This window comes from Pituophis catenifer, unplaced genomic scaffold (genome assembly GCF_029215685.1).
Source record: "Pituophis catenifer annectens isolate HBS135680 unplaced genomic scaffold, rPitCat1.0.hap2 SCAF_1, whole genome shotgun sequence".
NCBI classification, from domain to species: Eukaryota; Metazoa; Chordata; class Lepidosauria; order Squamata; family Colubridae; genus Pituophis; species Pituophis catenifer.
In genome coordinates, this window is record NW_027256881.1 from 262,855,015 (window position 1) to 262,999,193 (window position 144,179).

General features: G+C 37.6%; 1 protein-coding gene across 1 annotated transcript; it reads right to left on the reverse strand.

Moving 5' to 3' along the window:
* Positions 1-3,391: 3,391 nt before the first annotated feature.
* Positions 3,392-104,759, reverse strand: GAS2 (growth arrest specific 2). Its single transcript, XM_070957547.1, has 7 exons — positions 104,618-104,759; positions 88,777-88,898; positions 54,788-54,929; positions 40,784-40,847; positions 37,054-37,198; positions 30,796-30,903; positions 3,392-3,610 (listed from the first exon to the last, which is right to left on the reverse strand). Exons 1-7 carry the CDS (start codon positions 104,757-104,759, stop codon positions 3,392-3,394), a joined length of 942 nt encoding a protein of 313 aa, XP_070813648.1.
* Positions 104,760-144,179: the final 39,420 nt, after the last annotated feature.

Here is a 144,179-nt window from a genome sequence, read left to right on the forward strand (position 1 = left end):
AAATACTTCGGCCACCTAATGAGAAGGAAGGACTCACCAGAGAAGAACCTAATGCTGGGAAAGATTGAGGGCAAAAGAAAAAGGGGACGACAGAGAATGAGGTAGCTGGATGGAGTCACTGAAGCAGTAGGCCTGAGCTTGAATGGACTCCGGGGGATGGTAGAGGACAGGAAGACCTGGAGGAACGTCCATGGGGTTGCGACGGGTCAGACATGACTTCACAACTAACAACAATAAAATTATAGCAGCAACATGCTATCTATCCCCTGCCATTTTTCTCTAGTAGATTGTCAATGTATTAAAGACCAAATGACCACTTGCCTGACATCTTCCTAAAACAATACATTTTATTTATTTTTTTCAAATGTACATAGCTCATCTCACAAAACTAGTGACTCTAAATTGGTTCTAACACCTACTGCCCTGAAAACATGAATGCTTAATAGATAGCACCTCTCGGTAGACATTCCCACTTTAAATAGTGCTTGATCAAGTGTGTAACTTAGTTATTGATTGCAAGTAAATTGCTTTATGTAATTACTCTGAAATATGGATGAGCAATTTGAAGGCCAGATGCTGTATGCAATGAAATTTCATTTTAATGTATACCGGTTAGTGTACATTCAAAGTGTCAAAGTTATTCCAAGTCTAAGCACTTTCCAGCTTTTAATTTACAATCTCTGAAGCACTCTGAGGTAATAATTAGTCCTGAGTGAAAGGACTAATTTTGTTTGCATAATTTCTTTGTTAAAAAAACAGAACTGGTATAAGGTGTATGTGAGACCTAAATGTCAATTTCCAACCTTAAAATCAATGATGAGATCATTGATAATGTCAGGTCTCCTTGTTCCTTTCCCCAGTTGGCAAAGTTGAATTGCAGCCTCTGTGCTAGAAATAATTCTCTACTTCTGCTCTAAAATGTGATAAGGCATCTGGCTTTACATACACAGTACATTCAAATGTGATTCTCTGCATTTTGTTCCCTGAACATTGCCTATTATTGAGTCCTTCTGAGTAGCCTTGTGGCCCCAGGACAAATATCCCACTTAACCATTCTCATGATGTTGTCCAATCTTCGCTTGAAAACCTCCAGCAATGGAGCACCCACAGCTTCAGGAAGCAAGCTGTTGCATTGATTAATTGTTCTCACCGTTGGGAAATTTCACTTTATTTCGAGGTTGAATTTCCATCTGACCAGCTTCCACCCATTGCTCCAATTTAAAAGTGGTATTTTCTGTGATATACCAACAATTCCTCATGGACATGGAATCACGCACAGCGGAAGCAGCTTAAGATAAACATAATTGAGATTAGCAATCTGATTTCAAATGGCTCCAAATGGTCTCTTCTGCTTTGTTGCTGGGCTGTTCAGTGTTATTTTGAAACTGGTAAGGGAGACCAGTTTCCACAACCAATATTTTTGTATCCTTTTGTATCCTGTAATCCACCCAACATCTTGAATAAACAAAAACAAATTTTCAAATGAAAAACCTAATGAAAAATTAAATGCAATTCCTGCCAGTGCTGAGTTATCCATTCATCAAGGTCTTAACTGAATTGGAGCAATTGTGATTAAAATATTGTGTTGTATCGTGGCTATTTTTATGGATAGAGCAATCGCTTTCGGAGACTTAGTTTATAAATGATTGCAAAATTCAAGTAGGTTCATTACACTCATTTATGTAGAAAATTAGGGGGGGGGCAATGAGTTCTTAGAAGTGTTTTTAAAGTATCTTTATTTCTAATACACCATGTGATTTCAGCTGATCACATCATTTATACAGTCACCATTCAAATAATTATTGAACAATGATTTTTTTTTCCTAGCAAGGCACAAAGTTATCAAGTATAGTCAAGGAAAATTAGCAAAACATATAACCCAAACCCCAGCATTTGCATATATCACGGAGATGTGTATGGCAATCCCCTTCCCGTTATTTATCTACAGAGAATGCACACATTATTTTCATTTTTTTTTCAGTATGTCCAAATATAATGGAATTCAGAAGCATAGACTATCCTGCAGGGTCAACAGTCTATATATATCTCAGGTTTAATATGAAAAACAATCCTGAATGAAATTGGTAATTTAAAAGCATTCCCAATAATTTTTCACAGATGTACATAGTTTCAAAATATTTACTGGTTCTAAAAGATCAATATTACTAAGGTGCTCTTATCCATTTCTTGCAATTGTCCATTAACCAAAATTAAGTGGTGTTAACTTGTGACCTACCTGTTGCATGAATCCTGACTTTCTGGGAATCTTTGTTGTGTTTTTACCGTGTCATTAGTGTTGGGTTTTGAATGAAGGGAAAATTGTTGTTTCAGTGAACCAGCTCCCTAGATGGCAATTGACCAAATGGGTCAGGCATGAAGCTTGTTGTTCTGCTTTAGAGCCTCAAGCAATATAGATATTATCTGAGGCATGCCAGAGGCAGACGTAACTGACAAACTCACAGTATATACCAGCATAAGCTACTTTCTAATATGAATAAACAAAACAAGCATTTGCCACCCATTTACAGAGGATTTCTATTATTTCTTTTTAATTTCATTTTGTAGATGGGCTATCATATTGGCCGAGCAATTACTTATGAATATGAGTCTGCCTGATGCAAGTATATATTTTCCCAACGTCCCATTCATTTAAAAGAATATGTGTATAGATTAGCTTGTTTCCATATAGGAATCAGCCTGGAAGCACGGAATAAACTCACCAATTTGATACGTACAGATAATCTGTAGTGATCAGCCTTGATTTGTTGAGGAAATTAAATGGGCTGTTCACATGTTTAAATGTTAACCCATGAACAATCATTTACAAACAACAATCATTGGAGCTGTACGTGATATAATCACAAACAAGGAGCTGTTTTTCTTTGAACAAAATATATATTTGTCTGGCATTGTCTATTATGATATTAGCTCTCCAGAGCCTAAGGCAGATGTTTTTCCCATTACATTATTCTTCCCCACCCGTGCTTTTTTTCCCACTAAATTGAATATAATCCTTTGCTGCGGCAAATTATTGGGAATCATACCTACTGCTTTTTCAATCAAATTTGTCCCATTTCATTTTTTTTAACACGATCCATATTGTTTTAATCATCCTACGAGTACATTCATAGAGTAATAATTAGGCTAAAAATATGTCTGTCTTAAAAAAATCTGGTTTTCGTAATTAACCTACCAAGAGTAACTTGCTATGAAAAGGTACAGTACTAGAAATAAATAGTTCTACCATTCAACAATCCATGAAATGGGTTGCCATTTCCAGTCTGCATGTTAAGTCCAGAAGTCCTTTCAAAGCATCAACTAATTTGACTACACATGAAGAATAGTGTGGGTCTACATATACCAAGTCCCCCAAAGAAATGAGAAGGCTATTTCACTTAATCTCTTTTTTGGTTTTGTAATGAGCAGAAACCACCAGGTAGCTGTCTGGAGTCAGGTCCTTGATGTTTGGAGACTTGTTCTGGATGGGGGAGGTTTTGCCATCCACCCGAGATATTTGCAGCATTCGGCAGGGGTCGTGCTTCAGCAAGTATCCTGCAAATGTCTCCCATCCTCCTCCTACACGAACCATTACATGTTTGTTGTGCAGCATCTAAATTAACAACAGAAATGAAAAAAAAAAGAAGGAAATTTAAAACAGCTGAAGGGCTGAATTCACATTTATCAACTGTTGAGAACTGGAAGGGCCTGGCTAGGTGGCTAAGATGCTGAGCTTGTCAATCAGAAAGGTCGGCAGTTCGGCAGTTCAAATCCTTAGTATAGATCTCCTGTGTGAGCAGGGGGTTGGACTAGATGACCTCCAAGGTCCCTTCCAACTCTGTTACTGTAAATATTGTACATAATCTTGTTAAACTCATCGTTAGTATCCAAATCTTGGCTAATATGTGGCAGGAAATATAGATTTTTATGCCTCCCCTTGGGGATATTGCCTCCCCAAAGATAGCCAAATCTAGATTCATGTGCCCTTTCTTGTTATTAAGTTCTAGGGAAATAACTATAACTTATGAACCCCTTCTAAACCAGTGGCCCCCAACCTTTTGAGAACCAGGGACCAGTTCCTTGAAGAGAGTTTTTTTGTGCACTGCTTGCATTCCGTGGATGGGGCTTCACTTTTTTGTGTGACCCGGTTTCTGGCATTCCGCGGACCCATCCACAGACTGGGGGTTGGGGACCTCTGTTCTGGAGGCGATGGGATGACAGTGCCTGCTTTGATTCTTATAGAAATTTGTTCTATGATATGCTTCACAGTGGGGGAAAAAAAGGAATGGATTGTTGATATCAAATGTACCTGTGGAAAGTACCTGTAAAAAAAAAAAATAGCTGACTGATGAGCCAGAGTTTAAGAGGGAATTCATGTCCTCTAAATAGCTTGGAAAACCAGATCAACTTTATTGGACGCCATCCTCATTTGACTTAGAGAGCAATCAGCAAGCAGAGAAGCAGATACAGGGACCTGTGTTTAAGCACTTTGGGCCAGTTGCAGTTTCCGGAGTATGTTCAGGGACCATTCCATAAACAAAACATTGGAGTAGTTTAACCTATAGGAATCACTGAAGCCAAATCTTTCTCTTTAGATATGCATATACCTATTTGATCCGGACAAAAGAGCCGCTCAGAATAATCTTTAGATTATCAAGTCACTAATGTAGTAACACCACCTTAACTCTGTTATTATTGTTCATACTCAGGTCTTAATTTTGCAACTTGTGATGGTCTTACATATTTTAGCACTGAATATACTAAACAAGATGCTGCATCAAAGAAATGTATTTTTTATAAGTCATGTTGCAGCTTCAAGCATTAAATGACAGCTAAAACAGAGAGCCATATTCAATATCCTATCCGGTTTATTTTCTCTGTAAGAAAGTTGAAGATCTATTCTGAACAGTCTCCAGCACAGATAGATAAGAACAATGGATATCTAGCACAATGGATACCCCTTTGACAATCTTAATCTTTAATCATCATTAAAATAGATTATTTTTTAAAAATTGGTAGGTTCTCAGACTTTTTTTTGAGTATTATGAGTATCACTGAATAAAAATAAATAAACAATTATTCAAAACTCCTTAAACCAGTGGTGGGTTTCAAATTTTTTTTACTAGTGGTTCTGTGGGCGTGGCTTGGTAGTCGTGACATGGCTTGGTGGACATGGCTTGGTAGGCGTGGCAGGGGAATAAATCTCCATTCCCTCCCCACTCCAGGGGAAGGATACTACAAAATCACCATCTCCTCCCAATCAGCTGGAACTTGGGAGGCAGAGAATAGATGGGGGTGGGGCCAGTCAGAATTTTTACTACCAGTTCTCCGAACTACTCAAAATTTCCACTATTGGGTCTCCAGAACTGGTCAGAAGCTGCTGCAACCCACCTCTGCCTTAAACCATAAACACAGTATTTATTTATTTATTATTTATTATATGTATTTATATGCCGCCATTCTCCCGAAGGACTCAGGGCAGCGAACACAAGTTAAGAAATAAGTACAATAAAATCATAATTTAATCCAAATAATTTATAAGTAGTAAATAATAAAGCCCAGAATCAGTTTCAGCCTATTTGTTTGAAAAGCCAAGTCTTCAAGCCTTGACGGAAGGAGCGGAGATCAGGAGCCATCTGGAGATGAACAGTAGTTCATCCAAAGAAAATATAAGTGGTCTTGCTTTTAGGAGAAGGAAAGTAAACCATCCAAAGCCTTGCTTTATATTAATAAGCACTTGAAAGCAAAATAATTACCTCAGAATAAAAACCTGTTCCATAATAACACAGCACTAGCAATATAAATGGTTCAAAATGGATTGTCATACTTATTATCATACCTACTAGTTCCACAGTAGAAGGGGCTACATTCTACTTCTGAGTAAATACTACAGAAGTAATAGAAAACCTGTTCACTGAGGGCTGCCTATTCCTGATGGCAGTGCAGAGGAGAGGGATGATTAGGGGACTGGAGACTAAAACATATGAAGAACGCTTACATGAACTGGGCATGGCTAGTCTAGTGAAGAGAAGGACCAGGGAGACATGATAGCAGTGTTCCAATATTTGAGGGGCTGCCACTGAGAGGAGGGAGTCAAGCTATTTTCCAAAGCATCTGAAGGCCAGACAAGGAATAATGGATGGGAACCGACCAAGGAGGGGTTCCACCTAGAAATGAGGAGGAACTTTCTGACAGTGAGAACAATCAACCAATGGAACAGCTTGCCTTTGGAAGTGGTGGGAGCTTCATCACTTGAGACTTTCAAGAAAAGATTGGACTGCCATTTGTCAGAAATGGTGTAGGGTTTCCTGCTTGAGTGGGGAGTTGGACTAGATGACCTATAAGGTTCCTTCCAACTCTGGTAATCTGAAGATAAAAAAGTCTTAGGTTTTTCATGACATCAGTTTGTTTGGGAAGTTTAAGAAGTATATATACAATTAATTATCACTGTCTCTCAGTTACCAAATCCGTATTGATCCCAGAAGAAGCAATTAAGCTGATGTCAGAAAATAAAATGTGCCAAGCCAAAATATATTCCAGAAAAAAAGTAAAATTTAAATATAATATTTTATATATTAAATATAAAAGAAAAAATAATTAGAGCACTGATAAAATTTAATAGGCTGCCTGTTTAGTAAATATTCTGGATAAAATACTGAATAAAACCCAGGAGAAAGAAAAGTTGGACTGAAGGCCATCTCTGCTCTTCAAACATCTTTGGACAAAGAGAGGATGAAGATTTTGCAAAAGTGGTCCAGAGACAATTGCTTCTCTTGAGCAGACTTCAAGACAGCAATCTCTAGCAGGTTTTGAGCAATGGAAGACAAGGGAATAGCTATCTTGTTCATTTTGCAAGGGAATAGCTCATCTTGTGCTTAGCACCTTTAAAAGAAAACTAGGTTTGCACACTTCCTCTTTTAATTATATTAGGAAATTGCCTATTAACTGCTTTTCAGCTCTTAGAGATCTTTGAATCAACAAGTCTAAAAACACTGGGCTGGATTAGTCTGCCTTCAATCCTTAATGAAAGAAAACTTTAATTACAAAAATGAATTAAACAGCAGAAAGATAATTAAAATTTTGATTTTGAAAAGTTTAAATGGGTAAGTTATAAAGAATTAATTATAAAGAACCCTTTGTCTGAGAAACTTGATCTATTTTAAACCTATAAGGGATAACAATTTCAATAATTGGACACTAGAGGAAACTAAAGTTTTTAATTAAAGGAGAAGAATACATAAACCTAATTAAGAACTACAGATTGACACAAAATATTATAACATTTTGGAAATGTTATATTGTAACAATTGGAAATAATGCAGGGTACTTTTGAAAAGTGGAATCAGAAATTAATATCAACAATGTCAATAGTGATTGTGGATGTATTGTGTCCAAACAACATTAAGAAAAATGGCAGAAGCTTTATTTGACAAGACAGAGTTGGCATCAAAAGTGGATCTAGAAATAAGAATGGGGTACAAGAATGACATGGGGAAAGATGGTTAATTGGACATACAAAATAAATTGGTTGATGCTTTAAAAATTAAAAAGGAATTACAATTAATAAACCAACAGAATGACCTGGGTAATTGTTTTTTATTGGATTTACAAAGATTTGTTAAAGCTTGGATGAATCTTATGAAAATGAATAAAAAAGAAATAAAGAAAAATTGAGCTTTATGACATTACATGGACTAAAAATAAGATAGAAGTCAAAGGAAGGAATATAAAGTTAGTTTATTTGATAAAGGTTTAAATAGATAAGTTGTTATTTTCTGGTAATTCTTAATAGATTATTGTTAACATCAGAACTGAAATGACAATATTTATGGATTTCTTTATAGATAAGAGATGGGACATAGAATAATTAAATCATTTGGTTGTAAATTAAGAGGTGATAAAAAGTTACTAAAATGTTTATACTTGTTACCACAAATTTTGGAAGACACTTCTTTACATATTTCTTTTTCTTCATTATATTCTTAATTTTCCTCTTTTTTTTTCTTTTCTTCTGCACTTTTTTCTTTACTATTGCTATTCTGTTCTTTCTTTCAGTTTTTATTACTTTTTACAATTGCAATTATCATATTTAATATTATTTTTTAAAACTTTGTAAATAATTTAAGAAAGGTGAAAGACTGGAAGCATGTGTGAACCCAAATTTATTTAATCTTCTAATAATTGCAATCAATGGGTTTATTTTTCCAAGGATCTCTTATATATTGTTTTATTGTTGATATCATTCAATTAAATAAAACAATGGGAATTACAAACTTGCAGAAGCTAATTCAGTTAAAAATCATGCTGTTAAAGACAACTACACAATTAGAATTCAACTGAAGAGTTTTATAGGACACGTGCAATTCAGATATGCCTAACATTTGATTTATTGGTTGGTATCTGGCTCCAATCCTTAACTAGAGAAATAAAATAATAATACGGGATGAATTGATTATAACAACAGCAACGTAATATAAATTTCAAGCACAACAGACTTGACCTTAAGGAAAATTCTCAAGCTAAAACAACTGCCACTATTCTCATGCCAAATTAAGAAAATATGAAAGATTCATAAACTCTGGAGGGGATTAATCAATGGAAACCTTTAGAGGTCATCCTTCTACCTAGGGGAAAAATATTTGGAATTTTAAAATGTGATACTTTGAAAGCATTTTCCCCCCAGTCATGGCAGTCGTTGTAATTATAGAAGGATATCTTGGTAATGTTGACATTCTTGCATCCATTTGTGAAATGTCAGAACCTTATGTTTAAATCTGCAAGGGAACTTTATCTGAGGAAAGCTGAAATGTTTTCGGTGATGAGTGCTCCTTTCTTAATAGGCTTTTGGTTAAAAATAGAATGTTTGTGTTGCATTAGGAAATCCCCTGCTCTCTTTTATTCACATGCAAACCCAAGGTCAGAAAGCTGACTTGAATGTCATCAGAAGAAACAAGTTAATGTAATACCATGGCTCCAAACAAATACAGAATCATCATCAACAATCTAGAAGAGGGGGGGAGGGGAAAGAACCACTCTTTGATTATTTGACAAAGTCAACAAATGCAAAAGAAAAAACGTTAGCATTTTAACCCAAAGTGCTTTTTCAAGAGGCAACTGGAGTTTCTTGTTTTTCTTTGAAGACGTTTCACTTCTCATCCAAGAAGCTTCTTCAGCTCTGAATCTCCATAGACAGTTAGCATTTTAATATAAACTGGGACAGTTCTTATGGAAGTGGAGTTCCCACCAGTTCCCTTAACCCAAATAAGTTGTTACTAGTCACTGTTGAGAAATCTGCCTCTTAATCTATTACACAACATCCTGAATTCAAGCAGAAAATCTTTAGACCACAGCACTTATAACACTGTCCATGGTCCTGAAATTGCTAATTTACAAATCTTCAGCTCATTACCTTTTCCTCAACCCTGTTGCCTAAATAGTAGCCGTTTTGGGATAGTAGATTTACTGATGACTCCAAAAATCATCATGGTTTTACTCTTTAAATTATCTGCAGGATCAATGGAAAAAAACCTTTCTCTTTTATTTTCCTTCCATGATAGATAAATTTCATAAATGTCATAAGTTGAATCTTCTATGAAGTTCATATTTGGAGTTTCCCACATGTCACAATTCTTTATAGAGGCTCCTAAAACTTCCATTAATCAAACTGAGTTTTTATATCAAACAGCATCATAATTATCTTTGCCTTACATCCATACTATTTGTGTCAAAAGTATTAGATATTTCTATATTCCAAAATAGCCCCATAAATATTTTGCCACAAGGCTTGCCCAAGATTTGCAAGCTAAGTCTGCACGCTGCAAAATAGATTATTATACTATATTTACTTATTTATTTATTGGTTCGATTTATATGCCGCCCTTCTCCGGAGACTCAGGGCGGCTTACAAGGGCGTTAAGCAATAGCCTTCATACCTTTGTATATACCTGCTTAGTAGGGCTTCCCCCACCCCCAGCGGTGTTCTTTTTTAAAAAAAAATACAAAGTCATCTTATTGCCCCCACAATCCGGGTCCTCATTTTACCTACCTCGAAAGGATGGAAGGCTGAGTCAACCTTGAGCCTGGTGAGATTTGAACTTGCAGTAATTGCAGGCAGCTGGTGCTACTTAACAGCATTTTAGTCTGCTGCACCACCAAGGCTCTTACCCAGGTTAGCACATCTGGATAGATTTTAGAAAGCATGTTGCTCTTTCTACATTTTTCTATGTATCTTTATGAGCAATTGTGTAAATTACTCTAGAATAAGATGATAACAAGGCAACAAATGGAAAAGAATGATAACCTCATGCAGGAAATCCAAGTTGTATGTTTATACTAGGGTTAGGGATAGGGGTATATCCAAGTTTACTTTACATTCCTCCAAGCAACAAATCCAATCATTCTGGTCTCACTACCTATGGAAAGAACCAGGGTTTCAGTGCATTTCTGAAGGCTATTAGGGTCAGGGTCAAATGTTTTTCCAGGACACTTAGAGGAAGATCGTTCCGGAGAACAAGCATTGCAGTGGAAAAGATGCACTTTCTGGATACTGTCAGATGCCATTGCTTCAAGGAAGAAACCTAAAACATGCACGTCCTTTGAAAGCCCATCAAGGACAAGTGGTGCCACAAGTAGGTTGAGAGTAATGGGAATGACATACTTATGAAACATGTAGTAAAATATGAGACAGGGTCATAAATGTACGGCTGCTGAAAGAATGCAGATGGAATGCAAATGTGGGCAGCTAGTAAGAGTTTTGAAGAAGAAAAGGCAATGGAAAAAGCCTTGTATGAACCTGGTAGAATTAAGATTAGTTGGCATGATCAGTACACAGCACCTTTAATGCAAATATGTTAGTTATTGATATAAAGCCAGTTTCATTTGTACTTTAGGTCAATAAATATGAAATCATTGGACAAATAAAAAAAATCCACTGCCTGTGAAAACTTTGTTTTGCTTTGAAAATACAATTAAATTCAGATGAATTGAAGTCTCTTTGCTCACATGGGGATTAATGAATTCACATCTGGTCAACTGATTTTATTTCTGTCCAAGTTTTATTTGACTTTGCTAAGACTGGTTCAAGAACTGTTGTTATTGCAAGTCACTAAGGATGACTGAAACAATCTTCTCACAGTTTTTTAATTTTCTGAAGCACAAGCCCATATTATCACATTTTGGAACATTGCTATGCTGATTGGGAAACATGAAACAAAATACCAAAATGAATATTTTGTACATTTGTATACACAAGTATATAGTGTGAAATAATTTGCATATGTATTTATATACTCCTCTTTGTACATTTTTAAAATGTACCAATAACATGTTTCCATATTTCATTTAAATTTTATATGAGAGAAAGAGAGAGACAGAAAGATATATATATTGCTCAGAAAAAATGAAGACAAAGGATGATGTCTTAATAGATCACGTTTATTTTGGGCATGTGAATTAGATTGGCTTGAATTAAAACTAAATAAAAAATTGATTTACTGAAACAAGAAATAGACTGATTTGTTTTACTGATCTGGTATGTCTTCCATTAGGATACCTTGGGAAGAAAGAAAGGACATTCATATAACAAAAGAGAGCTGCCCTCAAATGAAATGCTTTTCATTTCATGAAAAAGATATGTGAGAGATATAAGTCAATGCTTCTACATATGAATAAAGCCTGATATCACTATAAAGTGAAAATACTACATAAATGAATAATTTCCGAGAAACCTATTAGTTCTGCAACCAATTTAATAACTTGGAAATCCTCAAATAATAGTTAAGTCAAAGAAGTTGCAAATATGACATCTATCACTAGATGGCAGACATGCTCTGTATAATGTGTGCAAATTTGATACATCACATTCTAACCTGTGTGTAGGAGAGTAAAGATTTCATTGAAAGTGAATCATATATACATACATATACACATACATACATACATACATACATACATACATACATGCATGCATGCATGCATGCATTTAATTATTACAGAAAAAAAATCTGAACCTGGTTTGGTAATCCCATAAATCTTGAGGGTACATTTCATAGCTTCAAAACATTCATTCCTATGATGTGTCTATTTGATCCTAAACCGAAGTTGTAAGGGGTGGTGGGTTTTTTTTTTAAAAAAAATGGCAACCACTGTTCAGCATGGTAAGATAAGTAGGATGCAAAGCAAGTTGCTTGGATATTATTTTTTTCCCAAGCTTGGCATGGCCACATTCCTATGGTCTGCTCCAGCAGGGGATTGGACAAGAAGTCCTCCAAGATCCCTTCCAGCTCTGTGATTCTGTGTACTAGATATGCACCACTCAAGTATTTGCTTTTTATTGGGATGATACACCAAGAGCCTTGGTGGCGCAGCAGACTAAAATGCTGTTAAGTAACACCAGCTGCTTGCAATTACTGCAAGTTCAAATCTCACCAGGCTCAAGATTGACTCAGCCTTCCATCCTTTTGAGGTAGGTAAAATGAGGACCCGGTTTGTGGGGGCAATAAGCTGATTTTGTATAAAAAAGAACACCACTGGGGGGGGGGGCAAAGCCCTACTAAGCAGGTATATACAAAAGTATGAAGGCTATTGCTTAACGCATTGTAAGCCACCCTGAGTCTCTGGAGAAGGGCGGTGTTCTGTCCCCCTTCCTCACACAGGCAGCATATAAATCGAACCAATAAATAAATAAATAAATAAATAAATAAATAAATAAATAAATAAATACATACATACATACATACATACATACATACATACATACATACATACTCCTCTTTCGCCTTACGCTGTAGTCATTTGCTGTTCTATGAATATTTATTCCATATCAATTATCATACTTTTCGGAGTATAAAACACAATTCCCCCCCCAAAAAAAGAAGGTGGAAATGTCGGTGTATCATATAGACCAATTACAGCCATTTTTGGCCTCCCGAAACCCCGCCCCACGCATCCCGTTTTTCACAAAAATGGTATGCGCAGAGGGTTTGGGAGGCCTGCAGAGTACTCCTGGAAGACGGGGACAGCAGAAACCGGATGCAAGGAGGCCAAATATATATATATATATATATTTTTTCCTCTTCAAAATCTTGGTGCGTCTTATACTCTGGTGCGTCTTTTACAGGAGTGGATTCTACTTACCTTTACTACTGGTTTGCAATGTGATCGCACGCACGCTCACTTCGCTTTTGCTCATACCTTGCTTCTGCACATGTGCAGATCGCGATGATGACATCCAGGGCAGTGGGTGGAGCCTCCCACTGGTTTTACTATTGGTTCTTGCGAACTGGTCCAAACCAGGGGCAACTCACCACTGGTGTTATAGTCCAAAAAATACGGTACACTAAATTCATGAGAGAATTTTGGGACAGTGTTCTTTAGAACCTGAAATTTATTTAACAGAATTTTTAAATCACCCCAAACAAGCTAGGTGTAGAAATGGATGGATATAACAAAATCCCAAGTCACTGTACCAGCAGCAGGGGTGGGGGGAAGCTTTCTCACCACCCAAGAAACAAAACAGGAATAACAGAATCAAAATAAAACTAAATGGCTGCCCTTTATTTTCCCTAGCTATTATATTTATTTTATTTTATTTTTTTATTTTTTTTTTATTTATATGCCGCCCTTCTCCGGAGTCTCAGGGCGGCTTACAATGTGCTAAGCAATAGCCTTCATTCTTTTGTATATTTATACAAAGTCAGCTTATTGTCCCCACAACTGGGTCCTTAATTTACCTACCTTAGAAAGGATGGAAGGCTGAGTCAACCTTGAGCCTTGGCGAGATTCGAACCTGCAGTAATTGCAGGCATCTGGTCTTAATAACCAGCTTAATAACAGGGTGCCTTAGACCACTGTACTACCAAGGCTCTTGCTTATAAACTCAAGCTTATAATCCCCCTCTCCCAAAAATCCAGAGAAAAAGGTTGCCCCAAATAAGGGACCAGAGGCTCGTGCTGCTGGACCATAAGCTCTGCCCCTTTTGTGTGACTGGCGAGTGTCACCCACCTGAAGAAAAGGCTGGAGCTCACAGGGCCTTTAAATCTCAGAGATACCTTTGAAAGCTATTCCTAAAATCAGGGTGGGGCGGCAGGGGGGGGTGTAGGTCATTACCAGACATTTCTCCAGAGATAAAGCATTTCATAATGCAAGGGCCACTAAAGAGAAGCCCGTCTCCTTTTCTTTTTAAAACTAAGCAACGATCCCTCCCTCCCACAGCTATATATGAATCAACATCAGAAAAGGCTAGGGTTTTGTTCTTGATGCATAGTCTATAAATCCAGCCTGCTTATGAACAATGGTTTGAGTTTTAAGATAAGGATATAACACCCCCCCAGTCTTAAAACACCCATTTTAGTTTTTTTTCCCCCATCCTCATTTCCCCAGATCACGGTCGATGCTCCCAACTTAGTATTGGGAGCCCACTGTACATTTTTAAAAGACATTTTCCCAAAACACATTTGCAAGAAGAACAAGGCAAGGGAGTAATTGTGTTGAACTAGTAGTTGCTTCCAATTAGAATTGGCCCAAACACTATACAGACATATTTGGCTGTCACTCAGGGTTATACATGGCGAAGGCCGCTTTGAAGATGTAAATCAAAATTGCAAATGTGCACTGGAACCACTCTGGGCTGCAGGAACTGCAGCTTTCAAAACAGGAATGACAGATTGGACTAGCTAGAAATTTTAATTAAACCTCGTAAGGGAGAACTCTCCAGCTAGCTGAGCCTCAGCTGTGTGGCTGCCCTGGCTTGGATGAAGCACCATGCCAGAAAACCAGAATGATTTGAGAAAGTCATCACATCCTTAGAATCCATTAATTCTGCTCCCAAATAATGACAATGTTTTTGAAGAGACCATGGTGAGGGCGGGGAGGACAGGCAGCTTTAAAAATGACAGAACATATAGTACAGGATACAAAGCAGTGTGACCTTGGTTGCTTAGCAATGTGAGAATAATGCAAAAGAAAAAGGGGAAAAAAACCCAGAAACTATGGGGCCTTTGTGCTACACTCTTGTGAAGGGTTATGTTATGTACTTCTCTTCAATATTTGTGGTAAATTGCCAAAGCTCCCTGCATAACAGTCCCTGCAAACATGAAACATTAATGAGAAAAATGCAGGATCACTTTTTTCCTTTCTTCTAGGAGATTAAAAAGGATGGCTTGTTCGTTAGAAGACCCTGTAGCTTTTTAGAATGTCTGCTTCTGAAATCTTTTTAAATTGTAAACAAAAGAGAAAGGGCTGGGGAAAACATTCATACATTTTTCTTAAGATTAATCTAAGTGCACTTTATCACAGTTCCCAAGAGACACAAGATCAAGGCTACATGTTATTGCAACTTTCTGAAAAACTAATTACCCAGTTAATCTAAGCAAAATAGGTTGGGTGCACAAGACCCAGTGAAAAGCCAGTATGTTTGTATAATCTGTGGTCCTTTCTCTCATGTTCTTTAGGTATGTTAATGTACTGGTGGACAGTTGATTTGGCTGGGGATACTTTTCCTGAAACAGTCTGATGGGCAACCTGGATATTCTTCTGAGTTGGAACTATCAACCATAAACAGGTAGCTTCATTGACTTGCAAAGCTTCTTGCCAGCACTGACCATTTGACTGGTTCTAACTCCTCTATAGGAAGAGGGCTGGTTTTGAGGAGTCAAATGCTACATGAGGCTCTCTTTGCAAAGAGGTGAGAAACTATTGTTGTAGCAAAAAAAAAAAAAAAACTTGGTAGCTGGGCACAAAGAATTGGAATACGTGCATCTGTATTATGATGCATGTATTCCAGAGGATACATCTTGTTTCCTGCTCCTAGCTTTAAAAAATTTTTTCCTGTGGTGTCTGAGGTACCCCTTTCATTTGTATAGAAATGGTACGTGATACATGGTCAGTTCTGATGATGTATTAATATGAGTGCTGAGTGCTAGCAAGATCCTTTCAGTAGTGGCTCAATGAGATTCAATTCATTTAGTCTACATGTTGCTTCCATGCTGAAGTTTATAACTAAGCTGGTTTGAAGTAAGATAAAAATTAAATTCAATGTGACTATGGCAAAATATTCAGATAGTCCTCATACAGCTGCTGTTTGCATTTACAACAGTGATGAAAAATAACACTTTTACTTTTGAATGCCTTATTTGCTTGCAACTTTTTTTAAAAAAAAATCAATTCTACTTCTATTACTATAATTATCATCTTTATAGGATTCAGACGTTTGCCTCAGGAGCACAATAGATACGAGGAAGAACTTTATTTTATTTCACCCTTGTATCATTTAATGAATAAATTGTAAAGTGATTCTATTCTGAAACCCATCTAAGTAATGAGATTTCTGTAGTGGTAACTTTTCATGGAAGCATTTTTATATACAGTACCAAATCAAAAGGTTCCAAAGGAAATTTCCAAAAAAACATTGTTTAAATATGAAGATATGGAAGTCATGTAGCTTGATGGTGATATGAAGATAAATGATCTGCGTTTAGTATTAACCATCTTGGCTGCTGTGTGTTGCCAAAGGCAACATGGAGGCATTTAGACAAAACCTTGCTGAAATCCTTAACATAAGAAATCTGAGTACATTGGATGCCTTATGTTCATCAGTTTTATATCCTCCTCTTTAAACTAGAAGACCAGAAGAAGAATGAAATAAAGAAAGGAGACTTTGGCAAAGTGTTTGGACCAGAAATGTGCTCTAAATGCCAGAAAAATACTGATTGTTGTAACAGAATATCTGGGAGCTTTTGTCCTTCTATTTCCTTTCAGCGTGAACAACTGGATTCTGGTGTAGAATTTGGTCTTTTGACAGGAAGAAATATCTGGTGAGTAGCTTTCCTAACAAAGAGTTTCATAGGTTCCATTTCAGTTCTAATAGGGTAAAAAAGATCCTGGTACACAGACCCCGTATGACTTAATTATGTTCATATATTAATGGAACAGCCAAATATTTTACCTCTCCTCTTCCCCAACACATGCTCCATTCATAACCATCCTGAGACTATTTTCCACTTATTTATTAATTTCTATTAATTCAATTTGTATAGCTGCCCATCTCAATGTCATACTTCCATTCCAATGGGTGCTATTCAGCTTTCTTTCTGCATTTTAACTTATCTAGTTACCTACAGGATATCTGTCTGTCTGTCTGTCTCTGTCTGTCTTTCCGTCTTTCCTTCCGGCCTGCCAGCCTGCCTATCTATCTATCTATCTATCTATCTATCTATCTATCTATCTATCTATCTATCTATCTAGTATCCTGTTTTTATTATTATTTTTATAATCAACTCAGGGTGGCTAACATATATAATACTCCTCCCTTCTTCTATTTTCTTGACAACAGCCCTGTGAGATGGATTGGACTGAGAGTGTGTGACTGGCTCATGGTCACCCAGCTGGCTTTCATGACTAAGGTGGGACTTGAACTCATAGTCTCCTAGTTTCTAGCCTGATGCCTTAACCATTAGATCAAACTGGCTCTCCATACATTTGTGCATGCATACCAGTAGTGAAATCCAAATTTTTTTACTACCGGTTCTGTGGGTGTGGCTTAGTGGGCCTGGCAGGGGAAGGATACTGCAAAATCTCCATTTCCACCATACTCCAGGGGAAGGATATTGCAAAATCTCCATTCCCACCCCACTCTGGGGCAAGCCAGAGGTTGTATTTCCTGGTTCTCTGAACTAGTCAAAATTTCTGCTACTGGTTCTCTGAACTGCTTGATATTTCCGCTACTGGTTCTCCAGAACCTGCTGGATTTCACCCCTGATGCATACATATCCATAAAGGATTGAAAGACTACGCAGCTACAAGTCACCTGCAAAAGCAAGTATACCTCTGTGCAAAAATATCAGGTCTTCAAAAGTAAAGCTTTCTTTCATTCATCTCTAATTTATAAAATGTTTTTTTTTAAAAAAAAGAAGGAGAATCTTGGATGATTTTAAAAAAATAAATCCCTACTAACTGTACTGATTTATTTATCAAATGTTCATACCATTTCCCAGCCAAAGGATTGTATCCAAGGAGGCTTTCATCACCAGTTTTAGCTAGGGCAACTTAAGTCAACTGCCCAAAGAAGTGGAGAAACATTACAAGTGGGTCCTTTTCTAAATGCGTAAATTCAATCCAACTTGGAAGAGAATTTGGAAATTTCTAGTTTATATCTCCTTTGAGATGAATACTTCTGAAAGAATAAAGATTATTTTGGAAGGCGAACCAGATACAGCTCACCAACATTTCTAAGGAAAAAAAAACCCTATTTTTTTATTTCTAAGTGCTCTCACTCTCAAGATTTATAGATTATTAGGAGTAGCACAAAATGTGGGTGGGGTGAGAGAGAAATGAACCCCTGAGCAGAAATGACTGCTCAGATTTCAGGATTTATTTATTTATTAAACCATTAGAATGAAACATCATATGCAGGGTGCGTCTTCCATTACTGAATACAAAACAAAAATGTCACAAAGTATTTTCCATTTGAATTTCTTTGAATCCTATTCTTTCTTGATACAGTTAAACGTTTCTTTAATCTTTGGCTTTCTACTAAGCCCCTTTCTTTTTTTTTTTCTTTTCCAGATCTAGTTATTTTTATCTTCTTCCTAAACAGACCTGTTTTATTTAGGTGATAAGAGATAAACTATATATAATAAACTATGAGATACTATGAGCCGCGGTGGCACAGTGGTTAGAATGCAGTACTGCAAGCTACTTCTGCTGACTGCCAGCTACCTGCAATTTGGCAGTTCAAATCTCACCAGGCTCAAGATTGTCTCAGCCTTCCATCCTTCTGGGATGGGTAAAATGAGGACCCAAATTGTTGGGGGCAATATGCTGACTCTGTAAACCGCTTAGAGAGGGCTGTAAAGCACTGTAAAGCAGTATAAATGCTATTGCTATTAATAAATATCTCAGAAAAATGGAGTTTGATTACCTTGTAAGAGGGGAAAATACTGATAACTACCGGTAACAACAGAAATTCTCCAGCGTTTTATCTCAATCATTTTAAAAATATAATTTCCTTGAATCATGATTCACCATATCAAAGTTCATACTAAGCAGTTTGGAATCAGCATCTCACTACTGTGATGTATTTCAAAGTTAGGTTCAGCAGGTGCCTTTTCTGATCTTTGCTTTCATCTCATATTTGAAAGTAGTTGAATAGGTTCACATAAAGAGTCATGTGGAATACAGTTTGAATGAAGTACAGGAAAGTTTAATTTAAAAAAACCAGTGTCTATCTTTCTAGGAGTACTGATAGTTAAAACAGTCCCACAGAAAATTCTCACACAGAATTTGTGTGTTTCTTAGACATCAATTAAGAACTGCTTCGGAAGATTTCTTATTCCGATCACGATTATGCATCGATTAATGGGCATGTTTCATTCATTTAAACCAGCAACATCAAATAAATAAAATGAATAAATAACAGGGATCACGTCTGCTCCAGAGAGAATTGGGGACTGATGTACACTTTCTGCATGAACAAGGCATGATATCACTTTTTGGCTTGCTATAATCATATACCCTGGAGAAAGAGGAGCACGGGAAGGAAATTGAGAAACAGGCTTTTTATACATGTCTCAAAATGTTATATGAGTCTCTTCCTTTCCTCTTAGTAAATCATGGCAAGCGACATGACATAACAAGTAACTGCCTATACAAAACAAGAAATTAGTTTGAACAATAGCAGTGTTGTTTCTGAAAAACAACTTTTAAAAAATCAATCAAGAAAATAGCAAATTCAATTGGACCGAATCCAAGTCATACAAAAAACAATAAAGTACAAGTCTCATACATTTTTTGCTTTTAGATCTAAACTTACAGTATTCACATTATGGATACATAAATCAGGAATCTTTTTCTACTATGAAATGCAAAGTTAGCTAATGAATCAAAGGCAACAGATACAACCAAGAATCATAGCACAATATAAAAGGTAAAATTGTTTATCTCTGACAAAAATGCTGTGTTTATTGCTACAGACAACTAGCAAATGTGCAATTATTTATATGAATTTCGAATAAATATGATAATTAGATTTACAAAGGGGGCCATCAGCTTTAAGTAAGTATTTAATATTGTTAGGTTGGCAAATTAATAAGTCTATCAGCAGTGACAAAATCACAATCAGTCAATTGCAAATAGCAGCTTTATTTGGAACAACTTGTGATAATACCTCAAACATTATATAACATCAAACACCTGCCTTTCCCAGACGCTTGTTTAAACATCTGACTGATTATGTGACCATCTATAACAAATCTGTGGTTGGGTCCATGTAGTTCATTTATTTATTATATGCTGTCTATTTTACTCTGCTAATAGTCTCTGGGTGTTACAAGAAACTGAACTGAACATTTTTTTTTTAACCAATACTAGTGATTATCATTACACACATACTGTTGCACATTAATTCATAATATCAATACCATGTTATTGCTAATAAAGATTTCTGAACAGCTTAATGAGCTAACTATCATCCAGTCTCCAACCTTTGCTTTGTGGCGAAGGTTGTTGAGCGTGTGGTTGTGTGACAGCTCCCCCAGTACCTGGATGAAACAACGTATCTAGATCCGTTCCAGTCAGGCTTCAGGCCTGGGTACAGCATGGAAACAGCATTGGTCGCGTTGGTGGATGAGCTCTGGAGGGCTCGGGACAGGGGGTGCTCCTCTGTCCTGGTCCTGTCAGATCTCTCAGCGGCTTTTGATACCATCGACCAGGGTATCATGCTGCACCGGTTGGAAGAGTTGGGGGTGGGAGGCACCGTACTACGGTGGTTCTCCTCCTTTCTCTCCGACCGGTTGCAGTCTGTGTTGACAGGGGGGCACAGGTCGACCCCGAGGCCCCTTATATGTGGGGTGCCACAAGGATCGGTCCTCTCACCCCTTTTGTTCAACATTTATGTAAAGCCGCTGGGCAAGATCATCCGTGGTTTCGGGGTGGAGTACCACCAGTACGCTGACGACACCCAGCTGTACATCTCCACCCCAGACCACCCCAACGTTGCCCTTGAAGTGATGTCCCGGTGCCTGGAGGCCGTACGGATCTGGATGGGGAGGAACAGGCTCAGGCTCAACCCATCCAAGACCGAGTGGCTGTGGTTTCTGACGTCCCGATATAGTCAGCTAGTGCCATCGCTGACTATTGGGGGTGAATCATTGGCCCCCACGGAAAGGGCTCGCAACTTGGGTGTCCTCCTGGATTCACGGCTGTCTTTAGAAGAGTACTTGACGACCGTGACCGGGAGGATTTTTCATCAGGTTCACCTCATCCGCCAGTTGTGTCCCTTTCTAGATCAGGACTCCTTATGCACGGTCACTCATGCCCTCGTCACCTCCCGTCTGGACTATTGTAATGCTCTCTATATGGGGCTCCCCTTGAGGAGCACTCAGAGGCTCCAACTGACCCAGAGTGCGGCCGCGCGGGTGGTGACGGGAGCGATGTGGCGCTCCCATGTAATGCCTCTCCTGCGCGAGCTGCACTGGCTCCCGGTGGTCTTCTGAGTGCACTTCAAGGTTTTGGTTATCACCTTTAGAGCACTCCATGGCTTAGGACTTGGTTATTTATGGGACCGCCTGCTACCACCAATAGCCTTCCACCAACCAGTACGCTCCCACAGAGAGGGGCTCCTCCGGGTGCCGTTGGCCAAAGAATGTCAACTGGTGGCCCCCAGGGGGAGAGTCTTCTCTGTGGGGGCACCTACTATCTGGAATGAGCTTCCCCCGGAGATACGGAGGATCCCGGATCTGCGTACCTTCCGTCGTGCACTCAAGACTTTCTTATTTCATCAAGCTGGCCTGACCTAAGTTTTTCCCCTTTTTAAATGGAAATTTTAAATTTGGTTTTAAATTATTGGGGTTTTAAATTTGTTCAGCCAAATTATTTAATTCGTTTTATTCTATTTTAAATTTTGTATTTATATGTTTTATTCTATGGCTGTTCACTGCCCTGAGTCCTTTGGGAGTAGGGCGGTATACAAATTCAAATAATAAATTAATTAATTAATTAATTAATTAATGAAACACAAGAAGGAACACCAAAAAAGTTGTGTTTTTTTTTTTAATGTTCCTTCACATTTTTCTTTATTCCTGGAAATCTTCTGAACATGCCCATTCATTTTTCTTGCTAACATTTTTCAAAACAGGCTTGTTGTTGTCTTATTCCCAGGACTGAGAAAGAGTGACTGACTTTATATGTAAGGCAGGACTAGAACTCAAGAGTATTCTGCTTTCTACCTTGAAGTCTTAAACCAATGTACCAAACTGCTTCTATGAGTTTTTTCCCAGACTGCCTTTCCTTCAGAACAGACATTCTAGGATTTAGAGGGTATTTGCACCACAAGTAAACCATATCTTTGCAGTACTATCAGGAAAGTGCTATGCTTACTTAGTCACTGTGCAAAAATAATAACTATCATATTATAAATTAAAACTTTTGTGAAATGTGAAAACTTTTAACCTTACCCATTTTAAAAAAATACTGAGGAGGAAAGAGATGGAGTAGAGTGGAAATCTCATTTTTATACAGAAAAGTGTAATGCGAAAATCGTCCCTACTTTGGAAAATATAATTTTCTAAAGATTCTGAGAAGACAAATCTCATTCCAAAAACTACTTTGAAGTATTATTTAAAGAAACTGATATGTTAATGTACATAATGGTAGAAACCGAACTATATTTATGGTATCATAGGTTTGTTTATCTTAAACAGTAATACCCATGATATAATATGAACTTTCACATATTTTGTCAAAAGTGTTGCTAAACTATTACTCTGCATTTATTTTTGCGGTTAGACTCAATTATTCCCAGCAGAGAGTTCATTTTCCAAAATTAGTTTCCCTTGAAAACATAATAGCTTGATAGATAACATAAAGCAATACAATTAAAACTAAAGAATATGGATTAATGTCAAGATTTTGGAATATTCCAAAAATATTTATTTGATATATTTAATATATTAAATATTAATAAATATTAATTTATATTATAAATTAATAAATATTTATTTATTTCAAATATTTGAAACTTATGCAATAACCTTCCTTATCATCAGCATTTTTTGAAGTGCTTCATCATCTGAAAATGCAATTCAGCCTGGAAATTGACCCCTGGAATCATTTTTAAGTTTTGTTTTGTATTCTGTAAGTAAAATAACTGGCATCATAACTTTCCCTGGAAAACACTGTAAGATATTCACTGCTGTACTTACTTTAAAAAGCTTAATATTTTACACTTTCGGTGATGGTAAAATAGAATTATTTAATTGAAACTTACTGCTATACTGTACTGACAGATGATATTAGCTGGGAAAAAAATTAATGAGGAGAATCCATTAAATTCTATTGGAAATGCTTTTGCCTTCTAAGATTTAATTAACATTTTTCTTCCTTTGTTACCAATCAGCTCCCATCAACTATACAACCTTTCCAATATTTGAAGATGGAAATTAAACTGTGTCTTCATTTTTTTATTTATATGCTAATTGTAATGCAACTCTCTCAATGTTTTTTTCATAAAACAGGATTTCTACCTGATCACCATATCCATTGCTCCCCTGTAGACATTTTAATCTGCAGTATCCAAAACTAATCACTGTGTTTCAGTTAACGTTTGATTCAACTCAAGGACCCAGTTTTAGCTGGTTTCCTTGGCTAAAAAAACCTCTCTCGCTGAACATATCCTGAACATATCCTATTAGAAGATAAAGATTAATGCAGTGTTCCCCATCCCTGGGAATATAGCAGCATACTACCAACTCTCCTTGAAATGCTTTGCAAAGATTGCATGTAATTTTGAGATGCCTTGTCTTCAGAAGTATTTTCAGAGAGTAGCCATGTAATTAAGTTCTTTCAGAATAAATGTCTGCAATATCTTTTTCTTTAAATGGTCAAAGGTTTCTGATAATGGTAATCCTATAAATCAAGGAACCATTAAAACAACACATTTTTAAAATGGAAGTTCCATTTCCTTCATGAATGCTCTGTTTACATTTTCTGATGCATATATGTGCTAAAAAATAAACATACAAATGTACAAACATCGCTACTTTCTTTCTATAACTTTATGCTTTATTTAATTCAGTAGCACTAATTTTCTGCTAGGCTTTTTAGAATAATATTGCAAAAGCTTTATAATGAGAATGTCTTGGATACCTTCCCCATCATTTGTGGGGAGGACATGTAAATATACATAAGACACAATGGTTTGGATGATGGAATTTAAATTATCTGGAGGGACTAGAGTAAAGAGCTAATATTGATCTGTTTATAAAACCAGAAGGTTAGTTACAAATAATAAAACCAATCCTATTGTTTACTCCTTTTAATTTTATTGTTTTGCATTTGTTTAATCAAATCCTAAAGTGAGCAGCAACAAAGGAAAAAAAAAATTATTCAGTGGTTATTCAACTGAATAGAAAAAGAAAACAGTGGACCAATGTTACTATTTCTTCTGAAATATGCCTGCTTATTAATGTATAAAGAGGAGTGTTTCATCAGAACGAGCAAATAGTAGATTGCAGACCACTATTAGATCACCAGCCAGTTTCCAGTGGACAACAACAGCTGATTATGGGAATCTTAACAAAGAATATCTCATCTCAACAAGAAAAGGCAACAGTGCCTTTTGCTCAGAATAAATTGGCTGAAATTATTGTCTTAATTGTTAAAGAGATTCTTAGAATTTCTTTTTGGTTTGTAAATTTAAAACACATTGTTGGCTGTAGATCATGTAGTAAAGTAAATAGACTGATCAAGATTAAGTGTGTGTTGGGGGAAGTTTGATATCAAAATGGTTAACGTTGAATGAAATATTAAGAGGTTATGATGCATGTAATACTATCCAACCAACAAAATGAGACATGAAATATCATCTTTCTTTCCTGTGTATCCTAGAATTTCACTGTTTTTTAAAAAATAGTCTATAACATGTGGTTCAGATAAACATTCCTCTTGATTTATGGGACAATGTACTGCTTTTATCCAAACATGAATTGCACACAGATCTTTTATGTTGAGTTTGAGATCTTTGAAATTATAAAAGAGTATTGCTAAATATCTGGGTAATGTATGAAATTACATAGTTTAAAAACATCCCAGGAATGCAAGTTTCATTATCTTTACCTTTGGTAAAATTGTATCCAATTCCCCAAATGTCAATTTAATGTACGTTCCTATATATTCAATCAGATATTGTTCAATCCCATGAGTTTTCTTCTCTCATGCTGGCAAACAACTGTTTACCAATTTGGATGAAAACACAATTTTATTTACTTCATTTTTTTATAAGAACTTGCTTTCAGCAAAACTTGGAATAAAATATCATACATTTTATTGAATGTTGGGAAAATTGAGTTATACCATAAAAGTACTATGATGCTTCAATTTTGTTTTAAATTTCAAAGATTGTGACTCTAAAACCATATTATATATTTCTATATTTGAAAAACATTCATACTTATTACTATTGCTAATTTCAATGTAGTTCTTTCTACTCTTCCTCCTTACCTCCTATTCCTTGTACTTTAATCCTGCTTAAATAGGGATTAATCTAATTATTAAAGTAAATAGAAAGTAATCTAATAATTCATGGATTGTATTGGCAACTTTTTAAATACAAAAGGTTACATAAGGGCTTGAAGATGCTTTAAATGTTATTCCGTAGTTGTGGTTATATATAGTTAGAAGAATATAATTATGTCTCCATTCACAAGAAATATATTTCCAATGTTTATGTACAGCTACCTCCTGGAATACGACTGATCCCGGACCTCCATGCTTTCCGAAAGGCCCTGAAGACTTATTTATTCCAACAAGATGGCCTAGCTTAAATGGTTTTAATGGGGTTTTTAAATTTTCGATTTTATTGATTCTGGGTTTTAAATTGGGAACTTTTTGATTTTGCAGATTTGGGATTTTAATTTGGAAATGCCGATGATTTAATTTATTTTAGTTTTTTCTTAACTTTTGTACTATATGTGTTTTAAGTTTGGCTGTCCACTACCGTGAGTCCCCCTGTGGAGAAGGGTGGTATATAAGTTGAATTAAATAAATAAAAATAAATAAGATATCCAGCCATGGGCATCTTTGCCCAGGTTGTATCCTTCTAAAAATCTTCTAGTTGAAGATCCAAATCATGTGTCCAGTATACATAGAGTTACAAATTCAGTGCCATAATTTATAAAAAGTTACATCAAGGTTGATCATTTTCAACCACCTTCAGTTGCAAAGTGGAATAAAGAAATTGGATGGATGAAGCTTGTTTCTGTCTCTTCATTTTCAGAAAGCCACACTATTTAATTCTGAGATGTCAGATTACTTCGAAAGAATGAAAAGCAGAACTCATAAAGCTGATGACAAATACACAGACAACTCCCATATATGAAACCCATTTACTGTACCTAGTTTCTGTATTATAGAGATTAGTGTGGCTACGTAAAGAATTCAGAGAATTATACACCTTCAACACAGATTTACATTATCCCTTCTCAGTAATGCAGACCTGTCAATTTGCACCAGAAAGCGCTTTCAGAATGCCAAAAGCAACAAGTCCCTTCACCTGAGTGATTATTAAGTTTATTAGAAGCTTAACCTAGTTCTCATCTGCTAAGAAAAGCAAAGTACAGCTTGATTGGAGGGTTCTTTGGATACACAGAAACCAAAAGGTTTGCTGAACCTGAGAGAATCTCCATTTGAAGACAATGGAACCTCTTTTCAGGAAGAGGTTGCCCAGGAAATAACCTTTTCTGGTGATCATGATGGATATTGAGTTTAATGAACTAGATGATGAATGCTCAGCCTCATAAAAGAGTCTATCTGAATGCACAGGTGCATGAAGAGACAATAGCATGCAAGGGTATGCTGCCAAAGCCCAGGAGAAGATCAAAGTATAACTGATGGATAAAAGCACCAAGTCAGGACATGAACTCGCCTGATCAACAATTGCCCAAGAACAGCCACACCACACTCCAAACTACATTCTAAATTTTTAACAATGTTCTTAGCAAGATTGATGAAAAGTAGCTGGTCAGAATCCAACGCTTTTTGGTTATAACACAGGAGACAAAGAGGAACTCTTTATACAATTTGTGTGTATGTATGAACACACATAAGGGGTGTATGTGTAAAGCATGAAGAAATTCTCTAGTTTATTTGTTGCTTTTTATCTGCTCATTATTATTATTTTTTTACCCTAGGAAATCTTTCTGGAATCAAAGATTTAAAAACCAACTTTTGGTATCTATCTGACAACTAATATATATGTTATCTGTTTACCTTAATTGGAAAAAAAATTGCTAATCAGTAATGTCTATCTCTAATTTGCTTTGCTACAATTGGCTGTAAACAAATAGCTTAAAAGAAAGGCCATTTTCCTCTTTGAGTAATATTATTTGCTTGGCAAAAGGCAGACAGAGAGCAAATCTGTAAATCAAGTAAATATGGTAAATTAAAAAAAAAAGATCCACGGTAAAATATATGTGAAAAACCCATTGGCATTGAAAATGAAAATAAGGTTAGGGTTAGGAATAAGGTTAGGATTAGGGTAATGTCTGCTTGAAGTCTTGCCTGAAATCTAATGCTAGTGATAGGATTTTAGCGGTTTTCTAAGGAAATTGTCAGTGACAGCTTTTCTCTCGGAGTTGTTTTTGGTCCACAGTAAAATACATGGGAAAATGCTATTTTCATTGAAAATGAACTAGGATTAGGGTTAGGGTTACATCTGCTTGGACACATGGCTGAAAAGTAATGCTAGGGATAGTTTCTGAGACATTTTCTAAGGGAAGTGACAATGATAGCCTTTCGTTCAGAGCTGTTTGTGGTCCGTATTAAAATACATGGGAATATCCCATTGGCATTGAATATGAAACTAGGGTTAGGGTTAGGGTTAGTCTACTTGGAGTCATTGCTGAAACCTAATTCTAGGGATAGGTTCATAGTGCTTTTCTTAGGAAAGCACCAGTAACAGCTTTTCTTCTGGAGTTGTTTGTGATCCACAGGGAAAATTCCATTACCATTGAAAATGAACTAGGTTTAGGGTTAAGGTTTACGTAGATCTTTACATTCCAAAAGCCTCTCTAGAAACATTAAGCAGCTAGTACACTCATTTGCAACATTGAAGTAGCTTCATCATCTGATCCTTTCACATGAGCTAAAATCTTGGATTACCAGGGTCGAAGTCATGTAGAAGTTTATATATGCCTCAAAACTTCATCCTAATAGAGACATCCATATTGTGGGTTGTGTAGACTAGCTCTTCATAAATCTCACCAACAGGATGTTTAGCAAATAGGACAAAATCCTCATTTTTCCCCCCAGATATGAAGATGTGGCCTGAAAGGACTATTGGTAAATACATTTCTGGATTTCTTCTACTGTCCTACCTGAAATAAAACCTGAGACCTTTTTGCCTCTATAATATTCACTCTATGAATTAGCTATGACCTCTTCCTAATCTCAGAACAGGTCTCTTAATAACTTAATAGTTTGTTACTGCTTTTATTAATAAGCTTCATTGTTTCCATTTGTCATATGTTGTTAGTGCTTTAGTTTGATCTTTGGTCTATTTTATATCACTTTCTTGTTTTGCTCTAAATTGTTCTGAAGACCATGGTGGTGAAAGAGCAACAAATCCATACAAATTGAAATCAAAAGAGAATTTTACCATCTGAGCCTGGGATTTGCTAGAGTAGATGAATTACATTCCTTACAACGTTTATTACTGAAACAAGTCTGAGGCATGTTTGAACATAAAATCATTAATCCACAGAAACACTACAAAAGTATGAAACTTGAATAGTAATCTATTATTTTTCCTTTGGCTGTCAGAACAGACAAAATACATAGCCATGTATCTTGTACATGCTAAAAATGTACTCATGCACACAGATAAAAGCGCAAATAAGCAAGGAAAATAGAACAACTGAAGATATTACGTTAAAAAATTGCCTTGTATACAGTTCTCAGCCATCGTATCTAAAATACTTTGAAATGGGACCCTAAATATAGTATATGGTTTTGCCTTTATTCATTTTCATTAATTAATTAATTAATTAATTAATTAATTTATTTATTTATTTATTATTTATTTAAATTTTTATACCGCCCTGTGCACCGCCCTGAGGGACTCAGGGCAGTGCACAGCCACAATAAAACACACATATCCATAAAATTTAAAAACAGTTTAAAAACATATTAAATAATTTGGCCCCTATATTATTAAAAAACTACAACAACCATTAAAATTCATGTTTAAACCAGCCATGTTTTCATTCTTTGTATTCGGTTTTCCTTTACCATAATTTCACTCTTGGGATTATTTAATTGATTTCTCACTTATTGACCTATCTCTATCTTACTATAAGATGCTACATCCAGTAATTAATAACTTAAATAAATAAATTTAATTTGCTTATTTATTTAATTAATATAATAATTCTATTAAAAATAAATAAATCTTCCACAGATTTTTCAAGATGAGAGAATAGTATTTTTTATTTTCCATGAAGTGAAATTTCATTTTCCATGAGGTGAAAAATGGAAAAATGGAAAATACTCATGACTGTATTATAGTAGGAAGCAGCTGAACAACTTGTCCACGTTCAGAAGCAGGATAAATAACACTTAGAAGACTACAAGCCTGTAAGGTGCACTGAAAACTCAAAAAGGCAGGAAGGGAAGCAGAAGAATGTAACATCAAATCATTTTCGAGCTAGCACCAAGAAAGTTGTATTCCTGTAGTTACCAGACATTGAGCTCAAATTCATTTTTACCTTTACGCACAAGCCAGTTGTGGGTTTCAGAATTTTTTACTACTTGTTCTGTGGATGTGGCTTGGTGGGCAATCATGGCTTGGTAGGCATGGCAGGGGAAGGTTGCTGTAAAATCTCCATCCCACCCCACTCCAGGGGAAGGAAACTGCAAAATCTCCATTTCCTCCTGATCAGCTGGGAAGGAGCAGATCGGGAGGCAGAGAATTGACGGGGGCGGGGCCAGTCAGAGGTGGTATTTACTAGTTCTCTGAACTACTCAAAATTTCTGCTACCAGTCTCCGAACTACTCAAAATTTCCACCACTGGTTCTCCAGAACTGGTCAGAACCTGCTGAAACCCACGTCTGGCACAAGCGTAGTATGATCTAGAAGTGGATATCTTGCAGCAATGGATTAGGGATGAATGGACGAATAAGTAAAATAAATGTTCCCCTAAACTGAGCTCAATGTTTGGTGATTTCACATATGTCACTTTCTTGTCAACAATACATAAGCGCTTTGCTGTTGGCTGATGCTGGAATTTTTGATGTGAAAACAATGTTCTAAAAACAAACATGGCTAGAAGTGTGCAGATCTTGATAATCACAGCAATCATATTGAGAATATAATCTGAACTAGAGCTTTATTTCAGACTGGTTTTCATATAAATAGTACAGGTTAGAAGGCTGGCCCTAAAGGTCCCCCAAATTCAGTAGCACAAATGCTTTTATAAACAAAACAAGAACTGCAGCAGGAGGACTACAGCTGATTGAAGGATGGGGAGAGAAAGAAAGAATGAGGAGAAAGGGAGAAAGAAGAATTCAGTGAACAGGATGGAGAGAACAAATTTTGGCTGGGAGGGAGTGTTCAAGTATTCAGAAGACTAGGTAAGACTTCTGAGATCCTGCTCATAGCCTCTTCAACATTGACTTGTTTTATATGCTCCTGCATAGCTCTTTATGATAGCACAGGTCACAAAACAGTTCTCTCATGATCATTTCTCTCACTCATTTGCTTACTTACCATATTTCATTTCACAAAAGGAATAGTAGTTTTTTTTTTCTTACCCTGATGAAAAGGATCTTCTCTCCAACTCTGTACCTTCCCTGAGAAAGGCGCTCCACACAAAATTTACTAGGGCATTTACAAGGAGGGTCTTCAGAAATATGTTTGACCTGAAAACAAAGTTATAATTTCAATGTATCTTCTGCATTATTCTTCTATTATCTCAGATTATATCCAGACTCCTCTGTCAGAGATGGACTGATTTCCAGACTTTTCTAAATTGTACATCCTTCTGTATTTATAGTCTTCACATTCCTACATTTTCCAACACAGGGATTTCAATAGGCATACCCACTGAGTTACAGGACCTTTTCTTTGGATACAGATAGTTAATATAACATTACTCTGCCTTGTTCCTATTACAAGGAAGGTTAAGAATTAAGTCTCTCTCTCTTATTTTAGTCTGATGTATTCCTCCCTCCAGAGGCCTTCTGGAAAGAGCTAAGAGAGCTATTAAATGGGAAGTGAATTAGAACTGTCTCATCTACCATTTTATAATCTGATTACATCATGTCCTGTTACTTCCTTAACATCTTGACTTCCTCCATAATTTTCATCTAGAACAAGAGGCCAAGTGGTATTCAAAAGTGAGGTATACTAACTTGTTGCATCCTTTCAATAGCTTCCCTGCAGATTTCTCAAACCCTGAACTTTAACTGCCCTAACTTTGTTGCTAATAATATATGAAAAATTATTTACATCTCTGCCTCTCAATCCAAAACATTATGTGCCATTACATTTTGTATAATTAATATTTATAATAAACAGTATCCTTGAGGTCTGGTCATTTGTTCAGGAATGCAGATTTTTGTTAATGCAAGTAGTTAATTCAAGTTTTTTCAGTAGGAGGTGTTCACAGAACTGATTAAATATCGCTTCTGGAATTATTTTGAAGTGTGCTAAACCACACTAGCTACATACATAGAGAGAAAGACCTTCGTGCTCATTATTTTGAGAAAGACCTAAATTTCTACTGGGGTTCTACTCTGTGGATGTCTCTGGTTTTATGTATTTAATTTAAATGGTTAAAACTAAGTTGCCACTAATTGAAATTCAAAATGTAACATGTTCAGCTTCAAGGGTTGGAGTATACTTATATACACATGGGAAACATGCATTTGTACAAGGGCAACTTTACACACACTGAAACACATACACTGATATATACTCATAAGTAATTCAATATTTTCCTGAACATTGTATATTTTCACCCTCAGATGACCCAACTGGATAGCAGACATGAGGCTGCTGGGCTTTCTGCCATTAATTTCAGGAAGAAATAATTCAACTAATGATTTCATTCAGCTGTTTCTTTTATAATCATGTTGATCATCTGGTGATGGGAAGCATAGCAAAGTCTTCTAGAGTGCCTTTATATCCCAGGTCTGCATGTGGGTCCAAGAATAGAATTTTCCCAGCTTTGTTTTATATATATACATATACATATACATATACATATGTATATGTATATGTATATGTATATGTATATGTATATGTATATGTATATGTATATGTATATGTATATGTATATGTATATATATATACACCATTATCGTGTTAGACATCCATGAGAATCAGAGCTGTATATGGAGGTGGTAATGTATTAAAGTACAGTAACTCAGTTTTGATATTTAAATTTAAAGAGCCACCATGGTGCAGTGGTTAGAATGCAGTACTGCAGGCTACTTCTGCTGACTGCTGGCTGTCTGCAGTTTGGCAGTTCGAATTTCACCAGGCTCAAGGTTGATTCAGCCTTCCATCCTTCCGAGATGGGTAAAATGAGGAACCAGATTGTTGGGGGCAATATGCTGACTCTGTAAACTGCTTAGAGAGGGCTGTAAAAGCACTGTGAAGCAGTATATAAGTCTAAATGCTATTGCTAAATACAGAATGAACACATAATCTTTCACATACTTAATTTTATATCTAAGCTTTAGATACTACCAGGCAAACCGGTAGTTAAAAAAAAAAAGCTACTGGTTCAGGTGAACCGGTAGTTAGCTACCGGTTTGGTCAAACTGGTAGTTTAAAAAAGCTACGATCCGACGATCAGCTGTGCCATGCACTTTAGCTTTGCTAGAAAGCAGGGAATCCTTCTTTCTAGCAAAGCTAAACCGTGTGGCACAGCTGATCATTGGATCGTAGTTTTTTTTAACTACCGGTTCAACTGATAGCTGAACCGGTAACTTTTTAAATGCGCAGTGCACATTTGGTGCACACTGCACATGTGCACGCATTATTTAATGTGCATGCATGTGCACCGCATGCAGCGTGCATGCGCAGCCAGCGAACTAGTAGCAAACCAGTTCAGATTTCACCACTGCTGTTCAATGGTAGCTTTCCATACTGTTTAAGTATTTTGTGTTGCATATTTTTCCCCCTGATGACCCACCCATATAATTGCATTAAATTCACAATAAGTTGGGGTCTACTATTTTAGAAACCAGAAGTAGGTAAAACACTATTGAGCTGTGCTAATATTTAGTATAACTAGAACTTCCTATGAACTGAAAGAACAGAAACTTCATAGCAAACAAAAAGTTTTAGTTGACTAAATTCTAATCTGATATTCAAGTACTACTGCGGATCGGCATGTGGATGAATAATGTCTACATAACACAGTGTTCCGTGATGAAAATTGACCCAATGTGTTCATGTCAAATAAAACAATGAAGATTGTTCATCTTCAAGATTGTTGAAGATGAAAACATTTCATCCACTTCAGATTAATACACTAGAGACCTTTGTAAATCTAGTTCATAACCCAAAAATGTGTAAAGGAAGATGGAGAACAAGATAAACATGTTGCTAAAAAAAATCTATTAAGGAAAGATAGTGTTTTAAACTTTCTTGCATTCTTTTTTTAAAAACAAATGTATTTCTCAAATAATAAGAATAAAAACAGCTTTATTGGATCAGACTAAAGGTGAGCTAATCCAGTGATCTGTTCTCAATTGCAGCCAATCAAACAATCAACCACATAAGCAGGTCACCAAAACAAATGTTCTATCGCATATTTTATTCGTTCCATTTTAACAAGCCAGAAAATGTGCCTAGTATAAACAATGACTTCACTTTAACTAAACTTGCCCTAAGCTTAACTCAACTGGAGTCTTGCTGCTATCGCAGGGAGGGGATTGATCATCTTGGATTCTTCATAATTGCTAGAATCTTGTACATTTCAGCAGGTTTCTTTATTTTCTTTTCGCCAAGCAGTTATATAATTTTATAACATGATGAATACCTCCACATAGGGGGCTCCAAAATGTGAGTGTATATGGGAGCAAAGGTGTGCCATTTTGCAGGATTTTCTGGAAGTGAGGCACATAAATCTGATGCCCTTTCGTAACATTAAAGCTAATCTTACTTCAATTTATTTTCAAAATCTCATCTCTGAGATGAGATGAAAAAAAATGAAAAAAAAAAGCTGGAAAAAAAATCTAATATAAAGTCCACATACATTTTCAAACAAGTTCATCTGTAAAAGAAAACTGTTGGCATTAGGCATCATTTTTCTAGGTGTATTTGCTTTGAGAATAAAGAAAAGTCTTCTTTTCTTTAAATTGACTTCTTTCCATGATTCCATGACCTAACAAACACGGCAATGTTTCTCCTTTATTCCGTTGCTGTTTTACAAGTGGCATTCCTACCCTGTTTCCCCCAAAATAAGACATCCCCTGATAATAAGCCCAATTGGGCTTTTGAGAGCATGGCAGTAAGGCCAAGTGCTTATTTCAGGGTTCAAAAAAACATAAGACAGGGTCTTATTTTCAGGGAAACACAGTAATATAGTAACAACACATAGATAAGATTTATTCTTGATATATAATACATTGTGTGTATGTGTGTGTATGTGTGTGTGTGTGTATGTGTGTGTGTGTGTGTGTAGGTCTTTAGTTATTCGGGTTTTCTCCCGCATAAAATTGGAAGTGTCTTGGCGACGTTTCGACAAAGTCTCATTCGTCATCTTCAGGCTAGTGTTTTCGGCTTCGTGCTTCTAGGAGCAAATATTGGTTTGATATGGTCATTTTTGTCTCCCAACAGTGTTAACATAACATAAAGGAATTTCCTAAAATAATAGCAACCATAGTGATGTTAACCATGGTCCTGCTGGAGGCAGCAGGAACGATGGGACTTACAATGCAACTTCTTAGCAGGCAGTAAATTGGGAAACACTACCTTATATTCCTGTTTTTCTCCTGCTTTTTTCCTCTCTTGCGAGAATAATGGCTTTTCATTGTTACGCATGAACTTTGCCTCTATTTTTCTTTGACAGCCATAGTAAGAGAGTTTGAAAAGTTAAAGACACAGGAAGGGGGGGAAAAGTGCTGACCCTAAGAAAGTTTGCATTTCAACAAATGATACACTAAATTCCATCTGTTCATTATAGCTCTTACGTGGCACAGGGGCTTTTAAGGAGTGCTTTGTAATTCCCCGGTGGCTAGCTACACTTCTACCCTGCGATATAGGAGTTGCCATAGAAACAGGTTCTTTTAAAAGTGCCATTCTTACTTTCCCATTTAACTCTTCGTTCTCTAGAAGATGGTTTATCGTGTTCTGCTTGTATAAGAGAAGACTGACCTGTGAACTGAACAGCAAGTATTATTCTATTAGGATAAATACCCAGATTAACTGCATGAAGAACGTCCTAGATTTCAAGGGTATTTTAGAGAGATGAAAAAGAAAAAGAGAAAACCTTAAGACCCTGAAACCACTGCCAGGTAGATTCAAAAGCTCTTAGTCATTCGCTCTTAGTCTATCATAAGCTCTTAGTCATTCTATTCAAAACTCTGCATGGCCTCAGACTCTCTTCATCTCTCCACATAAATTGCCTGTACTTCTCCAATTCCACCTTCCATTTTTCAAAGCTCTTCAGCCTCCCAAAAAAGTATTCCTTGTCATTTAAATGTTCTAAGGTGATCCCTGAACACCTATTAGACATCATATCCTTTAAAATCCTATTCAATACCTTCTTAAAAGAACATTGAAGCACATTTCTTGAGATGCTAACTAGTTATATGGGCTCATATTGGAAACCTTCATGTCTCCAGCCAATATGAGCAATGAAGTCTATCACATTTGAATGCCACTAGCTGGGGGAACTGCTTTATACTTCTTGTTAACAAAGTTACTCCATTTCCTTTTTTCTGCTGCTTGTCTTTAAGTCTTCCACAGAACCACCTGCTTTCATTCTCTGTAAAATACCATGCAAACTGACATAGACAGCAACAGAATATTGGGTTAGATAGTCCAGTGGTATAAAGGCCTGATTCAATGTCAATAAGATAACAAATAATATTAAATAATGAACAAAATCTTAAAATCCCCTTAACTCTAGGGGATGGTGCTTATCTCTGTTTCTTAACTGAGAGACCCAGTGTTGTCTGAAGACATTTCCATGGTAATGTGACCAGCATTACTATATACTGAGGCACACCGAACACTGTTGCCTTCCCACCGAAATGGTACCTATTTATCTACTCACATTTGCAAGCTTCCAAACTGCGATATAGCAGACACCTTGCTTTCTTATGAATTTTAAAACACATGAAGAGGTTCTGGGATGAATATAGTGATTAGAATCCTATTACTATGCCTCTCATCTCCAATATCTATATTTCAGGATATTTGAAAAGTGACTCTGTATATATACCTTGAATGACCGAGTCCCTGAATCTTACTGTTATGATCCTTGGTAGAAAACACCCTTTAACATCCTGTGAGAAAATATGTCTTCCTCTTATTCCTTATTCCCTTTCTTTTATAATTTTATTGCATTATATTTTGTATTTTGTTTGCTCTCACTCTACATCGCTGATGTAATTTGGAATTGGGCAATGCTTCCATTCCATTCTGTTCCATCAGCATGGAGTTAGTAAGAAATGGTTCAGTGTTATAAAAAATTCATTGTGCCTTACTGCTATCAACATGTTTTTAATCAATCCCTCATTTGAACTAAATTTCCACTAAGTTCTTACATGTGTTTATTTAGTTTACTACTGTGAATTACTGTTTATATGTGTGTGTGTGTGTGTGTGTGTGTGTGTGTGTGTGTGTGTGTGTGCTATTCAAATCTGGAAAAAAAAATACTTATGAATCAGATGTGTAAGCCTCATATGTGTAGAGCTGCAGCTATCAGAATTCCCAAATAATACCGTCAAATGTTTTAGATTGGAGGAGACTGAAGTTGAATAAATAAGGCTCTAAGAGGTACAGTATAACAAAATAAGACTCTAAGAGGTATAACCAAACAAACTTACTGCATCATCCAGGAGTTTTCCTGTGCTCTTTTTGCCAGGTGACTTTGTTGGGGAAGGGGAAGGAGAAGGAAGAGGAGTCGAAAGTGTCTCTTCTTGTTCAATCTCTTTCTCCAGCTTTATCAATCCAGAAGGCTCTACACCAAACCTTTCAAAAGGAGAGATTGAACCCTGGACTTATAAATCAGTTACATCATATTGACACCAGTTGCTGAAAATTGTGGGGAAAAAACAAACTTCTAAAAATCACATTAGAAATTCTTGCTTAAAATAAATCCCAAGGCTTGTACTAGTTCTGAGAGTAGGCCTGAGGAATTGTATCGGTATTAACACAATCTTACATGATATATCAACATTACCATTTAATTTTGGACTTCAGGCACAGAGTCGTATTTTATTTATACAGCCCTCAATTTACTGACAGAGAGTTTCTGAATTGTTCTTCTTCCTAGAGGGCTCTCCAGACAATTCCATCACTAGAAATGAGCCTTTCCCCTACGACCCCACAATGCCATCACTGGTTGCATGTGATCATGATATAAAGTCAAGTGAATACCAGCTTGACTAGCTTGGTCAATAGAGAAAAGCTGTTTTGCATCAACCAATGTCACTACTGATTCTTCCAATTTCCAAATGATTTGAAATGGTCAGAACAATCTGAACCATTCAAGCAAATTGAAATAATAAAGATCTGTGGTTTTAAGGGCTGATCATCCAGACGTACCCTTGGTCAAAAGGCACAACTTACTTAAATTGCAGCATTGATTGCATAACTGGTCTTGTTTCATTATACAAAGCTATTGGGCATGCCCCCATTCTTTCTGGGATTAAGGAGCCTAAAGAAGATTTTCCCCTTTCAGATTTTCCAGAAATATTGAGGCTCAAAATTACTAGCATTATGCAGGCACAAGAAGGAAGACAGGGACATGTTGGAAAAGACAGTGCTACACTATGAGACAGTGGAAATGGTTTTTTTTTTTTCTAATTTGTAGGGAATTTAAATATATCTAATACAAAAATGTCAGTGCCGTTTGTTATACAGTGCAGATCCAAGTCAAATTTACCTCATTGGCTTTTCTTTTTCTAATTCCAGACCCCAGTTTTTTAATAATGCATCTAGTACAGACACACAGATGCTGAGAGGTCGTAAATTATGCTGCTCCCATTGGACCCTGACTATACACTTAGTCATCAGATATAGCTCCTGTGCTCTTCAAGTGAATTTCAAATCCATTTTCTCTTCCACTTCAACATCTTATAATACAATGTATCCTATTTCATGGTTTAAGAGTGCTTTCCCCCAGCTTAGCTGTTACCCTTATTTTGTTCCAGTCCTTTATATTAAATGGTACTACATCTACATATGCTTATATCTTGATACAATCTTTAATGAAGATTAAATTGATATGAAAATTTGATTATTCAACTCTGCTCAATCAATTCTTTTTTTCTTGTAATTTATTACTTTTTAAAAATATGGTTGGATTAGAAACAGTATTAACTTAAAAGTAATGCCAGCGAAGGATAAACTCCTTTATATAGTAATCTTTGTTATATACTTGGTTATATATACCAAGTTATATACTTGGTCTGTTGTGTGGATGTTTGTGTGGTTTAGGGGTAAGGGATTGTGGTGGGTGGGAGTGTGTTTGGGGATTGTTATATGTGTTGGACCTGGTCTTTGGGTGTTAAGTGAATTTTGTTGTATGGGTATACTGTGTATACATGTACAATGACAATAAAGTTATTACTATTATTATCTTTAGTGGAAAGGTCAAATGGAGAAGAGTGAGCCTATGGGTGTCCCCAAGAGAGACACAACTTAACTTTCAGTGATAGCAAAGATCAGAATAGTTAAAGATATAGATTTCTCAATGGTAATATAAGGCTAGGGAAAAGTATTCACAATGGGAGGTTGTGGACAAACGCCTTCAAAATTAGAGATTTGGAGACAATAATATAGATTTTTAAGAACCAATCAATCAGTCCTCAAGGAAATTAACACTTACTACCTGATTGAAGCAAGTAGGAGCTCACATATTTTGATCACATAATGCAAATGGATGATGGATTACAAACAATTATTATGTTTGCCAAGATGAGACAATATAGAATAAAATTGATAGGCAGGATGACAGATATTTCTCTGGAAGAGCTCTAGACTGTCATCAGATAAAGGTCAAGACACAAGATATGTGTCCATACATCACCAGGAATCAATAGCAATTAACTACAAATTCTGGAACTTGCAAGCATAATGGACCTGGAAGGAAAGTATGTAATAGGGAGGAGTTTTTCACTTCATATCCTTCTGAGAATTAATATTCTTTATTGTATGACCCTCTAGGGATCTAAGAAACATCTCTGAATTTTTTTCCTTCCCTTTTGAGTTCCCTGTAAGTGCAAAATGATGGAAGTATTCCATTCCATAAGATGCCTCCATTCTGTTTGGAATTCCATGTTCTCTATATGAAAAACCTTAATTGCCTAAAATACCTTTAGTGAAAAGGGTAGGGGACTCAAGTTTATTTCCCTCAGGGAGATGATGGCCACAAACAGAAACCCAATTTTTGCCCACACCTGATTTTCTCAGTCCGGCATGGCAGCTTTAATACAGCAGTTTTTAAATGTAAAAAGGAATTATTTTAAAGCAACGGGTTTATGTAGCCATCTTACCATATCTACATTTTACTGAACCTTATACATTTAGACTGAGATTAGCCCTGGGTGGGCAGACTGTCATTCATGATTTATCTTGGCAGGCATACCTTTTGCCTTCCTCACAGCATTATCTTTTGGTCTGTTTGTATTTCTATTGTTGGTTAATATTATCTGCTGTTGTTTCTGTCATATATTTTCACTTGAAGTACTAAAGGCAATGGGGGTGGCCCCTTTTCCCCCTCAGCATATACATGGCATATACAAGATTTCAGCCCACCACGGGAGCTGGCATGCCTGCAAAATTCTTACATCAAAAGTTGGGCATTTGTCGAGATAATGGTATGAACTCTTATTACTTCCCTATCCAGTCTGGAACAATGTTATCATCCATGGCCCAATGTTTGAAAGTTTGCTCTGTGTTCTTTCAAACTTTGGAAACATTAAAAAGTCAAGTTGGGTTTATTTACCATTTACTTTGCCTCTCCATCATTTCTGCTCCTTTTTCCTAGCTTTTTGCTGTTAGCACTGTAACAAAATTTCTTTTTCAACTCCTGTCATTAATGGGTTAACTACTTCGACACAAAAGAAGTCAAAAGTTGTCTCAACTTGGTTTTATTTGTGCTGGAGTAGACTGAAAAAAACACAGTCCATATGAGAAGAGAATGACGATGATGATGCAAAGAGAGATTACCATATTACTGTTTACAATAAGGACCCAAAGCAAAAAGATCCCAATTATTGAAGCAAATACTCTGACTTGAACACGTCAAATACTCTATGGAGGGATCAGTCCTCTATTACAGATTTGTTTTCAGGTTGATTTTCCCCCCAGCTTTTTGAAATGACATACAAGCTCTATCACTTTAAAAAAAAAAAAAAAAAACCACCACCTTGACTGTTTTGTTTGAACAACTGCCCCCAATATGCTCTACATGTTCTAATAGTTGGACCTTTGCCTTGACCCAGACTAGTATAAATGTTAGTTTGACAGTGCACTGAACCACTAATTCTCTCCATTTCTCCTGCTGCCAAGACTGACATTCTTGCTCATTCTTTAAATAAGTTTGCCTACCTGGCTGCAATCCTTCCAAGCTCAAGCAAACAAAGGCACACTTCTCTGGGCTGCTTGTGGAGGACTGTAAAAGCAAATTAGAGACAAAAAATATTTATGGGAAAGGCATTTGAAGCACTGGATGATACATGCTTGTAATATGTTGAATCCTAAACTACAGGATTGAATGGCTGACATAGATAAATGACAGTAAGGCTCAGTGGTGAAATTCACATTTTTTTACTACCGGTTCTGTGGACATGGCTTGGTGGGTGTGGCTTGGTGGGCATGGCAGGGGAAGGATACTGCAAAATCTCCATTCCCACCCCAGTCCAGGGAAAGGATACTTCAAAATCCCCATTCACTCCCACTCCTTGGGGAAGGATATTGTAAAATCTCCATTCCCACCCCACTCTGGGACCAGAGATGGTATCTGACAGTTCTCCGAACTACTCAAAATTTCTGCTATCGGTTCTCCAGAACCTGTCAGAACCTACTAGATTTCACCCCTGGTAAGGCTACAACAATTTATTGAAAAATTAAGATCCTGGATAGCATGTGCTGTCTTAGAAGAACACAATTCTTGTCAGATGACATCTGATGTGAAACATGCAGGCTTCATTTAAAGACAAGAAATTAATAGGTTTTTTTTAAATCCCTCTATTCCTCAGTAAATTGATGTAAATGATTAATTCATTAATTAATCGCTTATGAGTAAGTCATTTTTTCCTTCCAGAGTGGCAGCCCAAAATTAAGATTCTTAGATATTTCAAATAAACGAAGGATTGTAGAATAAAATTCAAAGGTGCTAATGGATTTAGTGATTTCAACAAATTATATGTATGCAATTTGTTTCTTTTTAAAGTTATATATCACAAACATACAACTAGTCACTTTTTGAAACATAATGTACATTAAACAGGTTACAACTAATAAGATCTTTACAGAAATAAAGGAGGGGATTTGGAGAATAAAGTGTGTTTGAAATAATTTAGTCTGGCACAGGACCATTTCAAAGTTATATTCTTTGGTTCCCAAAGTATAGAGATAATTGCTTTTGCAAACTTAAAAGCTTTGTTCAGGCAGCTAAAGTTTTATGGAATAGCATGTGAAAAAAAAAAATCACCAATTTGCTTCTCACTGACATTCCATGCCATAGCTTTGAACTCTGTATGATTTGATGAGTTGGCACCAATCACCCTACTAAGGTCAAAATGGGAATAGTCCTTGGAAACTGACTCACATGGGGCATATAAATTAATGTACATATTAAAATACTCTTAACATAAATTAATTCTGAAATATCCTGTGGGATATTTTTTAAAAAAAAACTATTCAAATTTTTAAAGCAATATAACATTTCAAGAAATGACAGAGGTGATAAATGGACAATATGAAGAAGTGAAAGTTGGTTCCTAAAAAAGTGTTCATTTGTGGATGCAAATTAATTTGTTTCTGTGCATCTGGCTACATCTCATTTCATGATGAACAATGTCAAACAGTGAAATGGTTATTAAAGCAAATAGGACAATATAGACAACATTCAACCATTTAAAAAATTTCATGCTATGTTAAGAATGTGATGCCATAGTGTATATGAAAGCAAGACTATCATTTCTGATTTTCTAGAGAAGCTCTTGAACAAGACAAGTGGTGAGAAGAATTATTATTATAGAAATGTATACTTACTGTTTTGCATTTTGTGGAACTAGAATTACTGTTTCTATCTATGAAATGCCCTAATTTTTAAAAGCTAAATTACATTATTCTTATCTTCCTTGTTATTAGGCATATTAAATTAAAAAGTACCTTCCTATGATTTTGACAAAACTTCAGGGACAATTGTAGTTACAAACAAATAAAAATAAAAATAAAAAACATATGCAAGTTATACAGCTATATTCATGGAAATAATTACTTTCAGACGTACTTGCTCTTGTTACACACTCAGGTATATATTGAAAAAAAAAAAAAGTACAGTTTTCAGCTTAATTACCAAAAGGATTTTAGCTTTGTATATTCAAAAATTAAAGATGTGCTATAAAAATATAGTGTTAATACACTATGTAGAAAGTAGGACAATTAAAAGTAATAAATAACCCAGAAACCCAGTAAGGTTAATTAGGTCATGTCAATTAGTGAAGGTAAAAGCAAATTAATTGTTAAGTTAGGAGACAGAAGATTGTTTATTACTTAGAAACATCATTTAAATCATACAACCAGCAAGGAGGAGTTTGCCTTCAGGTTGAATGAGATACTCGTTTTAGCCCAAAACCTAGTGTGTAGAACTGGGTATCTTTCAATCCTTAATGATTATTTTCTATGAAACCTTCATTTACCTCATATACAGTATACAGTATATTGTATATATCATATACAGTATATTGTATATATCATATACAGTAGAAATGCTTTCTTGTATTCAGTCTTCAACACTGATTAAAATCATCATTATCAATATGTTCTACTGGCATTAAAACACACATTGCAAATAATCTATATCAGTTGTGGGTGACTAACTTTAAATAACTAAAGATTCATTGTTTATGCAATTACACAAATAAAAATGTACAGTAAATAAATCACAGTAAGAAACACAAAACTGTGAATAGTTCAAGCAAACTTTGTGAAAGACACAGACAGAATAAAAAAAAAGACTTATTCTGATGCAACTGGGAGGGAGGAGAATTAGTTAACTCATTTGCTGCTTTGGAAAGCCACTCGCTGAAAACACCTCAGTCTGTCTTTGCCACGTACCAAAACTGAGACTCCTAAATTGCACTTTCAAAAAATTACATTAAAAATATAATTCCAAAGCAAAGGCCCTGGATTAATCAATCAGTTTGGTCACCACAGTAAGAAATGGAATACACTTCTACTCATAAGTGAGTTTCACAATGGGCAGAACTTCAACAACAATAATATGAAGCAAACAACTAACAATTGAGAAAATGTCATTGCATCCTAATGATAAATACACACTACACTCTTACAAATTTATAAGGCACCAAATAAGTAATAAATAAGTAATAAGTAGATAAGTAATAAATTACTATTTATTACTCTTATTTTTATTTTACAGTGTATGTTTAACCATAAGCCTAGGATTAGGTGCCGTGCAAGGTGGAATAACAAAGTAAGTAAATCTAGGCCCTTTAGATTCAGTGTCACTCCCACAGGATAATTGCTATATCAGTGGACCATCACATATGATTGGAAGACATAAGAGGTTGGAAAGAAGTCACAGTTGCAGAAAACTGATAACTCATGATGTAGATTTTATTCCAATGTTGTAAGGCTGAAAATGATACAGCATAAGGGGTGGCCTTCTGAGTGGCTTTTTAGTTAAAGCAGACTGTAAATGAGAACCAGGTCCATTTATGTAGTAAAAGTCCTGCTGTGTGTTGCATCAAAATGAGTCTGAATCAATCATATGTAGGTATGACATAGGTATGCATAAGTGTCACAAGAACTAGTGATGGAGGAAAAAAATATTGTGAAGCACTCCAAAAATAAATCACATATATTACAGCATGCTTAGCATAGCTAAAAAGCAAACCCTTTTCTTGCTCAGTAGATTCCTTGAAGAAAAAGATGAAGGTTCATTGCCTCCATATCCTATAACCATTAAACAACATAGGACAGTCACACTTATTTGAAAATAGAGCATTGCATGTTTACAAAACAAGTGCACACAGAACCATTGATTGTCAGTTAAAAATGCCATTGTACTTTAAAAAGGAGCTTTGGGCAGTAGATAGCAACCACCCGCACAATACTCAAATTCCTCAGTTTGCCAAAAGGAAAAAAAAAAGTTTGAACCATAAACAATAAGTGAAGTATAAGAAATCAAGCTCTTTTTCTTTGCTTTTGCTTTGTTTGCTTGCAATATTACAAGTGGGAGTTGTGTAGGCTGACCTGCAGCTCCCTGTTCCCTATGCCAACAGGATTAATGATGAACAGGGAAAGATAGGCATTTAAAACCAGACAACAAATGCTACAAGGTAAAACTCTTCTAAGTTTTAGATCTGCAATAAAATATATTCAATTCTGTTGTGTAACAAGTGCCACCGGCAATTGAAAAAAGTTAATGGAGTTTTACAGACTGTTCTCATCTTAACTCCCTCTTAATCCCATTGATTACAACACTTTTCTTGTCTAAAGCATCATTCCTTTGCCTTTGTCTTGGCATCGGTGACTTTGAAATGCCAGTGACTTGGTTCTTTGTCGTGCCCTTCAGATATTCAGTAAAGAACTCTCATAACTTGTCACCAATTATGACAGCTGGACCTAATGGGACATGATTACATATCTAAATAGACTGAACGTCCAATCGTCACTTTTAATGTGTACATTTCATCTATCAAGGCATTTCAATCAGATCATAAATTTCTGAAGAATACATAAGCAGAAGACCTATCTATCGTAAGAACAAATGCTAGAGTAAATCCCATGCTGTGTAACATCCAAAATATACCCGGCATCAGTGGTTTGGAAATTATATATGTTTAGTGGATGCATTTTGATTTTCATTTATTTCAGTGCATTTACTGCACAGCGTATAGACAACTACAGCTACATTGATACAGTCTTCAGATTATTTTGAATAGGAACATATGGAATATATTCTACTGGGCAAATGTCAATGTAACACTGCCAGAGAAAAAGATAGGTGTCTCCCTGGAGTTAGTTTATGAAATAGAAAAAACAATTGAGGCAATTGCTCCCTACCCATTTGATTTTCTAAAGAAAGCTGCAATTTATGTGTGAAATAAACCTACAATTTTTCTCAGGTCTGCCATAGTTAAAGCTCAATGGCATGTTTTAACAAAGTGTTACACACAGAGGCAGACAACACATGGGGTTGGAGTCTAAAATTTGTAATTAGTTCCTTACTTTCAGGGGGATTTAGCACCTATTTTTCTGGATCTGTTTATATGTTCATTGTTCCCAAGATATCTCTGGAACTCACTTCAACCCTGCCTCAAGGTGCAATTCAAATTAAAATCAAACCAAACCCTATATTTGCACATTCTGGAAAGAGGGAAGGAGAGGGAATGCTCCTATTTCCTCTCTGATTCCCACCTAACAACAAACTTTCTTGTGTGACCTGATAGTAACCTCATTTACAAACCCAAGAATGCCTTTAAGAACAAGTTGGCCAGAAAAACAAACTTTTAATGCAAACAATATGCAAAGAAACAATTTGGAAAAGAAGCTCAGGGCCCTGATTATTTAAACAATTCTATAATCCGCAAAGAGATTATTTTAGTTGCATCTTTGGTCACAAAAGATCTTTTAAAGAAAGTAATTTGTCTAATTGAAAGGATATGTGGCCAAATATATCACATTTCATAAAAGTAACAGACTATGATCTGAACCAGCCACGCTGACTTAAGCAATTACAACAACTGCTTTTAATTTTTATGCATATGGCACATACTGTAGGACCTGTCATAATTTCCTACCCCGTCATGAGTTACATTCATTTCATTTGAGTAGAGTTATGTGTGTTGTAGCATGTGTTATGACAGGGAAAGCACAACATACTTTCTAAATTGGGTATGGCTAATATAAAGGCACAAAGATGTCAATTATAAGACAAAAGGGCCTTTTATACCTCTCTGTTCAGGCTTCACCTCAAATGTTGTATCAATGCACTCAGTGATCTCAGCCCTTTCTTTTCTCTCCTTGAAATAAGCAGAATTATTCATAATTACAATAAAACAAGCAAGAAGCCCATATTCAGAATCTATGATTTATCCCAAGAATGGAATTAAGAGGCCAAGACGAGCAACATTGAGATATAAATGTAAATCAGTTCAATGTCCTTTTTTATTAAATTTGGACAGCACCGTTATGGCCATATTTCTTGCATGAACTTCAGCTTCACAAGTATCTAATTGATGGAATGTGTGAATCTGCCCCCCTAATAATTAAGGCATACACTGAATATCACTCTCAGAAGAAGGAAAAAAGCAACAACAAATATTACAGCATAATTGGCAGTTATTTCTGACTTGAGACATCTAGAACCCTGAGATTCATTAAGTAGATCCAGATGCAATTAGTGGCTGGGATTGGAATCACTTGTCTACCATAAGAACTATACAAGTAGTCCAGGGGTGGGTTCTACTTACCTTTACTACCGGTTCACAGCCGGGCCGTGCTCGCTCTTCTGCGCATGCGCAGAAGCGTTTTGGTGACATTGGGGTTGGTGGGTGGAGCCTCCTGCCAGTTTTACTACCGGTTCTATAGAACCAGTGCGAACTGGGGGCAACCCACCACTGAGGTAGTCCTTGATTTACAACTACAATTGAGACCACTATTTCCTTTGTTCTCGCAAGGTGGTTGTTAAAGGGAATTGTGCCTGATTCTACAATCTTTATTGCCATGATTACTGCAGTTGTGAAGTAAATCACATGGTTGTTAAGCAACTCTGGCTCCCTCTTCCAATGACCTTGTTTACTAGAAAATGGCTGTCAAAGTTGTAAACGATGATCACACGACACCAGGATGCTGCAACTACCTGTATTGTAAATGCATGCTGGCTACTAAGCACCCAAATTTTGATCATGTGACCATGAAGACTGCTGCAACAGTTTTCAGTGCGAGAACCAGTTGTAAGTCACTTTTTTTCTATGCTGTTCAGTTGCAACTATGAACAGTCACTAGTCAAACAGATGTAAGTCGAGAACTAGTTGTATACAGTGTCAGACTTTTCCTTGCCTATTCTAGACTAAAAGCCATGTTGGCAAGGACTCTAGAATGAAGTGGTTTTGACAAGTAGATTTATTTAAAAAATAGTAGAAATGACATTCAATAAAGAAATCTGGAAACTGCCAAGTACAGAATGCAAGCCCTATTTAAAATGAAGTAAAGTTCAATTTTTGAGCCTCTTTTTCCTTCCTGTGCAGTGCATACTTTTAGAGGACAAATGGTGTTTTATTATATTATATGACACCTTGGGCTGTTTTGTTTAGATCTAGCATAAACCTGCCTCTAACGGCAGAGGTTCCAGGCTCAATCTTTCCAATTCCCTGCATAAATATGTAGTCATTGAATCCATTAATACCATATCTTGCAAGTGGGAAACACTGACACAATGAGATAAATGATCAACATAATGGCAGCCCTAATGCCATAGCTTAATTATTGAAAGCAAGAGCCTCTTACAAATTTATGCAAAATCATTCAGAGATTTATCACTTAAGCCCTCCCTTTCTTCCATCCATTAGTTACTGTGGGACAAGGCTGTTGAAAAGGATTAGATTAATCAAGACAATGTGGGACATGAGCACAGAAAACAAGACAGGAACTAAAAGAGGAATTAAAACAAGCAGCTTCCATGCCCATTACCCATCTTCACACTTTTTTCATACCTCTTCATGAAAAGGCTAAGTTGCCTTGGCAACTGCCAGAGTGCTAAGAGCTATAAAGTCATGAAGTTTTTCATAAATCATCACAAACAACACGTTTTTAGTAACGTCACACCAGAACATATTTCACAGCATCACCGAATACTGTCTAGCATCATTTTTTAAAAATTTTTTCCTCCAGCTTGTATTTGCACTGTAGATGGGAAATATATCTACTAAGCCATTTCTTCATTTAAATAAGCATCTGAAGGTGATCAAGTCGTCCCTTTAATATATGTTTAGCATGAAGTAAGGTAAAACAGAAGCAAACATCTTATTAAATTGTTCAGTTGCCAAACAATTAAATACATTTGAGGAAATGATTTTAGTCAGGTTTCCATCACTCAGATGATAGCCAAGTAAATCGTTTTGTAAAATAATACACTGAAAATCTTTTCCTTTTTAGTTTTGCTCTTTGGAAGAACTAACTCAACTATGGAAGATTCACTTTAGGTTTCATTCTACTATTATAAATTGAATATGGATTATTATACAAAACCCCAAACAACTGAGACTTTCTGTTACATAATTTCCAGGTGGAGAATTTAATCTGTCAGAGGTTATCAAGTGGCCATTGATTTATTTAGTCCTCTGCTGAAAGGATACTGAAAAAATGGGGGGGGGAACCCTTCATGTAATGAAATAGCTGATTGAAACTCAACTGATTTTGTTTTCTTATATGAATAGAATAGAATTCTTTACTGGCCAAGTGTGATTGGATACACAAGGAATTTGTCTTGGTGCATATGCTCTCGGAATACATAAAAGAAAAGATACATTCATCAAGAATCATAAGGTACAATACTTAATGATAGTCATAGGGTACAAATAAGCAATCAAATCATATTAGGAAACAGTCAATATAAATCTTAAGGATACAAGCAACAAGGTTACAATCAGACAGTCATAAGTGGAAGGAGATGGGTGATGGGAATGATGAGAAGATTAATAGTAGTGCAGACTTAGTAACTAGTTTGACAGTGTTGAGGGAATTATTTGTTTAGCAAAGTGATGGCGTTCGGGAAAAAGCTGTTCTTGTGTGTATTTGTTCTGGTGTGCAGTGCTCTAGAGTGTTGTTTTGAGGGTAGGAGTTGAAACAGTTTATGTCCAGGATGCGAGGGGTCTGTAAAGAGATATCCATCCCTCAATCATATTTTCTTCATAGCTTATGTGACAAAAGCCAAATATACATGCAAAAATATAATTCTAGTAAATTAAAAGCCAAATGTAGCATAAACATCCAAGAAAGTGTCATTTGATTAAAAAAAAGATCAGGAGCTTTTTTAAAAAGGTGATTGATGTTGAAAGAGAAGTAAGACAGACATCAACAAGCAGGTATGACAGGGCACTTCAAGAGAAGGCACTTTGTCTGGGAGCTACCAAATTCACTTTATGGGAGAGACCATAATCAACAAACAGGAGAAGAAAATTCTTCAAAGCACCTTTCATTTTCTGAAAAGGTGAGGGAGGGAAAATCCAAATTAATTACCTTGGGGGGGGAGGGGGAAAGTTCTCTAACAAAGATGACTTCAGATCTACAAAAGGAAATATTTCAAAGGGATCCAAATGACAGATTTTTTTAAAAAAAGTTCACAAGTTCTAACGCTGCATCATAAGAATTATGCTTGTAGCAACCGTGATTGCCGTTATAGTATTCACCACGTGCAGGAAATAAGTGAGGTGGGATAAGAAAGACGGTAGAACTGGGCTGTTGTGTTAAATGGGATTATCGTAATAGTTATGATGACATCATAACTGCATTTTACCAATAAATTATAAAAAGGGCAAAGCTATTTTCTTCTCCATATCCAACTGATGTTCCATCTTAGGAACTTCAGAAGTTGATCACAGTGTTCAGGAATGTGGAGGACTTTAATTTGGCTATAGAATGGGATGTGCAGATTGGCCCCACCTTTTCTCCCCTGACTTCCACAGACTTCCACAGATTTACTTTACTTTACTTTTTACTTTTATTAGACTTCTATACCGCCCTTCTCCCGAAGGACTCAGGGCGGTGTACAGCCATATTAAAACACATAAAATTTACAAAAATTTAAAAACCATTAAAATCAAATATACAAACATTTGGCCCACAAATTAAAAAACTTACATACACCCATTAAAATTCATATTCATGTTAGGCCAGCCCAGCTTGTTGAAACAAGAGGGTCTTCAGGGCGTGGTGAAAGGTGCACAGTGATTTAGCTGGCATTCAAAGAAGAAATAGTAATTCCTACTTGCTTGAAGATGCGTACATTCTCCTGATAATGTGGTACCCTGTTTTATTAAGGAGCTGAACTCTATGGAGAGAGATACTCACACTAAAGCGATGTGAGCTCATTTCCCTTTCAGAAACCCAGCTGAAGGTATGGAATTCAGGAAGAATAAAGGGAAGAAATGTACTTACATCTCCATTTTCCACCTATGTATAAGCTCTATATATTTATATAAATAATTGCTTGAAAAGACCTTATGTAAGATTTTTTAAAGCTGTATGCCACTGTTATCTGCTAGCAGCTGTCTGAAGAACAGCCATTAAGATCTCTAACTTTTAAATGAAGAGCCTTTTGACTTTGCATTTTTAGTACACAAAATAAGTGTTTACGTATTGATTTACTATGCAAAAAAGTGCTCAGTTTCAGCCATCACTAATTTCAATAACAGTTTTATGGTTTTCATTATCCAATCTCTTCCAAATCCCCATGGAAGAGAAATAGATACTGTATATACTTAATGCCATTTTGACAATATATTCTGAACACTATTGGCTATTTTATGTTATTTTTTGGTAACAGTCTTCCTAGAAAATATCTAAGGAATTAAATGTTATCCTTCCTGCAGAGATGACTGAGCTGATATATAACTGAAAGAACAGATGTTCACTCCCAAACAGCTTCTTTTCTCAAAACAATCAGGAGAAATGGTTCTCCTAGAATGGTTCTACAATAGGTTTGTTGATATTTTTAAAAAGGTTTTACTATAGTTGTCTGGGTATACCATCTGTGACCAATTCTTGTATCTATCTTCTGAAGTTACTGGTACAGGGATTTGCATGCCAGCCCTAGTCACTGAGTAATCTGTAGGCTTAGTTTTTCTTGTACTGTAATCCCAGAAACTGATGGAAAGCAAGCAATAAAATAAACTACTTTGGACTATTATAATGCATAGCCTGTTGATACTTCTCTAAAGTCATATTGAAAGACGGAATGAAGGATAGAGGAAGGGGATTCTGTAAAGTCATTAAAATGTTTATACAACATTATCATGGCCTGGTTAATGTATTTATTTATTTTCCCAAAGGTGCTTTTTCAAGAGGCAACTGGACTTTCTGGTTTTTTTCTTTGAAGATGTTTTGCTTCTCATCCAAGAAGCTTCTGCAGCTCTTCATAAGCTGAAGAAGGTTCTTGGATGAGAAGTGAAACGTCTTCAAAGAAAAAAACCAGAAAGTCCAATTGCCTCTTAAAAAAGCACCTTTGGGACAACCATGATCACTATGACTCTCCATAGATATTTATTTATTTGTGTAATTATTCATAGCTCTGCCACTTCTAGATGGTTGCAGTAGAGTAGAAAACCAGTCATTAGCAGAAGTGAAATTAAGACCACTTTTAAGAAAGTATTTTCAGTAACTACTTGAAAAATCATGTCCATTAACCTTCTGAATATTTTAAATAGTGGATTATCTGATGTTAGTTACATAGGTACTAGTCATGGCAACTATTTGCAATCAAAACTAATAAAATTCAGTATTTAGAATGGTCAGAAGAAGCAATTAATTAGCTATTATGGGAAACAAGATATTAGACAGGATAGGTTTTTTCATGTGATCCAGGTAGGTTCTTCTTACAGGTTTTTTTTAAAATTAAAATTAAGTGGATACAATCAATTAAAACTAACTACACAATCTCCTGAAGAGATATTTGAAGCTTCCAATGAAAGTAGTGAAAATAACTCTATTGAATTCTTCATCTTGCTAATGAAGCTTTCTGGGAACCTCAAAAATGTATCTGCTTTGTAATACTGTGGTACAATCTAAAGATTGATGATTTTATTATTTCTAACTTCAGATTCAACTCTTTATAAGAATTTAACATGATTTGCCAATGTTCTAAACTACCCAAAAAAATTGTTTTGAAGGAAGGCTTATTCTTTTATAAACCTAAATTATCATTCTATGAGTTTAAGGTAAAAGTAAAGGTTCCTCTCGCACATATGTGCTAGTCGTTCCCGATTCTAGGGGGCGATGCTCATCTCCGTTTCAAAGCCCAAGAGCCACCGCTGTCTGAAGACATCTCCGTGGTCATGTGGCCGACATGACTAAATGCCAAAGGTGCATGGAACGCTGTTACCTTCCCTATTTTTCTACTTGTATTTTTCACATGCTTTCGAACTGCTAGGTTGGCAGAAGCTGGGACAAGTAATGGGAGGTCACACCATTACGCGGCACTAGGGACTCGAACCGCTGAACTGCCGATCTTTCAATCGACAAGCTCAGCATCTTAGCCACTGAGCCACCACATCCCTTCTGTGAGTTTACATGGTTTTTTCTTATGAAGCAATAGGGCAAAATTTGCAATTTTATTAGCATATCGGTGTGTTTAAAAATAATTTAACAGAACTACAGCTATCAATAGATATATATTATGTAATCAACATGAGTAATGATGACAGCAAGGAACACAATATTCTCACATACAAAAATGTAAGAAAAGGAAATTCAATACAAAAGACAAACAAATCATTTGCGACTCAGATATGAGTTACATATATTCAAAAACCTTTTGAGCGGTGGAATGATGATAGCCCAGTTGATTCACTAGGCTCATCTTCCATCACAACAGCTGAATTTCATCTCCAAACAATCAATTGGTTCTTTTCATCTTCTGCTGAAATGCAATCCTGAGACATAAAAGTAGTCCTAAATTTTGTATCAAAAGAGATCTGTTGTAAGAATGAAAAGGAGCACAAAACACTACAAAGATGAGAGTTTCACCTGAACCAGTGCCTTTGTGGTACAAATCTGATACAAGATAAGGCACAAGATATTGTCATTTGATTCCTTTTTTTCTCTGAATGAAGTTGCTAGTGGTAAATCAATGTAAGGCAAGAGTATTTCCATCCTGTTATTTTAAAATGGTTATGGTTATATGCCATTTTTAAAATCACATGTTCAGTTGAATTCTAGATATGAATTCAAGGACACAAGCAACATCCATTTCTATCACCTGGAGACGTAAAAAGAATTGGATTTTTACATGTTATTTTTGAACCAATGAACAGATGACTTGATTCAATCCTTTATACTAATATAGTGATTTAAAGGTTTATGTATACAAATTAACAAGCCAGTTTTACATCTATTGAAAAAGTGACTTTAAAAAAGGAAATTTCCCCACACCCTGAGGATATTGTACACAATCCATGTAGATATTTTTTTTAGCAAAATTATAGATGTGATTTATCATTTTCTTCCAGAATGTTTTTATTTAAAAAAAATTCCTAGAGTAACACAAGTCCTGGAATATCCTTGTGGTCTGCTATCCAGTAACTACCCAGGTCCCACACTGCTTAACTTTTCAACATTAGCCAACTTTGGCTTTTCACGTAGATTAATAGTAATTTGATCTGAAAAGCAGAGCAACATGGTATTGACATACTAGGTCTGATTTGCATCTCCTTCCTCAATAATCAAACACACCTAGACTGTATTTGGAAAAAAAAAATCAATACAGTATGGATCAATTTTTCATAAAGTATATTTCAGGTAGCTATTAACTATGAAAATTGTGAATTTCTTAATTCAGGAATTAAAGGTATGAGATGTGTGTATTTTCCATTGGAAGGCAAAAAGGAACTTCAACATATCTGGAATCATGACATTAAGCAATTATCTGCAATTCTTTAAAACAGTTTAGCAGCACTATTTTTCTTTTATGAGATTATATGGGAATGTACTAAACAGTTTAGTATGTTCTCAAAGCAGTTTAGTACATTCCCATATAATCTCATAAAAGAAAAACAGTGCTAGCAAGTATTATCCAGTGGTGCTAATTTCATCTTTATCCTTAATGTTTGATCATTCATGATACCATCATGCCTTGCCACCCATTCCCATCCTCTGGAATATCTGTGGGACAATGACAGAGGTTACAGCAGAATTTTAATTTTCTGTAATCTCCAAGTAGCCAGTCGCAGAGAATACTAGTCTATTGAGCAAGTGTACTTGTCAAAATTAAAAATATCAGTTGTGAAGCTAGAGGCATCAAAATTGTGTGGAAGACTTATTCGGATTACAATTTAAAACACATCAGAGATGAATCAAGTTTTTTTAACCTGTTTATTGAAATGTCTTTATTTTCTTCGAAACTCTGAATTATTATTATACACTTAAAATAATGCACATTATTCCAAAAGTAAAGAAACTATAAATTCTTGAGCTTTGCAAAAAATATGGAGGAGAAATAATGACATCATTGATATAATTACTTTTTGAAACAGAACATGACCTCATGATAGACTGATTATATTCCATGAAAATCATTAAAAACATATGTGGTATACAGTGCAATATACTAAAAAGTGCCTCATGTTACTGGCTGATACATACCCAACCCTTCAGATTCAAAGAGACAAGTATCATCCACTCCCACATCTCTGCACCAAGATAGGAAATTTGCTGTATTGTCCCGTGCAAAAAAAGATCCAGATGGAGCATTAGCTTTGCAGGGAATTTTCCTCACTGGCATTTTCTGTAACACAAAGAGAAAGATGGTTGTGAATGGTGGCCCATCTTTGCATACAATAGCGACTCAGACAAAGGCACAACCTGTGGACAGCTAGTTTAGTCCATGAAATGATCCAAGAGTTGAACTTGATAGCCTAATCATATTTTACAACTCTATGAAAAGACTGAAATAGTTTGAAGCAATGTAGAATAAGGCTGGGGGAAGGCTGAAAGTATGCAAAGAAGGTGAAAGTTTTAAATCAAATAGAACACAAGAATAAAGGTACTGTATGTAACAGTCTGGAACATTAAAGCTCAGCAAGATAAATTCTAGGTTTCTAGAAACTTACAAACAACTAATTTGTAGACCTCTAACTTGTACACAACAGAGGTAACCAATCAGATATCAGATGACCAGCATAGACATAGAATAAGCTTGTCACGACAGACCCAGCTATACAATGGGAAAGTTAACAAGAGTGGATAAGAGCATTAAACCAGAAACAATCTTAGAATGTGGTGGATGAAAATGACAACATTTTTAATAGGTTGGGCCAACAATCCAAGCCACCAGTGAAGACAAAATATAACATTTTCTCAGCCTTGCAGTCAATATAAACAGAAATTCTTCTCAAATGTGAAAAATAAATAAAAATGAGAAATAAACAAATAATCCAAAAGAGAAGATGAGTCTTTTTGCAACCATGGGACAATTTGTGCGTCAACTCCTCTTCTCCTCTCACCCACACTTTGGGTCATCTATATTAGAGGTTCTAAACCGTGTTTTCCCTCATAGTCACCTTCTAAGCCTCATTTATTTCTGTGACTTCTAAAAATATAACAGGCTGGGGGGAACTTATGGCCCATACTGAAAACTACTGATATGTGCAAAGAATGATGTTTTGCACCATTTTATTGTAATGTAAAGGGTACCTAAATGTTTTTTTGCAACCTACCAAGTAGGAGATGCAGGCAATACAATGATAGATGCAAGCATTACAATGATTGATGAGTGTCAGTCATACATGAATGAATGCTTTGTATTCCTCCCTCCGTCTCTCTCTGTACATGCTTGTTTCCCCTGTAACAATAAATGTTGCATCATAGAGCAGTGCATATTTTCAAAGCTTTGCTTCTTTGAGTATTCAAACAAATCACTTCATTGAATCTGTTTCTTGAAGCAATTAAGTCACCTCCCTTCCCTTGAAAACAAAATGACCTTGTCATTTTGATTAGCTATGCTTTGACAAATAAACTTTTGCCATTGCTTCAGAGAATACAGCACTCTCCTCTTCCAATACATCTTGCCCAAGCCATCCTGAAGGAAACATTACTCTACTTTGTCCAGCGTGTTCTTCACAGAACCTGAGAAAGCTTCTAACCAAGTATAGTTTATGTGCAGAATCTTCTCCTGGCTTTGGAAGCAGTACTCAGAAAATTTCAGATCAACATTAACTGCTTCATCAGAGGATTATACTTTTTTCAGTGAAGAAAACTACTTTGCCACTGAAGTACAAATATCTTTGATGAAGCAAATCTTAATTGTTCTGCACAGGCCTCTTGTACCATATTTGGATTTTGGTCTTCTCTCTGGTTTACCTCAATACCAGAACAATCTTGTAGGGGGCTCCCTATCCTCTTGCTTTCTTTCAGGATTATATCAATTAAAACTGTTTTCCTTTTTCCAGAACCCATAACACAGCTCTCTCTTTTAAACAAACATTCACTGGCAAATTAAGTGACTGGCTATTATTATAACATAATTAATTTGTTATTCTTTACATCCAAGATTCTTTATTGTCAAAAATTGCCCATAACCCATATAATCCTATGCACACTTTTCAAGTTCAAAAAAGTTTTCAACTATATTTTCACACAGATATACTTGGACTTTGAGAAGTATGCCTGAGCCATTGGTCACACAATTATGCATGTTCAAGAGAAAAAGGTGGAGATGACTGGGATAAATTTAATTTAATAATGAAAGTAAATTAATTATTCTCCATAATTCTCTAGTTCTGTCACATGAAAAATGGCAAATTTTGGAGAAACTCATTCATGAATGTCTGCAGAGAAACAATGAGAATTAAAATACATGTGCCATGACATCAAATCACTGATATGACTTATGTCCTTTGTGAAAGAAAATCATGACTGATGTACCATAATTTTTAAAATCATGACTTGTTTGTTTTAGATTCTACTAGAATGTTAAGATCACTCTGAAAAGATCCAAACCAATATGCCTAATCTTCTATCCAAAAACAAATCTTCAAAAATCCCAAATCAGTACAATCCCTATAAATCACAGAACAACTACTCATGCATGGCTGGAGATTTAAAGTATATAGAGAATAAGCAAGCAAGCCCAAAGTTTGTCAACATGACTACACATGCATTGTGACAATGCAAGCTTAACCCATAATGAATTTTTGTCTGACATTATTATGCAAATAAAAAAGCTTTGCATCATGATATTGTGATGTACATTTCAGCAGTTGCTCCCTCTTAATCCCTCATGGACACAAATGAACATTCTTAGGAATGTTTCTACAAATAGAAAAATGTGCATATTTATGTGGGACAAGATTAAATGAATTTGTTTGTGACAAGGTACATACAGTATGTTCATACACAGATGCAACAATAATATGCACACATTCAAAAGTTTCTCATCTGTGAGAAAGTTAGGCTAAAAATAAACGGGTTATAATATTCTGTTTCTCTATTAAGATGATTTATGGAGTATCTGCTTCTGTTCTGGAGCTGGTTATTAAATTCAAGATTGTGTTTAAGCCAAGTCCTGGGAAGTACAAATGATGTCTGCAAAACCTTCCAGCTTTGAGTCCAGACATAATTGCATGTAGGGAAAAAACCCAAACAAACAGCCTTAGACAATTCTTGGCAATATCACAAAACAGTCATGGGGAAGGGAGCACACACAAGCAACCCAGAACTGACTGGGTTACATTTAGCTGTAATTACTGGGAAACTAACTGTACCTGATATACGATTCCAGGAAAGAAAATTATTTCAAGTAATGGAATCATTTTGGGAGCAGTGAAGATTTTGCTATAAAGCCTCAAGTAATGTATTAACTCGGTTTAGGACATTTGACTCGAAACTAGATTTTGAGATGTTATTTGCATTCGATATCATAGTGCTCAGGCCCACATCTACTTAAGATAGCAAATTGCAGTCTGTATAAACATATTGGAAGGATTGTTCTCCCTGGGATATTCTACAGGAGAAGCAATAGATTAATATTAAATGGCAAACATGTCAGGTGAAGCAGCTGGGATAGAAAAGGGTCCAAGAGCCAAGTATTCCCATTTTTCTACTAACTCCCATTCAGTTTTTGGCTTTCTGCTTATCAGAATCGTGGAAGCCTATCAGGAGTAAGAAAGGACTAGAGGTAGAAACTAAGCTTTTCTGGATTACAAAACATTTACCCTTTTTGTTTTAATTGATTAGGTACTGTTGGAAGAAATGTCCTTCTGGGTTCAGTTCCAAGTGGGGAAAAAGACACTGGAAACATGGTGGCTGTTTGGAAAGATGGTTTAATGGTGGACAGGATCACATTGCTTGAGTTCCTGAACAGAAAAGGCAATCACATGCTTCAAAGTGTTGGGTGAAGAACCAAAGAAAGAACGGCCAAGATGCTGAGAGTTTATACCCTCTGTTGGGCCCCACCTTAGTGTTTCCTGTTCCTGTATAAGAAATGTATCCTGATTGGTTGTCAAACTCCCAGGGGGCAGGGTCTTAGTCAACCTGGTAGGATGTCTCTCAAGTTTGCTTGAGCCTTGACATGTGGTGAATTTCTTTTGTTGGATGGGTCCTTTGTGTTGCAGATGATGGCCCATTAATAAAGGTGGGAGGGGATGATTTTCTGCCTCTAGCCCATTGACAAAGGTGGGGGGAGGCAGGAAGCTGCAGGGAGCTGTTTTGTCTTTAAAACATGTTTCTCCATTTTTCATCCAGGGAAATATAATATTCTGTCTTTTTAATATTTCCTAAAATATTTCATTCTTCTAGGAAAGGGGTGGGTGCTAACTTTCTACAGTACCATCAAGTCAGCATCAATTCTTAGCAACCACACAGATTTTTCTGCATGATGGTTTGTTCCTAGCCTGATCTTCAATGTCTTTCAATACTGTGTCAACCTTCACTCTAAATAAGTCCATCCACTACGCTGCTGGTCATCCTCATTTCTTTCCTTTCACCTCCTAGAGCATTCTCCAGAAAACTAGATCTTCACATAATGTGTCTGAAGTAGGATAATTGGAACTTGATCGTTTATGCATCAAGTGAGAATTTGAGTTGACTTATTCAATGATCCATTGGTTTGTTTTGTGGCTGTCCACAGCGTTCTCAAGAATCTTCTCTAGCACCAAAGTTTAAAAGCGTCAATACTTTTCCTATTCTGCTTCTTCAATTTTCATTTCCATGGGGTGTCAGAGGAAATACCATGGCTTGCACTGTGCTTTTTGTCAGTATAGAAGATATCACAGCATCTGAATATCTTTTCCAGAGCTTTCATGACTATTTTACCAAGTCTGTGGCATTTTTCTTGACTGCTCATTCCTTTACTGTTGATGGTTAATTGTAACAGACAGAAGCCACTGAAGTATCTTTGTACTATACACTGATACCCATTTCCTGAGTCTTTCCCCAGAGCTGACATGTTGATACATATTGAAGTCCAATTGCAGGCAGTATCTGCTACCAAATAAATAAATAAATAAATAAATAACCTGTGCAATTTAACAGAAAAGAAGGCAAAAGATTAAAATGTCTCTTCTTATCCACAGTCAGGTATTCATTTGAATTGTGTTACTTTAGCATAAAAATGAAAAAGACATAGATATTATGGCTTTAAAATTACGGCACCCAGTTTAAACTTTTACTGAAGAAGTGGGAGAAATATTTACATTTACTTCTTGCCTAATACATTTACAAACACTTACACATAACTAATATCTTAATTTTTATTATCCTCAACTCTGTAAAAAGTAAATTTGAAATATAAGACTTATTTAACAAAGATTTGCTGTTAGATATTTTATTAGATACAATCCAACTGCTTTTTAAAAATGACTTGAAATTCTTCAGTGTTGGGAAGAGATTATCCTGACCTAATTAGGTTTCCATATGGCAAAAGTGACTTTTGTTGACATAGCAGTATATATCCACAGTTAGCCTAAAACAGCAGTGCACACAATTACTCCTATCAAATATCAACACCCCCACCCCACCCCACTCCCCACCCTCAGTCTTGTTGATGTGCATGCAGGCAGTTTAAGGCAGGATGTGAAAGTGAGAGTGAAACAGATGATGTCAGCCTGGAAAAATGTGGCCAGGTTCATGCTCACACCCCAAGAGAGGCTATGGATATATGAAATCATATGGAAAAAGAAATAAATCGATATATTTTTTCCAAATGAGGCTCCACCATTCTATTTTACAAACATTCTTGCTTTTCAGATACTCAGAGTATTTTAAAATCTTTCAAAAAGAAAAAGGAACTTTTTTCCCTTCCTTCTTTCCTTCCTTCCTTCCTTTCTCTCTCTCTCTCTCTCTCTTCCTTCCTTTCTTCCTTTTCTCTGTTCTTTCTTTTCCCTCACAATTAAGTAAGCCTAAGAGAGAGAGAGAGAGAGAGAGTTGCAGTGAGCCAGGCTGCTGCTCCAAGGGAAAGAACCCTGATGGGCTAAATTCATTTCAGTAATCTTTTCTGTCTATCATTTATACTTACATATAATCCACTGATTTTTCAGTCCTTCAAAATCAAAAGAAAACAAAAATACTCCTCTGTCTGGAGAAGCTATCATTTTCATTCTGTAAATTCCCTCCTAGATTCTTCCTTTATGAGTTGCTCGGTGCTCCTGGGAAAAGCACATGAAGGAGAATTTCTTGGACTGCTCTATTTCAGATTGCAACTGCTGGAATATCATTTTTATTCCCTTTTCCCCCAAGAGGAAAAATATCCTCAACGTACTAGAAACCTAGTATATCCAGCAATGGCTGGCTTCTTCCCAGAACTACATTCTTCATTGAGAGAAGGGCTGCTTGCCTTCAGGACATCAAACTAATGTCTATGCAGACAGTAGCGGTTCGTCGCAAGGAAAAAAAAAACCTGCTTTGGGATATGGTTCACTATGATTTAAGGTGAATGAATATTCAAAATAAAACATACAAAAGCAAGTATGGAGGAATATGATTTTATACTGAAACAACAACAACAACAACCAAGCAGTCCTTTCTAACCGATGAACTCCAGGCTGCAATCCCCATCACTGCCCCATCACTGCCAACGAGCAGATGTCTTTTTTTTAAAAAAAAAAATGCAGTTTGGTCCATCAGGTAAAAATAAATCGAAAAACCATTTAGGTCCATGGCATTATGCTTGACTGGAAATGGATTCCTAAAATCCAAATTTATGGGTATTTGGAAGACATACACAGATTAAGGCAAATTAAGGGCAGGGTGGAAACTATTGAAATCATGATAGAATTTGACAAGTTTAAGGATGGGTGAAACATACCCTTGCTATTACTTTGCACAGCAATGCAGTCCTCTAATTTCAAAGTAAAGTGGTCTTGTTGCTTTACTTTGGTCTACTTCAGAGTCGTTCTCAGCATTTTCCCACAAGGTCAGTATGAATTTAAAAAGCATAGTACATAAAATTATCTGCCACAACAATACACAACAATACACGAGCAAATAATAGATACAAACTCAAGGTAAACCGTTCCAAACTCGATTGCAGAAAATATGACTTCAGTAACAGAATGGTCAATGCCTGGAATGCACTACCTGACTCTGTAGTTTCTTCCCCAAACCCCCAAAACTTTAACCTTAAACTGTCTACTGTTGACCTCACCCCATTCTTAAGAGGTCTGTAAGGGGCGTGAATAAGTGGACCAGCATGCCTACCGTCCCTGTCCTAATATTCCTTTTTACTTACTCTTTTCATGTATTCAAATTAGGTTTATACTTTTATCTGTAATCTTATATATGCTTGACAAATACAATAAACTTAAACTTAAACTAGAAGAGCTCTCCTTCACCACCCTGTCCCAAATCAATCTGTAGGAGTAAATATATGTTGCTTTGCATGGATATAATAACCATGGCAGTGGTGAAATCCAATTTTTTTTACTACCGGTTCTGTGGGCGTGGCTTGGTGGGTGTGGTGTTGCTTGGTGGGCAAGGCAGGGGAAGGATACTGCAAAATCCCCATTCTCTCCCCACTCCTGGGGGAAGGATATTGCAAAATCTCCATTCCCACCCCACTCTGGGGCCAGCCAAAGGTGGTATTTGCCGGTTCTCCAAACTACTCAAAATTTCCGCTACCAGTTCTCTGAACTACTCAAAATTTCCGCTACTGGTTCTCCAGAACCTGTTAGAACCTGGATTTCTGGGTGCTGGATTTCACCCCTGAACCATGGGTATATGTTCAGACCAAACCATAACCACATCTTCTCTGGTTTACTGGATCCTGCTTCATGTGTCAATGTTTTTGAAGAATGCTTGATAGCTACCAACAGTAAAATGCTACAGCCAGGCTCTTAATCAACCAGATCTGGTTATAGGGAACATACAATCCCAATGTGGCAGCAGTTACCTCACGTACCAGTTATTTTCAGGAGTAATTCAAAGAACTGTTCATGCTCTATAAAATTGTGCATAACTTTATATCTGGTTTTTTAAACACATTCCTCCAGGTGAGTCTGTTCTGAGTTTTAATATCTTCAAGAAAACCTTTCATTCTGTTCTGCCAATTTCTGAAGCACATTTGGCAGAAATTGAAATGAGTCTGTCTGTGGCTATTCTAGAAGGAATTTCAGGAGGCAGGGTGATTTTCTAACCATCTCAAATAACTCTCCACCAAAAGGTAAACATGCATTTGTTCAGATAGGTCTTTGGCAGCAAACCTAATGAACTGGAATGGTTGTAAAGATAAAAGAAAACGTATGCAGACTTTGCTACAATTATGATTACTTATATCATTTCACCATTCTGCTTTGCCTTTCATATGTTTTTTTTTTTTAGATTGCTCTTTGATTGCACTTTATTGTCTTTGTCTTTGTTACCTTACACACCAATAGTGGAAAGTCAGAAACAGATTTAACAAATATACACAGGCATTTTATGCACTACGGGCTACTGAAATAAAATCTTATGCCTCCTCCCCAACCTTACTATACCCTATTGTAAAATTATCTTTCTTCAGTGCATCTACTTTATACAAGTCAGATGTGTTAGCAGAAACCATTTCTCTTCCTCATCTATGGCATGTGGTATTGAATGACCTCAGAGGAAATATTTGATACATACCTTATTAAATCTATTTTTGCAATAATCTTCTACATAATTTATCATCAAAAGGTTCAATTACTGTATATACATGTATAACCTACTCTATCTAAATATACTTAAATATCAAATGAGAAGCCTATTCTCTAGAATGGGGTAACCTGGCACTATTTCTAGTGGTTTTAATGGCAGGATTGGATGGATGGATGGATGGAGATAGATAGATAGATAGATAGATAGATAGATAGATAGATAGATAGACAGACAGACAGACAGACAGACAGACAGACAGACAGACAGACAAAATATAGCAATAGATATATATTTAGTTTATTTTCTCACTATAATTTATTTTGAGCAAATATTTGTATTGTTTATGAGAGTCTGATTCAAGTTAGGTGGCTATTGATATCTAAGTGTGGCCCTGTCATCCATTGGTTTTGTTGATTTATATATTGATCTCACTAGGGTAGTTGGTCAGTCTCTTGAATGTCTGTCTTAATTCCATTAAATTCCATTTTATCAATTGAGTCAACAAATGTTACCAGAGGATAGAGCCTAGTTATAGATGATAGATTTAATGGTGTTTTTTTAGTGGAAGCTGGAAATTTGTACGTGCACATAGAGATTTATAGGTTACCTGTATAACATGATGTTTATGTGTACATTGTCTAGTTTCACTGTGGCATCAAATTAATGGTGAGGTTGATATTGATATCATGATAGAATTTGATTAGATTAATTTCCATGGAAGATTCATTCTATGAGATTCAACTCTATCAGAGATTCATTTCTTTTATCTCAGCAAGAGATATGAGTTTGTGCAATATTCAGAGAGATAATGGAGTCACCCTAATTAAGTATGTTTAAATGGAGGCCAGATAGTTTCCCCTTTTTGGATGTGGATACTTTAATCTGATTTCTAGAAGAGCCTTGTTGTTCTAAATGGTTATTTGCAATTTGGTGATGACCAGGTCCAATCTGGAAATAAGCATATATGCTTTCTTAATCAACGGAGTATTTCTAACCCCTTCAATGCCATCAACCCAGATAGTCTGGCACTATGTAGAAGCAGGAGTCTTGAGGCTTTTAAATGTGTGCACTAATTGTTCCATAATGAATTCTTTCCTTCAAAATTCAACAGGAAGACTTGCTATGAATAAGACCAAATTCCTTATTCATTCTCATTTTCCCCAAGGGAAGGGAAGGAAAGGGAAGGGAAGGGAAGGGAAGGAGGGAGGGAGGGAGGGAGGGAGGGAGGGAGGGAGGAAGGAAGGAAGGAAGGAAGGAAGGAAGGAAGGAAGGAAGGAAGACTCAGACTGGTTCTGCTTTTTTCCTTTCACCCCTTAGTGTTGCATCAACAAATGCAGCATCAAAAAAGATCCCACTGGACTTGGCCAAAGGCCTTTCCTATCTGTATCCTGTGAAGGCCAAGTGCAAGACATGGGCACAAGATTATTCTCCATATAATGATTCATTTATAATGGCTAGTTGCTACAAGTGGCTTTATTTTCTATGAATTTGCCTATACTGCCTTTAATGAGATCTGCTGAAAATTTCTCCATCTTAAAAATGTTGCTTCCATTCAGATCACTTCATGAATTGTATTCGAGGTGATATCTTAACTTGAAATATCAAGTTACTCTGCCTTGATTATTTCAGTTGAAGGAGACTGATTTAATGCAAGTAGCCTCTGATCATAAGCGTATTAATGGAAATAGGACTCGGATAATGTTTGATTCAAGATGGCATGACCATTCTGATCCGGAATTTCAAAGATAATACTGCTTTGATCTAGGATACCATGTTCAAGGGACATATTGATCAAGATAAAGCCCTCTTCTTAATATAAGCAATTTCTCTTTTCAATACTGGATCATTATCACCCCATGTATAAGTTTTCAGTAGTTAAAGAGCCCAGGGTTAAGAAATACTTCTCTTGTGGTTATGAATCCCATTATATGTTGTATGAATCCAAGAGTTAGTGTTTAAAAAGAGGGAAAAAGATGCATTTCTGTCTCTAATATATTCCTCTGTTGTGTCCTTTTAGAAAAATACATTCCTAAAATATAAGCAATATCAGATACTAGAGTGCATAACTTACGAATTCTGGAATCCTTAAACAAGTTCCTGAAGATTACCAGTACTAATAAAAAGCTAATACTTTCAGTCAATTTTTAATATATGATGGCTTGCATCAATAGTTTTGTGTTGTAAGATTATGTTTTATAAAGCTAATTGAATGGTGATAGAGGATAATATGTGATAAACAAAGATAGAAATACTATATTTTTTTTAAAAAAAATTCCCACATTGTAAATTAGCTAAAAGGTGAGTTTTTAAAGTTGGTAGAAAACTATTTTAGTAACATTCTATTAACTTTAAAATATTATTTAGATGTACATTGTAGAGAACTACCATCAATTATTCCATTACCCCAATTTTGTAAATTACAACCAGGGGTGGGCTGCTGGGGGTTCTCAGGGTTCAGGAGAACCTCTAGCTAAGATTCTGTGCAGTTCGGAGAACCCCCAAATTCCACCCCTGGCTGGCCCCGCCCACTCCTCCCAGGAGTCCCCACATGGCCCATTTTGGATGCAGGTAAGTGCAGGGCGCGTGCGGAAGCTCAGGGAAGGCAGAAAATGACCTATCGGAGTTCGGGAAGGTCTCTAGGAAGCCTCCGTAGCCTGTAGAGGCCATTTTTGCCCTCCCAGAGGCTCGAGAAAAGCCTCCAAAGCCTGGGGAGGGCAAAAACACCCCCCTGCCGTGTAGGAGGCCAACTAGGCCATGCCCACCATGGCCACGCCCACCCAGCAACCAGGCAGAGAACCCCTTGCTAAAATTTTTGAAGCCCACCCGACTACAACCATTCTTTCCAAAGAACCAACCTTTGACTCTCACTTATTAAAATTGCAGACAGTAAAATCTGACTAATAATAATAAAAATTCTATGCAGATTCCCAGCAGCAGTTGGGACCACATGGAATGTGTTGCCATATTCAACTTATCTTCTTTGGTTTCGCCTTATTTCTTAATGAATACTCTCATGGTAGGTAGTTGTCCAAAAATGACCTCCAGTCCCCACTCTCCTGCAAAATTAGTTCCAAATGGTGCTTACCTTTTAGGGGCCAGCTGGCAACCCCAGGACAGCAATTTAGATAATATAAAAGTGAATGTATGCATGTGCCTATGTGTAGGTAGACAAGATAGATAGGTTTTGCTGACATTTATGAAATTGCCAGATATTCAAAGAAGTTGATGCTGTCACTCAAAATGTTCACTGGGAATTTCAGTCTTGATTTGTCTGAAATCTAATTTGACATTATTCTAAAACATTTCATTTCTCTTCCCCTTCTGTGATAAAGCTTAATTTTTTTTTCTGTAATTCTTCCAATCAGAGACCACAAAGAAGCTGCTGAGATCTGGGGAATACAAAGCTGGATAAGTCTTGGGTTTTTTTTTTCTTTAATGGCTCCATGATTTAAAAAACATGCTGGAATGTTAACAGAGGGAGCCAAATTTCCAAAACCAACCTTAACTGAGTGAAATTCTGAAACACAGCTTTTTATTGTGTACCTCTTTGATAAGAAAACTGAAATACTTACAAAAACAAATACATAAATGCGCTTCAGACCCTTTGCTTTTATATGACTTATTCAGATAAATTCTTAGCTCTTTTTTTAGAATAGTAAAACTGATATGATTGGAGTAACAATCAGGAAGTCCCTATATTGCATCCACAATTTCTTCTCTGGGAAATATAATGACTCTTTGTAAAATGATAAGCATAATATAAAAAGACAGGAAAACAAAGCATTGAGAAATCAGCACATTCATAGACACGCACACACAATCAAGACTTGTTTTACTATTTGTTACTGTTATTTTTCCAAAGTATCCTACCACTCCTTCAGCAGTGAAAGCAGTGTTAATACACTCCCTGTCCATTTTATCTTCAGAATCATGTGAGACAGGTTAATCTGGAGCCTGGATAGCTCTGCAGACTAAGCACTGTAATTTAACACCAGCTGTCTGCAATTAAAGTAAGTTCGAATCTTGCCAGGCTCAAGGTTGACTCAGCCTTCCATCCTTTCTAAGGTAGGTAAATTGAGGACCCAGTTTGTGGGGGCAATAAGCTGACTTTGTATAAAATATACAAAAGTATGAAGGCTATTGCTTAACACACTGTAAGCCACCCTGAGTTTCCGGAGAAGGGCAGCATATAAATCAAATTAAAAAAAAAAAAAAACCCTAAGAGATTGGCCTCAACTTTGAAAACTTTGTGGCTGAGAGGCCACATTTTTTTTCTCAACCCTCGTTCATGGCTTTGTTAATCTTACTGGGTTACTTATTTTTTTTCCTTAATTGCATAATACATTTTAGAATAGCACTATAGCACTTGGCAATAGCACTTAGACTTATATACCACTTTACAGTGCTTTTACAGCCCTCTCTAAGCGGTTTACAGAGTTGGCATCTTGCCTTCAACAATTTGGATCCTCATTTTACCCACCTCGGAAGGATGGAAGGCTGAGTCAACCTTGAGCCTAGTGAGATTTGAACTGCCAAATTGCAGGCAGCTAGCAGGCAGCAGAAGTAGCCTGCAGTACTGCACTCTAACCACTGTGCCACTGTGGCTCGTGAAGGCAAAGATGCCCTCAACTTCTGAGATAACACGGCCACAGTCACACCGTTTTTCCTGCAAAGTGCTTTTCCCCAGCCTTCCTTTTAAATGTTTTCACTCCCTAGTCATGACAATGTAGCTTTAACATTATTCAGTGTTCTGCCATCTAACCAAGTCTTATTTTATTGAATTTCAAACCCAAAGACTGAACAGGTCTCAAAATAAATAAAGTGTAGGCAAAAGATGTAGAATTAACCACTTTTAAATTAATTAATTGCACAAATCCTCTTCTGCTCTAAATCTGAAATCCTGAACCCCAGACACCTAATTTAACAGATTACCCTGTATCTAACAGATTAAAACTGATAAAATGCAATCAATCACTTTGGGACTCTATAGTAAAGAGGTGTTCTGAACTAGGCTTCCTTAGAAAGTTACAGCACAAACTTAGTCCTGGCAAACCTCTTTAATTCAAACGACTGTGAATTATTGTCATTCCCAGTCCAAAAGGCTTCTCAAACAGCCTATCAGGGGATTGTTTACAAACACTCACCTTATCTCCCTTGGAATGTTGCCAGACAACTAATTGCCAAACGCAAGGCAAGGCTAAATTTAGCCTAGAGTCAAACAGAGCTTTTCCAGAGCTTTTACCAACCAGATGAACTAATTGCTTCCTGCAAAAGCTAACATCCCGTTCACTTCTCTTTTATGTTTTATGGGAGGGGCCAATCATCTCCAAGCCTTACTCCCAAGTTGACCCTGTTTTCTTAATTGTTCCTGTCTTCTGGCAGCTCTGCGCATGCGCACATTGGGAACAGGCTGATGCTGTTCTTCTGCCTCACTGATGTCAGACTCCTGAGACTCCAGAGGCAACAAAGAACTACCAGATGGCCTTGGCCTCCTCTCTGCCTCCAACTCGGAGCTCTTGTCCGAGCCTTTCCCAGACTCCAGGACTGGCCCACGTTCCAGCCCAATCTCCTCACTGTACGAATCTGCTGCCAGCTCTGCTGGCTGCTGGCGGGCCACAACAAGAGGATGATTGTCTACTGAAACAATACATGTAGTCTACATGTGCCTGGCTTTGAACATAATAAAATTGGTAATAATGTTTGTTTTGTTTTGTTTTTCATTTTCCCTGGCATAATAGCCAAAGGCACCAAGAAGCTTCTTCATAGCATAAAGTGCAAATAAATCAACTCATTACATCAAATAAATTTATGAAGCATTTTGTTTCAGGCTTAAAATACCTTACATAAATTTCAGGTAGATCAATATTTCTCAGAACTAACACAATCTGTCTGCCTAAGATCTTTTTTGCAGTATATTCTAAGAATAAAAACAAAATCTGGAGAATGAAGAATGCATCACCAAGATAATATACTGGATAGTTCTAACTTTATAATTTTCCATTTAAAAATCTTACTGGCTCCTCAGAACTGATGTAGTTACTTAGTTCTGTCTTGGTCCATTAACCACTTAATTTTAAGTATAGGAATTTCTATAAAGCTAAACCCAGACATACATTTATGTCCAGAGCTGTGACACCATGAATAATCTAGGCTCCTTATGCTCACAGTCTCACATTACAACCCTCTAAGCAATTGCAAAGTTATTGGGCAATTTTAAAGTACTTAAAACTAACATGACAGTGATATATTATCATGTCTCCAGTCAAGCCAGAATGGCATCACCTGCTTTCTATAATTAAAACAATACATGGTATTTCCTTTTCCTTAATGCAGAACAGGTAATTCCACTCTAAAAATGATTCAACTGTAGTAAGAAATCAAGTAAACACAAAATCAAGCAAATTTAGCATTTAGGGGAGGAGCTTTATCCACATATCTGTAGAAAAATCAAACGAATCTGGAGATGAGTACCAGTAGTGAAAAGCTTAATTTGTAGCTAAGGGTCATTTTACTCATCACCAAGCAGTTTAGACAGTTCCAATTCACTGGAACAATTGCTTTCCTGTAGCTTAGAATGATATTCTCTAGCACAGGGGTGTCAAACTCGATTTCATTGAGGGCCGCATCAGGATTGTGTTTGACCTTGGGGGGCTGGGTTGGGTGGGATAGGAGTGGCCACTGTGGGTGTGGTCAGAGTGGGTGTGGCCAGACTTGTGTCAGGGGCACCTGTGGTAGCCAAGTGCTAAGACAGGACTTCCCTCAGACCCTCTCTCACTTCCATTATAATCTCCTTCCTTCCTTCCTTCCTTCCTTCCTTCCTTCCTTCCTTCCTTCCTTCCTTTTCCTTCCCTCTTCATGCTCCCTTCTTCTTCCTTCCCCTCTTTCCTTATTTTTCCTTCCTTGCTCTTCCCATCTTTTTCTTTGTCTTTCCTCTTTCCCTTTCTTCTTTCCTGTCCCTTCTTGGATGCTTAAATGCAAAAGGGGAAACATTTCTCCTTTTGTTTTGTTTTTAGTTTGTTTTGCTAGCCCTCTGCCGCAAAAACAGAGCTCAGGGTGGTGGTGGTGCATGCATGTGTTCACTGGCAGAGGCATTGGCAGAGGCTGGTCATTTTCTGTTTCCAGGGCAACCCCGTGGACCAGATCTAAGCATCCCATGGACTGGATCTGGCCCGCGAGCCTTGAGTTTTATTTTATTTTTTATTATTTTATTTATTAGATTTTTATACCGCCCCCTCTCCCGAAGGACTCGGGGCGGTGAACAGCCAAAATTAAAAACATACAATATAAACAATTAAAATACGTTTAAAACAGAATTAAATCTAAAATGGCTCCCCAATTTAAAACGCCTTACCCATACCCCTATAAATAAGACGAATTTAAAATTTAAAAATTTTAAAAAATTCCACATTTAAAAAGGGGGAAGATTTAGGCCAGGCCAGCTTGATAAAATAGAAAAGTCTTAAGCGCGCGGCGGAAGGTGCGCAGATCCGGGATCCTCCGTATCTCCGGGGGGAGCTCGTTCCAAATCGTAGGTGCCCCCACAGAGAAGGCTCTCCCCCTAGGGACCGACAGCCAACATTGTTTGGCCGACGGCACCCGGAGGAGCCCCTCTCTATGGGAGCGTACTGGCCGGTGGGAGGCTATTGGTGGTAGCAGGCGGTCCCGTAAATAACCAGGTCCTAAGCCATGGAGCGCTTTAAAGGTGATAACCAGAACCTTGAAGCGCACTCGGAAGACCACCGGGAGCCAGTGCAGCTCGCGCAGGAGAGGTGTCACATGGGAACTCCATGTCGCTCCCATCACCACCCGCGCGGCCGCACTCTGCGCCAGTTGGAGCCTCCGAGTGCACCTCAAGGGGAGCCCCATGTAGAGAGCATTGCAGTAGTCCAGACGAGAAGTAACGAGGGCATGAGTGACTGTGTGTAGGGAGTCCCGATCTAGATAGGGACGCAACTGGCGGATCAGGCGAACCTGATGAAAAATCCTCCTGGACATGGCCGTCACATGCTCTTCTAACGACAGCCGTGAATCCAGGAGGACACCCAAGTTGCGAGCCCTATCCGTGGGGGCCAATGATTCGCCCCCAATAGTCAGCGATGGCACTAGCTGACTATATCGGGACGTCGGAAACCACAGCCACTCGGTCTTGGATGGGTTGAGCCTGAGCCTGTTCCTCCCCATCCAGATCCGTACGGCCTCCAGGCACTGGGACATCACTTCAAGGGCATCGTTGGGGTGGTCCGGGGTGGAGATGTACAGCTGGGTGTCATCCGTGTACTGATGGTACTTCACCCCAAAACCACGGATGATCTCGCCCAGCGGCTTTACATAAATGTTGAACAAAAGGGGCGAGAGGACCGATCCCTGCGGCACCCCACATATGAGGGGCCTTGGGGTCGACCTCTGCCCCCCTGTCAACACAGACTGCGACCGGTCGGAGAGAAAGGAGGAGAACCACCTTAATACGGTGCCTCCCACCCCCAACTCTTCCAACCGGTGCAGCATGATACCATGGTCGATGGTATCAAAAGCCGCTGAGAGATCTAACAGGACCAGGACAGAGGAGCAACCCCTGTCCCGAGCCCTCCAGAGATCATCAACCAACGCGACCAATGCCGTTTCCGTGCTGTATCCAGGCCTGAAACCCGACTGGAACGGATCCAGATACGACGCGTAACATCCCTGGTCTAGCAGCAAAGAAAGAACAAGAGATGGATAGATTCGGTTGCAAAGGACAATGGTAAATTGAGAAACGGATTGTCCTGAAGCCTGTTTTTTCTTATGCACATTTTAATCTTAGATGATTTGTTCAAAGAGATAGCATCGAGTAAACTCTTTGGCGTTTAAAATATGGAATCCTATACTGTGCTACAGTATTTTATGTCTCATTTTTCATATGGAGAATTTGCTGTTGGATCACAGCTGAACCTTGTTTGTTCAGCCCACGTTCAGCCTTGTAGTTGCATCGAGAGAAGTGCAAAACATTTCATTGTTAAACTTCATTAAACATCCTGTTCTGGATGCAACTCCTGATCTGAATACCAAATACCAGATTGAGTTCAAAACACTAAGACACACACACACACACACCAAGGCAGCCTGTTTCATGCTCAAAATAACACATCTGAATTCAAATGAAACAGTTTGCACATCCATGGTTATATTTAACTTGCCAGTAGGTGATCTGTTATCAGCTGCATCATGGGAACAAGTTCCTGTTTTGCAGCAAATCAACCATTTTAGTAGGGATTACTGGGAACAATTCCCCTGTTAATTTCTCCTCCACTCCTTATCAGCAATCTTGTTCATTTTAATCTATCACCTCCTACATAGCAACCACTGATAGCTGTTTCCTCCTATTATAATAATCTTAATGAGGTTTGCGGAGTGAGAAAGTAAACATTCCTGTCCGTGAGTTGAGTCTGGGCAAGATCTCATAAACTTTGCTCTATTCCTTTTCTTCAATAAATGAAAATGAAACAATGGAAATGCTGGGTTTTGTTTTGTTTTGTTTTTTTTAAAAAAAAAAAACCCTGAGGTTATACTTATAGATGATATTGATGATGACTGCCTGTCCAGTGTTGGAATTCAATTTGTTTGCAATAGCACTGTCTAAAAGGAGGACCTTCACATTTTATGAAGTACTCATTGAAAGTTTCCCTAGCACTTTTTCACATTTTTTTGGCTGGCTAAGATACTCATATTGTAGAAAGATTATACAGAAAGTTACATGTAGTCTTCAACTTGTGACTGTTTGAAGTTATAATAGATACCCCCAGGGGTAATTACTATGTTTCCCAGAAAATAAGACTTGTCTTATATTAATTTTTGCTCCAAAAGACTCATTAGGGTTTATTTTCCAGTTAGGTGTTATTTTCAGTGAAACACAGTACTAAATGTGTCTATGTGGTAGACGATCTTAACTGGGGCTTATTTTGGGAGTAGGGCTTATATTACAAGCATCCTGAAAAATCATGCTAGGGCTTATTTTCCGGTTAGGTCTTTTCAGGGAAAACACAACATGAACCAGATTCAAAGTTCTGATGGTTGCCCCCCCCCCCGCTCACATGACCATGCTTCAGGTACTCAGCAATTGAGTTACATTTACTGCAGTTTGCAGCATTCCACAATCGTATGGCTGTTTTACAATGGTTTTGCTGAAAACCGTCATTTACTTTTGGTTTTTGGGTGGATTTTTTATTTATTTATTTTTTTTGCAAAATTGCACCCATACCACATCATTTGTTTTCTTAATTGCCATGGCATTTGCTTGGCCACTGCACTGCACCATCTATCCCTCATGTCCTGGAACAAACTAAATGAATATATGGTGTTGTTAAAAGTGACATTGACACAGACACCATTTCGAATTAACCTTTGATCTTTGAGCTACTTAATCAAGTGGCATAACTCAATTTACAACAGTTCATTTAGTGACCCTTCAAAGTTACAATAGCACTGGAAAAAGTGATTTATGACTGCTTTTCACACTTACGACTGTTGCAGTGTCCCCATAGTCACCTGGCAACTGACTCATATTTATGACAGTTGCAGTGTCCCGGGGTCATGTGATCACCTCTTGTGACCTTCTGACAAGGGAAGTCAATGGGGGAGCCAGATTCGCTTAACAGCCCTGTTACTAACTAAACAACTACAGTGATTCACTTAGCAACTTTGGCACAAAAGGTCATAAAATGGGGCAAAATTCATTTAACAAATATTTCACTTACCAACAAAAATTTTGGGTCCAATGGTAATCATAAGTCAAGAACTACCTGTACGGCTTTTTTTTTTTAAGCCTTTTTGGTTGGCCGATTTCTGGCTCTTGCCTTTTTACTAGAGGCAATGTTCACTATTAGCTTTCTTTCATGTTTCTCCTCCCAAAAAACAAAGTGGTTGGGCTGAGAGAAAGTGACCGGCTCAAATTTACTAAGTGAGCATTCATGGTTCAGAATGTATCTGAAGTTGAATCTCCAGATTAACTCATTGTTAGCTTTATTAAAACGACAGCGTTTCAATAAATATTTAGTGTTTAAGAATCAAGCAAAACAGTCTTATTAAACGCAAGTATTTTATTTTAGTCAGATGATTTCCACTGCTGACTAATACCCCTCTGTTTCTATGCACATGCTCTTGTGCTTAATTACTTCAAAGTATCAGTGTTCCTTCCTATCTGCTACTCCAACCCTTCCACAAAGTTCTGCCTATATAATTTCATCTAGTTTCTTTCTTCCCCAAGGATTGAAATCGTTTCAAGTAACAGTTAGATTTCCATATGTTCTTCACGGAAATATATTCATGAATTTTACAACGATCCCTCCAGAAATATTGCACAGACAAAAGTATAGAAACACATACAAAATTCTGCACTCTACCTAACTTCTCTTATTTTGCTGAATTTCACTGAAATCAGTTTAGATTTTTTTTTTCCTTAACAAAAATGTGCCACACTGAAACACACACAGTATTAACTGTCTGTAAATTACCAGCTCATTTGCAAATCTTCCATCTGGATAAATCCCATATACATTACTTCCATAAGCATGTATTTATAGAGAGAAATAGAAGAAACTTCAGCTAAGCAAGGATAAATCTCACAAATGGAGGGAAATATATGGGTTCCAGGATAATGTTGCAGGATCCAGTCTGGGTCATTCACCAGGACCAGAGGTTTAGTCTTCTGAGTTTTCGGATTTGTGCTGTAGTCCAACCTTCTCTCTATGGTAGAATAGATCTATTTAACCAATTGTCTAAATAGTGTAAATTGAACATCTACCCGTTCCATATAATTATGCAGGCTTCATTATCAACATCAGTTCTCCTCTTGTCACCATTACTTCCAATTGTATAATATTTGCTCATTCTCAAAGGCTTTTTTTAATTTCTGTAACATAATAAAAGCATTTTTCCAATATGGCTGCTGGGGAACTTTCAACCATGTTTCCTTGCACAACATGTAAGCTGCATTACCGATTTGGCTCTAAAACAATGACAGGCAACTTCAGATTTGCATATAGAACTGCAACAGAAAGTTCTGCAAGAGTTTCAGAATTTCTCCAAATTTCAATTTTCCATTACTTTGAGGAAGGAAGCACATGAAAAGTATACTGTGAGCTTAAATTGACTTAATCCAATTTAACCAAGACAACTTCCCTATATATCCTCAAAAGGAAAGAAGAAAGCTTACACAATGCATAGGAGCGAAGAGGTATTCAGGGCATTATATGAATATTAAGTTACATTAAGTTTAATCCTATTCTCAAAGATTGCAAAAAGAATAACTCAAGATCCATTTACAGGTAGTTTTTGATTTATGACCACAATTGAGCCCAACATATTTTTTTTTTTAAGTGAGTGAGTGAGTTTTGCCTCATTGTACGACTTTTTTTGCTACATTTATTAAGTGAATCACTGCAGTTGTTAAAGTAGCAACACAGTTGTTAAGTGAATCTGGATTCCCCATTGACTGCTTGTCAAAAGGTCGCAAAAGATGATTCCATGAACCCGGGACACTGCAACCGTCATAAATCTGAACCAATTGTTCATTATCCAAATGTAAATCACGTGACCATGTGAATGCTTTAACAGTCGTAAGTGTGAAAAATGACCATAAGTCACTTTTTTCAGTACCATTGTAACTTCAAAGGGTCACTAAACTGTTGTTAAGTAGACTGCCTCTACTTGAAATAAAAAAGAATGCTTAAGATTTAAACGTTGGAACTAATACATATATTTGGAGAGGAGGGTGTCTCTGTATCGTAGTTTTTGGAGTATAAGACGGTCCAGACTATAAGATGCACCTACCTTTGTTCAGGAGGAAAACAAGAAAAGAAAATGGATACTGCCTCCAGCATCCATCAGGTATTCATCTGGCCAATTTGCCACAGCCTGTTTGCCACGGCCAAATTCACCGCAGCCCATTCACTGCCACAGCCTGTTCTCTGCCACCACAGTCCATTCACCGCCACCCATTTGCTGCCGCCACAACCCATTCGGTCAGCCCATTCACCACTGGCACAGCCCATTCAGTGTGGCCCATTTGCCACCGCCGCAGCCCATTCACTGCTGCCCATTCGCCACTGGTATGGCCTGTTTGCCGTGGCCCATTTGCCACCGCCATGGCCTGTTTGTTGCAGCCCCTTCACCACTGCCCCTTCATCACCACTGCTGTGGCCCATTCTAGAACAGCTGATCAATGCCGCACCAATACACCCCCCCCCGCAACATTCACTGTATAAGACACACCAAAATTTTCACCCACTCTTTTTTTGGGGGGAAGTGCGTCTTAATACTCCAAAAAATATGGTATATATGCCATAAAACTGTGTAGGCCCAAACTTGAACTTGAATCTGTGCTTGGTAAATTTTCTTCTTTGTGTTTCTCCACCAACAGTCTGAGATTTGCTGCTCCCATTTTATTTCATAATATTCCTTTGTAATACAATGATCCAACCAGGATCAAAATACAGAGAGAAGCTGCTTGACCCATAATCATACTGAGAGCTCAGATCATCTCTGGTGCCAAAAGCTAACTAGATATTGCCTAACAAGCTGCTGAGAAATTGGAAATGACCATCAGAATCTGTCAGAATACATGAGATGCCTGAAGCAAAATCATCCCACAGAGATATCCTGAGAGCAATCATTCTTACCTGGACTAGGAAATGATCTGACAACAACAAAGATCTAGATGTTATACTCCGTGTTTCCAGATCATCATGCAACAACTCTAAGGCAAAAATTAAATTTCATATATGATGGACCAGAGATTACCTAGAACAAATCATGGTGATTATGAAATCTCAAACTCTTTCAGTCTCAACCTTAGGAGACTTACGTTTGAGACTGAAAAACAACCTGCCTTCCATTGAGGACCTGTATACTGCATGAGTCAAAAAGAGGGCTGTGAAAATATTTAGAGACCCTCACATCCTGGACATAAACTGTTTCAACTCCTACCCTCAAAACAATGCTAGAGAACACTGCACACCAGAACTAGACGCAAGAACAGTTTTTTCCCAAATGCCATCACTCTCTAAACAAATAATTCCCTTAACACTGTCAAACTATTTACTAAGTCTGCACTACTATTAATCTTCTCATCGTTCCTGTCACCCATCTCCTCCCACTTATGACTGTATGACTGTAATTTTGTTGCTGGTATCCTTACAATTTATATTGATATTGTTTCCTGATTGCTTATTTGTACCCTATGACTATCATTAAGTGTTGTACCTTATGATTCTTGATGAACGTATCTTTTCTTTTATGTACACTGAGAGCTTATGCACCAAGACAAATTCCTTGTGTGTCCAATCACACTTGGCCAATAAAAAAATCTATTCTATTCTATTCTAAAAAAAACATCCAATAATGTTAGGAATGAGTTTGGAAAAAGTAGAATTTTTTTCTCATACTATATGAAACCAAGGGAAGAGACAGGAATTTGGCTTTGTCTAGGTATATGATATGGCATGCCCACCTTCACTATTTAGATAATTTTTTTTAAAAAAAAATACTTTGTTTGTCCTAAATTATGTCCTGGTTTTTCAGAGTCTCTGGAACATGGATGCAACTTGATAAGCAAGATAAAAATGCAAGCAGCTTTACAATCTTATAAAAATAATCCTGTCCAGATGGATTAACACATGTTAACATCATGTTATACCCTCCCAATTCATATTATACATTAGAAACATATTTGCTCCAAATTCTAAAAAGAAAGTTTTTGAGAAACTGGAAGACATTATCCTTGCACAATAGTAGTAATACTTGAGTTGATATTACTGAGAGCAGGAGGAAATATAAGGCAATTTTAGCCACTCACTCTGCAATTCACTTGTCTTGCATGCATATATACATACAGATGTACATACAGATAGTATTTATGAATTGCTATGTTTGGAAGGATTAGTTAACTCTGTAGTTTTAAATTTCATTTTCTGCTGAACTAAAATAAAATATGTTTAAACTTGGTTTGAAAATACTACTTTACAAATAGCACTTTTATATCATGCTACTGTCAGGCCTGAAAGCCATATTTTGCATTGGGCCTTCAGGCCTGCCATATTTAGTGCTGTGGGAAACTGGGAGGGGGGATTGTATGGAGCAGGGGTGATATATAGTCATAGTAACATTCCTTTCTCAGGGAGTCAAGGACATCTTGCCCTGCACCTGGACGGCTGGAACTGGGAGGCTTCTCCAATTGGGACGGTGCTTTGATTGGACCACATGATGGACATGTGGGTGCTGGGCAGGGACTTGGACTTTCCTTTGGGTGGGGAAAACCTGGAAGCTTTCAGATTTGGGTTTTCCCAGATGTGCCAATATGACATCTCTAATAAAATGGAACTTTGAGGAACTTCAAGCCTTGGAGTCTTCTGTCTTTGGGGGTGTTATTTGGAACCCTGGCACCTATCTCAAATTGTGAATGGGAAGCTATCTGTCTGGAAGTACTCCAATACAGTATCAAACTCTCTCTCCAAGGTCCCTTCCAATTCTATTCTGATTGGTTGGTTGGTTGGTTGGTTGATTATAAAAGAAAATAAAAGATGTATTATACCTATTATCTGTATACCTGGGATAATGTTCATGAGCTGCCCTTCCTTTCTTAGTGGAAATTGGCACAAGTAAAATTAAGAACTGCTACCATTATTGGTTCCGGTCCACTGGCATATTGTCCAGCCATTAACTTCTACTGCATTCATCCGTTTAATGCCCTTTAGTAGGTTTGTGTTAATAAATTAAATTTATGTTATTCTATCTGGCCTGCTATTAACAAATCTCATAAAGGTTTTTTTTTGTTTTTGGTTAGACTGGACATGATATCTGATGCCAATTTTATACCTGTCCCCAGATATAAATGGCATGATCTTATCGCAAATTGAGCTAAAATGCTCATGTAAAAGATTATAACAATGCTTGCATGTTAGAATTATGTACAGTCACCTATTTTGAGAGCTAGAGACAGAGTCATTTCATCTTCTGGTTTAAAGTATATCCTTTCATTTCAGAACCTAGCGTTTTTTTCTCTCTTAGCAATAATACCAGAAAGGTAATCCATCCAGTACAGTTGGAATAATGCCGTGAATATTATCCCGATAACTACTAATGCACATGTTATTTGAGTTTAACTCTTCAAAACACATGTGAGCATACATGGAGATTATTTAGTGATTTCGAAGTAATAAGGACTCTGTGCATACCACACATGCCTTGGTGCTTTGAATTTATTTGTACAGCTGCAAAATTCTCAGATTAACTATCTGTCAGGAGAAGTAAAATATGGTCTGGAAAGTAAGGAGATGAAATCCAAGACACTGGGAGAAAAATTACAAAATGAACTTCTGCAATATGAATTACTTCAAAAAGAGAGAAACTCTCACACTTTCTAGAATAATAACCTGTAGTTGGAAGACCATTATCATTAGCAATAACCTGAATAGTTCCAGCCATTTGCTAATAGGCAGCATATATTGACATAGCTGTCACTGAATCTCCCTTTCTCTTAAATCTGCTGGAATATAAATTTGGTCATAATGCAAATACCACACAGTGTCCCAGAGGCAAGTCTGCAGGCAGGAAAACAGAACTGCAATCTTCAGAAATGATCACTCTGTTCCCATGGAATCAGCCTGCTATTAAATCCTCAGATTTTAACGATTACGTTTTCTTGAGGCAAATTAAGATTATACATTTACATGACAAGCTTTTTAACATTTTGATTGTGTGAGTATGTGTCAGCTATGTGTCATTCTTTCATTGCATTTCAACAAAAAGTGTTGAGTTTGTTGCTTGTTTGCATATTTTTAAAGGACTGGAAACTTAAAAGTGTGCCAGTCCATTTCCAGTCTCTGGACTAATCTCTGCAACATGTATAAATATTAAGATATATACCCCACACAAACAGTACAAATCGTGCCATTCTAGTGAATATGATGCCCCATTAATATCTACCAATATTTAAAACCAATAAAAGAATTAAAGTAATTGACAAAACAAAAACAAAAACAAGACAAGACAAAAAAATTACAAAAAGGAAAACTGTATAACGTTTATCTGTAAATAAGACCTACCCTGAAAATAAGCCCTAGCATGATTTTTTATGTACTCCTTATAAGCTCTACCCCAAAAATAAGCCCTAGTTAAGGTCGTCATCAGTGTGGGATGTGGCCAGCACTGGAGGAAGAAAGGGCGCAGGGGCCAACAGTGTCTAGCAGCAGCCACAGCCTGCGCAACACAGCATAGCTGAGTTTATTACCTGTCCAAGCAGCAGGCAAAGGCAGAAGCGGGGGGTGGCACATGATCCAGATGCGCCACATGGGCTGCAGATCAGCCAAGAGATACAAAGATGGCCACCTACCCATTCCATCCCTCCATCTCTTGGCTTGCCTAAGGCCTGTGCAGCATGTCAGGATTGCCTGCCTCCCCCCGCGCCTCTGCCTCCATCTGCTGGTGATGCCGCTGCAAGAAGATGAGCCTCCTGTGACGACCCAGGCACTCCAGCCTGATTCTCAGCTTTCTAGTGGCCTAAACGATGTGTCCGGTTCATGTGCCTCCCCCTACCTCTGCCTCCCCCTGCTGCTTGGACAGGTAATCAATTCACCTGCACTACATGGGCTGCACAATCCCAGAGTGTGCCAACCAATGGGCCAGTGGGCTGCAGCTGCTGCCGGACAACATCGGCCCCTGCACGCATCACCTTTTGTGCACACGCAGGGGGATGGAGTGCCCAGCTGGGCTGATCACCATGATATCCTGTTTCCCTGAAAATAAGCCCTAATGGCTATTTTGGAGCCAAAAATATATGTATATAAAACCGGGTCTTATTTTCGGAAAAACATGGGAGCAGTTTTACCATATAAAATTTCATGACATAAAATGTATCTCTGCTATGACACAAATCCATCCTGAATAGGAAGGTACCCTCCTAGATTCCCAAAATAGGGAGTACCCAGTTTTAAAATGGACCCTCTGAAAGCATTATAAGTAACCAACAGGATACCATCAGAGATGTTAAAATGCTTCAAATGATAATGCCTCAGAACACTGGACACATTGCTGCAAGCTGTAGAGGAGTACACAGTTGACTTTTTCAATGGCAGTCCTGTCCTATAATTTCAGAAACAGTCTTAAAGGATTAGAAATAATAAACAATTGTATAAAGAGTCAATAACCATAGGAAATTAGGATGATGTGCCATCAAATTGTTGTCAATTCTTAGCAACCACATGATAAAATTTCTCCATGATTTGCCCCTAACCTAGTCCTTCAATACTTCCAATGGTATATTCATTGCTACTATCTGCCCCATTGCTGGTCAGCCTCTTCTCTTTCCTGCCACTTTCTCAGCATTAGAGCCTTCTCTGTGGTCTTTGCATAATATATCTGGATAATTTGAGCCTGGTCACATTACACTCATGTCAGAAGCACCAAGGTGCTTCCAGGCTGAAAGGATTACTGATATCACCATTGCCAGAGGATACCCAGTTGAGGGCTCCTTTCATGTTCTCGGCAGGAGTTGGAGCAAAGGATGGGAACTCATCCCATTCCATGGCAGCACTCAGATCTCAAATGCAGACTTGCTAATCTCTGACCCAGAGTCCTAACCACACAAGCCACTGTGCTCCTATATTTGAACCAGGTGATTTGTGCCTTGAGCGCACAAGTCACTAATTTGTTCAGTAATCCATTTCTTTGTTTTCTTGGCTGTCCACAATATTCTCAGAAGTCTTCTCCAACATGAAAGTTTAGAAGCATGCATAGTCTTCCCATTTTGCTTTTTCAAAGTCCAACTTTTGTTTCCATAGAGCAGGGATGTCTAACTCAATTTCATTGAGGGCTGCATCAGGATTGTGGTTTACTTCGGGGGGCCAGGGGGGCCGTGGCCGGAGTGGCCGTGGCCTGGGTGGCATGGCCAGTTCCCACTGCTGCGTGCTCACTCTCTTTGGCCAGGTTGCTCCCCTCCCCTCCACCTTGCTCTGTACTCCACCCCCACCCACCTCGCTTTGTGGCCGTCGCACTAGTGCATTGCTGAACCTCCTGCTAGGTTTGGCAGCGGCCTTGAGTTTGACACCCCTGCCATAAAGTGACACAGGGAACACATTGCCCAATTCTAATTGTTAATAAACATAAGGCCCAGTCTGACCCATAAGATTTTGTTTGATATTTGGTCACTCTGCCCAATATTGATTCCCTTGTCTTTAAAAGAAAGAAAGATACTAAAGCAGAAGTGTCCAACCTTGGTAACTTTAAGATTTGTAAACTTCAACTCCCCAGCCTCCATGCTGAAGTTGAAGACCACAAAACTTAAAATTGCCAAGGTTGGACACCCCTGTGCTAAAGTTTAAACCTGGCATACTTCTCTGTATAGACCACATATTCAATCACTGAATTGTAGCCTTTTTTCCTAAGAGAGAGTTCCTTTATTTGGACTTTGTTTTAAATCCCTGATCATGCTCCCCAGTGCTACAAGTTATTAAAGAAGAATGGGTATAAGAGATCATTACCAAAACAAATTGGATGTTCTCCCCAGTGTTCAATTTAAAACAAGGTAGAATTTCACCTTGATATTGCTGTGATTGCATTATATTTAAGGAAACCATATATATTTAGAAGGCAGAAGCAACATTGCACAGTTTACACAATTTTGACTTTTGAAAATTGGAAACCATTAAGCCAATGGAAGTTCAACTCTAGACCCTCCTTCCCAACTTGCATGGAATTGTATTATATACCCAAATTGGTAAATTCAAGTAGTCCTTGCTAAGCGACTATTTGAAGTTACAATGCCCCCCCCTAAAGTCCCTATTTATGACCATTTTTAAAAGTTCCAATGGTTGTTCCTCCCCACTATGATTTTTTGTGGTTTTGTTTTGTTTTGTTTTGTTTTTTGCAAGTATCAGATCCTTATTTTCAGATGTTTGCTTAACAATTATATCATTTGGTTAATAACCCTGGTGTTTGCTTAATGACTTTCTCAAAAAAGTAGAGCCAGGCAATGACTCAAATAATGACTGTCACAACTTATGACCATAACTCTGAGCTCAATTATGGTTGTAAGTCATGGACTACCTGTAACTAACATTATAATGATCATTATAATAGTATACATACATCAAATATAGAATTCTATATGGAAGCTCAAGAGGGACGCAGTAGCTCAGTGGCTAAGACACTGAGCTTGTCGATCAAAAGCTTGACAGTTCAGCAGTTCAAATCCCTAGTGCCGTGTAATGGGGTGAGCTCCTGTTACTTGGTCCCAGATTCTGCCAACCTAGCAGTTTGAAAGCACATAAAAAATGCAAGTAGAAAAATAGGGACCACCTTTGGTGGGAAGGTAACAGCGTTCTGTGCTCCTTTGGCATTTAGTCATGCTACATGACCACGGAAACGTTTTCGGACAGCGCTGGCTCTTCAGCTTTGAAATGGAGATGAGCACTGCCCCCTAGAGTCGGGAATGATTAGCACATATGTGCAAGGGGAATCTTTACCTTTATCTTTTTATGGAGGCTCAAATACGCAGATTAAGTATGTGAACAGCACAGAATTTCGACAAGTGACATGAGATACAGCAATATGTGAAGAGTGTGTCATAATAAAAATTGAGGACATATGTTTCCTGATAAAGAAATGAGCTGAGATGAGAGTGGGTGGTGGGGGAAGGCACTATAATGCTTGGAATAAAAAAAAAAATCTGGAAATAATTTACGCAAAAAACATGAGTATGAATAGAGATACAGTGTCTTTTCTATTGGCAAAGTATCTCATCACACCCAGCTAGAGAAACAGATTTGGGCTGTTTTCCCAGCACAAATGTATGTATACTACATGACTTGCATAAATTTCATGCACCAAATGTGAACTCTATGCTATCCCAGATTCTCCACAATAGGATTCTTTATAGTCTTGGGCTTCCTATATCCAGGCTTTATGGAAACTATTCTCATGGGTTTACATCATGGAAAGAGCCATGCTCAAATTGATTCTGACAAGACCAAAATAGTTTGTTGCATTCCATTATTTTGAGATGAAAATAATGATGTGCCCTCATGGCCTTTGAAGGCTGGTCAGTAACAGAGGAAAGTTGCAAAGGAAGTCTATATTTTTCCTCCCCTTTGTAGGAAGAGATAGAACCTAGCAGGACCACACAAAGTGCCAGATGGAGCTCATCTTACTGACACCAAGGGTCCTCATAGCATTAGTCACTCCAAATGAGTCATTGTGTGAAGATGAAATATGAGTGTCAACAAAGCCCACTGTAGTTTTCAGAGATAATATTTTGTTCTAAATGAGAAAATGACCACAACCTCTAATCTATCTACCTCACGATTTTGATCCCTGCAAATCTAATCTTTGGTTTTGCTGACACTTTTTTATCCTGTCAGAGTACTTCACAGTGGGCAGAAAATCAATTTACATAAAGATGAGGAACAAAATGTCTATCTGTTACATTTTTTTTCCTGTCTTGCTCCTGAAAAAAGATCTAGAAAACTGACAAGGGAAAAAGCATCAAACCTACATTTTGCTATTAGAATTGGAACTATTTATTTTTAGGTGAACATAAAACAGCACACATTTTTCATTAAATTGCCTTAAGAGATGTTGGAATGTAACCAGTATTAAGTCTGAAATATAATTAACATAGACTGTCTCAAATTTATATTTATTTGTGTTGAGTTGAGAAACTTACTTTCATTATATAAACATCCTTTTGGATAATAGCTATTTAATTTTCCCCCCTAAACAGCTACCTTTCAAACTCTGAAGCACTTTCTGTCAAGCTTTTTATAAAATATGAGCCAAGCCAAGTATCACTTTAATAATAGCACTAGCAATAGAATTTAGACTTATATACTAGTTCATAGTGCTTTACAGTCCTCTCTAAGCAATTTGTAAACATATTCCCCCTAAAATCTGGCTTTACTGACATTGGAAAGATGGAAGACTGAGTCAACCTTGAGCTGGTCAGGATCGAACTGCTGGCAGTGGAATGCAGTGTTAGCCTGGAAGACTGCATTCTAACCACTGTGCCACCACAGCTCACTTCAGTCACATAGATGGCCTCTACCAAAAGAAAATCATTTGGATTGTGGTTATTCACCATTGTGTTCCTATCTGAAGTAATATACTCATGCTACTAATGCTGCCTAAGGAAATGTGTGTGGCTGAGGTATAAGGTCTTGGTACATGAACCATCCAAACAACATCCTAAAACAATTTTCTCTACTCAGTGCCCTCAAAATATTTCAGGGCTTTTAATTCACCACCATTCTTAACCACAAAGCTATGTAGTCACATCACTGAAATAACACTTGAATTAATCTTGGATTAAAAATATGCTTAAACTGCAGACAATTTCAGTCCATCCCTACTGATATTCACATGTACATGTGGTTTGTAGTGTGATTTTAGCAGATAAACTGAGGAATGAGTAGGTTTGTAACCGAAGCTGCATCAAGGATAACTGCATAAAACCAGGTAGAACTCTGTTCTTCACATTTTATTTGTCTTCACTTAATAATGTGTACTCAGTTGACTCATTTTCCTGCATTCACACAGCATGCTAAACTACTATGGTTTGGATTTCACACAGCAGGCTAAGCAAAAATGTGCTTGGTTAATATGTGATGGCTTATATAAAATTTGTTATTTCTTGCTCCCATATAATTAAACAAAGATTCAATATGAGTCATTTGTTCAATCTCTGTATTATTGAAAAAGAAGGAATCCCTTTGAGAGTCAGTGTGCAATAAATTCTTAAGCTCTACTTCGAGAGGCATGATTTGGCACCAGAAAGAAACCAGAAAGCTCCCATTATATGAAAGAATGCATTAAGATATAAAAGTAATGTTTTAATTTATTTGGGGAAATGAAACAAAGACAATAATTGTCAATGAAGTCTGATGGAGACATGCACCCTGCTGAGGTATAAAAAACGTGACTGATAAGCTTTCAGTTCATGGAATTACTTTATTGGTAAAATCTTCTTCATTCCTTTTTCTTCATTCTAACCTCTTCTCTGCTGTCTGCCTCCCACTCACTCAGCTGCAGTTTGGCTGTTGTCTCAGGCACAGATCCTCTGGCAGCTGTTTCCTTTTTAAAAACAATCAGCCTGCACCTACCTACCGAGTGCTTTATCACTTTTAATAGCAGCTGAAGTGTCTTAAAGTTTCCAGCTGCCAACCACATCTTCAAGACAGCAGCTGGACATGAGCTCCATTATAAGTTTTATGCAGCCTCATGACTCTGTAGTAGCACATACAGTATATTATGAATGCAGTTAAACTCATGCTTTGGAAGAGCATTACAGAATCCTTTAGTACGTTAAATGCCATGTGACAGCATTCTCATATACTGTAAATGCTCTTTTGTATGAAGACATGCATTTTCCAGCTGTGGAGATTATAGCTTGAAGCTTCTACCCAAGAACCCATGAAAAGGGAAACATGCCTTGGCAAATGTTGACAATGGTAAAAGCTGTTGTGTTGCCACTTCTTTTCATTCTTAAGATATGGAATGTGAAATCATATGCTTGTGCTCACACTCTCACTCACATTTGCACAGCATTAGGGTGAGGTTTTCAGCTCTCATTTGCATGACATCTACACTACCTTGGAAAAGAAACTAGCTTCTGGAAAGGGGAAAAAAACTTCAAGAAGGAAGGGAACTATCAGTTATTTTATACCTTCATATTGTGGCATAAAAAAACCACAAAAATTCGTAATCACTACACCAATTTGATCAAATGGTTAATGCACCAGCCTAGAAACCAGGAAACTGAGTTCTAGTTTCAATCTTAGGCATGAAAGCCAGCAGGGTGATTTTGGGTCAATCACTTTCTTTCAGCCCAACCCACTTTATGAGATTGCTGTTGTGAGGAAAATATGAAGGGGGAGGAGTATTAGGTACATTTGTGGCCTTGAGTTATTTATAAAAGTAATAAGGGCAGGAAATTAAAAAAACCATCAATTCACAGTCACTCAGGCGCTCGTCACTTCCCGCCTGGACTACTGCAATGCTCTCTACATGGGGCTCCCCTTGAGGAGCACCCAGAGGCTCCAACTGGTGCAGAATGCGGCTGCACGGGGGATTATGGGAGCGAGGGGCTGCTCCCATGTGACACCTCTCCTGCGTGAGCTGCATTGGCTTTCAGTGGTCTTCCGGGTGTGCTTCAAGTTGTTGGTCATCACCTTTAAAGCGCTCCATGGCATGGGACCTGGGTATTTGCGGGACCGCCTTCTGCCGCCGATAGCCTCCCACCGACCAGTACACTCCCACAGAGAGGGACTCCTCAGGGTGCCGTCAGCCAGGCAATGTCGGCTGGCGACCCCCAAGGGGAGGGCCTACTCTGTGGCAGCTCCTGGCCTCTGGAATGATTTGCCCCCAGAGATACGAAGGATATCGGATCTCCGGGTTTTTTGCCGTGCCCTAAAAACTTTTCTTTTCCATCAAGCAGGGCTGGCGTGAAACACCCCTCCCTTTTTTTTGTTTTTTAGCTTTTTAAATTGTCAAAGGGGTTTTAGTTTTCAATGTTTTAAATTTTTGGGCCACAGTTATTTAATTCTTTTAATAATTTTAAATTTTGTATTGATATGTGTTTTAGTTCTGGCTGTGCACCGCCCTGAGTCCACTTGGAGAAGAGCGGGATATAAATTGAATAAAATAAAATAAATAAAATTAAATTATTTTTTTAAAAAAAGAATTAAGTGCTAACATAAATAGTAAAGCAGCAACAAATCATCTCCATTTTAATTTATGAGGCAGCACTAACCATTTCAGGGAAAAGCAAATGTGAATAATTGTAGCAACTACCATAGTTCAGTGTGACATCATCTTCTGTTCATTGCTCTTTCACCTTCAGTACCCCTTTCATCTAGCTGATACTGCTTACAGATCAAGTCATAAACTATTGTTTGGCATCATACATAAAAATACTGATAGAACTCAGGTTAGGAGGAAAATACAGCTTTTCCTGTGGAAGATCCTATGTTTGATGTTTGTTATTTCTACTTTTAAAAGACCTCAGGCCATTAAACTGGAAAGCCTTCTCCAGATTACAAAATTACAAAATTATTACTGTTTTTCAAAGCAGGCCATACCAGGTCAAAGTATATTCAAAAAGAGAGCTAAACATCACAGCATCTTTTCTACACCCCACCCAAAATTGTAATTAAATTGTATAGATTGCTTCAGCTTCCCTGCCTTATTACTTCTGGTATGCAATTCCACAAGGGAAAGATTAATGCAGAGGCAAGTGTTCATATAATCTTTAAAATGCTCATTTATTTGGTTTTATGTTTATCCTGACTTTGCACCAATAATTGACATTGAAGACAGCCGCTGATTAAACACTGTCATGATTTCCTATTAGATTATAACCAGACTAATGCTTTCACCAGCATTAGTAATTTTACATATGGCTAAAGAAATAAATCATTAGTTATTGTCACTGGAAAGTTTGAAACCATTAAAAAAATAAACAAAAATCCTCACATACATGTACTTTCCTAAATTAAGTTTACCTTCCCAAACTTGATTTCAATGCAGTTTTCTTTAAATTTCTCCTGTAAAGTCTCTGCTAGCTGACAGAGCAAAGCACCATTATCCAATTTCTCCATGAAGGTTTCAGCTGTTATTTCTTTCCCTGAAAAAGATACAAAGGGAATACCAATCAACACCAGTTTTGTGGGATTGTTCATTGTGTGGAAAAACATGATTGCACTGTGGATTTTGTTGCATTAAATTGTGATTGCTCCATTATAAATCACATACTCATTTTAAAAAAAACATGGCAGAACCTTTATTGAAGGAAAGCTATAGTCAATGAAGTCAAAACATATTTTATTTCATGATTGCCAATCTGTATTTTCCCCACAGCAGTTAATGGTAATACTGAAGAGTGTTGTTCTAAAGCTTAAAACACATGTAGCCAATGTAGTAGCTTCACATTCTGAGACATTTCTTATAAATGCAGATGATTGTAATGCCAGATTGTCTGAAAAGATATGTTTTCCATAATCTAAATTTAGCACTTTTCCTTTAGGATTTAGGGAGGATGACATTACACTAGAGCACCAGTCAAAAGACATGATTTAACTTTGATGAAAAGGTGCTGGAAGCATCAGCCAATGGATTGGATGTCATTTACCTTAATGAGCTGGGGGGATGAGGATGGTGGAAGTATTTGATACTTTTTGGAGCAGAAAAAGAGTATTTTGCTTATTCTGATTTAATAAATATTATAGCTCTATTTAATCTTCACAGTTGTAGTTTCCTACCCACTGGAATGAGTTCCTTCTGAGATCTGGTTGCCTTCCATTGTGATAGCATTCCAGAGGGCCTTGAAAAGACCTGCTGTTCTCCTAGAACTGGGCATGGATAGTCGAAGCCCTTTGCTGGATAATGGTTACATCTGTTCTTTGTGTTGCTAGCAGGATTTATCACTTTTTCTGTTTTAGCTTTATTCTTCCTTTACTTTTCTAATTTATCTTCTATTTTTAATTTGTTTGAATATATTGTGAAATAACTGAACACATCCTGGAATCAGCACCAAAATGAATTTTTATTGATTGATTTATTATTGGTAAATGCCACTTAATAGTGCTAATAACACCACATATACACCTTCGGCATTGATAAAATTACCATCAATAACTGCAAAAGGCAGAAAGGATGCATATAGAAGTACAAAAAAGGAAATATGACAATTTTTTTTTAAAAAAATGTATTTAACGTTTTATAAACAGCAATATATGAATACCTAACCAGTTTAAATAAATAAGGATAATAATCCATTTATAAATAAACAGACAACAGCAAGCCAGCTGAGAAAGGACAATTGGCACAAAGAAATCCAAAAGATCTTTGTACTAAAAACAAAGGCAATTACCTCATACTACACCTTTGTACGATCAGCTCGACAAAATGACCAAGAGAACAGGTTTTGAGTAATGTGCCCTAAATGGCACTGCCCTTGAGCTTTTTATGGTAAAAAAGAATGTCAGACAAATGTCCATCAGTGGTAAGTGGTATGTAATGCTTCTATCCCTCATTCTTGTCTCCAATGACAAGACTACATGAAAGCAAATTGTTGCAAACAGTCCCGTAAGATTGCCTTATCCATTTATTGCATCTTGATCATTTTTGATCTTCCAATAATCTTTTCTAAGTATCTTCCTGGCAATACCTAGTTTGCATCAAAATAGGGATGCAGAAAAGCACTGCTCCTTCTATTACAGAATCTGTTCTGTACCAGACAGCCAGAAATGCTGTTGTAAAATAACTGGAATAATTAGAAGATAGTTATTTTGTTTGTTTTCACGGCCCTCTGTATGCAGACATGGGAGACTAACAGTAACAGAGTTGGAAGGGACCTTGGAGGTCATCTAGTCCAGCCCCCTGCTCACGCAGGAGACCTCTACTAGGGATTCGAACTGCCAACCTTTCTGATCGACAAGCTCAGTGTCTTAGCCACTGAGCCACCTAGTCAGGCTAGACATAGAATTATTATGAAGATACTTTATGATTTCTACAAATGCATTTATACCTTGCAAACCAAATAACAATCCTAAACATCATTTGCCTGCAGAAAATGCATGAAGTGTTGCCACTCTCAATTAACTACAGCTGAAACTCTCAATGCAATTTGGGATGCTGCCTAAAAAGCCCTGAATCAAAATTCCCCAGCATGCAATAGAAGTCTTCACAATTCATTTCTTTCAGCACACTTCCACTACCATTTTAAAATAACCATGACTTAATGGCTAAAACTTTGCCTAATAATCTTAACAAAGTCTATGGCAGTTTCTTAACTTGTAATTTAAATAGGCATGTTTCCAGAAAACATGATTAATTATAATTTGATCTGGTGCACACATTAGATTGTTATATAGTGCGGGTGTTGGTATGTATACAGTATTGTACACAGAATATATTATATATAATATTCCTTCCAGTCACTGTCGACTACTGGCAATTGCCTGGATTAGTTCCTGCTGTTTTCCTGGCAAGATTTTCAGAAGTGATTTGCATTGCCTCCTTCCTAGGGATGAGAAAAGAATGATTAGTCCAAAGTCAGCATCTGCCTTCATGCCGAAGGTGAGTCTAGAACTCACAGACACCCAGTTTTTAGCCAGGTGTCTTAACCACTATATCTGATTGGTTTTCATGATGGGTATATAGGCTTTGGTTTTTTTGTTTATAAACAATGGCTTGTTGTATATTATTGTTTTACTACTCCAATCCAGTCTTTATAAATCAGGATAACCCACCAACTGTGTTTAATCTAAAAGGGGGGGCGGGAGGCTTAAAGCTCCTAATCCAAGCTGTCCTGAAAAAAAGTCTATGGAGTTTCTCAGTCATAGTTGTCTCAAAGGTGCTTTTTCAAAAGTCAACTGGGCTGTTTTTTCCCCCTTGAGGTAGAAGGAAAAAAGGTTCATCCATAAAACAAGAAAGTACAGCTGACTCTTACATCTGGGGCAAAATTCCAACATCAGGATTTCTTAACAAAACAACCCCATCTATGCAAACTCAAAAAAGACTAATATAAAAATCTCCCTCAAATCTCCAAACAAAATATCTTTCTTTCCATGAGACCTGAAGATTTCCAAGTTCAGTCACAGTAAAGGATCGTGGCTTTTTGTGTTTCTTTAATTTAATGTCTCAGCTGGTAAATTGTTATGTAATTTTGTGCTCTTTAAAATTATAGCTTGCCCAAAGCCTAAGACCAAAACCTAAATGGCTATTATCATATTGTGGAAATTACAGAGTTTCTTTACTTGCCACTTACAAGTTTATACAACAAATCAAAACCTAATTTAGTAAGCTTGACATTTAATTTATTTATCAATTTATTTGCTTAATACTGAAGGCTGAGCATTATGCAAAAATATGAAATGTAAAAAACCCATTTTTGTGAATCTAATGAAGTGCATTAATATTGAAGCCATAATTAAAATGTTAGTCATTTAAGATATAAAAAGCATATTGCTTTTGCAGCAATACATATCAACACATTCTAGTTTTTTCTTTAATTATGACAAAAAATATGAGTGCATTATAGTTATCACATTAAATTCTATAATAGTTATATAACAAATAGTTAATAACAAATTAAATAATAGTTAAGTCTAATGACTGATCTATACTGAAAGCTTTTTTGAGTATATAAACTCTGTTATACAATAGTTGCTCCACTTTTTTCGCTTCCAACATAACAGAATATTTTAATTGGGCCAAGATCTATTCAAATTTATTAATACATTTACAATATTTGATGGTAGAATACTATCAGTGAAGTTTCATTTAGCACACATACCTTTAAGCATGAGTAAAATGGTCATATGATATCCTAATCATATCCTGTTTCATGATTTATGGTTCTGCCCTACTTCATTAGTTTATTTTATATAAACTAGTCAAAGTAAAAAAAGGGGGGGTTAAATCAGATGCTGAAATAAATGCTGTTAACCACCACAAACCTGCAAATTAAAATTAATGAATTTTACTTTCAACATCTATACCTGAAAAATAAGTAAGTTACATCAGCCTTCAGTATACAGACTATGAGCTCAGCAAGGAACATTTCTTTATCTACAACAATCAGCTTGAAATCCAAGAGACTTCAACCCCCTCAAAGGTCTAATGCAGTGATGGTGAACCTTTTCGGCACTGAGTGCCCAAACCGGAATACATGTGCATGCGCATGATGCATGTGCACGCAACGTGTGCTGGAGCACCGGAAATGGGAAGACCACCTGGCCAGTGCACATGTGTGCACTGGCCAGCTGGTCTTCAGGTTTCTGGCGTGTGCATGCATGCTGGCCAGCTGGTCTTTGCACTCTCCGGAGCACCGGAAACCCAAAGACCAGTTGGCCGGTGCTTGCATGCCTGTTTTTCAGGCCATTTTTGGCTGTTTTTCAGGGCATTTTCAGGGCATTTTCCAGCACTCCAGTGCCCACGAAGACCAGAAGCCAGAAGAGCAGCTCCGCCTGCCACCTCTGGGACTAAGGACTCTATGTAATGATGAGCAATAAGTTAATGAATTACCTAAAACAACCACTATTTAGCAGTGACATTTCCAATTTTCACTTAATATTCAGATACTAGGGAAAATGATGTCACAAGATCATGAGCAGAAAGAGATGCATTCACTTCCTTCCCTGCGCTTATTTGAGAGCTGATGTTCATACAGTATGGCTGTCTGCTTTCTGATTGGCATTACTTGCTAACACAAAGTAGAACAAACAGGATTAGTTTCACTTATTCAACACATATCCCACACATACAAGTTCTTTTTTTTTTAAATTTGATTTTTATTATAACATATAATGATATATTCAATACATTTTTGGTTCATTGGTGCAAATATATACATATATACATCTACATGCATTATTACTTGTCTTTTATTTGATATTGTTTCTTAAAGCTAAATTTAATTTCAAAACACTTAAAGATAATAGTGCTCAAATCTCTAAGACTAAATGTAATACTGTTCATTTCTCCATTAATTAATACTTAATCTCTATACTCTATTTCCTTCTTTATTTCTTTTCCCCATCCATTCGTACCACATGTCCCACATGCTATAAAATTCCGAATCTTCTCTGTCATTAATTTCTGAAATCAGTTCGTTCATTTCAGCGCACTCCAGTATTTTCCCAATAACATGTTCTTGAGGTGGTATTTGTTTTTCTTTCCAATACTGGGCAAAGGAAATTCTAGCGGCTGTCAGAATATGTATAATTAAATGCTTTTTCTTTTTTGCATATTCAATTTTCAAAATTCCCAGGAGAAAGGCTTTTGGTTCGAAATCAAAACATACAAGTTCTATGAATTCAAGAGACTATCTTGCATGCAAAAACCCTGCTTCAAAAATGGGAGAAGTCAGGCAGAGAGTGGATGGAGCAACTTTAATTATTTACTTTATTATTAAATCATATGATTTTACAGGGGGTTGGTATTAGCTATAAAAAAATATTTTGGCACTGAGATTCTGCTGGCCCCACAAAGGCTAAGCAGAATCCAACAGAGTTAATATTGGATAGGAGAAACCAGAAAATCCCAAGGCAGTGGGCCAGAATGGAAGTCGAAGAAACACCTCAGAAGAAAGCTGTAACAAATCTTTTGCCTTACCGCCAAGAAATGACTAAGTAGTCACCAGGATTCAATCCTGACTTCTGAAGAGAACCTTCACTGTTTATTTTATTCAAAAATAAGGCCACAATGTTGATTTCTTTAGCAGACCCCAAAAAAACATATGAATAAAGGAAATCACCAGAATAAGCAGGACTAACATTTTCAACTATATTTTTCAGGATTTGCATGAGTTAATTGATAAAACAGATCCCTTGCAGAATTTTTTTCCCCTTCAAAATTCCTCCCAAAGGGAAAAAAAAGTCTCATTTTGGAGGGATTTGGACATGCATTCAATTTCCTAATGTCACTATTCCTAAAACAGGTTTGAAAAATTTTGGATCTGACCATTCTAGGGAGACCTGGGCATAGAGAGATTTTAAAAAATGTAAGTACAGTAGATTGTGCTTCTTGGGCTTCTGCTGCAGTCTCTTAATTATATGATTTTGAAGTGGAGAAGGCTGATAGATTAATAATTATGCAATAGTTATAGGTCCACAGGTTTAAAAAAAAAAATCTGCTTGCAAAAACATGGTTCTCCTTCCCGAAATGAAATTTAGCTGCTGGGTAGTAGTGAGTGATTTCATTATAAGCTGTATTCTCCCACAACGTACTAAGGAATTTGCTATCAAGTTAGTGCAGTGTAGCTAAGACATCTGGTACCATACTATAACTCTGTTGGATTACAACTGCACAATTCCCAGCTTGCAGAGCCATTGACTGGAGAAAGCCATCCTAAATAATCAATTGCTTCACAGTGTAATTGGGAACTTGGATTTTGATAATAATTTCAAGTGATAAATTTTATCTTTAAAAAATATGAAAGAAAGTCTTTGAGACAGCAGAAAACCACATAATACTTTTTTGAAGTGAAAAAGTTGGCTTGTTAATGCAATTTACTCTAAATTAATGCCCGCTTAATATTCTGGACTGCAACCACCATAAACATGTGGGCTGCAGGCGATATGGGAGTCATAGCCAATCACATATGGGCACACCATGTTGAAAAACACTTTTCAAATCAGTCTGTAAAATGTGGTTCACAGCTTTCATGTTATGGAATATTAGCAATTTCTGGATTTTACTGATTTCAAAGTCATAGTTCCCGAATAGTGTCTTGTTCACTGTAATTTTGTCTCTTTCAACCACCTTGCCTCTACATATATTTTTGTCTATTGGAATATTTGGCAGATTTCCTCCCTGGCAAATGGCTTCAAACAGTTTGGGTTACTACCAATTCAGTCATTTATCTCCAGTAGCGTCTCATCCAAAAACCAAAATAATATGCAACAAGCATAGGTTACCTTTTTGCCCCAAATGACAAACTGTGACACCCTAACCATGCCTATGAGTTGATAGGATAGGATTATGTTTTGTTGTACTGTTGTTTTCTCTCTCTCCTGAAAAGTTTAGGTTTCAGACAAAATGTTGATTTTTCAGAACCTAACCTAATTTTCAAGACCTAACCTGAGGTCGTTAGAAATATGTATGCAAAAGAATGCTGCATGTTACATTCACCAGGGACAACAAACTTAAAGTATACCTCATACACAAAACACCAACCAGAATAGATATCTTCACATTATTAAGACTGATGGGAAGAAGGCCTGTCCTCTCTCAGCAGTCTAATCAAGACAGCTGTCTCAGCACTGCTGATAGCTGGCCAGGTGATGGATGATCAGTTGGACAAAAGGCAAGAGCTCTCTAGAGGAATGGAAATAGCTTTTGCAATTCCCATTGTTTTTTCAGTCCTGATCCATGTCTAGCCAGTATGTTAAAATGAACACACAGAGCTAGCTTTGAACTCTCCTTAAAGCTTTGAGGTGTCTAACGTATGCATTACTCATTCCAGCAAAATGTTTGCACACCTTTTAATACCACAATAGTAATTAATGGGAGTCAACCTTTTTCATTAAATTACAATATGGAAACACTTTAGGAGAGAGGCTATGCCGTTACTAATCTCATCTGAGAAACCCTCCAAGCCCAGAGCTACGGACCCACCCATAGAAACTTTTTTTTAATCTAATATCTACCCTGAAGCTTTAAATAACACCAGTATATGCTTTCAGATTTTGTTAAAACCATCTGCCCTTTACTGTCTCGATTTGTCCACAGAAAATGTTTCCAATGTGTAGACTTCAACTTCCAAGTTTCTTGCCGGCCTGACCATTGCTGAGAGTTGAGATCCACACATCCAGAAATTGTCTAAATTAAACACTGTATTATAGCTTTTACAATTATAAGGATCTCTTTAAGTCCAATTCCCCATCCAGAGACATCAGTTTATCCCATGTTTCTTCTTTTGCCCACCAGTGAGTTTTGGATTGATTATATGAGCTTATTTTTGGCTGGCTTGTGTTTTTTTTTCCCCTGCCAAATAGATTAGGATTGGATTATCAATCAACAGTTGACAATTATCTCTGCAGAGATATGCAAGAATACCTGTGACAGCCCTTCCAAATATTGAGGCTAACTCTGAGGGGACCATGTTTATCGTTCCTTATCTGATGTTTTTATATTGGCTGTTTTATCAATTGTGATGCACCACTCAGAGTCACTTTTAATGAGATGGAGTGATAGTGAGTGATATAAATTTGATAAATATTCTCTTCTTTCTGTTAAACATACCCAGATCTTTTTAACCATTCTACATAAGATTTAGTATCCAAGGCGCTCTCCATTTTTGTTGCTTTTCTCCGGGCTTTCTCCTGTTCTCCAGCATCCTTTTTTATGGTGGCAAACAAAACTGGATATAATATTCCAGGTGTGGCCTGATGTCAAGTGTGAGAGATCAGGTCCACATGTGAAGGTCTCATCAAATTGATGTATTGCTAATTATGCATAATAATTATGCCATTCTTATGCAATTAGGAATCTTCTCAAGTAGAGTTAGATAAGGATCAATGGAATTCAAGAAGGGTTGGACTTAGACTTGTGGTTTTGTAGAAATTCTAGGTTGATCCCACTCTTAACTCCATTTCCCAGGTTCTGCCACTCCTTCCCCTACAGATCAGTGCAGCAGATTGCAACATTATACTGGCTCTTTTGGGAGTTGAAGAGAGCATTGTTACTCATATTTAATGTGTGGTCTATCAGACACTCAGAGCCTTCTCACAAACATTTCTGTTGAACCAGGTATATCTTATGTTATATCTCCATGTCTGATTTTTCCTACCTAAGTGTACAACCATACATTTCTCACCATTGAAATGCATTTGGTTGCAAAAGGCCCAATATTCAAATCTATAGAGATTATTTTGAATCCTGATCCTGTTTTATGAGGCAGCAGCACTACTGCCCCCTCATATTTGTGTCCTCTGCATCCCTTCTACCCATCTCAATGATTCATAAAAATGTTGAACAGAACTGCATATCTCTCTCCACTTAGGCATAAATCCATTAATAACCACATGATGGTTATTCAACCAATTGCAGATCTGGTTGGTACTGGAATCATCTAACCCACATTGCCCCAGTTTAGCAAGAAAGAGATTGTGGTCTACTTTATCAATTACCTTACTGAAGATCAGGCACATTATAACCATTGATCTATTACTCAAATCTGTTTTTTTTTTAAAGGATAAATTACTAAACTGTTTTTAAGAAACTCATCCCGGCTTTCAGTATTCACTTTGGCTCTTTCTAAATACCTGAAAACCCACTAATTTGTTATCTTTTCTGGGCTCTAACCAGATATTGAAATCAAGCCATGTATGGTATACATTTTCCTGAGTGCACTTTTTCTCTTTTAAAGATTGGAAAAATGTTAGCTCTTCTTCAATCTTCTAGCATATCCCCCATATTCCAGCAGTTCTCTAAGATTACAGTTAGTGGTTCTGAGATCATATCTGCCAGTTTCTTTACCACCCTGGGATGTAATCCATCTGGCTCCGGCAAATTGAATTCATTCAAAGCTGCTAGTGTTCTCTCTCCACTTTCTTGCCAATTTTGACCTGAATGTCTCTCCTGCAGCTGCTGACAAGATGGACCATTTTTTTAATCTTTCAAAAAACCGTCAGAGGCAAAATAGGAATTAAGCAGTTCAGCTTTCTCCCTGATTTCTTTAACCACTTTGGCATCTTCTCCCAAAAGTAGCTCAACTTTTCTCTTATTTTGCACATATTTAAATGACTGTTGTTGTTTTTTTGACATTCACCCTGTAAGCCTCAGTTCCTTTTGAGCCTTTGTCTTCCTGACTCCATGCTTACAAATTCAGGCTATTTCCTGGTTCTTTTGTTTTTGCTGTATGTCCATTTTCACGTTTTTTTTTTAAATCCACCTTTTCACTTTATCAAAGAGTTCTTCATGAAAACATGCTGTTCTCATCACCTCTCCTACTTTTCTTTCTCTTTGTAATGGCTTACTCCTGTAACTATTTATAAATATAGGAGGAGGAAGTCTTACATAAAATGTTTTCTGAAATAATTATAGAAAGGGTATTGTGCATATCCAGTAGATTCTTAATCCTGAAAGCTCTCAATAAGTCTTCCTCATACTTTCCTCACAGAAAAACAGGCATATAAAAGGACTGAAGAAATACCAATTACATATAGGCCAATCTCCCTCAATTTGGCATCTGCCTGATGTGTGGTCTTCAATTCTCAATATTTGCAGCCAACATGCTGAAATTTTTGGGAGCTGAAGTTCACATATAAATAAGGTCTCCAGCTTGGAAAAGGCTAGTATACCACATATTTTTTCATATGTCAAGAATGAACATCTGCTAGGAGGAATCTATTTATAGCCTTCACCTTCCTACATCATCTTGTTGCTCTTGTTAATTACTGTTATTATTTCCCCCTTATTTGTACTAGTATACTTCATAAAACAGATGAATTGGCATTGTCCAGTGTCCTGCCTTTCCCTTTCCTAATTGACCCCTGAAAGACTTCCTAAGAACCATATTGTCTTGATAAGAGAGAAGACGCAGACAAAGTGAGAACTTTGACCAGAAACACAAGAAGAAGAAATGCAACAGATAATCACAATAACGACAATAATGACAATGACAATAATAATAAAGGTGAGCAGAATAAAGGCCAGCTGAGGGGATACATAGTTCAGTTTGAGAATAATCAGAATTATCTTATATTATCTTCCTCTTAGAAAATATCATCAGCAACATCCTTGTTTTTTCTCTTCCTACTGAATGCCTATCTTTCTGTTTAGGCCTTTTAAACAGTAAGCTTCAGTGAGAAAGGCCTTACAAGTCTCTCTGTTAACTATTTTTGGCCTAAAACCAAGGTAAAATGGTTTACTAAATAAATAAAATAAAATAAATAAATAAAACAGCTCAATGGCTAAGATGCTGAGCTTGTCGATCAAAAGGTTGGCAGTTCAGTGGTTCGAATCCCTAGTGCCGTGTAACAGGGTGAACTTACATTACTTGTCCCAGCTTCTGCCAACCTAGCTGTTCGAAAGCACATAAAAAATGCAAGTAGAAAAATAGGGACCACCTTTGGTGGGAAGGTAACAGCGTTCCATGTGCTTTTGGTATTTAGTCATGCTGGCCACATGACCATGGAGACATCTTCGGACAGCACTGGCTCTTCAGCTTTGAAACGGAAATAAGCACCGCCCCCTAGAGTCGGGAACGACTAGCACATATGTACAAGGGGGACCTTTACCTTTTAGTTTGGACACATTCTGTAAGTTAGCCCATTTGAAGTATCTTGTTTCAAAAATTGTTGCCCTATAATGCACATTTAACTAAGTTAAAGGTCATGACAATGAGAGATTTGTTTATGGAATGTTTCTTGTTTAACGTGAATATTCCATTTATGTACTCTGCTTTCTTTTCCCTACCTAATGTCTTAATTTATTTATCTAATTTTATCTTTCTTTTCTACATTTTCCTAATCTTACCAATTCTGAAAGAGAAAAGCCTGGTGGATATGTACTAAAACGCAAGTTTTTAATGTGTATGAAAGCTTTGGCCTATTGGCAGACACCATACTGAAAACCTGCCAAGCAGACCTCTCTTCTAAAAAGTGGAAGATGATGCTCTCCTCCTGCTTAACTGTAATTTAAATGAAATCCGTGCACAGGAAGAGAAGCATAAAATAGTGAAAGACATTTTCTCCATAATTACCAATAATTTTCCTTTAAAGTAGTAGGGGAGAAGTGCCAAGTATATTACAGACTAGAATGCCTTTTTTTCATAGGACTGTTTCAAGAAACTCAAGAGATTTTCACACAAACTGAGAAACAGCCTTAAGCTTCTCTGTAACATACAGAGGAGGAAAATGTATGGCTTTCCAAATGTGGCTCAACTACATCTTCCAACATCCATGATTATTGTTTCCTTGGTAGACAATGGAGAGACACTGACATAAGGAAGTAACCTATGACATTTACTACATTAAATTCTGTGTTTATTGGAGCTTTTCTGGGTAGGGGGGGGACTGACAATAATTTTGAGTATCACTTTTTCAGCTCTCAATTTTAATATAGCCAGACATGAATCCTAAACTTCTCTGTCTCAAGGTAACAGGCATTTACACTTTTGTGTATATCCTGCCAACAGAATTAGAAGTTTGGCTCAACTTTCAGCTTTCTAAATATGGACACAAGGCTGTCCTTACTTATAAATTCTGTTTTACTAAACTTTAAGTCTTCTGGCAATGAGAGAATGGCTACCACATGAATAAGACTAAGTAAATAGTTGATTTCCCATTGGTAATATGAGGGTGTTATTGGCTCTTCTGACTTTAGCAACTCAAATGCGTAGCATCTTCTTCCCACTCTTCCCATAAATTAATGGATTTTTGTGCAGTCCATTGTGCACTGAAGTGGTGGCTGAATTCTTGGAATGCTTAGGAAATCCACATTTTTCTCAGTGGTGGAGGAGCAATTATACTAGCATATTGGAAAATCACTTGCTTTTGGCCATCCCCTCACTGATAAAATGCTTGAAAGTCTTCAACTGAAACTTTAAAAAATTACAATTATCCAAAAAGTCTATCTTCCTTGCTACTTTCATTTCATTTTGCCAAATAGTGATCAGACTTCAAATGTTTTGAAGTTTCTATATCATGGTCTACAAGCAAAACTTTTTTCAGTGAAATTTTTAATCAGTTTGAATTGAACTGAGTTACTGGTGAATCTTGAATTGAATCATACCCAATGGAATTTTGAATCTCTAAGCCAAATAAAATCAAGGCTATTAACTGGAGGTGCTCCAAGTTATTGTTCAGCAATCCCTTGGAGTTAAATATTCCATACTGCTGGGAATTCTTGACCAACATTGAATTTCTCATCAAACAAATGGATGAATATACTAAGATATAATGTTATAAAATGATTGCAATAAAACCAATGTTAATATTTCATTATGTTCTGATTTGTATTTCCATACAGAAATTGTAATTTCTATTGAACAATAATAGAATAAATTTTACTAAACTTTTCTTCATTCAAAATACTTCATTTGATCTATAATATTCCTTTCCAATATCTCTGCAAAGCACTCTTCTCTACCTTGAGGCTGTCCAAGTTGGCTTGGACAATCCTTCATTAGGACTTGGAGTCTCACCACATCTGGAAGTTTTAATGCTGTAAACAAGTTATAGTATTAATGCTATAAAACAAGTTAGTATAATTATTTTCCCACCACTGAAAAAGTGTGGGTTTCCTAAACTTGGCCAAGATTGATTGAATAAAATTGTTGTAGTGTTGCTTGTGAAATTTTTAACTGTTTTTTAAATATTTTAAACGTTTTTAATTGGTAATGAGTTTTAATTGGGCCAAATTTATATATCTTTTAATTGTTTTTAATATTTGTTCTGCATGTTTTTTAATCTGGCTGTACACCGCCCTGAGTCCTCAGGGAGAAGGGCGGTATAGAAATCCAATATAAAATAAAAAAATAAAATAAATAAAATTCAAACAAATTGTGTTTCTGATCAACATGGTTCATAACCACAATACTATTTCCAAACCAGTTATTTGTTTAAATCCAGATGCAGATTTTCTTTTCATTGGGCAATCACTTTTCTTTTTTACTAGTTGCTAGAAAGAAAACATGAAAGGAAAAAAAACATGGATTGAACAGAGAATGTCAATATCAAGCATGAAATTGCTATAAGAAGGTATGCAAATTAGATGTCTAGAAGCAGCCTTTCTGTTGTAAGCTTATAACCTTAGCTTGAGAGCCTACCATAGTCACTATATGATACCAAACCTCTGTAGCAGATGAACTGGAGAATGGGGCAAAAAATGCTTGGCTCCAAGCACTCTAGGCTGACACTACCTATTTAATCTAAATAAGAGTGAAGATGTATGGAAGGTAAATGAAGCAGTTTGACTAGAAAAAAAGGATTCTGTGCCGGAAAGAAGATAAAATCTGGTTTGTTCTTTTTTTCTCACACATACAGGTGCTAAATCATCAGCAGTTCACTAGAAAGCAGTACATGGCACAACTATGGCAAAGTTCCACAACTACAGTTACATTCCAGTCAATATGATTAGAATGCTGAGCATTTTAAAGCTTTAATCTTGTAAAAATCAGTATCGAGACTCATTGCTTTCTCTATCATTTCAAATATAAATACAATTTTATCCCCAAGATTCATCAAAGTGATTGGTAAGAATAAATACCAACATTTTTACTTGTAATAATCATATATAAAATAATGACACAAGCATGCATATGCCTTCTAAATTATTATTCAAGTAGTGCATAGTGAATTATTCTTAGAAGAACCTTAATTTGCCAATGAATCATGTCAAAAAAAAGTTGTCAGCACAGAAAACCAACTAATCATAGAATAATATATTCCTCAATCTCTACAAAAGCCTTATTTTTTGAAAATTGTTTTTGAACAGTCCTTTTTTTTTTCAAAATCATATTTCCCTCTCATTTAGCCTCTTGCACTGATTCAAAAGCACCACTAAATAGTAATGGAAATGTGTTGAAACCATAAACAATATTTCACTGCATGATATTTGCTGTATTATGTCTTGTAATAGAAGACATATGTGAAAGAGATTAGAATCCAGTTTGCGTGAGACATGACAGGAAAAAAAAAAGCCAGATGAAGATATCCAAGGCAGACATTGAAATGCAAATGCAGAAAAATTATGCTGTGCTCTTTTTCCATTCATTTTCATTCCATTCCATCTGATGAAAGAGAATTTGCTCTTAAAATTTATATTAAAATGTCACAATTGGAGAGGAGTCTCATGCACTTATTTAGGTTTACAGCCAAGGGTAGGTTTAAATTGCCTTGCATATTACTGTCCAATTATATCTCCAATTCCCAGGCTTCTCATACTTCAATTTAATTCCAAGGGAAGGTATCACAAGAGTTATAGCCATGGCTACTCATGATGCTATCAAAATATGCATTGTGATGTCACAACACAGACTACATACACCAGGGGTGAAATGCTACCAGTTCAGACTGGTTCGACCGAACTGGTAGCGATGGCGGCAGGTGGTTCGGAGAATCTGTAGCGATGGCAGCATGAGGCTCCGCCCATCCACCCTGGTTTTAACCAGGAAGTAACCTGTTTTTTACCCTCTGCTCATATGCAGAAGGGTTTGCACATGCACAGAGGGTCCATGCATGCACGTGACATGTGAGCGAGTGAAGCGAGTGAAGTGAGTATGCCCACGTGGCACGTGCACTTCCGAACCGGTAGGGAAGGTAAGTAGATTTCACCCCTGGGCTACACCCTTTCATATTTACATCATGATGGTGGAAAGAAGTACATTAAGGTGCAGTTTGCACTATAATACTGCAATGCATGTCTTGTCACTTGTTCCTCCTATGATAAGGATGCCTATGAAATTCACCTTGTTCATGTAAGATGGAGCTTACATGAAAGAAATCTTTAACACTTCCCACAAAGGAAGCAGTAAAGCAGATTTTTAACACAGCATAAATACATATAATAAATATATTTGATAGCAGGTAAATAAACAAAATTCTCAAAGTTTTACTATAGCCTTTTTTTCCTTCCCCCCCGCCCAATACATACATACATATATTATACACACATATGTTAAATTAATATGGAAGAAATATTTACTTCATTGTGACCTTCCAAATAAGAAAGCAGGTGAGAATTCTAAGCAGCCTATAAAACTAGACCGTAAACAAGACAGATGGTAGAACTTGAATTATTTATTCAGAGCAGGTTTTTCCACTTGCATGTCAGGGTCCAAGATCAAATTTAGAAATGCTTGACAATAATTACAGTATGTAGAAATAATCTTACCCAGCAAGTTTGTCAGCCATAGCGCCAAATCTTCCTTCATTGGTAACAAATTAGCCTCATGTCTGCTGGCCAACCACTGGCTGTACTGGTGCATATCAGAGAGGCCAGGGCCTCGGACCTTAGGGCTCAGAGAAGTGCACATCCTTCAGCCACTGATGGTACCTGAACTCTAGAAAATGTAAACAAAAAAACAAAAAAAAAATCACCTCATATAATGAATTGCTTCCAGATGCTAAGGGTCCAGATTCAATAGAAGCCAGTGTTAAAAGATGAAAGATAGATGCACAAGAACAGAGCACAGTAAGACAATTGCATATTAGCATGTTTTTGTCAAATGTAGACTTTTGGTGTTGATCATTCAAAGGCAAAAAAACAGTTCTGTCTGTATATATTTATGTATATACAGCAGGGATTGGCAACTGCCAAGCTGTCTCAGGAATTCTGGGAGTTGAAGTCCACAGGTTGTAAAAGGGCCACAGTTGCCCACCCCTGATATACAGGTATCTGTGCATAGACATACAAACATACGTGTGTGCGCACACACATGCATTATTATTTCAGTGAAGGTTATGGACAACAGTGTACCATGTTGATCCAATGTGGAATCATAGCAGTGCCTCCCAGTGTAGGACTGAGAGAGAGTGAGTAACCTGAAGTTTACCCAGTCAGCTTTTGTGCTCTCAGAAAAACATGGGAAAAATCAGTCGCATCAAATCTTCCTTCTCCTTTCAGAGAAACTGCAAGCTTATGATGGATGCCTGCCTGCCTGGAGTCAAGTTATAACTTGTAACTCTGATGCAAACTGACAGATCAGGCTGTCTTTTGGATCTTGTTCATTGACTGGGAACTATCTACACTCTTGGCTTACGTGGCTCCTTTAATTCATAACGACATGTGGTCTTCCTTTGTGCTGTATTAAAACCCACTGAGGGCTCAAAAGTGAGGCTACCTTTCCTATCTTTGATGGGATACCAACATTAATCAACACTGACACTGAGTTTAGAATAAAAGTGTATGAAATACTGCAAATATAAAACATTACCTTAAGTGGAAAAAGGAAGCAGAGGCAATGAATTACAAAGGTAGACCCTGGGTCTCTCCTAATCAGAATATGCATGTGTATGTGTGTTCGTGTGCATGTGTGTCAGTGGTGGGTTTCTACCAGTTCACCCCATTTCGGGCGAACTGGTAGTGGCAGTGGCGGGAGGCTCCGCCCACCCACTTGGATGTCATCATGGATGCACTGCGCATGCACATAATGCTCTGCGCATACACAGAAGGTTCTGTGCATGCGCAGAAGCGCCAAGTGTGAGCAAAATATGCGCACACACACGGGTGCTCTCGATTCTGAACCGGTAGTGAAGGTAAGTGGAACCCACTACTGATGTGTGTATATATACTGGTATACTGTATGCACATTAAAAATCTCTGAAATAAAGAAATTTAAAAGCTAGACATGTTAAGAGGTATGGTATAGTCCTGTGATGGTGAACCTATGGCAAGCATGCCACAGGTGGAACACAGAGCCATATTGGTGGGCATGCGAGCTTTGCTCTAACTCAGCTCCAGCACATATGCACGTGCTGGCCAGCTGATTTTCGGGCCTTCTGGGCCCACCAGAAGTCGGCAAACGGGCTGTTTCCAGCCTCCAGAGGGCCTCTGTGGGGGTGGGGAAGGCTGTTTTCGCCCTCCCCATGTTCCTAGAAAGCCTCTGGAACCTGGGTAGGGAGAAAAACAGGGCCCACCATGCCATCACATGCCAAAAGCGGGGGGAGCACCGGGAGGGTCACGCACACATGCGTGGGGGGCAAGACACATAGAATTATGGGGTGTGGGCACGTGCACACGCGATCACCCCTCATTCCCCCCGCTTTTGGCATGTGATGGCAAAAATGTTAGCCATAACTGGTTTAGTCCATGGTGCTTTTTGCGGTTGGTTATTTTATTGCAGACCTTTTATTATTCAACTAGGTAACATCATCAATGCTAATGAGTGTGGGGTTTGTTTCTTGTTTATATATAGTTATGTGCCATGCTAGTGTTGGTAGAATTATGGTTTTCTCCTTAGTAATTCCTAGAAGTTCACAATGCTCAGTAAATATTTCTTATCTATTGAAAAAGTCTTACTGCTTTAAAAAAAGAGTACCAAGGTTTGCCTATGATTTTTTACTTACTAATTTGATCAGAATAAAATAATGTTTATTCTTTTATCTCTGTGAATATCACCCCTCCTTGATCTTTAGCTTATTTCTTGAAATCTGGTTCTTTAACAAAGTCTATAATGGCTGTTTACATAATTATTATTATGGTAATAGTTTATAAGGTTCTAAACCTTCTGAGAATGTTTTCCAGCATCCACAGCTTGAATCTGCCATTTTCTATCTACAGAATAATATATTAATAATATATGGGTGAATTAGATTCAATGGCATCAAGTCCTTTTTTTTTTGAGCCTAGGTTATAATTTGTAAAACAGGAAATGGGTTCCAATATTTAGAACAAAAGAAATACGAAGTTAAGGAGAGTTCTGTCTCTTCTACCCTCCTTCACTTCTGATATTAGAATTTAAGTAAGGAAAATTGGAAAATATAATGATAGTTTAAATTATATATTATGAGCATGAGAAACTCAGCTCCTGATGCAGGGGTGAAATTCAGCAGGTTCTGACAGGTTCTGGAGAACTGGTAGCGGAAATTTTGAGTAGTTCAGAGAACCAGCAAATACCACCTCTGGCTGACCCCAGAGTGGGGTGGGAATAGAGATTTTGCAGTAACCTTCCCCCAGGAGTGGGGTGAGAATGGAGATTTTGCAGTAACCTTCCCTTGGAGTTGGGTGGGAATGGAGATTTTGCAGGATCCTTCCCCTGGAGTGGGGTGGGAATGGAAATTTTGCAGGATCCTTCCCCTGGAGTGGGGTGGGAATGGAGATTTTGCAGGATCCTTCCCCTGCCATGCCCACCAAGCCACACCCACAGAACCAGTAGTAAAAAAAATTGAATTCTACCACTGTCCTGATGATTATAGATACAATTGGTTGATATTCTTGGCCAGAACACATAAGTAGTTTGCCATTGCTTTCTTCTGGGTTAGGTTATATTTTTTTTCTCCCATATTTCCACTCAAATAATAACCAGGCTTAACTCTGCATAGCTTCTAAATCCAGATAAGGAGAACCAGATGTAGAGCTTTGAACTACTGAGATAAGTATTGTATCTAAACCTTGAAACTCTGCCTCCTGAAGCAGATCTAATTTTTCACATTTGATTCATTTAACATTTGTTCTCCTCCCCCTCCAAGATGTGTCTAAATCATTTGACAGCAGCCTAATGACATAAATATAGTTGTGTCAAAACTGACTATGCCCCAATACAGTAAAGTGTCTATATCATCTTTCAAATCATTTTCTAAATAGAAGCTCATTAGAAGATATATCAATTTCAGATTAAGACACAGAATTACCTAAATTAATGCATAGATAAAACACTACATATATGGAAGGATGAATTATATCCTCATGAAACTAGGAAAAGAAAAACATATCAGCAAGTGGAACAAAAAAAAAGGATATTTTTATTTCAGTTATGGCATCGTTGATTCAATGGCTTCAGAAAGGAAAAGTATTTGATAAGGAACATAGACCTATGAAAGAATTGGGGACGGACGGACTGACTAGCAACAACAAGGGATAACTGGAAAGAGTCAGCCAACAAAGAAGGATGAATATACCTGATGATCAACCTGTATACCTAAACACCCCTTGGAATTTTAATTGTTAAACCCAGGATGGTATTTTCTTAGTGCTACTCTGTCATCTGGGGGCCAAACCTCTCTCCTCAAAAATCCCAGAATGACATTTTTTGTAGTATTTGGTGAAATAATGTATTATTCAGTTCATTGTGGGTGTTTATCTCATCAAACTCTTCTTTCTTTGAAACAGGAAAAAAATGAATGGATAGGTGTTTTCAGAACATCAGAAAAGACCATTTTAAAACAGCAAGGGCATCATGGAAGTGTAGAAAGTTAGCACCCATCCATCTCCTAGAAAAATGAAATATTCTAGGAAATATTAAAAAGGCAGAATATTATATTTCGCTGGATGAGAAATGGAGAAATATTTTTTTTGAGGTGGGAAGCAGACTCAGTTTTAATAGCCCCCATCCTCCTCAAGAGCCCACAGCAGATGTCAGAACTTAAGAGATAAAGAGATGGCTAGGTCTATTCATAAGCAAATACCCTCACCCAAGATCCAACAAAGGTAGGATTAGCCCTCAGCCATAATAGGAATTGCCCAAAGTCCCTTCATTACATCACCCAGCAAGATTCAACCAAGCCTGGGACTCAAGACAACCTATAAAGTTACCCCTGCATGGCCCCATGGGAGTCTGACAGCCAATCAGAATATATTTCTTTCACAGGAACAGGAAGCAAGTTCAAAGCCAAAGAGAAGGTATAAATCTCTCTCTATCTCTCTCTCTTTCACCCATGTGCTCGATTGCCCAGGACCTCAAACCATGTGGTCCTGTCCACCATTAAACCATCTTTCCAAACAGCTTCCATGTTTCCAGTGTCTTTCTCCCCACTTGGAACTGAACCCAGATGGACACTTCTCCCAACAAAAGTATCATAATTCCAGCTGTGGCAAGGGAAAGGGGCAGAGAGATTAATTCTACAGCCATTGTCATTTTGTAACTCTTTTCATCTGCTTTCTTTTTTCTCCTTAAGTTAATTATTTTTGTTTGTAGTACATCATGCAGTATTTCATGCACACATTTCGCACATTCGTTCTAAATTCAGCATCAATGTTGATTAATGTTGATATTCCTATAAAAAGATGGGAATGATAGCCTTACTTTTAAACCCTAAGTGGATTTTAATGTAGCACAAAGGAAGACCGCATGCCGTTATGAATTAAAGGAATCACCTAAACCAGAACTGTAGATGGTTCCCAGTCAATGAACAAGATCCAAAAGACAGCCTGATCTGTCAGTTTATATCAAGATTACAAGTTACCATATCCTGACCTCAACCAGGAAGGCATTCTTCATAAGCCTGCAGTTTCTCTGGCAAGGATAAGGAAGATTTGAGGTGACTTATTATTTTCATGTATCTTTGTAAGCATCAACATGACTTGGGGAAGAGGCAAGTTATTGTCAGATCCAAGCTCTACTGCTCAGCCAGACATAAAAGTTTTTTTTGTGTGTCCTGTAAGAAGTTTCAAAATATGAATAGCAGCAACAATAGTCATATTATTCTGTTCAGAGGTGGTATTCAGCAGGTTTTGACCAGTTCTGGAGAACCAGTAGTGGAAATTTTGAGTAGTTTGGAGAACCGGTAAATACCACGTTTGACTGGCCCCACCCCCATCTATTCTCTGCTTCCCGAGTCCCAGCTGATTGGGAGGAAATGGCGATTTTGCAGTAACTTTCCCCTGGAGTGGGGAGGGAATGGAGATTTTACAGTATCCTTCCCCTGCCACACCCATAAAGCCACGCCCACAAAGCCATGCCACACCCACAAAGCCACACCCACAGAACTGGTTGTAAAAAAAATTGAATCCCACCACTGGTTCTGTTCCATCAACTTTGTCAAAGACGTGGAAAGTCTTCATTATTGTGTATTTGGAAATGTAAAGCAGAAATGCTATAGGTTTGAAAAGGCAATTTGGAACCTCTCATTTCAAATAACAGTAACAAGTGCAGTATAACAATCTCCATATACAGTACTGTATACTCAGAAATATGCCCCATTCAAAGAAATCAGAATGCTTTCTGACTAAAGTACTGTGTGCAGAATTAATTTACTGCCAACTCTTATCGAGGACTCAATGAAAAGATTCAATAGCCAATAGTTTTTTTTTTTTTAAATGTGCAATAAAGCATAGATTATGAATGTTTGAATCAAATGGCAATTAGTATTACTAGAATTAGTAATACTAATACTAGAATTAGTATATTCTGTGGACATGTCATGAATAAAATTTTTCTATTTTTACAAAAAAGTTTTGTGGGATTTTAAAAGAAAAGTTTCACAAGAAATTTTACTTTTGCAACTTGGTTACAAATACATAGCACTTTAGTTACTGATTGGTAACTTGGTGACTATAGAAAATGAATGAATGAATGAATGAATGAATGAATGAACAAATGAATGAATGAACAAATAACTACACTTTAGTGGGACTTTCTGTCAAATTAATGCAAACTAATTTATACCAATATTAGCATAAATCCACTTTTCATAAGGCCAATTGTGGTCCATAGCACCTTTCTTTCTTTCTTTCTTTCTTTCTTTCTTTCTTTCTTTCTTTCTTTCTTTCTTTCTTTCTTTCTTTCTTTCCTTCCTTCCTTCCTTCCTTCCTTCCTTCCTTCTTTCCTTCCTTCCTTCCTTCCTTCCTTCTTCTTTCTTTCTTTCTTTCTTTCCCTCCCTCCCTCCTTCCCTCCCTCCCCTCTCTCTCCCCTTTCCTCTTTCTCTCTCCTGAATGCCTTGTAACAGAAAACCATAATACAAATATTTAAAATCAAATAAATAGCATTATTTCTGAAAATGCTTGGTCCCTGCTGTAATTTAATATATACATTTTTTAATGTAAACCTGGGTTAATTGAAAAAGGACTAGTTGAACTTAATATGGTCAGACTTAATTCACAGCAAAATCACATCTTATAAAAAAATGTAATAGCATTATCAGCCCTTTGAAATCACTCTGATACTACGGTATACTAAACTAAATTTAAATATAGCATGTTTTGATGAAGCTACTCAAAGCTCTCAAAGGTTCACTACTTTCTGTCAGGTATATTATGGTTATGCTTAAACATATTTTTATTTTACTTGTATACCACTTTTCCATCACTGTGTTCAAATTATCAAGACATGGTAACTTAATAAAATATCCCCAAGATTTTCAATTACCTTCATGGTTAAGTGAAGATTTGAAATGAAGACATTCAACTCAAGACATCAGGTAAAGACATGAATAGTCTTTACCAGATCAAGCTTAAAATTTTATGGAGAAAGTCTTTGCACACCTCAATTACTCAAGGAAATTTACTTCTAGGAAAGTGAATACAGATTGCAACTTTCATTAATATTACTGCACAGGAAAAATGCAGCTCACAAGGCTAATGTTTACAAGGTAAATCAACATTAAATACCCAGACAACATGTAATTTCTTGCAAAAAAATAAATAAATACACCCATTATTTTAAAACTAAAAAAGAGAGAAATGAGAGGACACCACATCAAACCATATTTGAAATTAATATGATGTATTTATTTCAAGATGTGCTGTTTGCTTTTGCTGAATTATAATTAGATCTTGCTATACTTTTACATAAAACTCAACATTTACTTCCCAACTAATTTAATTCTTACTAATTTAATTTGAATATCTACCCATGTACTATAAACAATTTCATATGCCTTTGGGCAAAGTTAAACAAATTATTTTTTTCAGCATTGCTAAAGGCCATGTGTCCAAATATGCTACCATGGTTTTCAAAAGAGCATAAGGTAAAAACATGAGTTTTCCCACTTTTAATTAAACCAAGTAATGTAGTTCTATTGCTTGATTAATTAATTAATAATGCTCACCAATCCAGTAATGAAAAGACTGTCCACCTTGACTCTCACAATAATCCTGCAGGATCCATTCAGATAGCTCAAAAATAACAAAACTCAGTCATTCGATCTACTTCAACATTATCAGGGTTTTAAACTCACAATTTTCCTGTTCCACATCTAATATTTCGTCCACAAATATTTGTATCTTTATTCGATCAGTGGAACCTAATGAACCTGATCAGGTACACTGAAAAATTTGTGTTCAGGCTTGATGACAATAAGATTCAGTTTTTAATATGAAATATTTAGGAATAATCATTTAGTTTCTAAAGAAATTGTGACTACCAATAGACTATCAGTGAAAAACCCGTGCTTGAAATACTCACTTCTTTACTTTAGTAATAAACCTTCTTCCACATTACTTCAGTAGGGACTTTCAACCAAGAACAGAAATTTATTCACACTCAATGAACCTACCTCTCTTATTTATATAGTGTTTTCTTACAGGCTTTTTTTAAAAAAACAACAACAAAACATCTAATTGTAATGAAGTATCTCTAATTCTTAGCCTGATTGTCTATGCAAATGTTATCAGCACAGATAGTTTACAGTACACCTAATAGCATCTAACTTTCAACAAGCTGGAAGGTTACATTTCTCCCATTCACTCCTACCAAACAGTGAAGTTTTTATTTTACAGACAGAAGGTACACTTAGTTTTCTGTGTATTGTAGCTCTTTGCCAGCTCTGCAATTTAAACTGTTTGTTGATGTTTGTCAGAAATCCCAGGGGAGATTAGGTGACTACGTGGTATAATTCAACCGCTTATCCCAGTATTGGCACTAATTAGCAAAAATAAGTCCAGTTATGGATTAAAGCCCTAATTGTAGGGTAAAAACTGGTTTATGTGGGAGACACTGGTTTATTTAAATTAGGTGAGGAGGAGAGACAATAACAGTTAAATTGTTGAAGATTACCTAATAGAGTTTACCAATATGTAAGCAGTAATTAAGGACGTGGTAATCCTGACACCTTTGGAAAGCATCAGATATGCCCACCCAGCAGGAATTAAGTCTTGCTGAAATAAATTAAGCCCATGTCTAACAGACATGCATAAACTGCCATGTTCATCAGCATAAAGGTTAAAAAAACATGCACAAAGATTAAGTAACATGCCTCTTGCTCAATTTTTTGTGGTTCTTTGGTTATCAAAAATACTGCTTACAAGTCAGTAAGAAAACTCATACTAAAGCAAGGGAAAAATTGTACCACAACAAGAACCTGTCCTCTCATCAACTAATTTGATCTCAAATCCAAGTCAACAGCAAGATCTTTTATGTAGCATTCCTGACTTCTCAAATTCAGACATCTCAGGCAAAACAGGAGGCAGTGAGTCAATGATCATCGCCAGACCTTACAAACCACTATGATTGACCATACTGAGCTGAGCTGATAGTTTAGCAACATTGGATATCACAAATCCATCAGAAGAAATGAAATTGAGCTGGCTCATCTTATACTTCCTCTATTTATCACAGCTCAGGCAAAGATCTTAGCTTAGTCACTATTGATACCACTTTCATCAACTTCCCATGCTAGGAACAAAATTAGTTGCTATGTACTTGCAGTCTTCATATTTTTTCATCCCATTTTGATATCAATTTGTAAAATGTTCTATATAACTGTCCGGTGAAGAATTAATGTGTGCATTTTTCTGTGATTTTCTAATGGGTTGCAGTCTGTAATGTAATTGATTGGCTGAAGATTAGTCAAGTCATTGTTAATGCCTAACAATCAAATATTGTCTGGCTGTCTGTTTTAAATGTGCCCTAAAGGGATGTGGTGGCTCAGTGGCTAAGACGCTGAACTTGTCAATAGAAAGGTCGGCTGTTCAGCGGTTCGAATCCCTAGTGCCGCGTAACAGGGTGAGCTCCCATTACTTGTCCCAGATTCTGCCAACCTAGCAGTTTGAAAGCATGTAAAAATGCAAGTAGAAAAATAGGGACTACCTTTAGTGAGAAGGTAACAGTGTTCTGTGTGCCTTTGGCATTTAGTCATGCCGGCCACATGACCATGGAGACATCTTTGGATAGTGCTGGCTCTTCAGCTTTGAAACGGAGATGAGCACCACACTCTAGAGTCAGGAATGACTAGCACATATGTGTGAGGGGAACCTTTACCTTTACCTTTTTATCTGTCCTTAGCCTGGTATTTCAGATCAAATAATAAACACCATTAGTCAATTACAGAAGGCAGCTTTACTTGGAACAGATTATATCTTGCGATGATACCCTTAACACTATCAAACAACATCTGCCTATCCCAAATGTACACAGAAACATTTGCAAAAACTACCATTTACCTCCAAGCAAAAACTGGTGGGACCATAAAGTAGACAAAGAAATAGGAAATGAAGAAACTAAAGTGCTTTAGGGTTATAAAATTCAAATAGACAAGCACCTGCCATGTAACACCCCAGACTTAACAACTGTCCATAAGAAAGACAAAAATCTGAATAGTGGACGTGGAAGCCTTTGGAGACAGCTGGGGGAAAAAAAGAACTGGGAAAAATTATAAAGACATGCAAATAGAAATAGAAAAACTGTGGCAAAAGAAACAATATTTACCAATAGTAATAAGCACCTTGGGTGCAATTCCAGACATCTGGAATGCCACTTAATCACTATCAGCATTGACAAATTCACCATCAGTCAATTGCAAGAGGCAGCTTTACTTGGAACAACATACATCCTGTGATGTTACCGTCAACACAATCAAACAATGTCTGCATCATCAAACAGCAACATCTGCCTATTCTAGATCCTTGGGAATTACTAGAGAGGTGGATAAAAATGCTAAATCCAGTCTAAACATCTGCCTATATAAACCATAACAATAATTTAGTAAATTATACGCTGCCCTATTCCCAGCAACTCTGGTTAATTTTTACGAATTATTAAAACATTATAAAGTAAGGAATAATAAATAACACAAAGAAAATACAAAACAATAGCACACTGTAATTAATATGCATATATTGGAGACCAAGTGCCACAGATATGTGATAATTAGCTTCTCACTACAAGAATCCCTGTGTAACTAAGTAACTAAGAAATTACTTGTGATGGCCACCATTTACTAATAATTTTGAATCAATAATTTTGAAAACCATCTCTATTTTACTTTCTATTTCTGTTGAAATAGACACTATTCAAAGCTTATGAAACTTAGTATATAATTTGTCTCAAGATTCTTTGATCTGTTTATTTGTTCTTGCAACATATGCATTTTAACTATTATTTTACCTGTAAGTTAAAGGGAAAATAGAATTTTAAATGTGAAAAGATGACCATGAATAAATTCATGCTGTTTTATGACGCACGCAACAGATGGTGATTCAAGACATTTCTGCCCATCCTAACAATACACATAAGGCATCCACTATAGCCGTGATGGCAAACCTATGGCACATGTGCCGTCGCCCCAGGTCAGATCTCCATGGCATTTCTTTCATGAGCTTCTGTTCCCCTGCAAATGACGAAATGGAGCTTCATTTTCAGTGGCATAAGACTACAGGAGGCTGTCACAGCTGAAAACAAAGCTGGAGACAATGGATCCCCCCAAACCACCCCGAGCCACCACAGGTGCCCCTGACATGAGTGACATCAGGCTGGCCACACCCAACCTGGCCACCCAAGGTCAAACACAACCCTGATGTGACCCACAATGAAATTGAGTTTGACACCCCTGATCTAGATCCTGATCAAATGGGTAAGCAATAGGTCACTGCCTTTAATAAGATTATTCCACAAATTCACTTTTTTTCTGGATTGGCAAGTTTATTCCTGTGCTTGCTTGCTTGCTTGCTTGCACTCTGCCTACTGTCCTGACTGAGTTTCTCAGCAAGCCTCATTCCCTCAATTATCCAGAATTTCAGTTAAATCATTTCATGAACAGACTATCTGAGCAAGAGCAATTTCTATATTAAACACTTATCTGCTACAAAAGGTCCCTTAGTCTGATGGAGCAGGTTTGCAATGCTCAGAAAGGGGTAGAGAATAAGAGAGTATGTAAAATAAGATTTTAAGGCAGACCTACTAATTTTGCATCTCTAAAAAGCTCAGAAAACTCAAACAGCTCAAGGAGCTGCTGATACAATTCTACAGAGAAATTATTGAGTCTGTTATCTGCACCTCTATAACTGTCTGGTTTGGTTCTGCAACCCACCAAGACAGACACAGACTTCAGAGGATAATTAGAACTGCAGAAAAAACAATTACTACCAACCTGCCTTCCATTGAAGACCTGTATACTAGACGAGTCAAAAAGAGGGCTGTGAAAATATTTACAGACCCCTCACATCCTGGACATAAACTGTTTCAACTCCTACCCTCAAAACGACACTCTAGAGCACTGTACACCAGAACAACTAGACACAAGAACAGTTTTTTCCCGAATGCCATCACTCTGCTAAACAAATAATTCCCTCAACACTGTCAAACTATTTACTAAGTCTGCTCTACTATTAATCTTCTCATCATTCCCATCACCCATCTCCTTCCACTTATGACTGTATGACTGTAACGTTGTTGCTGGTATCTTTAAGATTTATATTGATATTGTTTCCTGATTGCTTATTTGTACCCTATGACTATCATTAAGTGTTGTACCTTATGATTTGTGATAAACGTATCTTTTCTTTTATGTACACTGAGAGCATATGCACCAAGACAAATTCCTTCTGTGCCCAATCACACTTGGCCAATAAAAAATTCTATTCTATTCTATTCTATTCTATTCTATTCTATTCTATTCTATTCTATTCTATTCTATTCTATTCTATCCTATCCTATCCTATCCTATCCTATCCTATCAACTCTAAGCTAAATTATAAATGCAATAATTTAGTAACTATATTTCTTTACAGATATTGTCCGCTTCTATCATACACTAAATGCTCTCCTGGCTGTTGTAGATATACATTGATAGAAATGGAAATATATGAAGCAAGCAGAGGCAGCTTACATCAAATAATTAAAAGCTGCCAAACAGCAACACAGCTAGTTAATAAAAAAAAGTAGACCAGCTGCGCCTGCAGAAAATCTTTCGTTTTCATGGATGGAAGGTAATGGTCCTGGAGAGCGGCCATTTTGGACAGAAATAAGCTGCAAGAGCTGAGAAGCCAAAGTTGAGTTCAACAGAGTCAAATTCAAGTTTTTGCCATCCCTGCTATTTCTGTTTAGTATGTGCACATGCCCCCTACCCCCAAGTGTCACACACAAACTTGCACATAAGCCCCAGAGAAAGCATTTTAAAAGAATAAGAGTCTTCTGGCTCTTTGTATCCCTTCTGGTTTTGCTCATAATGTTGATTGTGCTTAAACAGGAATGAAGAAAAAATAAACATTTTGCAGATAACGCTGAAACCTGCCAAGGGAACTGCTTACAGAAAAGCATGGTCTTCCCCCCTTACTGGAATTCTCTTACTATTTGAAGCAGAAATGAATATCTAATAAAATGTATCTAATAAAAAGCGAACAAATCCTTCATTTTTACAAGCAAATCTTGTGTTTTGCATCTTTTCCTTTTTTAAGGTGCACACCGGATCAAAACTCTAATCTTGGAAAACAACTTTCATTATTGCTAAATTCCTATCATTGCAGGTATACATTTGATTCTCTGCTAAGGTATAGATTGGAAAATTGGGGAGAATCCACTTTTCTTATTTTTTGCTTACTTGTTTCTCCATTTAATGTAAATTCAATATGATGAAAAGGGCTCAAAAAAATCTTGTTATGGTTATCTCTTTGGAATGTTACGGCCACTGGGCTGTGAAACACAACCCTGGACAGAAAAGAATCACAGGGCAAAAGACACTGTAAATATCTGCAGGTAGTCTACATTTAATGTTAAACAACTGTTCAAACTTCCAACAGCACTCAACAAATGGTACTGGAGATTCAGGCCAGCACAGTGCCCTTGTGGCAGTCGTGAAATCCTCCCCGGTTTGCCACCAGTTCACTGCCCACACACGTGCAGTGCATGCCAAATGCACACTGTGCACGCATGCACAGTGCATGCCAAATGCACACTGTGCATGTGCACATGCGCAGTACGTGCCAAACACGCTGAGTGCGGAAAAAGGAGGCTTGGGAAGGTAAGTAGAACAGCGAGGACGGGGACAGCTGTGCTGCGCAATTCAGAGTCACTAGAAAGCAGATTTTCCTGCTTTCTAGCAATTTTAAATTGCTCAAAACAGCTGATTGTTGGAAATATCAGTTTGGACCAACCGGTAGCTGGACCGGTAGCTTTTATCACTACCGGTTTGCCTGAACTGGTGTGAACCGGTAGGATTTCACCACTGCCTTGTGGTCATGTAATTATGACCCAATTGCTTGGCAACAAGCCTGGATTTCTGACCAGAGCAATGTCCCATAGTCACTAGCTAACTGGTGTAGTCATGTGATATGACCGCATCACTTAGTGACAGAAATTCCAATCCCAATTTCCATCATTAACCAAGGGCTACCTATAGCAGTAAACCAGAATCCACTACAGGCCATAGTATGAGCCAAGTCCTGCTGAAGAAACTAGAACAATGAGGCAGTGAAGTATTAGGCAGTGAAGGAAATTGGCAAGCTAAGAACTGGCTGGTAAACTGATCCATATTTTAAAAGATGTAAAGATGCAAAGGCAAAGCCAGGATTGAACCATTACTGAGACTCGTAGGCAGCAGGAGCTATTAATTTCTTGTAAGAAAATCTTTTTTCCCCTTGTAGTTATATTAATATCCATATACACTATATCTCAAAACAATTTAGCACAGAATTCTGGAACCCTCCCAGATTAGCTTGGAACAAATTGTAGATGTTAAGGGGTGGTGGTGGTGGAAAGGAGAGAAAGAGGGGAACCATCATCTGAAACTTGTTAATCAATTAGAGTGTTTAAGGGTTTACACTAAAATATGACACAGTCTCATAAAGTAAACTCTAATTCACAAGCAGCCTTTGTCTTCTGATTTATATATTTTATAGAAAGTGCATGAAGACAGAAACATGGCATGGCATCTTAGACATTTGTGTCTAACCGCTATGTAAGATATTTGGGTTGAAAGCCAGCATAAAATGAATTTTCCAGTGGGGAAAATGGCAAATTGAGTGACTCCTTGGAATGGGAGAAGACGCCACAGCTCATGTTGTGTTAGCACAAGAACCTTGGAGCCTGAAGAATTCTCCAGAGTTAAGGAAAATTGACTCATTTGTTTTTTGGGCAGCCATTTTTTGCTAGCAAAATGGAGACTTTTGCAATCGGTTGGCAAGTCCAGTGGCTGTGAGGTGGGGTTTACCTCACGTTCAGTGCTGTAATCCAGCTATGTAGCTGGATTAAAACAGACACTAGAACTGACCTGCCTATTTCTAAAACACTTTTTATATTTTGTGTTTTTAGTTAAAGAGAGAATTTCTCAGATACATATAAGTATTTCCTCTTGGAGACTTTTGGTAATTTTGTGACTTTTTATGTAGACACCTGATATGATTACAGGTAGTCCTTGAGTTATGAACAAATTTATTTTGTTAAGTGACGCAGTTATTGAGTTTGGCCCCAATTGCAATTATTAAATTAGTAACACCGTTGTTAAATGAATCATGGTCATAAGTCACTTTTCTCAATGTCACTGTAACATTGAATGGTCACTAAATGAACTGTTGTAAGTCAGGACCACTGTATTGAGATTTGTATAATTAGCCAAAAAAAAAAAAAAAAGCAGAGGTATTGGATTATTGGTTGCTTTAAGATCGGAGGGAATTATTTTTATGGATGTTCAGTTTAACTTTCAGCAGATCTGCATCTGTAGAATTGGAGTTCTGATTTTTCTATTTGTGAGAATGTTTTTTTCCCTATTTGATTGAGTGCTGATTATATTGTATGTTGATTTATAAAAAGGTAATTGGAGAAGTTTCCTTTTATCTTTCTTTTTCTCCCCTTTTTTCCCCATTTCCAATGAATTTACCAACTGCAATACTCTTTCTTTCTTCTTTCTTTCTTCTCTTTCTCTTTCTTTCTCACTCTTCTTCCTTCCTTCCTTCTTTTTCTTGGACACTACAATCCAAGGTAAATGGTCCAACCATATTGATTATGGTTATAGAAAAATAATCACAGTGCAGTGGATCTGATAAGACTGAGTTTTGAGTAAGTTTTGATAAGATCTGTTTGAAGAATTTACAGTTAAAGTGACTTAATCTATAGAAGCCAAATTTGAGGATTTGGAAAAAAAACAACTGGATAATAAATTGAATAAAATTACTGGGGATATTAAATAACTGTATGATGGGTGACCCTTTTAGAACACAAAATGTAATCTGGAAAGAGGGTTAGAACAGTGGTTCCCAACTTTTGCCACTTGGCGGCCTGGCTTGGGGAGGTGGGAAAGGGGAACCGGGCCATGCCAGCGGTAGGCTGGCATGCACCTGCATCTCAACTACAAGTTGAGCTGCACACACGTGCATACATACCATCCCATCACTCACGCAAGTCGAGCTGCATGAGTCTGCTGGCCTGCGGTCTAGTTGCAAATAGGCCAAAACCCAGAACTGGGATGTGGCCCAGGGGTTGGGGACCTCTGGGTTAGATAATTTTACATTACTTGAGCTTAGAAAAAATAATTCTGTTTACGATTTAGAACTGTTCCAGAAAATCCCAGTGAAGGCATAAGGAACATAGGGGTCCAAGCACTATCAAAATTATTAAACTGGGAGGAGGAGCAGAAGGAGCAAGAACTGGATAAGGTCTATCGCAGTGCTTCTCAACCTGTGGTCCGTGGATCCCTGGAGGCCTGCCTAGACTTGAAAAAAATGTTATGATTTAAATCTTGAGTTAAGTCTTGGGGGTCCATGGCCATGGTCCATAGCCACAAAAGGTATTTAAGGGGGGTCCATGACGAAGAAAAGGTTGAGAGCCACTGATCTATTGCATACTTATGCAACAAGATGTTTTGTTGTTGTATTTTTATGAAAAGAACAAAGCAACATGTTTTGCAATTCATTTTATTCAATATTAAAAATTGTCTTAAAAGAAATCCCCACTAGGATTCTACCAACAAAAAAAAGTATTCCTTTCTAACAGAAATTTTGAAGCAGAAAAAGATTCCATTTTCCTGGGATTATCTGAAAGGTGTAATTTTTACTTTCCATCAACATAGATTTAACTCTGTCCAAAAGGCTAAGAACTTTATTACAAAATACAGGGCAGAACCAAAAAAAGACTTAATGGATACAGAAGACAAAGGGGTACATGGACAGCAACAACTTGAAGTTATTGAAGAAGAGGCTGTGAGGAGCCACAGCTAAAGAGCTTGTTGGAGTGTCAGCCTGAGTTCAGACAGATTTGTAATTTATGGAACATGAATGAAGCCAATGCTTTTCAAAAAAGAAAAAAAAGATTTTTTTTAATTATTGAGGATGCAATTTGCTTGCAGCAGATGTACATAAGGAGAAAAGATACAAAGCATTTAATACATAAGACTTTGGGTGAAGAATTCTATCAAAAGGTTAATCTTAGATAAGAGGTTATTATGTTACATTTGCATCTGTAATGAAATTGGAAGTTACTTTTCTGTTCTCTCTTTCTGCACTCCTAGCCTTGTTTCCTTCCTAACATTTCCTTTCGCGTTTCTTTATTTTTCTGTTTTCTTATATTTTATTCTTTGCTGAAACCTAACATAGTCTTACTTTAAAAGTCAGCATAAAATGCAATTACACTTCGTATAATTCTGTGGCATTTTACAATAGCTGTTGGTCAATCATATTATCGTACTGGATGGTCGTTATGAGGTAAGCAAGTGACTATTGGTAAAAAAAATAATATATAAGGCATTTTCTTTCTTTTTTCTTTCTTTTTTTCCTAATTTTTTTTTCTTTTTAGTTTCTATATTTAAGTTTAAAGATTGTTCTGTAAATCGGGAGGGTAGTGTATTCAGTTTTATCTTGGTGAACCCAATCATTTTTGGCAGCAAGATACAAACAGCACAATCCTCTAGATCAGGGGTGTCAAACGTGTGGCATCATGCTGTCGTCACATGAGGCATCGTGACTTTTTTCCCCTTTGCTAAAATGGGGGTGGGAATGGCCAGCGCATGATGCTCTGGCCCGCAGGACGCAAGTTTAACACCCCTGCTATAGATGTTTACTTCTAAGCTACTGTTCTGTCGCCATCTCACACACGCACGCAAACAGTCAGCCAGGAGTTAATAAAACCAGCAGTCACAAATGCCTTTGAGATAACAGAATTGGCAGCAACCCAGTAGCTCCCTGCCAAAAACTTTACTCACAAAGGGAGGTTTTTCTTCTCTGTCCGATAAATCAAAATAAGTCCACAAAGCCAAAGAATTGTCAAGTACAGTCCATAATAAGTCCAAGGAGGGCATATAACAAAGTTCCAGAAACGCAGTATGACTTGCTAGTTTTCAGTTTTGTCCGTCACAAGGCCTGAATGGCCACCACACCCCCTTTTATCCCCTGTGGGGTGTGGTCCAGTGACTCAGCTTAATCTCTGGCACGCCTCCTTCTCTGCTGCATGCGCTTGTCTTTCTGACTCTGTCGGGGATCCAGCCAAGACTCATCTCCGTCGCTGTCTAACTGTGACTGCTCGGAAGTGCCTGGCTCTTGGCCTATCTCTTGGCCTTCAGAGGACACCTGAGGCATTGCCAGAGAGGAGGGTCCTGAAGAGGGAGGCCTTGCCAACTCCTCTCCTTCACTTTCGGAGTCTTCTCCCTCTGATAAGACGGGGTCGGGGGTCAGAGTCACAACAGCTACTGTATTTTTCCTCAGCACTACAGGACTTGTCCTTAGCTAAAAGAATAAAAGACTAAGGCCTGAACCTTATGGATTCTTTTTCATTCAGTATTTGTGCTGCTCTCAGAACAGAACTACTGAAGAGCAAACAGGTAATGGGGATTTGAGCCATTCCCTATTTATTTTCTCAAAAGTTTCCTCTTGCAAGTTTCTCCTTGCTGTTGTTCAAGAATTAAATAAAACTGACACTAATAAATTAGGCAAGCTTCCTGAATGCAAGGTGGGGGGGGGAAATGGAGAAACTTGAAAGAGTACAGATAATCCTCAATTTACAACAATTTCTTTAGTGACCATTTGAAGTTGCAATGGCACTGAAAAGAAGTGACTTATGACCATTTTTCACCCTTATGACAGTTGCAGCATCCCCAGGGTCATGTGATTTAAACATTAAGATGCTTGACAATTGGTTCATATTTATGATGGTGGCAGTGTCCAGAAATCATGAGATCATCTTTTGTGACTTTCTGACAAGTAGTCAATGGAAATCAAAGCCAATGGGAAAGTCAGATTCACTGAACAATGGTGTTACTAATTTAACAACTACAGGGGTGTCAAACTCGATTTAATTGAGGGCTGCATCAGGGTTGTGTTTGACTTCGTGGGGCCAGGGTGGGCATGGCTGGGATAGGATGGGTATGGTCAGGGTGGGCATGACTCTCGAGGCTCACTTGAGGATCAGTTTTTGGCCATGATGTCCTCCTGCAGCCATCTGAAAGCAAAAACAGAGGTCCCCAAGCATGGCCCAATCCTTCATTGTTTCTAGGGCGGCCCCACGGGCCAGATCTAAGCACACCCATGGGTGAGATCTGGCCTTGAGTTTGATACCTCTGAACTAGAGTGATTCACTTAACAGATGTGGCAAGAAAGGTTGTTAAAACCTTATGTTGCCACTTAGCAACATAAATTTTGGGTCAATTGTGGTTGTAAGTCAAAGACTATCTGTAATAAGGAATCAAGCTAGGAAGACAAGGTAACAGTACTCCTGATTATGGTGGTCATATTTCTGTGAGGTTCTCCATTTTATTCCCATAGCCAGTCAGAGTTTCCATTATCAAGGATGGAATTGAACTGCGATCTCCCCAGGCCTAGTCAAAAGCATTAACTATGATGCTCCAGGACTTACCAGCATATAGGATTGAAAGTCACCTAGGTACTAGTGTGGGGTTTGAGGGAAGACAACAAGGCAGGGAGATTGTGCACTTGTGTGCTATGGGAAGCTTGTTTTCTAGATGTAGTATTTATAGATGTGGTAGTATGTCATTATTTTCTGTGTAAGTGGAATGTTTTAGGTATATTTTTCATATACTACATGTGCCCTCTATTGGAGAAGCCTCTGTGGGCATTATGTGCTGTTTTTGCCTGAATACCGAATAGTATCTTTCACCATATTCATGACCAGCAGAGTGGCTTATCAAACAAGGAACGGATCATATGACAAACAGGCAGCTTACTATTTTCATGGTCTTTACCATCTACTATCTCACTTTGCTTAACATCGGGAGTAACCATATTTTCTCAGCATCCCCAAAGGCATGTTACTCATATGTTCATAACTCATCTGATGCCTTTTGCTTATAACTTAAAATCTGTGTGTTTGATATTTAAAAAAATTATAAACTCCCTCCAAGTGACTTCTGATTATTTAGGAATGTGTCCACTCTTTCTTTTCCATTCAGAAGGGCTTACCATTGTCTTCTCCTCCCAATTTTTTAATCTAACCTACAGCCTTAGGATTTTCTAGTGGTCTCCACTCAAGTACAAATGAAGTCCAACCCTATATAGTTTTTCAGGACCAGTCAATGTTGACTATATTATTCTCATAAAATAAAGCACAATTCACAGATTGTTTTTCAACTTATTATATCTAATATGATTTCTAAGACATTGTGATGACTCCTCCAGACGCTTCCCCAGATGCCTCTTCAGATGTCAGTTCAAAGGAGGATAAACCAGTCCCAAGTACTTTAGGAGGGACCTGAGAGTGATTGGTTGAAGCACAGCTGCAGCAGGATAGCCCTGAAGCTTCAAGTGGGAAAAGCATGCAGCTGCAGCCAGTTACCAATGAAGAGGAGGGGCTGCCTTCTGCACCTGATCCAAGAACATGTAGGTGCAGAGAAAAGGCAAGGAGTAGCAAAGGTCAGTCTGATAACTGGTAAAGTGGCAGCCTTATCCCTCTTGATGGGCTGTTCCAAAGCTGGCTATTTAGCAAGCAGACAGATGGAGGCAATGCTAGGAACAATGTGGACATTTCCTAGCTGTGTGTTTCCTGGTTGTTAAGATTCCAATCTTACTTACTTACTTATTTATTTATTTATTTATTGGTTCGATTTATATGCCGCCCTTCTCTGGAGACTCAGGGTGGCTTACAATGCTTTTAAGCAATAGCCTTCATACTTTTGTATATACCTGCTTCGTAGGGCTTTCAGCTCTCCCTAAGCGGTGTTCTATTTTATACAAAGTCATCTTATTGCCCCCACAATCCGGGTCCTCATTTTACCTGCCTCGAAAGGATGGAAGGCTGAGTCAACCTTGAGCCTGGTGAGATTTGAATTTGCAGTAATTGCAGGCAGCTGGTGCTATTTAACAGTACTTTAGTCTGCTGCGCCACCAAGGCTCTTAAAGGCTCAAATCAGTCTATAATGTGCTATACTATAGAAACAGCGATTGCGTCTGCTTAAGGGCACGTACTTCCCACCCTGGCTCGGTTCCCCGGATCAATATTCCGCGGACCGACACGAATGCTTTGGCCAACTGTATATACCGCAACGCTACACAGCCCATCCATCCCCTAACGGCCGCTCGGCCCAAGCGAGACGTCTCGCAGAACGGCAGCCAATTTCCCATTAGAGCGCCGTCCCATCGCAAAAGCCATCCTGCTGAACTTGGTCCAAAAGTCCAGTCATTTTGGGAGGGGGGGGGAAGGGACTTCCAACTAACTACGTTCTGTTTCCACCACGGCGAGGCCAGACACTCCGAGAGTCCGCAGAGCTAGAGGAAAGCTGCAATGCGACGGGGAAAGGGGAGGAACCCACCCGCGCCGCCGAGCCGGTTCAGCCACTTTCTGAAGCATGAAAAGCAAAAAAAAAAAAAAAAAAAAGCCGAAAAAGAGCCCCACCTTCCATTCTCTCTCTCTCTCTCCCCCCCCCCCCCGCCATTTCCCGCCATCCCTGAACTGGAGGAGAAAGAACACCCGGCGCTCGGATCTTTTTCGGAGCAGCAGGAAAAGGGGCGGCGAGGGGAAGCAGACTGCAGAGGCGAGTCGGTAACGTGATCCCTGCCAAACATACCAATCCTAAGGAGTCTGTCTCGTTTTCTGGCTGATCTCTACCTCTTCCCACGGGCGGGAAGCAAGGAGCCTTTAAAGCAACTGGGTTGCTCAGGGTTAACCTAAAGGTCTGCAATTTAGGCAAGAGGGAAAGCTGGTCGGGCTCTTTTTTTTTTTTTTTTTTATCCCCCTCAGCCAGATTTGCTGCAGATGTTTCCAGAGGCCAACGCGCAAAGGAGGGGAAGAAACAAAAGGCTACCCACACACTGTAACCCGGTGCGGAATTAGTGGAAGGGAGAAGGTGTTCTTTCATTTCTCCTCCTCCTCCTCCCACTTTTCTCTATCCAAGTCGAGTCTTCCAAATGAAAACATTAGAGGAGAGCCCGTTGGGTATACTGGTAGGTATAGTGGTTGAGGCAGCGGGCAGAGAGCGCGAGTTCGAGACTCGTCTGAGGAACAAAACCACTTGGGTGACGTTGGCCCATTCACTCACTCTTCTCGCCATGGCAGTGGCAAACCACTTCAAAAATATTGTCAAGCAGGGACTTATCCTGGCACCCAACAACGCCTCGAAGGTCTCCCCCCCCCCCCAAAAAAAGGGATTCCCAACTCGATTGTATAGCCAGAACAGGTCCTACCTATAAGACTCGTAGGTTGCTTAAAAAAACTTTTGACTGATCTAAGTCCACTTTAGGGAACAAGTTTGATCTGGTGCAGACTGCCGTCTTCTCAATTAGTGACTGCAGGGCTCCTTCCTGATGCCGGAAACGCAACTCACTTACTGTACAATCAAGGAAATCCATGGTTCCGTGTCCCCCACCCACCCCGCTCCCCTACAGGCACACGAAGTTGCGGGAAGAAAGGCTTGGTCCATCTCGAATATCCAACTGCCCTAAATCCCGATTGCCCCGTCCCACCTCGGATGGCTTTCCAGTTGTCATCAGTTTTCATAAGTTTATTTGTCCAGCATATATAAGATAACAGGTAAAAGTATAAACATAATTTGAATACATGAAAAGAGTAAGTAAAAAAAAAAAGAAAGAATATTAGGACAGGGACGGTAGGCACGCTGACCTACCTTATCCCCAGCGCTATTTGGGATTGCCTGCTGGAACCATACAGTAAAACGGACATCTCCCTCGCGCACGTAGCCTATACATTGGGTTTGCCTGCCTACCAACCTCAAAAGCCTGCTTTTTGGAGGGGGGGGGAGAGAGAGAGAGAATGCCAGCGTTCATTATTGGGGCGGAGGTAGATTTTGTTATTTAGCCTTCAAAGCCAAGATTGACGCGCAAAAGGCCGGCCAAAGTTTCTAAAGTGTCAACCCAGCGATCCTCCAGGAGCGCGCTCTGTTCCGAAACAGCGCACCCCACCCACGCAGGCAGGCAGGCAGCCCGCCCGCCCGTCCTCTCTTCCCATTGTTGTTGTTGTGGTTGTTGTTGTTTGGCATAGCCAAACTTTTGTGTTGATTTTTTTTTTTTTTTTTTGCACTCAACGCGATTGTCCCAGATCCGCAGATTGCCGGGACGGAGGCGAGCTTGTTTGTCTTTGCAAAGCCCAAAGACCGCGTGCGTTTTGTTTTGTTTTGTTTTGTTTACTTGCGGAAACCCTCCGCCTCGCTGCGGCAAATCTAGAAGGATGCGAGACAGAGAGTAGAAAACGGAGTGAGGGGGTGGGGGGGAGAGAGAAGGAGGCTCGTCTTCCACGGGAATCGAAAGAAGTAAAATTGCCTCTCTCTCTTTCCTTTGCACACGTCCCCCCCCCCTTTGGGATAAAACCAGACTGCCTCGAGGTTACACAAACGTAACGTCCACTTCTTCCACCCACGTCCACCTCCTCGGTCCCTTTGTTGAATTTTCACCGATATATCTTTCTCTTAAATGTCTGGCGCGGCCACCACAGCCCTCTTCCCCTCACCCACCCGCGGCCGCTATTTCTGAGTGGAGACTTAGCGCACCCGCCTCTCCACCGCTTCGCTTTGCAAAAAAAAATCGCTCACTCACTTTGCCCGCGCAATGGCTCAGAGCTCCTCTCCTCCTCTCGTAGCCCGTCCTCTTAGCCCGAGCAGCCCGACCGTAGCAGCGCTACTGCCACTGTTCATACTTCTGATCTCTGTATACTTGGTGCTCTCTTTGGGAAAGCGGGTTTTTTTTTTTTTTCGCCAGAAACAGATTTCCTACATTTCATCAGTCCACATAGACGGAACGGAAGTTTAATGCTGACTTGAGGGAGGGGAGTAAGGGAGGGGGGGGTTGGATAGAAAGAAGCGGCGAAACGACAAATACAGGTTTACCATAGGAAAGGAGAGGGATATTGAATTACAAACTCTTCGCAGAAACTTTGGACCGAGGACGAGCCAAATGCTTAGTTATGTTGCTTCCAATGCATTGGAGAGGAGCGGCGCGCGATGACTTTGAAAAGAATGCTGGATGGGATTGATTGGGAGCATTTAATGACACTTAACATGCAGTAAAATGTTTCAGCTGGGGAACGTCGGGAGCCAAGGTTAAGTTTATTCCTTTAGGCGCTTTGGGCAGGATCCATATCTTCTCCAGGCCAAGGACAGTGCTCCCACTGATGGAAAACAGGGAAAAATTGCAGTTAATATATTCTGGCATAAGTTTGCCTGGGTATAGTTTTCTTCTTGCAGGGTTACAATCAGATAAGTAGACAGACAGACAGACAATGGTGGTTGGATGATTAGGTAGATAGGTAGCAAGAGGCCTGTGGAGCACATGTACCTTTCAGAACCATTTTTTCCATAGTTTTCTAAGTCCCACCATCTTGCTGATGAAATTTGGTAGAACAGTGAAACTCTAAATAGTGGAATAAGTTTTGCTTGTTGACCTGTCCAATAAAATGGGCATGATAACTCCTAATGGGTTTACCATAACACCAAGTAAAAGGTGAAAAATTCTTTCCCCAAAGGGAGAAAAAAAAACCAACATTTCACTGCAGCAGCCCTTTCGTAGCAATATATCATTTACCTTGGTCTCTGTGGCTTTTGAGCGCTGCAAATCAAACAATCCTTGCAGGTACAGAGACATACCAAAAAAAAAAAAAAAAAATTGCCTGAACTTGAAAAACTGAGATTTTTAAAGCCAAGTTATTCTATGTCCTCCATGTTGGAGGACTATCCAAATATAATATTTAAAATATAAACTTCTTTGAGTTGAGCTTTATTTCTGATACTTCAGAAGCAGGGCCCTGAGGTTTTCTAGGTTACAAGATGAAAATAACTTGTTGTTGCATTATTCATGAATTCATCCATCCATCCATCCATCCTTCTACCTATCTACCCTTTCATTTCAAAGTGTAGCCCTGGAGTCAGCAACCCGCGGCTCTGGAGCTGCATGTGGCTCTTTCAACCCTCTGCTGTGGCTCCCTGTTGCTGGTCAGTGCCACAATTTGGAGAGGAGCTTCTGGTTAATGGAGGGGAAGCATGGCGTCCTAGGAGGAGACTCTATGGCAAGGGGCGGGTTTTCTGGCCAGCTCCACAATTGATAGGGCTTTTGGTTAGGACAAATAGAGGAAAAAGGACACAGCACTAGGAGGAGACTCTATGGTTGGGGAACCGGACTTCTGATTGGCTCCAGAATTGAACAGGGGGGCTTCCCGTTAGGACTTTTGTAGCTCTTTGACAGTTTAAGATTGCCAACCCCTGGTCTAGCCCATAGCCTTGTTTAGCCCTTATCTAGTACCTAACAATGTCTCACCTTCTTAAGCTTTTAGAGATCAGCATAGGCCAGCCAAGAGTGGCCCCTTCCAGTAATTCAGATGAAACAATTTCCTCACAATAATTGGGATTATAGTGGAGAGTTTCCTAGCAGGCACCTCTATTGTGTGTCATTTAGTCATTCTTATTCACACCATTTTGGTTCACCGTAAGATTGTTTCCATATATCCCGTTTATCATCTTCGACATAAGCCTATGTGTAAAGTCACAGCACTGGTTGCATTCACTTCTCAAAGATGAATTAGAGTTTTAGTGGCAGAGCCCTTTTAGCACTTGCTCTGTGTGCCAAGAAAAAAAACACTCTGAACACAAAAACTATATTCTGGCATCTTCTAATTATGATATCCACATTTATTTAATTACCTTACTTACTGTTTGTTATTTTAGCCATAATGTTATCCAACCGTTGCTTATTAGTTCAATCATCTTGTCATTGTGAAGAAGAAAAAAACTTTTGTTAATTCAGGAGGAAGAAACAGATGTTGGAATGACTGCATGGATATAACACTTGTCTGCTTCAGTTTCCTACTAGTTATCATCCTATTCCCTGAAAAAACTACAGAATATTCCAAATCTCTCCTCATTTTCCATTATTCTTTTCCATCTGACAATAAAAGTGGCCACAGATCATGTTTAAGGGTGGGTAGCCTTTTAGAAGTTGGATCATATATTTTGGTTATTTCCCCACCCTTGGAGGAAAATAATAAAGAGGATGGAATTTACAACCCAACTATATGTAATAGATGTATTCAATTTACAGTATGTGAGATTATGCATACAGTATCTGTTTTTATCTATTTCCAAGTAAAAATTGGTTAAATAAACCATCACCACTGAGCGGGTCAACTTGGTAACATCATCAAAAAGAGAATGAATAAAGAGTTGACAACTTTTTTCTTTATTTACTTTATTCAGTAGGATCAATTTCTGGATATTTGCATCTCTTCTCCAAATAGAAGTTGATTGCAAAAGTATAAGTTCCTTGATGCCTGATCCATGGCTCACTGATGCCATTCTTCCAGAATCCACATACAAACAAGACTGAAAACTTAAAGGCACAGAACCATGGTTGACACCACCATGGCAGAAATTAAAGCACCTCTTCTTAGCAGATGAGTCAGATCTCAGTCATCATCTATCCAGGGGTGTCAAACTGGCAGCCCATGGGCCGGATGCATCACGTGCAGGCCACACCCACCCCAGCTCCGTGAAGGAGAAAAACATCATGATGGCAATGTGATGCCACGATTTTGACACCCATGGTCTCTGTTAATTGTAATGCTAGTAAGTTATTGTTGTAGCCTGCATTTTGTACATTTTTGAAGATGCTACCCTGAACCATGGGATCAGAAAAATCCAGAGTTTTCCAGAAAACTCATGACATCATACTTACTTCAAAAGAACTTTTGCACTTGGAATAAAACTATGAATCTTTTCCAGACTTCAGACTTCAAATTCTACAGTACATGGGTTTCATTTCAGAGAATTGAAAAAAAAAAAAAAGATTGGAAAGGCTGTGTAGCCACATACACAGCTTTCCCCTAGAAATGTTCAATAATACGTGCCTTAAACAATGTCCAAGACATATGGTTAGAAGAACAACATGCCAATTTGTCTATACTTAGTCTGTACTTTCCACCCCCATTTGAATGAAATACATTTACTGAGTTTTTATTCTTGTTTTGACTGAACAGCCTTCGTATCATGCTTCAAAGTGCTAATGTGATATGAAAATACAGTACAATTGGACCGTCACAGGCTAGTAAAGCTGTATATTTCCAAACCAACTTTATGGAAGAAGTCCTGGTTAGGCCTGATTGCCAAATGCACAGCTGTAACTGATATTATTAACTACAAATAATGGAGAGATCTACACTTCAAACAAAACCTACACATTCCTGGTTTGCACTTCTGGCTGAATTTTGCTTCCAGATTTGGCTTCCTCTTCAAATAACAACCTTTAAGAAAGGCTTGTATAGAAAAGGTAAAAATATTCCAAATGCTTCTTATAATTTTCATGTATTTGTGGGACTTTTGGACTGCCTGACCAAACATCTCTGGGAAGTGTAAAAAATCTGTAATTTGGGTTAAAAAACAGAGATAAATAACCATGCCTTGAACCATGAAAGGTTTTAAAACTAAAAATATACCAGTACTTTATAAAATAACCATATAAAAACTTAAACACTCAAGAAATAAATAAAACTAATTCACCATCTGGAAGGAGAGTCACAGCAGCCCTGCCCCTGAGACTTTATGTAATAAATGTCTCCATAGACTTTCTAAAAACCAGGAAGAAGGGGGCCAATTTGAATAGGTGGAGTTGTCATTGAAAGACATGTTTTTGTGACTTTTGTAGGTGACAATCTCTAATCAAAGGAACGTGTGAAGAGCCGACCTAATAAATGTTAGTGAGTGATAGATATCATTGAGAGAGGATGGTCCCACACCTTGACCAAAAAAAGGGCTTTCGAGATGACCATCAGCACCTTAAATTATACCAGGAACCCAGCTGTCAATCAGGGCAGGTCTTAAAGATTTTGTATAGGCATCTTGAGACTCATCTGTAACTACTTGGACTATAACATTCTGGATATAGGACATACAAATGGACTTAAAGGGCATCACCCTGTAGAATACATTGCAATATTTGGGTTGAATGATGATTAAGGTGTGAGTGGCAATAAATAAAGCCTCCATATCCAGAAAAGGTTGCAATGGTGCTGTGGAGCTGTTTAATAGCCACCTTAAAGGCCACAGCTATCCACTTGCTCCTTGAGAGGCATTCAGAATCCAATAGGAACCCAAATTATAAGTCTTGCTCTCTTCAGGGACTGCCACGGTAGTCAGAGCTACAGATGGTATTGGCAGGCTTTCAAATCCAGAGCTACTTTCTCTCACTGGGAATGAATCTCAGCCTCTTCTGCCCCATCCAGACCAGAACAGCCTCCAGGATCCTGAGTAGCACTTCTGACAGCCTCACTTGTTTGGTTAGAAAGCATGAAACCTGATCTTGTGGTAATGGATGATCTCAGCAGCAGTTTCATGTAGATGTTGAATAGGAGTAAAGAGAGTATTCTTTTTTTTTTATTTATTTATTTATATGCCGCCCTTCTCCGAAGACTCAGGGCGGCTTACAATGTGCTCAGCAATAGCCTTCATCCTTTTGTATATTTATACAAAGTCAGCTTATTGCCCCCACAAACTGGGTCCTCATTTCACCTACCTTAGAAAGGATGGAAGGCTGAGTCAACCTTGAGCCTTGGCGAGATTCGAACCCTGCAGTAATTGCAGGCAGCTGGTCTTAATAAGCTTAATAACTGGGTGCCTTAAACCCCTGTACTACCAAGGCTCTTGTCCACCAAGGCTCTTGTCCGGCTATGTCACCCCACAACTGAGGGCCCTAGGACTTAATCTCTATTCCCCTGGTTGAAACTACCTCTTTAGGAAGGAGAAAAACACCGAGAAAGCCACCCAGTGCTCAAAGATGTCTCTGAATGATATAATGATTGATGATACTAAAGGTTGCTGAGAGATCAAGCAAAAACAGAAGGGTTACATTCCTTTCCTCAGGCTTAGCAAATATCATCTACAAGCCTACAGCGCTACCTCTATGCCAGGGGTGAAATGCTCCCGGTTCGGACTGGATCGTCCGATCTGGTAGCAATGGTGGTGGGTGGTTCGAAGAACCGGTAGCAAAAATCCTTGCGCCACCCCCCCCCCCCATGCCCAGCTGAGCTGTGCGATCATCAGAGGCTTTTTTTTTTTACTTTTAAAAGCATTTTTTCTACAACCTCTTTGGCTGAAAAAATGAATGGGGGCAGCTATATAAATCAATTAAATTAATACAATTGATTAAATACATTAAATAAATGTTCAACAATAACCCTGGACATAAAATGCGTCTGATGATTGTGCGGCTCAGCTGGGATCATCAGAGGCTTTTAAAAGCATTTTTTCTACAACCTCTTTGGCTGAAAAAATGAGTGGGGGCAGCTATATAAATCAATTAAATTAATACAATTGATTAAATACTTTAAATATATGTTCAACAATAACCCTGGACATAAAATACGTCTGATGATTGTGGGGCTCAGCTGGGATCGTCAGAGGCTTTTAAAAGCATTTTTTCTACAACCTCTTCGGCCGAAGGGGCTGTAGGAAAAAAAAAATGCCTTTAAAAGCCTCTGGCGATCCCAGCTGAGTTGCCTGATCATCAGAGGCTTCTAAAAGCATTTTTTTCTGCAACTTCTTAAGGTTGTAGAAAAATGCTTTTAAAAGTTAAAAAAAAAAAAGTTGGCCACGCCCACCCAGTCACATTACCCCACACACACCAAGCCACGCCCACAGAACCAGTAGTAACAAATTTTAGATTTCACCCCTGCTCTATACTGTACCCGAATGATAAGTTTTTCCCCTCAAGAACTATCATCTTATGTTAAGAGATATAGTGAAGAATACTTTAGATTCAGTAGGAAAAAAAGAACTCCAGAGTCTATTTATGGATAGCTTACATAGCACCCACTGGGAACTTTTTAAAACAGCTGCATCTTTTTTCAGATCACATGACTGCCCTCTGCAGGTAGATGGCAATATTAGGTACATAGAACATAGAATTCCAACAGAGTTGGAAGGGACCTTCTAGTCCAACATCTGCTCAAGCAGGAGACCCTATACCAGGGGTATCAAACAGTGGCCCGTGGGCAGCATGCGTCCCATGCAGGCTATGTCCATCCCAGCTCCGCTAAGGGGAAAAAAATCACAATACATCACATGATGACAACATGACACTGCAAGTTTGATACCATTCAGATAACTGGTTGTCCAGTCTCTTTTTGAAGCCTCAAATGATGGAGCACCCACAACTTCTAAAGGAAAGCTGTTCCATTGATTGATTGCTCTCACCATTAGGAAATTTCTCCTTGGTTATAGGTTGCTTTTCTCTTTGGTTATTTTCCAACCATTGTTTCCTGTCTTCCCTTTGTGTGCTTTGGAAAATAGTTTGACCCCCTCATCTTTGTAAGAGCCCCTCAAATATTGGAACACTGCTATCATGTCTCCCCTAGTCCTTCTTTTCATTTTGACCTACCCAATTCCTGCAGCCATTCCTCGTATGTATTAGCCTCAAGCCTCCTAATCACTCTTGTTGCTCTTCTCTGCACTCTTTCCAGAATCTCAGCATTTTTTTTATATTGTGATGACCAGAATTGGTTGCAGTATTCCAAGTGTGGTCTTACTAACGTTTGCTTTAAGGAGTTGCTGACAACTGCTTATGTGCACATTTAACACTTACTCCAACACATATTTATTGTTCTTTAAATATGAAACACTGGGCAGCCTTATTAAGAGGCAATATTTATTTTATTTATTGATTTATTTGTCAAATTTATTGGCCGCCCATATTATCAAAGTTACCAATATACTCTGCCCTTGGTTTTTTCATATGTTGATTATATCTCTTTAAAAATACTTCAGAGATGCCCAAATGGGCAGTGGGATAAGGGGCAAACAAACAGCCAAAGTCCTGTGACCTGACCTGACTCTTTCTTGCTGCACTGTCCTGATTGATGGATATTTTCTCCCATTAGCTGAAGACATTGAAAAAAGACAGATCAAACCTAAAAAATAAAATCACCTTGCCTATAGCACTTGGCACACTTACAACTCAAGACAATATTACTCAGTAATAATTCAGAACCGTAAGGATAAAGGCAGACTGGGGGTGGCAATGGACAATATTAAATGTTATGCCTGTGCTTTTTATGCCAATTCAGAGATGGGTGGCTAGTGCTTTAACTCAATAGTTGGAAAAGGCCCATAGATTTAATGTAACCTACAAGTTTCTGGTAATTTTTATGTTGATGCCTACCCTGTTTCCCTGAAAATAAGACAACCCCTGATAATAAGCCCAATCGGGCTTTTGAGCACAAGCGCTAAAATAAGCCTCCCCCCGAAAATAAGCCCTCCCCAAAAATATTTAAATGCAGAACTAGAAATCAGGTAAGACAGCAAGAGGAGCCCCATCTTGCTCCATGTGCCCCAAAATAATAAGACCTCCCCAAAAATAAGGCCAAGTGCTTATTTTGGGGTTCAAAAATATATAAGACAGGGTCTTAATTCAAAGTTTGCAAGCTGGATACTGAAAAAGAATATCAAAGGAAATGCCAGAATGTTCACTTGCCATTTATTTGCCTACTGGGAAGGGAAGGAGATTTCTGATGCTTCCTGATGGAAGACAACTCAATGGCCTCAATGCTCAAGAGGAGCAATCACCTTTTCCTAAGAGTACAGGTAGTTCTTGGCTAATGACAGTAAGTGAGACTGGACTTTGCATTGCTAAGTGATTCAGTTGTTAAATGTGACATCATGTGATTCCATTGCTTAGCAATGGTAATCCCAGCACTTCTCATTGCCGCCATTAAGCAAGAATCACAGATTGTTAAGCAAGACTTACTTGCTTGCAAGCAGGTGGGCAGACAGGTAAGTGTTGGGAAAATATGTGGATGACACATATTCCACATGGCATAAGCATGATGGGACTAGGGGAAGCTGCTGCTAGGTGGGGGATTTGGTATTCCCACATGATATCACTATTAAGTGAGCTGAACTGGTTACCAATGAGCTTCTGGTGCAATTAAGGGGTTGGTGGTGACCCATAAAACCCTTAGAGGATCTATTCTCTATTGCCAAGTCTGCCATATGGAACAATCTCCCTGCCATATGGAACATTTCATTGGTTCTGTCCCTTCTGGTCTTGAAGAAGACAATGAAGACCTGGCTATTCTCCCAGAAACTAAAAGAAAGGCAAGAAAGGAACTGGCTATATGAAACAGATTGTATATCTGATACATGTCTCATTATCTTTATAATTTTCAGTGTATTGGTTATTTTTAACCCTTGTTAACCACCCAGAGTTGCGTAGTGAGTGGGGGCAGCCATATAAATAAATTAAATGAATACAATTGATTAAATACATTAAATATATGTTCAACAATAACCCTGGACATAAAATTGATGTAATAATTCATTTCTTTTCTGGAAACAAGGACTTTCACGTCAGTTTTCTCTAAAAAGCTACCTATTCCATGTATGAGACCATATAGATATGTTATGCTTCAGTAAGCTACCCAGTTGATTGGAGTCAGATGGTATCCAAGTAGAAATAAAGAATCTAGGTATAAGGAGGTATCAAGGAGACATGCTTATCACTGGAAGATATTTTAGGAGAAGCCTATATAAAAGAGATGAATTCAACTTGAATCAGAATGGAACAATTACTACTACAATACTACAAAGTAGTAGTAGAACAGCAGTCCAATTTCCTGGATAGAGATGATAAAAACTGGGGAACATCTGGTGTTGGACCAATAATTTCTAAAAGTTTGAATGAAAATACTTCCATTTCCTAAACAGTATGGAAATAGGACACAGGACCAGGGGCGGGTTCCAAATCCCATCGCTACCAGTTTGCTTATGTGTGCGCGTTTGCATGTACATGTGGTGCTTCTGAGCATGCGCAGAAATGTCCGGGCAGGTAGGAGGAGCTGCCTGCTGCCGCTGCTACTAGTTTGCTGATCCGGTGCAAACCAGTAGCAACCCACCACTGCATAGGACATACTAACCAGTCAAAAATGCCGAAGGACCATGGAGAAGAAAGATTTGGGAAATCAGGCAGTGCATAGATATCTTTAGAGCAATGCTAGAAGCCTCTGAGCTAAGATGGGACTGTTGTAATAACTAAATGTAGAATGTAATGTAAATGTAAAAGGGGACATAAAAACAGAGAGTCTAATGGAAATCAGGTAGAAGAGAAAGAACCAAAGCTCATACAAAACTCATCCTGGAGATGATACCACTCTGTAGATGAAGAAAACATATTTCCAGAAAAACTTTATGGTGCCACAAAGTCTTAAGAGCTCAGGAAAAATCTATGAAGTCCAAGAAGCCATTAGTATGTTTAATGAGCAGCAGCAAGAAAGTTTCAAGACAAAACTTGTCCAAATGAGAACAACAACTTTCCCAGAAGCAAATAAAAATAACTGTGAAAAGAAGAGCATTTTGATAAGTGCACTAAAGAGCAATTAAAATTTATTTACTTATTTGGTTTCTATGCTGCCCATCTTGCCTAGAGGCTTACAAATAAAAAATCTGTGAATTCTTCCAGAAAACAATATGCCACTAATTCATTTGTTTATATATAGCATAAAAATATTAAATGAACATAAGCAAATTGCAAAACAATTGAATGAATTCTTCATCTTCAGTGCAGAAGATATACAGTACATATTTGTGCCTGTATAAAGTGGAGGGAGGGAGTTATAAAAATGGCAGTAAATTTTATCATTCGGTCCATGTGGCACTTTTAGTAAAATCTGGAAATTACTGATATAATAAAAATATGGCAGCTAAGCCCAGCTTCTTCTCCAGAGGTGAAATTGACCAATCTAAAAACATTTACAGGGCTAGGAGAAATTTAGGAAATTATGGACATGTTAGCTTAATAGCTGTTCCTGGTAAATTGTAGAAAACATCACTAACTTTAATGTCACAAAACACAAAGAAGAACAAGTTGCTGACAAAACTTCAATATGGCTTCTGAAATGATAATCGGGTCTAACTTGATAGTTTAAAATTGCCACTAATCATGCTAGTAGACGATTGGATAGACATTGCAGAAGACTTTTGAGGAAACCTCTCACCAGTTTCACGAGCAATCATGAAATAAGTGGTGAAATTCTTTTACAGATTTCTGTCCCTGATTGAAGAGCACAACACAGAATGTAAGAATAAATGAAGCGTTCCTACAGTGGAAGAATGTAGAGTAGAGAATCTGAATTGGAACCTATATTTTATAAATAATTGGTAAGTAGGAGAGAGCGTGCAAATAGTCAAGCTTGTGAATGACAGTGAATTATGAAATAAGGGTAATTAAAACTATTTCGGTTTCTTGTGTTATTGTTGTTTCCAAAAATTCATTTCTATCACTTTAACAGAAAATAGCTTTTCTTTTATTATGTTTTTCTAAGAAGAAAAAAAAATTGATTGAAATAGGGTAAGCAGAAGGCTCTCATACTGACATTAATTAGGACATGGTTATACTGTAAAAATTCATCTCTGTGTGCTGCCATTCCTTCTGTTTAACACACTGCATCCTAGGTCCCCCTACACCCGCCCTTCTTCAAAGCAAGACATCTTCAGTGAAACTTTTTTCAGACTAGAAAGTAGCAGCCCTTCACTTTTCAGTAACACAGAAATAAGTTCAGAACCATCACCAAAATACATTCTAAAAATGAAATTCTAAAGCCCCCTGATGAAGCTGATTCATACAAGACTTTTTCACAGATTTTTGAAATGTTTAATATTACAAATGATTAATGTTTGTTGAAAAATAGAGGTTGAAGACTAAATCTATGTATTTGTTTAATCAATTTATGCTGCTCTCAACTCAGATTTTGGGACTGTGTGGCAATATCATGTTAACAATGTTTTAGCAAAATACAACCGAAACCAGAAAAGAATTTAAACATAATACCTCCAACTTCACATGACCCCTTCAAAGCATGCTAATCTAACACCTTGGCCCAATGCCAGGGAAGAGCTGGGTTTTCAAGGTCTTGCAGAAGGCAACAGTGTTGAGGCCTTCTGAATCTTGGGGTGGATAAACCACTCATAGTACTTGAAGGGACCTTGGAGATCTTCTATAACTCTCTGCCCAAGCCAAGAGTCCTTGTACATTCTGGACAAATGGTTGTCCAATCTTTTCTTGGAAACCTCCAGCAATGGAGCACTCATAACTTCGGGAGCCAATCTGTTCCGTTGACTAATTATACTCACAGTCAGGAAATTCCTTCTTATTTCCAGGTGGAATCTCCAGCTGATGAACTTCTACCCATTACTTCTTGTCTTGCCCTCAAGTGCTATGGACATTAAATAAATGCCCTCTTCCCCTTGAGAGCCCTTCAAGTACTGGAAGACTATTATCAAGACTCCCCTGAGCCTTCTTTCATTAGGCTAACAGACCTACATATTTCCCTTAGCTGTTCATTGTATGATTTAGCTTCCAGACTCTTATCATCAGCATGGAGACCAGAACTGGATGCAGTATTCCAAATGTGGTCTCACTAGTGTACTATAGAGGGGTACCGTCACTTTTCGTGATTTTGATGCTATCCTTCTGTTGATGCAGCCTAGAACTCATTGGCTTTTTTGGCAGTTGCAGCACACTGCTGACTCATACTCAAGACTGTCACTCAAGACTGACTTAAGTGCTGCTGTCACAGGATTGTGGTTTGCTGGCAGAACTCTTTCAGAGAAGGGTCTGGTTTTCTCCCCTTGTTTTCTTTTTAGGCTGCTGCTAATGGTAAAAATCTCACATCCCAAAAGTATTTTCAGGACAGCAGATAAATTCAAACTGGCATGTCATGCAAATTTTTATTAATGAACAATTCAGGCACAGGAATATATTACACCAATGTATTATATAGAATGTATTTGAAGAGATCACATAACTGATCCAAACTGACAGCCATACAAAAAAAAAAAAAAAAAATTGGTGGGCAACAAAGGAAGTCCCTTGTACTTTAAATTTTGAAAAACTGTACAGCTCTATTGGTTCTTCTTGGGTAATGTGAAAATGCCACCCTGTAAAAGGCTCTGCTCTATAAAGATGCCAATGACTGATCAATACTAACACATCCCTCCAAAATAAGTTGCAGGTGGGGGGGAGGAAGAGAGAGAGTATATTAATAATAAATGATGCACTATGAGGAAGATAATTTTTTTTAAAAAAAAGTTTAATAAAAATTATTTTTTAAAAAATAAAAAAAATAAATGATGCACTATGACGTTGTGTGATATTAAGCAGGAAAATCTGTTGTTGAGGGTTTGTCTGTTTGTTTTTGGATAGAGTAAGTTTCAGACAATATAATTCATGGGCTTCGATCAAAATCAGGCTAACTTTATGTAACCAAAAAAAGATATTGCTGTTGTTGTCGTGTTAATCTAAACTACTCTTGAGCAAAGTTTAATAAATAATGCAACTTAAAATGAAAGCATGTTTTTTTTTTTAATCAGGGCAACCTGGTCTACCCAATTATGGGATGGAGCACACTGCTTCCACTTTTGCCTTTCAGCCCCAATCAAGGAGCCTTCACAGGCAGTCGCTTTTGTGATTTTGGTAAAACATAAATTTAACATTAAAATGAAAGCATTAGCTTAAATTTACTGTGACTATTGTACTGGCAGCAGACAGTTTTCCTTTCTCTACATTTGCTATATTTGTTCCTTTGGCTTCAACTGCAAGTAATTCCAGCCATAGATATGACAGATCTATGCTTAAAGATGAAATTTAATCTCACTAATTCTTTTGTCATGTTAGCTCACGAAGCCTCTTTTGTTTCAGAAATCCTGGTGTTTTATTTTTTTAAAAAAACCTGATAAAATTCCTTGTTAAATATTTCGGATTTAAGAAAAAAAATTATCTCCTTGAGAAAAAGCACCTTTTATTTTTCCTTTAAAGAAATAAAACCTTTTTTCAAATTATGCATCAGCATGATTCAGCCATTTGTATGATTCTGCACAGAACAGGCTCCTGGATGTGCGCATAATGTCCATTTTAAAGTTAATGAGTTTAACACACAATACTTGCCATCAAATTTAGAATGCACACTTAAGTCACAAAACATACACCAGCTCATCTGATTCCAACTATTCCCTTGCTCTCTATATATTTCCCCAATGAATAAAGGTCCATATGGAATGTTGAGTTCTCAAGTTAAAAAAAAAAAAGCCTGCTTAAAAAGACTGAAAAAAAATCAGTGGTTTTCATTTCTTTGGCTTTATTATTTTTTTTAATGTAAACTCTCCCAGGACAGTTCAGGTGATATGTTTGGAAAGCTTAGCTATGCCGCAAAGGAAAGACTGAGAGAATAATAAAAAACGTGATGGAAGAATGTATAATAAAAAGCCTGGAGAATGAAAATTGAAACAACAGACACTTAGAAAAGTATTGGAACAAAACTGTCTTTTGCATCTATGGGGGAGAAGGAGCAGATATCAGAGTACATATGCATAAAAATGTAATTAGAGATGCTATTAGCATACCAATGAAGTAATAGCACATTTATACTAGGATGTATCTGTGAGTAGGTTTAAAAACAGTTCAAGTAGTCAGAGCTATAAGAATATTCAGATCTTTCTGTAAGCAAGTGTGGGGCTTTTAAATAATGTTTATTAGTTTTAAAATAATAACAGAAAAGATTTAAACAAAAGGAACAAAGCACAAAAATACACATATTGTCAAAAAATAACAAGTGCTTTAAAATAAGTGAAAAAAAATGCAACAGAAAAACAAAAACAAAATATAAAGTATAATATTTGGCCTAGTGGTGAAAATTCAGTCCTAGGTATTGGCAGATGTTTCTCTTTTAGGGTGCAAAGAAAAAAGATCTGGTGTGAATTCTGCAAGGCATTGGGAAGGGCATCCAGCCAGTAAATGCTTGGCTCCATCCAGTCTCCCTGACTCTACCCAGAATTAAGGGATAACAGCAGTGGTGAAATCCAAATTATTTTACTACCGGTTCTGTGGGCATGGTTTGATGGGTGTGGCAGGGGAAGGATACTGCAAAATCTCTATTCCCACCCCATTCCAGGGGAAAGATACTGCAAAATCCCCATTCCCTCCCCACTCCTGGGGCAAGGATATTGCAAAATCTCCATTCTCACCCCACTCTGGGGCCAGCCAGAGGTGGTATTTGCCGGTTCTCCGACTACTCAAAATTTCCACTACTAGTTCTCCAGAACCTGTCAGAACCTGGTGGATTTCACCCCTGGACAACAAGATTGTAAAAAGGAAGCTTTTATATTTCACCTTATACTTTTGTCATACTTTTTTTTAGCCTACTATATTTTTGTATTTCATTATACTTAGCCATACATTTCTATGTCTATAGGCAATCTGCTGACAGATAGCAAGCATAATCAAATCTTCAGTATATTGAATAAATGGGGCTTTCCATTTATCTTTCCAATGTTGCAATATCAGTCTTTTAGCTATAATAAGGACACATAGAATCCATTTATACTCTCCAGTTGTCAGATTACAATTTAATACAAACAGATACAAACTTAAGGTAAACCACTCCAAACTCGATTGCAGAAAATACGACTTCAGTAACAGGGTGGTCAATGCCTGGAATGCACTACCTGACTCTGTGGTTTCATCCCCAAACCCCAACAACTTTAACCTTAGACTGTTTACTGTTGACCTCACCCCATTCTTAAGAGTAAGGGGCGTGCATACGAGCACCTACGTGCCTACCGTCCCTGTCCTACTGTCCCCATTTATTCATAACCATTTCATGTATTCATAATCATGTTTATACTTATATCTGTTATCTTATACATGCTTGACAAAATAAATAAAATAAATAAATAGATTCCATATAGTAAGTATCCATTTCACGAGAATATTAACTTCTGAAAATTTTAGCTTTTGTTGCAGTTATATTTATTATGTCCACTACTTTCTTCTAAAATTTAGTAAGTATAGGATTAAATGTGTATTTAAAAGAAACATTACAATTACAATTACATTACAATTAACATAACATAAAAGTTATGTCAATTGGTATAAAAGTTAAGACAGTCTTCTATTGTCTGGGCAACATAGGAGCTTCTAAGTCTCTTATCTTATCTCTTAACATCTGTATATCAAGTTGATTTACCGATTTATTGATAACAAATATCCATGCAACAAATACTGCATGCAACAGGGCTTTTTAATTTTAAAAAAATTAACCAGTTTTACTAATATTTTGAATATCTCAGAAGCTGAAAATGCTGGTAGTCCAAACAATGTTGGTAACAAACATTATAGTTGTAAATATTGTCACCGAGTTACTCCTGTAGATATTTGTTTCTCAGCACAATGGTGTTAAAAATTCATCTTCATCATTTATCCATCATCCAGTCAATATTTCAATCATCATTTTTCCAATACTCAATGTTAGATTTCCCCATAAAGTAAATTTAGCATGGAAAAAGGTTCAAATCTGTTTTTATTAGACATTCCATAGCTTTCTAACTGAAATAATGATTTCCAGAAATATTCGTGTTCTGTTGTATTTATGTCCTAATACCAATGGTGCTAT

What these genes read in the sequence shown, in the direction of transcription:
- GAS2 (XM_070957547.1), bottom strand. Translation starts at nt 104,759, where the DNA reads ATGTGCACTTCTCTGAGCCCTAAGGTCCGAGGCCCTGGCCTCTCTGAT. An exon ending in CTTTGAATCTGAAGGGTTGG is followed by an intron (nt 40,848 to 54,787) that starts GTATGTATCAGC and finishes TTGCTTTTACAG; the next exon opens with TCCTCCACAAGCAGCCCAGA. An exon ending in CTTGGAAGGATTGCAGCCAG is followed by an intron (nt 37,199 to 40,783) that starts GTAGGCAAACTT and finishes TCCTTTTGAAAG; the next exon opens with GTTTGGTGTAGAGCCTTCTG.